Source organism: Grampus griseus, assembly GCF_964374135.1.
Source record: "Grampus griseus genome assembly, chromosome: 12".
Classification (NCBI taxonomy): Eukaryota; Metazoa; Chordata; class Mammalia; order Artiodactyla; family Delphinidae; genus Grampus; species Grampus griseus.
Window position 1 is genome coordinate 275213 of NC_139006.1, and position 117414 is coordinate 392626.

A 117414-nucleotide genomic window follows, 5' to 3' on the forward strand; every position below is an offset into this window, starting at 1 on the left:
GAGGTCCCCGTCGGTCAGGCATGGCCTTGTTGCTCTGAACCGCGCAGCCCGGGGCCGCACGGCGCCCCCCCGCGACTCGGCATCTGGCCGACCCGCACCTCCACTCCCACGCGCCCGGCACGGACGACCCCAGGGCATCCTCCCCGGGCACACACACCGCAACGCCGCTAGACCCCAGGAAGCGGAATCGCTGAGCCACCGAAACGCGCGTTTAAAACCGAAAGACAGCACCACCCCCTCCAAGAGGTGCAGACCCGCAACCGAGATGCTCGCGCTCTCCAGAGCTCTCCCAGAGCACTACCAACTTTCCGATCGCGGGGAAACTGGCACCCGAAAGTTTCGACTTGCGTTTACCTCGTCATCTGTAAGGCGGGTCGTCCCTTTGCATATCTAAACGCCCTCTGCACTTCCAACACCGCTTTGGGAATTTGCTTCGGGGCCCAACGCCCAAATCACTCCGTCCCTTTTGCCCCGACTTAACATGGCGCTGACCGCAGCTACTTCCGAGATCCTGGAACACCAAATCGTCCCGGCCAGCATCAAAGAGGGCGTCCAGGCCCGCAGCCTCCAGTCTGCGCACGCTCTGCTCGCCTCCACGCGTCCACTCTCGAAGGCAGTCCGCCAGGTTCCGCTCTAGCCGCCGCGCTCGGTGGTTGCCACCACCAGCCAATCGCAGGGCCCGGACGCCGCTGGCCCCGCCTCACGGATCAGCTGAGGGATCCGAGATGTCCGTTGACAGCGGCGGCGGCGGCCGCGCGGCCGGTTCCGGGTTCGGCGCGGGGCGGGGGGTAAGAGGGCGGCGGGCGCGGGCGGCCGTCGGGACCCGGGTGGGGGGCTGGCGGCGCGGGCCGCGGCGGCGTGGCGCGGGCGCCGAGGAGGAGCGGCGGGCCGCAGCCTCTGCCTTCGCGGGCCGGGTCTCACCCGACGTTTCCGGGTCTCGTCAGATGTGAAGCCGATGGAGCGGCCGGGGGAAGGCGAGCAGCCGCCGCCGCAGCAGCCGTGGGGGAGACTTCTCCGCCTGGGCGCCGAGGAGGGCGAGCCGGACGTCCTCCTGAGGAAACGGGAGTGGACCATCGGGCGGAGAAGAGGTGCGGGGCGGGGAGCGGGCATGGGGGACGTGGGACGGACTGGGGGCGAGCCGGGGACGGGTCCGGGCACGGGGGTGGGGACCGGGGACCCGGGATGGGGGCGGGCGACGGGGTCCGAGTGCTGGGGGACTGGAGCCGGGACCTGGGGGCGGGGGCTGGGCGAGACCGGGCCCACTGGGCTGTGGGAGGCTCCTGGGCGCGGCGCGTTCTGCTGCCCGGTTTTTCCGGGGGAATGGGCCGTCGTGTAACAGCTGCCGTTTATTCACGTATTGGTCGGCCCAGTTACTTCTGCGTGTTTCATGCAGGTTATTTAATTTTCACTGCAACGTTATGAAGTAGGTGCAATAATTTATCTCCTGGAATACGGTTTTCTCAAGGGTATTACTACCCAAAGCATCTTCTCTGACCTTAATGGAGTGAAATTAGAAATAAGTTAGCAGAAGGAACACCGGAAAATCCACAGATATGTGGAAATTAAATAACACTCTTAACCCACCAGTGGGTCTAAGAGGAAATCAAAGGGGAAATTAGAAAATACTTTGAGATAAATAAAAATTTAATGTACCAAAACTTAGAGGATGCAGGTAAGCAGTGCTCAGAGGGAAATTTATAGCCGTAGGCAGCTACATTTAAAAAAAAAGATCTCAAGTCCCAGCTCCTAGAATAGAGCTGCTCAAATATTTGTTGATGTAATGAACGTGGGAAGCTACGGCCTTGAAGAAAGTCCTGTAACTAGTGAGAGGAAGAGCCCCCCCCACCCCCGCTTGCTGCGTCTAAACTCCTAGCGGCCATCTGGTGATTTAACCTCCCTTGTAGCTTTCCTACTGGGAGTGAAGTGCACTGATCAGGCCAACAAAAATATTTCGTTTTTCTGCAAATTAATAAGTTGTCACACTGACTTTATACTTTAAGCAAGAGATAATGAGAAAGATTAGTGTTTAAAAGCAAATGTTCTTTGATTTCATTTTACCCATCATCATGCACCTGTACCTGTTTTTGGTTGGGGTTTTTTGGGGAGACAGTCTTAAATCCCAATATCAAGTTAATTTTTTTTTGTTGTTTTTACAACTTTAAAAGTATTTACATATCATTAGAAACTTTTCAAGATGTATTGTCTTTACTTGGTGTGAATGGAAGTTTGGTGAAGAGCAGAAGCCTGGAGACCACCACCCTCATGCCCCCTAGGCCACCAGCATCACCACCACCGCATAACCTGCTTTGGGCCAATTTACCTTCTGGTGCCTTTGTAGCTACTTCATGGGGTCACTGTGAAGATTAAAGGAGATCGTGAGTGAAGTGCTTAGAAGGAGCCTGCCTAAGAGTTAGCACTTAATGTTAGCCATTGTTGTTATAACACAACACTGTAGTATCATTTGACATGCTAATACAAGGAGCAAAAATGTGTTGTTGAGTTGACTCTTAATGGAAGTCCTTTCCTTGAATATATTAACCTTCCCAGCAAAACGTAGTTTGCCTGGGCTGCCATAACAAAATACCACAGATCACGAAGCTTAAACAGCAGAAGTATATTTCTCACAGTTCTGGAGTCTAGGAAGTCCAAGACCACGGTGACAGTCAGTTTGTTTCCTGGTGAGAACCCTCTTCCTGGATTGCAGGCAGCTGCCTTCTCGCTGTGTCCTGGCCTGCTGGACCAAGAGATCTTTGGCGTCTCCCTCTTATAAATGCCTCAGCCCTATCAGATTAAGGCCCCACCCTAATGATGTCATTTAACTTTTATCATTTACAGGCCTTCTTTCTAAATACAGTCACTTTGGGGGATAGGGTCTCAGGTTGTAGAACTAGATTTATTTTAAAACTATTGCACGCCTGCTATATACAAGGCCTTATTTTGAGGAAAAGGGAGAGCTGAGTTGACGTGTGTGGAAGGATGCAGGGGTTCTCGCCTTCCCAAAGAGCTTCCCATTCTCGGGGAGTGGCAGAGATGTGTACCAACCATGGAGAGAGTAACCAACTGAACGACAAGCAGGGCAAATACCAATAGTAGAACTTTAGCAAAGGTATTTCAGTTCTCAGTTGGAATGCAGATGTTCAGGTGTGGAGAAGCCTAGTAAAACCCCACTCCGGTGACAAAGCCTGGTGACCAGCCTGGGTCTGGGACTGCAAGGAGACCATCTAAGAATGCCGTCTAAGGGGAATCACACTGTATTGCAGCACAGTCTTTGGGTCTGACTGCCTTCCCTTGGTTGGTGCTTTTGAGGTTCATCCTTGGCAGTTACATATATCAGTAGTTTGTTCCTTTTTGTTGCTGGGTGATGTTCTGCAGTGTGTTTATTAATTCACCACCAGTTGACGGGTACCAGTACTGCTTCCCACGTTTGGTTATTAAAAAATAAAGATTTATTTTTATTTTATTTATTTATTTTATTTATTTCCCTAGGTAGGGAATTACCTGGCGGTCCAGTGGTTAGGACTTTGCACTTTCACTGCCGAGGGCGTGGGTTCAATCCCCGGTCAGGTAACTAAGATCCTGCAAGCTGCGGGGCGCGGCCCAAAATAAAATAAAGGTACTATAAACCTTAGTAGCTATGGTGCAAACCTGTTATAAGGAGATTAGTGACTCAGTATTAAAACACTCCTGAAAGCTTTTATTCTTTTTTTTTTTTTTTTTTGCCGTACGCGGGCCTCTCACTGTTGTGGCCTCTCCCGTTGCGGAGCACAGGCTCCGGATGCGCAGGCTGAGCGGCCATGGCTCACAGGCCCAGCCGCTCCGCGGCATGTGGGATCTTCCCGGACCAGGGCATGAACCCATGTCTCCTGCAACGGCAGGCGGACTCTCAACCACTGCGCCACCAGGGAAGCCCGCTTTTATTCTTTTGATTTAAGGAGAGAACAAAGTATTTGAGGGTTTTCCTCTTGGATTTGATGAGGAAATTGTAAATCAAATCCTCTTGGATTTGATTGAGGAATACAATTGTATTGAGCTATAGATGCATCCCCCTTCTGTTTTAAATTTTCTTAAACGTTTACATGTGCCTATGATAATTTACTCATTCATATTTTCTGTGACTCTGTCATTGCTTTAATTTTGTGATGATTTATGAAACCTTAGGTTACACAGAAGAAATTAAGGACTAAGATACTGAAGATATTTAATAAGCCCCATAGTTTTTTTAAAGTTCTGTAATACTTATCAGGCTATCTGCATATGCGTGCATATTGTAAAAATGTCACCAAGAAGCAGCTGATGTGTAGCTGGAGGTGTTGATGGCGCATATCCTCTAGGTAAGGAGGAGTCAGAAAGGTTCAAGACATAGTCCCTGTCCCTTACTTTGGATTAACACTTAAATGCTTTTTTAAAAGTTTCTTTGTATTTGATTAAGTGCTGTCTCCGTAAGTGGGTACAACATGGGTCTTGACTTCCAGCCGCATGCTTTGTTTAAGCAAAGGGCGGTATTATGCCCGGTACCCACGGTCGTATCCAGCACGCCCCCCTCACTGTTTTAGGTTGTGACCTTTCATTCCCCGGCAATAAACTGGTCTCTGGAGATCACTGTAAAATTATAGTGGATGAAAAATCTGGTCAGGTGTCGCTGGAAGATACCAGGTAAGCTCTTTCTGAACTTCTTTCCTCTTGTAGCTTCAGGAAGCCGACTTGAAGCCAGTGAGTGCAGAGAAGAGACAAGGGCCTGCTTTCTATAGCTCAGTAGTCCGATAGGGTCTCCGGGTATTGGAAGATGTATTTTCTGGTTTCCAGGATGGGCTACTTAGTGACACTTTGGTGTCTGTGACCGTTCTTAAATGTATTCAGGTTAAAGCAAAAATAGCTCAGAAATAAGACTTAAAAGGCAGTGATACATTTTGGGTTCTTGCAAACCTATTCAAGTTAGACTTCCCCAAATCAAGAAGTCTTTCTTTTTTTTTATTATTATTATTATACCACATAAGTAGTACATGAAAGTGAAAAGCTTTCCAAAATTCCACTCACCCACACAATACATACATATTTATTTTGTATTAATGAGATTATACTGTTATACTGTGTATCTGTTTTACTTGGAATGTTTGCAGAGTGCTCATCACGTCCGTATGTCTAGGTCCATCTCGTCTTTTTCATTATTATATAATAACTTGTCAGCTTCCTTACTGATGGAAAGTTATTATTTTGACTTTTTCTTATTATAAATGACCCTGCAGTGACTCTCCTCCAAAACTCTTTCCATTCATGTCTGATGATTTTCCTGGTGTAAGTTTATGGGAAGGAATGCTGGGTGGAAGGTGTGAGTGGCGGACGGCCATCCAGCAGTGTGTTGAGAACACGCCTTTCCCACAAGGTGATTTTTTTTATTGTTGTGAAGGTCAAGTGCTATGAGATTCTTTGGTAAGTAGCAGTTTGAGGGATAGAAGACCAGGAATTTGGTTTTATTAGGAAGAACGGATGCTGCTTTTCCTCCTCTGATAGGTAGCAGGTCAAGTCCTGTATTTCTCAGCACAATGTACAGTAACAGTGCTGGTTCCAGAGTCTTCTTTCTGCCTCAGGCCCTGGCTCTCCCACCCTGGCCACAGGATAGTATGTGCTTCCCAAGGCTGCTGTAACGATTACCACAGGCTCAGTGGCTAAAACAGCACAAATCTGTGATCTTATAGGCCTGGGTGGTCAAAGTCCATCTCAGGTCTCATTGGCGTCAGCTCCTTATGGGGGCTCTAGGGGAGAAGCCATCCTCTGTCCTTTCCAGCTTCTAGAGGCTGCTGCCTTCCTTGGCCAAGGTGGCTGGAGGGGCAGGGGTGTTCCAGGTGGGAGGAGCCGCAGGTGCAGAGGCCCTGAGGTGCAATCAGGAAGACCCCGACGTCCACGCTGGAGAGACTGGACGTTAGCCTGAGAGCAGTGAAGAGACACCGAGGGGTTTAAACGGAAAAGTGAAATCAGACTTCTGGGTTAGAAAGAGCTTGAGGATAGGTCGTGGGGAGAGCCTGGCAGCAGAGGCCGCGGCAGTGCTGCAGCAGCTCTGCTGGTCTCTGTAAGTGGGGCTTTACTGGGAAGGCAGCCCAGCCCTCCAGGGACCTGCCACCTGTTGGTTGCAGGAGTTGGGACGGAGACAGCCTGACCGCGCAGCCTGAACTATTTCCTGCCTGGCCCTTTACAGAAGTCTAAAGTAGTGGCAGTCTGCTCAGAGGGGAAGGTGACGACGCGTCTTCAGCACTGGGGGCCTTAGGAGTGGGGCCGTGGAGTTGGGGCCCATGTGGACTGAGTGCCTGAAATTGGAAAGGGGCGGGGAGGGCTTGCTCAGTTGCCGAGTTTGGCTTTTGTCCGGTGCGCTCTTCCCCTTGCCTGCGGGAGCCGCTCCTCAGGGAGGTGCCTCCTGTCCCGCCTGACCGAGGTCCTGGTGTCTCCTGGCCGTGCCTTCCCATCAGGCACTGTGGTCCCTGATTAACTGGAGTGACTTCCCAGCAGCAGGGACCGCGCTATCTTCTGCTCGGTAGCCCTGCGTCGATTTGCTTTTGCCCAGAGCCCATGTCGTAGGAGGGTCAGTGCTCATGTGAGGAGTGAACTGAGCTGGGCTGCGGCTGCCGGAGCAGGGTTAGGCCTGTCGACAGAGCGTGGTGCAGAAGCAAGAGAGAAGCTGGGAATCAGAGCACGTGCTGCTGGTGGGCGTCCAGGGCTCCACCAGGAGGAGAACGTGGGGCTGGCACAGCGGAGGCGTTAAAACACTTGACACACCATTGGGCTGTGAGTGAGGGGGCAACAGGCAAGGTTCTTCTCAAGAGAATTGTAAGGTGGCACGAGTATTTACATCATTCCTATGAGTGTTCTGTCATTTGCAAAGTGGTAGTATTGAACTGCTTTCCTACTGGCTGTAGAAAAGGAAAATTTTAACTCCGAGTTGTTTTAAGTAGGATAAATTGGATTTTTGTTGTCCCTACAGCACCAACGGAACAGTAATTAACAAGCTGAAGGTTGTTAAGAAGCAGACTTGCCCTTTACAGACTGGGGACGTCATCTACTTGGTGTACAGGAAGAATGAGCCAGAACACAGTAAGGGAGGGGCGGTTCCTGGGCTGGACTCATGGGTGGTGCAGCAGGGACCTGCCACAGCAGGGAAGCATTGTGGGAAGAGGCTGTTGAAGCAGGCATTTCCTGAAGGAATGTTAGTGCTAGCTGCGTCCCCTTTTTCGTTCATGTACATTCTTGGTGTGGGTAGCGTCTGTTGAAGAATGGGAGTGTTGACCTCGTGGACTGAGCCCCAGCCATTCTTAAGAAATGCCACTGTGGCCATGAGCCACGGTCTCGATATGGTAGCCAGGGAGACGGGGTGCGGGGGGGCGGTGAGGAGGGCACCTGAGTGAGGAGAATAAGGCCTAGAATGGGGGCTGGAGGCCACAGACAGCTCTGCTTTGGGAGGCTTTACGGGAAACAGCAAAGGTTAGATGGGATATTCCGTGAGGGCTTTTCCAGCTCTGAGCATCTGCGCCTGTGTTGGCGGGAGAAGAATGATGCAGGACAGGGAGAGTTAGGGGAGTTCTTCGAAGGTTACCCCGGAAATAGGAAGAAGAGGGCGGGTATCCCCTAGACTGTCCTCAGCAGTCAAAGCCAGCCCCTGGCCACAGGGAAGGATCTTGTGTCCGGTCCTGGTGGTTTGAAATGACAAGACACAGGCTCACTCCTCCTCATCGCTTTGCTTGCCTTAGTCTGCCTCCTGACGCCGGATGGTTTTCTGAGGCTTATTTATTTTAAGTTTGGTTCAGATGTTTTGGATCACTTGCTTTAAAAATCCCTTAAACCGGGGGATGTGGTTACTAGCTGATAAGTCGAACTAGTCAACAAGGGCAAAGTGACCGTGAGGTGATGGGAGGGAGCAGAAGAGAAAGATGGGCTCTCTTGATGTGTGGCAAACGCCACTCCGGTTCGATTAATTTCCTTCAGATGTGGCATACCTCTACGAATCCTTCCATGAAAAGCAAGGCGTAACGCAAGACTCCTTCGGTAAGTGAGATTTTCGCAAAGGAGCGGGTGCATGCGTTGACTCTTCATCCGCTGGAATGTATTCCTGACGCAGCGGCTCCCCCTGCGCCCCGACTGTGTTATGCTCCTGCTTCTTTGTGCTTACAGAAGCTAATAAAGAAAACGTGTTCCACGTGACCAAAGATACCTCAGGTGCAGGGCGAGGCGACGACCCCCAGGATCCCCAGGTCCTGCCATCGCCACCCGCCACTCAGGTGTGCTTTGAGGAACCACAGCCATCAACGTCCACATCGGACCTCTTCCCCATGGCCTCTACCTCTTCCATGGAGCCCACCTCTGCAGGACGAGGGCCTCCCTCCAGCTCCGGTGAGATGGGGATCTCAGGGTGGTAGCTGCGTTGCCCTTTGTTCACTAATCCTGCCTTGCATTGTTACGGAGACAGACAAGCCACGGAGGAGTTCAGAGGTGGTGTCAGGCATCAGGCTGTCAGTAGTAAGATTTCTGTAGGAGTAAATGTCTTGTTCCATCCCCAAGAGACAGGCTGAAGGCCAGGGACTACAATACTGTGGTATTCTTCACAGGTTATAATTCATATACTGTAAAAATCACACAAAGTGAACCCTTCCGTTTGTTTGTTTTTTAACGACATCTTGGATTACCTGCGCCTGGTTTGAATCAGTGACGCTTTGAACTGCTGTCTCTTCTTCTGAGGCAGGTGAATCAGGATGTCTCTTGTTTGTCCCTCTCACAGGCTCGAGAGGTGCAGACGTCTCCCCAAAAGGGTGTGGTCCATCTGTGGCAAGTGATGAAGTCGTCATCTTCCCTTTGGCTCTCCCAGCAAGAGAGGGGGCGTCCTTTTCTCTGTCGGAACCCAAGGACCAGGAGGACTTGGAGCCCGTTAAGAAGAGAGTAAAAGCAGGTCAGAGTCCAGTGGTTGCGTGTAGCCTTGGCGCCCCGGCAGCACCGTCCCATCTGAGCCTGTTGGGGCCCCACCATCTGCAGAAGTCGGAGGACCCTGTCTTCAGCTGACACCTGTGGTACCTCAGCATCTTCCAGATGGCAATCTGGGCCTTTTCTTTCCTGTCTGCACCGTCGGGATTGAACTGTGTTTACTGTCAGGATATGCTCTTGGTCTGGAGACCACAGTCTGGGGTTGCAGCTCTGTTCTGATACAGCAGCCAGTTTTTAAGAGTATATTATCTTTAAGTGATAGTTTGAACCTTCACGTTAAAGGTGATTTTGAGAAAAATCTATACTTTAAAAGTCAAAGTTAAAAAGATTGTAAAAACTTTTGGGAATGTTGTTGGGAGGACAGTAGCTGTGAGGCAGGCCTGAGAGCTTCCCCTGGATTGGGGCAGTGTGACAGGAGGGAGGGCCTCGGAAAGAAACTGCATTATCTGATGTATTGAGTGGAAAATTGAGTTGATTGGCCTGGGGAGGTGTGGGGTGAGTCAGCAACAGGTACAAAAACATAAGTATGAAAATGGAGCCACTTTTAACTCTATGAGAAATGAAAAATTGTATAAGGAAGAAAATTATACTGTGTGAGCAGTGAATATTTAAGCATAATAATATAAATACAATATACTGAACAAATAATTGTGTTAGAATAATATTGGGAAGGAGACCCAGAGGGGCAGAGTCCTTCTCTGCTTTAATGGATGTCAGGAGATGATGTCTAAAATCCATCAGCCTAAACGTAGCATGACAATTCAGAAACACAGAGGTCCGGACCAGAAGAAACAGAAGACAGGAAAGTTGTTTCCCCAAAGGAGGGAGGGTGAAGCTGAGGACAGGCTGGAGCAGAGGGCTGCTGCTTTGGTTTTCTTTTAAATATTTGACTTTTTAAATTGTAAGTATTTTTTTAATTAAAAATAAATTTAATCTCTGATTATAAAAAAAGTAAAACACACTGGCAGAAAAAAAAAAATTTAAGCTCCTGGTAACATTTGAGGGTCTGTATTTTCCAGCACTTTCCTTTGTGCATATGGGTCACATTTTTTGTTTGTTTAAACAAAAATGACTTTACACACAAATGCTATTTGATACCTGGCCTTTATCTCTCACCCGTGTATCCTGAGTGTCTTTTTTATGCTGTTAACTATTATAAAGCAAAACTTAAACATACTGGATTATGAGACTTACTTTGAACCTTTGTAAAAATGCCCTTTAAAATACAGTGAGGGAATGGCCATCATCAAAAAATGTACAAACAATAAATGCTGGAGAGGGTGTGGAGAAAAGGAGCCCTCCTACACTGCTGGTGGGAATGTGAATTGATACAGACACTATGGAGAACAGTATGGAGGTTCCTTAAAAAACTACAAATAGAACTACCATACGACCTAGCAATCCCTCTACTGGGCATATACCCTGAGAAAACCGTAATTCAAAAAGAGTCATGTACCAAAATGTTCACTGCAGCTCTGTTTACAATAGCCAGGACATGGGAGCATCCTAAGTGTCCATCGACAGATGAATAAAGAAGATGTGGCACATATATACAATGGAATATTTCTCAGCCATAAAAAGAAACGAAATTGAGTTATTTGTAGTGAGGTGGATGGACCTAGAGTCTGTCATACAGAGTGAAGTAAGTCAGAAAGGGAAAAATGAATACCATATGCTAACACATATATATGGAATCTTAAAAAAAAAAAAAAGTTCTGAAGAACCTAGGGGCGGGACAGGAATAAAGATGCAGACTTAGAGAATGGACTTGAGGACACGGGGAGGGAGAAGGGTAAGCTGGAACGAAGTGAGAGAGTGGCATGGACGTATATACACTACCAAATGTAAAATAGCTAGTGGGAAGCAGCCGCATAGCACAGGGAGATCAGCTCAGTGCTTTGTGACCACCTAGAGGGATGGAATAGGGAGGGTTGGAGGGAGAAGCAGGAGGGAGGAGATACGGGGTTGTATGTATACATGTAGCTGATTCACTTTGTTATAAAGCAGAAACTAACACACCATTGTAAAGCAATTATGCTCCAATAAAGATGTTAAAAAAACAAATACAGTGAGGGGACTTCCCTGGTGGTCCAGTGGTTACAACTCCGAGCTTCCATTGCAGGGGGCGTGGGTTCGAACCCTGGCGTGGGTTCGATCCCTGAACTAAGATCTCACATGCCCCGCAGCGTGGCTAGTAAATAAATAAGTAAAATTTAAAGATTAAAAAAAAAATACAGGGAGGACTGGGTCTCCTGTCCACAGGTTAAGACATCTGTAAAACCAAGAGATGGAGTGCACTTCCTCCATGGTCATGATGTTGAGAACGTGTCCCTTTCCCTTGCAGATGGGGAGCCCGCCCTGAACCTGCCCCTGGTCACGGACCCGGGCGGAGACCCCCACAGTACCCTCGACGTCAGAGCTGCGACCGTGAAGCCAGACAAGATGGAGGAGACTCTCACGTGCATCATCTGCCAGGACCTGCTGCACGACTGTGTGAGGTGCGCGCGCAGGGCCCGCGGGGCCGCAGACGGGGCTGGCCTCTGCGTCAGGCCCAGGACCTGCTGCACGACTGTGAGGTGCGCCCGCAGGGCCCACGGGGCTGCAGACGGGGCTGGCCTCTGCGTCAGGCCCGCCGAGGTTACCGTAGCCATTCTCCTTGTGCGGCTGACGAGCTGAAAGCCGGGCCCGGTGACTGACGCTGCACAGGAGCCCGCGAGACGCGTGCAGTGGCTCTGACCTCAGTGACGCCAGGTCCACCTCAGCTAGAGCAGGGGAGCTGTACCGAGTGGCCAGCATCTCGTGGTTAAGGAAACACGGTAGTTAAGGTGGAGCGAAGGTGCCAGAACAAAGATCTCTCTTTGCTTCTCTGTGGGAACTTAAGAATTTGTCCGCAGTTCGGCATAAACGCGGGTCTTTGCCACCCACACCCAGTGTCTCCGCTCTTCCCGTTCCTGGTGGCCCTGGCCCCCAGTGGTCCCTGGCCCTCCTGGAGCACAGATCACCGCGTGGCCCCGGTCTCTTGTAGCTGGCAAGCGCACAGATGAAGCAGTTGTAGCCGAACGCCGTGTTTTTGCGCAGGGACTGCTTCTCAGGAGGGTCGTGGAAGGCAGGCGGCGTGCCCCTGCGTGAGCCGAGGTGCAGCCCCGCCAGCCACAGGCCCCACCACGGCGTGGGTGGGGCGCCCCAGAGCACAGGCCTGAGGCCCTGCGGAGTCGAAAGATCGGGCGGCGGGAGGCGGCGGGCAGTTGGCCCATTCTTCTGTTTTTACCCGAACCTCAGTCTGAGCAGGGCCACGTCCTCCTTCGGGGAAAGAGGCAGCATGACTCTGGGTCCCTGCTTCTCACACCCAGTGCCCGTCCTGTGCCCTCAGCCTGCAGCCCTGTATGCACACCTTCTGCGCTGCCTGCTACTCGGGCTGGATGGAGCGCTCTGCCCTGTGCCCCACCTGCCGCTGTCCAGTGGAGCGGATCTGTAAAAACCACATCCTCAACAACCTGGTGGAGGCATATCTGCTGCAGCACCCGGACAAGAGGCGCAGCGAGGAGGACATGCGCAGCATGGCCGCCAGGAACAGGATCACGCAGGACATGCTGCAGCCCAAGGTCAGGAGGGCCTTCTCTGACGAGGAGGGGAGCTCCGAGGACCTGCTGGAGCTGTCGGACGTGGACAGCGAGTCCTCGGATGTCAGGTGAGCCTCGTGGGGGCGGGGCGGGTCTGACTGCTCCCCAGGACCTGCTGGTCTGGGCCGCTGCTGAGGTGCGACGCTGTGGCCGAGGTGACTGTGGTGAGGCTTGCTCACGGCCCTGCCTCCTGCGACAGCCCCTTTTTTTTGGTATATGTGGAATATTTATTCTATTATTTTGTTGCTTATCTGTATATTTTTTCTAGTTTATTACGATATAACTAACATACCGCACTGTGTAAGTTCAGGGTGGACAGCATAGTGCTTTGGCTTAATTACTGTGAGAGGATCACCACAGTAAGGGACACCCTTTTGTTTGCTGAGTCATCATCAAGTGCCTTGATTCACAGGCTGAGACAGGCTCTGCAGAAGCACACTCGCTCTCTGTAGCTTGTCTAGCGATCATATGTCCTGCACCGTAAGTTGCAGTATTTATCATCTGTTAGGATGTTATTGTAGAAAAGCCACAGTCACCTGGCAGAAGGTGCAATCCTAGGAGACATTTTTTTTTTTTTTTTTTGCGGTACGCGGGCCTCTCACTGCTGTGGCCTCTCCCGTTGCGGAGCACAGGCTCCGGAGGCGCAGGCTCAGCGGCCATGGCTCACGGGCCCAGCCGCTCCGCGGCATGTGGGATCTTCCCGGACCGGGGCACGAACCCGTGTCCCCTGCATCGACAGGCGGACTCTCAACCACTGCACCACCAGGGAAGCCCTAGGAGACCTTATTTTATCTGCTGTAGAATGTTGGGTTTTTTTTCATAAATTTATTTATTTTATTTATTTTTTGGCTGCGTTGGGTCTTCGTTGCTGCACACAGGCATTCTCTAGTTGTGGCGAGCTGGGGCTACTCTTCATTGCAGTGTGCGGGCATCTCATTGAGGTGGCTTCTCTTGTTGCGGAGCACAGGCTCTAGGCCCACGGGTTCAGTAGTTGTGGCTCACAGGCTCTAGAGCACAGGCTCAGTAGTTGTGGCTCATGGGCTCAGTAGTTGTGGCTTGAGGGCTGTAGAGCGCAGCCTCAGTAGTTGTGGCGCATGGCCTCAGTAGTTGTGGCTCGCGGGCTCTAGAGTGCAGGCTTCAGTAGTTGTGGCACGCAGTCTCAGTATTTGTGGCTTGCGGGCTCTAGAGCGCACGCTCAGTAGTTGTGGCGCACGGGCTTAGTTGCTTCACGGCACGTGGGATCTTCCCGAACCAGGGCTCGAACCCATGTCCCCTGCATTGGCAGGCGGATTCTTAACCACTGCACCACCAGGGAAGCCCTCTGCTGTAGAATGTTGATGTTTCCAGACTTGGAAGTCCAGGGTATGAATTTTTGTGTTGAGGCCATAAAATTTAAAAAGACAAAACAGCTACCCCGCTCCTCAGTTTATTATCTTTGTTTCTTTCCCCCAAATTTAGCACATAATGGTCAAGCAAAAAGAAAACCAAAAATCACTTTTGGTTTGTGTGAACATTTTATTACGTATTCATCTGGCCATACATACGTGTAGTCGTACATACTTATATTTTTGCCGTTTAAAACATTTCTTTGTAATATTTTGAATTCCGAACAAAGCTGCAGTGCATGGCGTGCATTTACAGTTCAGTGCACGTGTCCAGTCATTTCTTGGAGATAAGTACGTGGAAGTAGGATGCTCAGGTCAGTAGTCTCACTGAGGGGACGCCTTGCTGGACTTCTGGCATCTGTCATGAAATGCCTGTCAGAGAGTCCTGGTGTTGGTGCCCCACAGGGTATGCAGAGGGACAGCAGTGATGCCTGCGACGCTCAGAGTAATGGGACAAACAGCTATCTTATTCCCATTTATATGTTTTTCTTACATATGAGGCTGAATGTCTTCAGTGTTTCTGCATTTTCTAGTCAGGTCTCGCCTGTCCTTCCCATTGGTGGCAGGCTTGGGCAGGCGTCCTCTGACTGAGATGAGGGGAGAGTCCGTGCGTCCCTTTCCTGCAGATTCTGTTTTACCATCTGCAGATTTGAAAGCTCAGCTGAAGTGCGTACAGCTGGGTGAAAGCCCCTGCTGACAGCGGCATCCAGCCCTGGCGTGTTCTGCTCAGATTTTAACAAAAGGAAGGGTGTGCACTGGGCGGGCATCAAACCTGTGAGAGCGCGTCCTGCCCAGTGTGGAGACAGGGTGGCTTTGCCCCCAGGGATGGCTCAGTGGGGCGAGGGGCAGGGAGAAGACATCTCAGTACCCCAGGAGTGGCCGAGGGCTCTGGGAACGTGCGGGAAAGGGGGGCTGGGAGGTGGCGGGGAGGAGAGCCTGCTGACTGCTGCTGTGCAGGATGTGCGCCGAGCCATCCTTCCCTTCTGCACACACTGGGTGCAGCACCTGGTGCAGAGCTGAGGCATGCAGGCAGGACAGGGCCGGTGAGCGAGTATCTGGGTCTTGTCCCGTCACCAGGGCTGGGCCGTCGTTGCCACCACCCTTACACACGGCCAGAGCAGGTGTCTCCTCTTTCCTCCAAGCTCCGGGTTTTCTTCCCTTGCAGTCAGCCGTACATCGTGTGCAGACAGTGCCCCGAGTACCGCAGGCAGGCGGGGCGGCCCCTTCCCTGCCCAGGGCCCGGCAGTGAGCCAGGGGCACCGCAGGCCCCTGGGGATGCACCATCGACGTCCGCCAGCATCACGACAGGTGAGACAGCCACACCTTCCATGCTGTCCCGACCATTCGGGAAGCGGGTGGCACTTCTGCGGGCTCCTCTCTGCTCGAATGGCTCGTTGCTTCTCATAACCTGTTTGGAGCTAAGAAACCCGATAATTAACTTCATTTGTGGGCCTCGGCTCCTGGACACACCCAGGGATTCAGTCCTGATTCTAACACTTACTCCCCACCCTGCCCAGCCCACTACCTCAGGGCAGTCGGCATCCCCCGTGGTGCTCACACCAAAGCCAAAAGGACCATCACACACAGGCCCCTCCAGTGAGGGACTGGCCTCTTTCCAGCAACAGGACATGATGTTACCAGAGCCGCCCTGAGCTATCTGTTCGATGCCCATTTCAGTGGGCAGGTCCCCAGGTGCCCTCGAGAAAGGGAAGGTGGACACGTGGACTGTGGTTTGTGGTCCTGCGTTGTAGGGCCTGGCCTCTCTGCCACCGTCAGCCTGAGCCTGTCAAGAGGCCACTGACCTAAGGATTGCGACCCAGAGCCGCGTTCTTAACCATCTTCCACGATGCTGTGCCATGGCTCTTGGGGGCTTCCTTGTAGGCCCCTCAGGTAGGGATGGCTGGGGCAGCGTGTGGAAGGCCCCACTGGGACCGTAATGCAGTGTGCACAGGCAGAGCCTCGTGCGGTGCGTGAGTGACGGGGGGCCGGGCCACGTGGACACAGCTCCTGGTCCAGGGTCAGCCAGCAGGGACTAGAGAAATCGCTTTACTGTTCTCTGGGCTGTCCTTCCTTTATGGGAAATGGTAAAAAACCTTCATGTGATCTTTGAAATCTTGCTACAACTACTGCACCAGGAGATAACTTCGGTCATTTTTCAATCTATTTAAACTTCTTAGTTTGAGTGGTAGACCGTCACTTGGCTGTAGGAAAATAGGCCTGAGTTCTGTCCGGGTTTTCTTGTAGGTCTGTGTCCTCGTGCATACCTTACAGCTGCCCCTCTAGGTGTGGTCTGAGCCGCTCTTGCTGCCCGTGTGCTGGCGGCACCAGCCTGAGCGTCCTATCTGTTCCACAGCCCAGGACTACGTGTGTGCCCTGCAAGGAAGCCACGCCATATGCACCTGCTGCTTCCAGCCCATGCCCGACCGGAGGGCGGAGCGCGAGCGGGACCCCCGCATCGCCCCCCAGCAGTGTGAGTGAGGGTGTGGGTGTGCGCCGTCTCCCCGGCGCCCCTCTCCACCTCGGAGCCGCTCCTGTGTGTCCTTCCAGCTCAGGTTTCAAGAGTGTCGTGGACTTCTCTGTGTGGTGTGAAGTAAGGGCGCAGCTCTGTTTCCACCTGCGTCGTCAGGTGTCTCTGCGGGACCACGTTGAATAATCTCTCTTTTCCCACCGGTTGATAACCCCGCCCCCGTCATACACTAAGTTTACACACACGGGGGGCTCTCTTTCTGGATCTTGTATCTGACGTGTGTCCCCACAGTAGTTCTCCAATGTGTCATTTTATTCTATTCTATTCCATTCTATTCTGTTCACTGTGTGGCTTTCTGGACCGCAGATCCCTGACTAGGGATTGAACCCGGGTCCAAGGTGTCACTTTAAAGTCTAACAGATTAACTACATGGTGCTTTAATTTACAGTCTTTGGATCACTATGAAAATCGAGCTTGTCATTTATTTACCAGTCCCTTGAGCCTTCTCCTCGCTGGATGGCGTGACCGGTGCTTGTGCTCTGTGTCCGCAGGTGCCATCTGCCTGCAGCCCTTCTGCCACCTGTACTGGGGCTGCGCCCGGACCGGCTGCCTTGGCTGCCTGGCCCCGTTCTGCGGTAATGCTGGCCCTGCCGTCGATCGCCGCCACCTTCCCCTGTTCTCTCGTGCACTTGAGGCCAGTGCTGGGCTGGCCGTGTGCCCGAGGAGGGAGAGGCCACGTTGGTCACCATGAGTTGGCCCCTTTCCCTGGTGGTCTGCGTAGATTTGCGAGCGTCAGTGAGGGGGACGCTGAGTCATGCACGAGGACCACCCCCACTAAAAAATCGTGTCCGGACTTCACTACCCCAGACCAGGGGCTGCACAGACTGGCTGTTTCTGGGGGGAGTGGAATGGAAGTCCTTTTACTTTTTCTCTGTTTGAAGTTGTATTTTGTCATGGAACTTTTTATTCTTTGTAGACTCCATAATGAAGGAAATTTGGTTATCTTAACTGTTGGGTGAATGGTGCTTTCGTAAAGTGTGTATGAAACAGATAACACTGCTTCCCTCCGTCCTGACAGAACTCAACCTGGGCGACCGGTGTCTGGACGGGGTGCTGAGCAACAACAACTACGAGTCGGATGTCCTGAAGGTACAGGCGCGGCGAGACCAGCGGGAGGCCTTCAAGGACCCGCCAGTGACCTCATGACCCTGCACTTCTGACTAGTGCTGCCACTGTATCTGCTTATCCCTATATTCCCCCCAAATAGGTATTCCTTCACACCCGCCACACAGGAAGCCACAGGAATTGTGTCCCACAGTTCCAGCTCCTGCTTGGTCTGCGCGGAGTGGGGCAGGGCGCGGCCGGCCCTCGGGTGGAACCAGGACTGCCCCTCGCTCTCTTCCCGCGTTGCAGGGGGCAGCCGGCTTTTAGAACTTCAGTGCTTAACGTGCACATCAGTCTCTTGCCAGGAGCCTTGCCTTCACCTGGATCATGTGCGGCATCGGCCGCAGGGTGAATGGCAGGCACCTCAGCACAGCGGTACTCAGGCTAGATGTCCACAGGGCCTTTCTTGTAGGTTTGCACAGAAGGAGCCAAGCAGCTCCACGTGTCTTGAGGGCAGAGCACAGATCCAGACCCTGGCTTCCTTGTCATGTGGTCATGGGCCTGTTCTGCACTGTGGCCACTCCGGCCAAGGTTAGGTGTCTCGCTGCTCCTGTGCTAGGAATGTCTTTGCAGAATTTCAGAGAGAGTGTGTTACCTCTTACGCTCGAGGTTGTAAAGCTAGCCTGCCTTTTGAGACTCAGAAGAAGCACCTTGGACAAAAATCTTGTGCAGTAGTGTGTGGATGTGATACCACGTCTGTCCCAGGCCTCCTGGTCCGCGAGGCTACCTGGGCCGTCCAGGCTGTGGTCCTGGAAGCAGGCCCCCTAACTGCACGCAGTGCTCGCCCTCTGCAAGTGCCCACCACGTTTAGGTGGTTGGCTTTACCCACCTTCCAGGGCCTTTTATGAAATGTCAATCCTTTTTGCCATTTTAGTGTTTCTTTCTCCAAGCTTGTGTTTCTTCTCTTGCCCGTTTCCCTGTTACAGAATTATCTGGCCACCAGGGGTTTGACGTGGAAAAACATGTTGACCGAGAGCCTCGGGGCTCTACAGAGGGGAGCGTTCCTGCTGTCTGGTAAGCCGCGTTGTGCCTGCTCTCCCGCACCGACAGCGGTGCTTTCCAGGGCAGCTCTGCCTCTGGTGAACCAGCCACACCCGCCAGGCCGCACGCAGGCAGTACTGCTTGTCGGCTTCCCACGCTCACACCTGAGACCTCCGCCCACCCTGGCAGACACACACAAAGGTCCTACTACTCTTGGGTTTCTTTCTTTATGTTGGGTTTGAGTCGACATGACACATTCTGGAATCTTTTCTCGCACAGGGGAGGGAAGGGGCACAGCTGGAGAGGTGTTGGCCCTACCGCTTGTCAGCGTTGACGTCCTGGGGCTTGTTGTTCCCAAACCCTCGCGGTCCTTGGTGCCTGTCCCTCAGTGCGTGGGTGACTCAGTGAAGGCTCGCCCCCTCTCCCAGGGACACCCAGTGCATTGTGAAATGTGAATTTTTGTCACTAAGGGAGGGTGCAGAAAAATCAGCAAGTGATTTTTTTTTCCTAAGACATGAATTATTATGAAAGACTTGAGAGGTTTGCTGGGAACCCTTCTAAGCTGTTTTTGGACACATTCTAGTGAATGTCTTGGGTTTTCTCTGCTGCGACGGCTCTGTGTGGTTGGGTCTTAAGTCCTTGTGCTTTTTAATGGCTATTTTTGTAAGAATGACGTGGTTCACAAAGAAAATGTAAGTGGTACAAGGAAGTCTGAAGGATAAAGTGAAAATCACTAGAAATCCCATCGCCTAAAAATATACCCAGTGATAATACTTTCACGATCACCCTTCCAAGTACCTGTACCCATGTGTGTGTATAATTTGTATGAATGAAATCCTATCGGATATGCTTTTAATAAGCTATTCACTCACCAATATATCTTGGATCCTTCCTATGTCACTAAAGATCTATACCGTGATTGTTAGTTAGCATCCTGATACCGTCGTTCATGTAGCCAGTTCGTTAGCAAAGGATATTTCAGTTGTTTCCAGCTTTTCACTGTGTGAAACAACACTGAAGCTGCCAAGCATGCAGTCCTGTAGGTTTAACAGTTGTACCCTTAGGATAATAAACAGGGCTGCTGGAGGCACGGTTGAGGTGTGCCTGGGGCCTGAGGGCCAGCATCCCCTGAGCCCATCAGCTGCGTGTTTGCCTTCGAGGCCTTGTAAATATGAAAGAGGCAAATGGTGAGGTATCATTGTTTTATCTGCCATATTTGATTATTAATGAAATTGAAGATCTTTTTGTTTTACGGGCCATTTGCTTGTCTGTGTCCTTGGTCCATATTTATGTTAGGCTATTTGAACTTGGGAGGTATGGATTTGTGTGATATCTTTGTTAATTAAGGGTACAACACATTGTCATTTGTGCTGAAAATACGTTCTCTGCTATTTCATTAGTATTTCGTTTTTGTTGTACGTGTTTCCATTGTGATGTTTAAACTGTCGGCAGTCACATTTACAAATCCTTTCCTCTGTGCCGTTCGGTTTTCATGTTGTAGTTGGAAATAGCTCAAGAGAAGAACATTCATTCCTCTTAGTACTTTTCTAGATGTTTTTGAATATTTGAATTTTTAATCCAGGTGGAATTATTTTGCCATAAGGAAGTAAGTTGGTATCTAGGTTGGTTTTGTTCTCGTGTTCCAAACGTCCAGCCCTTTGTCTCCGGCCAGTCTGTGGATCATGCACTGGTCCCCCAGCAGTTTGCAAGGCCGCGTCTATTTTGCCGCCATGCTTGTAAGAGGCTGTGTTCCTTCTAGATTACAGAATCACCGGGAACACCGTGCTGTGCTACTGCTGTGGCCTGCGGAGCTTCCGCGAGCTGACCTACCAGTATCGGCAGAACATCCCTGCTTCTGAGCTGCCGGGTAAGGAGACCCCTGCCCCTACCCCCACCTGGCCCACAGCTCAGTTCTCTTTGCATTGGCTCCTACTCTCCTTTGCAATAGCTAGATAGCCTGTGTGGGCCTTTGCTCTGTGTTCTTAGCGGACGTCTGCGTCGGCCAGGGACACGGGCGGGTCTCAGGGCCGTCCCTGCCTGGTGCCTGCTCAGGCTCTGGGTCTCTGAAGCAGGTTGCTAAAACAAGATGCCCAAAAAACGTCCTATGGGCAACCGGAGTCATCTCATTTCTAACCTGGGTTTTCAGCTGAACCTTTTTTTCCATTCCTGGAGAACAGTGCAAGGAAACGAGCTGTGAAGTGAGACGAAGCGCTGTGCGTCTGAGCTGCAGTGTCTCTTTGGCCTTGGCTTAAACTCACTAGGCTGAGTCTGTGAGTGTGGTATGTGTGTCACACGTGTTCACTTTTTTCTCTCCCTAGTGGCCGTAACATCCCGTCCTGATTGCTACTGGGGCCGCAACTGCCGCACTCAGGTGAAGGCCCACCACGCAATGTGAGTGCGGCACGGGGGCGGGGGCCGGGCCGGGGCTGAAGGAGTCCCCTGCAGAGGGGCAAACCCACACTTTCCCTACAGGAAGGTGCTCTTCTTTAAGCGTTTTGGCCAAGTTGATATCGCAGCTTTTAGGGATGTGCGTGAACTAGTCAGCTCTCTACTTATAAACTAATTTAGTTGTCATGCTTTTATAAAGTCACATAGTATATATCAATAAAAAATCATCACTTAGACACTCTGCTTTTCTGTTATCTCATTTCATGAAACGTTGGCATACAAACGTTCACCTCCTGCTCCACCCCTATGTGCCCAGCGCACAGGCGGCCATCCCCAGCCCACACGTTCAAGGTTTAGCACTTTCCGAATCCATGGCTGAGGTCACTGAGAACTCCCATCCCGAGCCACGCCGCCGTGCACCTGGGTCTACCTTTGGTGCCGTGATGGCTCGCAGGCTCTCACTGGGAGTGTCCCATGGGGTCTTTAGAGGCTGTTCACGTTGACGTGCACGCTGCCACGCGCGGTGGCCCATGGGAGCAGGCTCGCCTACGCTTTCAAACCGTAAGGGAAGCAATCACATAAATGAGTCCTGAGGATGGATGCTGTGTGGGGCAACTGTAACCCCAGACAGCCACTTGAGGCTCAAGTGGAAGTACTTGAGAGAGCGCCCCTGGCTTAGGAGTCATCATGAGGGCTCCGGAAAGGCGGCTGCCTCTGAGGGAGTGATTTGGCGGAATAAAAGGCTTGCTTTGTATGCGAGCATTAACTGTGTGGAAGAGACCATTTTATTCTAAGAAAAGAGATTTCAGCAGTAACAGGCTAACCTTTCTCAGTAAACACTTGGGTCAGGGCAGCAAAGATACAGTCGTCTTCTTGGAGAGGAGGTGGCGTCAGCCCCGCCAGGTCACCCGCAGTGCCTTGGGGATGCTTTGAGTCTCTGGGAATTACCTAAATGTTCCACTTACATTTTAAAATTTAAAAAAGGAGAAAAGAGGCTGCGTTTGGGGCTAGTTTCTTTGATGGTATGAGAGACAAGCCCTTGCAAACCCCCAAGCACAGGGTTGCTTCTCCTGTAGCTCCCCCAGGCGCAATTCAGAATTCCTTTGTTGAATGTGTCTCTGATGCCCTCTTGTGTATTTCACCGTTGTCTCCCTGCAGGAAATTCAATCACATCTGTGAACAGACGAGGTTCAAGAACTAAACATCCAGGGAGGCAGCACAATGGTTGGGAGTATTGCCGGTCAACGACAGTGTCTCAGAAAATACTGAATACAGACGCTTTAAGAGCATTTCACAGTGCCCCTCAGGGGACGCCGGGGGTCTCTGCTTCGGGCACTCTGGTGCGACCTTTCTCTTGTGGAGTGAGACCCTCTCGGCGAGAGCCCCTACCAGTGGTGCCCAGAGCCCTGGGCCAGAGCAGGAGCTGTCAGCCGTCCCCTCCTGTTGAAGACGACCACAAGCTTTGCTCTCTGTACCTTTCGCACAGCCATGGTCAAAGCAGACGTCTCTCTTCAAGAAAAGTGCCCTGGGAGAAGAAGGGGCATTTGTCAGAAATGCTGTGCTGTTTGAGGGAAGGGAACAAAGTTTCCAGCTGGGGCGCACACAGCGGCTGACCTGTGCACTTTCATGGGTTTGGTGCTCATCTCCTAATACGACTTAAATATCGCAAACTGTAGCACAAATGATATAACTTATAATTTACAAGTTGACTAAAATGGGAGATAGTATGATATTTGAAAGAATAAGCATATGTTTCTGTTTATAAAAGAAAAATCATCAGACGTCCAGGGACCCCAGCTCCAAGGGCATGATTGGGTCACTGCCACGCCGGGCTCCTCAGCACAACTGCAGCCCTGCCAACCTGTCCCGCCTTCTTCACTCCTCCCCTGCGGCCGGGGCCGGGGTGGCCCAGGGACCTGGGGTGCAGGTCATCCCTGGTGGTGCCCCGGCCTGCCAGTAGCAGCTTCTTCCCACCGAGAGCTTCCACAAGTCCTTGCCCTTTCCACCTGCTATGGGTTTGCCGTGTCATCTGGAATAATACTTGAAATTTTATTGTTTAAAAAAAAAAAGTTTTTTATCAGTTGTTGAAATCACCCGTTAACGTTTGTTTGCAAAATTGTACCTTTTTTGCTTCTTCTCAGGAATACGATTTTCAACTTTGTGTTGCTCTTGATACAGACTCTGAGAAGCAGCGCTCCGTGGAAGAAGGCCTCCTTCCTGCGTTCTAATAAACAAGCCGTGTCTGTTTCTCTCCCCGGCACGTTCGTTCATGTGCTGGTTGTGATGTGCTCCCTCCTGTCACGGTGGGACCGGCTGCAGGCGTCACTGGTTACCTGCTGACTAACAAAGAGCCCACCCCGGGGGGCTCTACTTGGATTAGCCTCGCAGGCCCTGCAGGCGCGTGTGACCTGGGGTCAGGGCCCGGGTCTGAGCATTTGGGAAAAGGCACGGGTTCCCTTGGATCCGCCAACCCCGACTTGGTCCCAGGTTGAAGGCACGGCTTTGTGTCTAAGCCCCGGCCTGGCTCGTGCGGGCACGAAGCTGCCCTCCATGCTTAGGACCTTGACTCATCACCCCCTTCACTTCTGACCCTGACCCCTCCCTCAGACTAAGAACAGAGACGCAGGCCCCGTAGCAGATGTAGCAGCGCTCTTGGCCAAGGCTTAAACACGCAGCCTTCCGTGGGCTACGCTGGATCCGTCAGCGAAGGGCAGGGCATGCACCACGTCAGACTGCTGGTCCCCGGTGCCGGCCCGACTGCAGTGGAACTTGGATTCCCCACTTCTGACAAGCACACCGGGGTCAGAACGGAGCTTGTCAGCTCTGACCTGAGGCAGGAGCCCGGGCCGGGGTGGTGGTTCTCCAGGCTTGCTGACAAGCTGTTTTACAGGGCGCACCGTGCGGTGTTTCTGCGACTTTTCTCTACTTCCTGTTCCGTGACACACACACCCCCGCCCCCTGCCGCATCCAGCCCACAGTGGGTTGGAGCCTGCTGTGTGCTCGTGTCCTGGTGGCTCAGCTCGTGCCCGATGACTCCCGTGTGCTTGTGGCCGGCTCCTTGGACCCAGCCCGCGTCCTCGTACAGCCTTGCTCAGCCCATCCCCAGACCCGTGTCCCTCTTGGGCTCCTGGTGCCCCCGTCAGACGGGATGGCCCTGCCTGCGCTTCCCATCTGCTGGGCATCCTCCAGGGGCTGCACACTTGCCCTTCCTGGCCTGTGGGTTCAAGCTCCCAGGCAACCACCTGGAGTCCTCTTCGGGCCAGCCTCTGTCAGCGCTCCTGGTGTGACCAAGGACCCAGCAGATCATCTTAAATACCTCATAGCTAACAGGATTGGAATCACAAGCCCAGATCTGAGAGCCCCAGCATGACATCGGTGGATCTTGCCCCAGGGAAGTGCCCAAACAGAGAGACTGGATTCTGAGCCAGGCCTCTATCAGTGGGGGCACTGCAGCCAGACCAGTCTTCATGCAGCCAGCAGAGAAGACACCCAGGAAAGCTCAGGTTCTGAATCAGGATTGCTGCTGCAGAGGGCACCAGCAGCCCAGCACCAAGCAGCTGACCTGTGCTCTGGAGGAAGGAAGAGAAAATGGGGGATGGATTGGGTTTGAAAGTCCAGAGTGAGCCTGACTTCCAGCGCGGCTGGATGCGAGACCCTTCTCTTCCTGTGTGTGGTGGCCGCTTCCCAGACCTCAGCCTTCCTCCAAGCTGACACAGGTGAACTGGTGGCCTCCCCACCAGTTCGAACAGAAGCCTGTCCCTGACCCCCAAGCTGATGAGCAGCGGGACCCAAGCCTCTCACCGCCTTCTAGCCGCCAGCACCCCGTAAGCAGGTGGGGCTGGGGGAAGGCAGGCTCCAGTGTCACCAGCGAAAAAGCAGACTGACTGCTGGGCCAGGCAGCCCGCTAGAGCTCAGCCCGTCCCAGGCCTGACGGTGACGGGAACCGTGCTGCTGGGCCTCGGTTACACCCCCGGAAGTGCCGGCCTGCAGTGGCATTCGTAGCTCCCTGCAGAATTAAGTCCGAGGCCCTCAGCACACAGGGCTGCCACCCAATTCGGCCTCTGTGGCTCTGTCTCCTCATTCCCACCCCTTCCCGGCCCCTCTGAGATGGAAGCCATGAAGTACACACCGTGAGGGGTGTTGAGGACCCCCCAGTCGAGCCGTCCAGCGCTCCCTTGGGCGTGCCACGTGCCGGTTCATTTCTCTGTTGCAAATGGACGTCCTTTCCATCCTGTTCCTCGGGACGCTGGCATAGCAAATGCAGCAGAGATGAGCTGTGCGCGTTCCTTCCCACTCTTAGCCTCTGCCCTGGGTCCCAGTGGAGCTGGGAAGCTGGAGGGAGGCCCAGCCCCGCGGATCTGCCAGCTGAAAGTCCTGACCTGCAGAAGGACCTCGTGGCCAGCTCCCAGGGGACAACTGTCACCATCTCAGGAATGACTCCCACTGGTAACTGAAACACAGCCCTTCAGAAAATTGTATAAACTTGGAATTCTCAAGTTATGATTAAACAAAGGTAATAAGCACTCAGGACTCAGCCCTTCTTGATAAACGTGCGCATCTGGCTGTTCCCTCGGCTCCCGAGGGCGTCTACGACTATACCTGTAGGTTCTCTGCGGTGCTGCCTTTGATCCGGTCTGTGGACCTCACTGTTGGTAGCTTGAAACTGGCCCCACTAGGAGTATTTACACCATGGAAATGGGTAATTGCTGCAAATCAGGGTCATTTTGTTGTTTTCTGGAGAGAAGGTTGTTAAACACCAGCATGCCACTGCCCCCAACCAGTATAATCGTGAGAAATAATAGTTGTTTGAAGCCACTGCGGTTTGGGTTGGCTTGTTACATAGGAATGAATGGTGCTACCACGGCCCACAAAGGCCCAGCACTGGGTGGCCCCCTCCCCTCCCTCAGCAAACCTCCCCAGGGTCTTCCGTAGCTAGACCCAAACCTGGGCCCTCGCCCGGGCTGCCTGGCGATGTCTCCTCCCCACTCAGGGCTTGGCCCAGACCCGCTCCCTGGAGGGGCCTCCCAACCAGCCATTCTAGCATCAGCCTGTCTGGCTTTCTTCCTGGTGCCGACCATTGGAAAGGAAACGTTTCCTTACTATTTATCTCCCCTTCACAATTCAGAGCAGGACGCTTCCTGGCTGCTCCGCTGGTGTAAACTTGGCTGAAGCGTCTGCTGACCGCTGGCAGTCGGGTGCTCACAAAGACCTTGCTTTGCACCCCTCTCCTGAGGCTCTTCTCCTCTCTGTTGAGCCTAGTGTGTTCTCTCATTTTGTTTTCTGTGTGTTTCCTTCTGGAGATGGTGATCCTGACCTGTATCCTCATCTCTGGTTCTCCCCCACCCACACGGAGCAGCCTGGCAGGACGAGTGTGGGAAGCCATGTTGAGTGCTGACCCAACCGTACGTGCTGCTGTGGGCAGCACTGCTCTCAGTAGCAGCTCTGTGTGCTGGTCCCTGGGGCCTGCATAACATGCACCACAGATGGGGAGGCCTAAACAACAGACATTTCCGGTCTCACAGTTCTGGAGATAGGTGTTGCAGGGCTGGTTCCCCCTGAGGCCTCTCTCCTGGGCGTGTAGACGGCTGTCTTCTCCCCGTGTCCCCATGTGGTAGTCCCTGTGTGTGTGTGCCCTGATCTCCTCCTCTTATAAGGACACCAGTCACATTGGGTTGGGGCCCACGCATATGGCCTCATTTTACCTCAGTCACCCACTTAGAGTCCCTATTTCCGCACACAGTCACATTCTGAGGTCCTCAGGGTTAGGGCTTCAACATGTGAATTTAGGGTGGCAGAGGCAGACACAGTTCAGCCCATAACACTTTGTCATCAGACATCAAACACCACAGGGTTTTATAAAGTCAGGTGGGTTTCCTTTAGGCAAACCCCACACCCTGTATACTATTAACACCCCGTGGCAGGCTGAATAATGCCCTCTGCCCCTGTCTCCAAAGACATCCGTGTCCTGACCCCTGGCCCCTGTGAGTGTTACCTTATCTAGCAGAAGGGACTTTGCAAGTTAAGGACCTTAAGGTGAGACACCTCTGGATTGTTCTGTGGGTCCTCAGTGCAATTGCAAGGGAGGCAAGAAGGGCAGGCAAAAAGAGATGTGACAGAACCAGAGGCTGGAGTGACGGTTTGAAGGCAGAGGGAGAGCCGCAAGCCAAGATAGGCTGTGGGAGCTGGAAGAGGCAAAGGAAACAGCTCCTCCCAGAGTGTGGGGAAGCAGCAACCCCACGATTCTGGACGTCTGACCTCCAGAAGTGCGAGAGGGTGAGTCCGTGTTGTTTGGTGTGGCTTGTTATAGCGGCCACAGGAAGCTAAGACACACCCTCACCGTCTTCTCCTTTGGTTTTCAGTCTTTAGGAAGGGTCCAGTGTTTGCCGAGGCTTTGCAGGAGGGGCTGGAGAATTCTCTCTCACCTGAGCCCCCAGCGACACCTCAGCTAGTTGATCCGTTGCAGGACGGGGCTGAGCCTCTGCCCCGGCCAGCAGGGCCACAGTCTCAAGGTGCCCGCAACCCACGTCCACACTGCCTGAGCCACCTCTTCAAACACCAGGCAGATGTCACCCCTGCTTGAAAGGTGCCAGTGGCTTCCCCACTCTGATGGACCCTGTGTGGCTTGCTGCCACCCCGCCTCATCTCGGACCCCTCCTGCTCTGGACGTGCGATTCCTTCCCTTATAAAGCTCCGGCACGCGCCGGCCTCCTCGTCACGCAAAGTCAGCTCAAATACAACTTCCTCAAAGAAAACACTGAAGTTTGGGATTAACATATACACACCAGTATATACAAAATAGGTAAACAACAAGGACCTACTGTACAGCACAGGGAACTGTACTCAATATCTTGTAATAACCTATAAGGGAAAAGAATCTGAAAAAGAGTGTATATATATATATATATATATATATATAACTGAATCACTTTGCAGTACACCAGAAACTAACACAACATTGCAAATTAACTACACTTCACTTTTTTAAAAAATAAAGTTAAAAAACAGGGCTTCCCTGGTGGCACAGTGGTTGAGAGTCCGCCTGCCGATGCAGGGGACACGGGTTCGTGCCCCGGTCTGGGAAGATCCCACATGCTCTTCCCACATGCCGCGGAGCGTCTGGGCCTGTGACCCATGGCAGCTGAGCCTGCGCGTCCGGAGCCTGTGCTCCGCAACGGGAGAGGCCACAACAGAGCGAGGCCCGCGTACCGCAAAAAAAAAAAAAAAAAAAAAAACCCAAACCCGTGGCTCTCCTTGCTGTCCCACAATTACCTGCATGACGCCTTTTCTTACTTTCTTCATGAGTGGAAACTTATGTCCACACAGGCTTTTGTGTGGACATAAGTTTCATTTCTCTGAGATAAATAACCAAGAGTGCAGTTGCTGGGTCATATAATTATGTTTCATTTTTAGAGAAATTGCCAAGCTCTATTCCAGAGTGGCTGTACCACTGTACATTCCCATCAGCAACATAGATAAGAGATATAGTTTCTCCACATCATTGCCAGCATTTGGTATTGCCGCTATTTTATTTTGGCTGCTCTGATAGGTGTGAAGTAATATATCAAGGTGATCTTAATTTGCATTTCTGTAATGGCTAGTGATGTTGAACATCTTTCACAAGCAAGCTTATTTGCCATCCATATATCCTTTTTGGTGAAACATGTCTTCATATATTTGGTTATATTCTAATCATTTTTTTTAATTTTATGTTTCTGTAATGGCTAGTGATGTTGAACATCTTTCACAAGCAAGCTTATTTGCCATCCATATATCCTTTTTGGTGAAACATGTCTTCATATATTTGGTTATATTCTAATCATTTTTTTTAATTTTATGTTTTGAGAGTTCTTAAAATATTTTAGGTACCAGTCCTTCATGTAGTTTGTAAATATCTTCTTGCAGTCTGTGGCTTGTCTTTTCATCCTCTTAATAGAGTCTTTCTCAAAACGAAAATGTTTAACTTTGATTAAGGCCAATTTATTGATTTCTTTCTTTTGTGGATTGTGCTTTTGGTGTCATGTGTAAGAACTCTTCACCAAGCCCTCAGTCCTGAAAATTTTCTATTTTTTTTTCTGTAAAAGTTTTATAGTTTCACACATTTTTACACTTAAGTCCATGATCATTTTGAGTTAAAATTTGCATTTGCAGATGACATGATAAGCTATGTAGAAAATTCCAAGGAATTTACAACCAAAAATCTCCTAGAACTAATAAATGAGTTCAGCAAGGTCTCAGGATACAAGATCAACACACAGAAGTCCATCACATTTCCATATACTGACAGTGAACATGTGGAAACCAAAATTTAAAACACAATATCATTTACAGTCACTCCAAAGAAAATGAAATACTTAGGTATAAACTTTAACAGAACATGTACAGGATCTGTATGCTGAAAATTACAAAATGCTGAGAAAGAAATCAAAGATCTTAATAAATGGAGAGACATACCATGTTCACGGATTGAAAGACTCAACATAGTAAAGATGCCAATTTTCCCCAAATTGATTTATAGTTTTAATGCAATTCCTATCAAAATCCAACAAAGGATATTTGTGGACACAGACAAGTTTATTCTAAACTTTATCTGGAAGGACATGGACCCCAGAATAGTTAGAACAGTCATGAAAAAGAGTAAAGTGGGAGGAATCATCTAACCTGGTATTATGGCTTGCTGTAAAGCTACCGCGGTGAAGACTGTGCTGTTGGCAGAGGGATAGGCATGGTGATCAACGGAACGGTGCAGAGATCCCAGAAACAGCCAACAAGCAGCCAACTGATTTGACAAATGTACAAAAGCAAGTTAATGGAGGAAGAATAGACTTTTCAATAAACAGTGCTGGAACAATTTGATACCAGTAGACGAAAAAGAAAGAAAAATATCTTCATCTAAACCTCATGCCCTATGCCAACAATTTTCTTTCTAAAGATTGAAAAAAAATACATATATATATATATATATATATATATATACACACACACATATATAAATAAACATTGCTACGGCTCCAAGGCAGGAGTCACTTTTGCATTTGTACCTGAAAGACAAGGACTAGCGCGGTAGAAGGTTAGGTGCTCAGGGGCCAAGGCCAGGGGCCAGCGCCACCTGCGAGCCACACGGACCCAGCCCCCGCCCCGGGGGCTTACTAGCCACGCCCCCAACACGGTAGGGGCGGGGCCAGGACGCCCATACACTGACAGCTGGGGCGGGGCGGGGGCGGGGACCAGAGCTTAGGCACGCCACTTCCGCCGGAAGCTCAATTGCCCGGCTTCCTGTTGGAGTTGGTCCGGCAGGTCCGGGAGCTGCGTTTCTGACAAGGGAAAGAGCCCCAAACTCACTCTTTCAAATCGGCCTCGGGCCAATTGTGAGTGGGCTGGATCTCGACACTGCAGCTGGAACAGTCCCGTCCCGAGGGCGGCTGCTGGCTAGCAGAAGAGGACCTTATCTCTTCCGGAACGGAGGCTGCGCGCACTGGCTGTTTCCGGGGGGCCGGACTCCGTCGCCGCGCCGCGCTCCGCCTCGCGCGGGGCCACGTCTCCGCCTGAGCGGCCGGGCGGGGCATTTGCAGCGGCTTCCTCAGCGCCGGGGTGAGGGTCGCGGGGTGGCTCCTGGGCAGGGCCTCCGGCCGGGGAGGGCGCGGGGAGCTAGGGAACCGCGGCGCGGTCGGAGTGGGGGCCGGGCGAAGGGCGGCGGTACCGGGGCGGACGCGGAGGGCCGGCTGCGGCTCCGCCTATAGCGACAACGCCCCGCGCTAGTCCGGCTTCTCACTGTTGGTAGCCTCCGGGCCTGGAAGCCGGCCTGTGTAGCTGTTAGGGAACTGGCTTCATAAATATACGTACATTCGAGCCCTTCCGGAGCGCTATCTACCCGTGCCGGGGAGTGATCTGTTCAGAGGTGCCCACAACTGCTGTTGGTCTTGTTCTTTTGCAGAACTTCTGTCAAGATGACATGTGTGACATGGTGTCGGGTGGTTAGTGTGAAGCCTGGTTTAAAGAGCCCATGTGCTCTCAGCCTCTCAGTCCACCTCGATTCCATCTCGATTCTGGGTGCTTAGAGGCGTTTCACTGGTGCAGTGATACCTTCCAGAGGCAGTGGGGTCAGGCGTAGTCACTAGTCTGCAGGTGATGCAGGTGAACAGCTCGGCCTTCATTCAGCAACTGTTTGTTGAGTGTCGGTCGTGTGAGCGGCACTGTTCATTGTAGGTGCTGGGATCCAGAGCCGAAGTCGTGTCAGGGTCCCTGCCCTCACTGAGCTCACGCTGTCGTGGAGGGATGCGGAGGATAAATGAGGTCATTGCTGAGAGAGTATTGGGCGGTGCTTGGGGTGGGTCTGTAGGAGACCCCGTCGGCGGAGGTGACTTGAGCCAAGGCCTCTGTGACAAGAAACTAGCCATGCAAAACTGTGGGATAAGAGTGTTTCGGGCAGAATGAAGAGCAAGTGTGATGACCCTGAGGGAGGAGTACGTTTGGTGTTTTGAGGTAGAGAAGTATGGCAAGTATGTAATGAAAAAGGAAGAAAATGATAGGGAACAAGGATGCAATGTAGGGAGGGGTCAGATGGTATGCAGCATCCTAGTTCGTGGTGAGAGGCTTAGATTTGATTGTCAGTGTGATTGAAAACCACTGGGACGTTGTAAGCCATTTACAGGTGACTCGTGGATTTTTCTTTTTTTTACATTTTAAATTGTCCCTTAAATATTGCAAATACAACTTTTTATTGGAGTGATAGCCTTCAGTTCCAGTGGACCTTGAATGGCAAGAAAAGGAAATAAAAGTCATCTGACATTACTCAGATTCAAAAGTAACTTTTTTTTTCTTTTTAGCCAGTTGCCTTAAGCAGCAGTATAATTTTTAAATTTAACTAAACTTACAATATTATGTTAGTTTCAGGAGTATAACATAGTAATTTGATGGGTTGTTTTTTGTTTTTTTGGCCATGCCGTGCAGCATGCGGGATCCTAATTCCCCAACCAGGGATCGAACCCATGCCCCCTGCAGTGGGAGCACAGAGTCTTAATTACTGGACTGCCAGGGAAGGCCCTGATGTTTTTATAAATTAGACTCCATACAAAGTTATTATAAAATATTGGTTATATTCTGTGTGCTGTATGTTCCATCCTTGTAACTTATTTATTTTATACCTAGTAGTTTGTACCTCTTAATCCCCTTCACCTACTTTGCCCCTCTCCCTTCCCTTCACCTCTCTGGTAACCACTAGTTTGTTCTCCGTATCTGTGAGTCTGTTTCTGTTTTGTTATATTTGTTCATTTGCTTTCTTTTTAGATTCCATAGTGATAACATACAGTATTTATCTTCCTCTGTCTGACTTATTTCACTAAGCATAATGCCTTCCAGGTCTATCCATGTTGTCGCAAGTGGCAAAATTTTGTTCTTTTTTTATGAATGAGTAATATTCTGGCGTGTGTGTGTGTACCATATCTTCTTTATCAAAGCAGCATACTTTCTTTTTGCTTTTCTTTTTTTTTTTTTTTTTTTGCAGTAAGCGGGCCTCTCACTGCTGTGGCCTCTCCCGTTGCGGAGCACAGGCTCCAGACGCGCAGGCTCAGTGGCCATGGCTCGCGGGCCCAGCCGCTCCGCGGCATGTGGGATCTTCCCGGACCGGGGCACGAACCCGTGTTTCCTGCATCGGCAGGTGGACTCTCAACCACTGCGCCACCAGGGAAGCCCAGTATACTTTCTTGAATGAGAATATATTCAGTTGGCTTTTACCTATTGATTTTGACAAGCAGCAATTGAAGGGAAAATAACACTAATAATAATAGCTGCTGTTTATTGAGCTCATGGGACGTGTGCAGTTAATCCTGGCACAGATTTTTTATTCTTTTTCTCATCATCTTACTGATGAGATCGCCAGCTAAGAGTGGTTAAGAAATCTGCCCATGATCTCACAGGTGAGGGTCGGGGGGTCAGGACCTGCAGCCAAGATGTCTGATACCTGAGTCTGTCCTTTACATTACACTGCTATATGGTGACATTAGGCTTTCCGGGTTTTCACTTTGGCCATGCTCTGTTGTTTTTCTTTTCTTTTTGGCTGCCCCACGTGGCTTGCAGGATCTTAGTTCCCCCACCGGGGGTCGAACCCATGCCATCGGCAGTGCATGTGCTGGTGGTCCAGAGTCCTAACCACTGGACCACCAGGGAATTCCCATGCTCTGTTGTTTCTGATTGCTGATAGGGACATCTTAAAGAAGATGGGGTAGATGGAGCTGTTAATGTGCATATACCAAATCCATGTAATCTTCTGTCTGGGGGAAGCTGGAAGTCACATAGGTGCCTGAGATGGTAGTTTCTTGATCTGAAGTCTCTTGATGTCAGACAGTGATGGACCTAGAGTTACACGCACTTCGCGAAGTTCTAAGTTACGGTTTGCCTCATCTCTTCCCTCTGGGAAACAGCAGAATGCACGTGGTCAAAAACAGTACTGTGATTAGGCTGATCTCTGCTTTTTAATCACAAAATGGAGTGTGCATGTTACTACTAACAGCTTCCTTGTGATGTGCTCCCAGCTGTCTGACCCTCCTTGCCCTGTGTTTGTCAGCCGTCTGAGATAATGAGGCCCTGGACAACTGAATCATGCTAAGTAAAATTCACAGGAGGCTGAGGATACACGGAGAATGCCAGGGTATTATGGGCAGGGAGAAGTGTCCCTTCACCAGGGGCTGCTTCTGGTGGTCTGTGAATTCCATCTCTTGTCTGGCTTCAGGAAGAGCTGCATGTGAACAGGAGCCACCTTCATAAGTTACCAGAACAAGTCACAGTCACAGGGTCTCGAACTCTCGGCGGCTGCACCATCCATCTCTGGAGGGGGTAGGGCTCCTTGGGAATCAGAAGGCTTCTTGTTTAGTAAGAAATCCAAATAAAGGGAAGCCAGTGAGCGGAGTGTGTGTTGGCACTGGGCTCAGACGGCCTGATTCATTTGTCTTTGGCCTGCCTTCCTCAGAGGACGTGAACATCTAGGCCAGTGTTCCTCTTTCCCGCACAGTGTCAGGGTCAGGTGTGGTCACCGCTTGCCTCAGTGGCGCATTCTCTGTGGCTCCTTGGCCGCCCCTGTGCCCTCCTTCCTTTGGTTGGCATGTTCCGTCTTCTGTAGGTAAGTCCAGTCCCACTGGCTGTCGTGCTCTTCCTGGTCACTGTCACTGCTTATCTGCCTGTGACCATTCACGTACAGCTCTCCCAGTTTATACCTCCCAGGGTGTTCTTTGCCCTCACTAGAACTGCGGCTCCCACCTGCGTTTAGTAGAAACAGACTTATTCTGTATTTGACAAGGCATTGTGGATGACCAAGGATGCAAATACTGTCATCGTTTTGTTTTGGAACCACTAGCTTGGTTGTTAAGGGGTGGAACTTGGTGAGGCAGAGATTTAAGTCAGTAGCCTGTGCTGAGCACTGCTCTGTGCAGGGGATGTTCCAGGGGGTAGGGGCAGACTTGGAGTCGTGATTTCTGCATCCAGGATCTTACAGTGTGATGGAAGAGATAGGCACACACACACTGCGATGTGATATGCTTGCAGGGGGTATCGTGATGGCAGAAGCGAGTGGGCCACGTGCTTTACCTGAGGCCCAGGAGGGACTTGAGAGCAGTGCCTGATGGTAGACATGGAAGGGTCCATGGGTATTTGCCTGGAGTCAAGGAGAGAAGGGCATTGGCAACAGTTACCCATGTTTTCACACATTTCTATCCGTGGTCCTCTCAAGTACAAACCCTTAGAACTAGCTCTACACTTAATAGTAGACATAGGGAATCCCCTGCTTGTCCAGCGGTTAGGACTGCGCCTTCCCTGCCGAGGGCCCAGGAACTAAGATCCTGCAAGCCGAGAGGCGTGGCCACAAAAAAAAAAAATTGGCCATAGCCTTTTTATATTCGTAACAGCACTGTTATTGATCCATGGTATCGCTGGCCTGTCGGGCGCCGGGTTGCAGAAGGGAACGTGTGGATGATGGGAGCTGTGGGCCAAACACCACTGGGTTCCCGTCGCTGGGCCTCACCACGGGGTAGACCAGGTTGTGCCAGCCCCAGGCTGTGTGTTCGTGGGTGACAGGGTGACAGAGGACTGTGGAGAAGCAGGCGCACCTGCCTGTCCAGTGAGAGTCGGCTCCTGCTTAGGCTCTTCAGAAATGTCTATGTGGGATTTGTAAGCTGGGGAGGAAAGTCATGTAAATTTTTGTCCTGAAACCTGCGATAGTATCCTCATTACACGTCAAATGTGATAACCAGTTGCCAGACTTCGGGCAAAGTTTTGCCACCTTAAACTCAGCCTGGCAGGATGGGCTGAAAGATAGCAGATCCTGCGAGAAATGAAGGATGCGTTGGTTACCTGCTGTGACATGCTGTCTCTGCCCCCATCCCGGGACGGCTACTTCCCTCTGTCCTCACCTCCTGTGCTTTCCTCCAACAGTGTCCAGTTTACCATGTCCCACGCCATCGCGTCTTCCATGTTGCCCTCTGGATCTGAGCTGTGGCCTGGGCACTGACATGCCAGGTCTCCTGGGGCAGGGGCTTGCCCTTTGAGCCCTGGGAGCTCTTGGGCCTGTGTGTCCAGTACAGAAGCCACTGGCCACATGTTGCTATTTACACACAAATTAGTTAAATTTAAATAAATACAGACTCAGCTCGTCAGTCACCCAAGGCCCACCCCCAGCTCCGTGGCCACCTCTGCCGATTCTAGCGCCGACTGTGGAGCTTCTCACCCTGGCGGGATGGTCTTTAGCCGGCGCCAGTGCAGCCGCCCTGTAGGGATGGGCCCAGGTGGAGCTGGTTCAGCATTTTATCCTCAAAATCTAGGATGTTGTAGGTGCTCAAGGATTATTTGTTGAATGAATAAATCTATATTTGTTTATTATACAGATGCAAATTGGGAACCAAATGTTAGTCTTGGAATTGTTACTTCAAGTCTGGCAAACGAAGTTTCATAATACCTTTTTTCTCTTTTTTCTCCTGTCAGGTATCATGATATTACTTGGTTTGATTTCAGGCCATTTGTGAGACTTTAAATCTTCCGAAAATGGCAGCCCTGGTGCTTCCCATCCCAGGAGCTCTCGGCCGTTGCTGATGGCAGAAACCAAGCTCGCTCGCAGTTCACTTGCAGCCCCTGACTGTCAGCCCAGCCCGTGTCACCCTAGCCATGGACGGTGCAGCGGCCGTACAGGAAGGCATGCTGGAGGACAGACCCGGCAGTGGGATCTCAGCTTGCCCCGAGGCCCCCCCAGAGCCCACTGGCTCCCTGACATCACTGGACCAGTGGGATGAAGCCCAGTGTAAGTCACCAGTTACTCTGTGTGCTGCTGACTTTCTGCCTTCAAACAGGAGAACGTGGGTCAGCGTGCATTTTGGAGGAAGCCTGTGGTGTCTTAAGACCGTAATGAACTTTTTAATTCATTCAGAGTGTGTTTTTAGTAATCAGATGAGGGTTTGGTTTTGTTTTTTAGTTGATGCCAACCTTGAATCAAGCACCACGCGTGTTAAATAGAACGGGAACTTTGTGGAACTTTCTGCTCCAGCAGGACAGAGCAGCATGGTTACCGTTAAGGCTTCTGTAGGTCTTCACTGACACATCATTGTGCCCTAACATTCTACCTTTCTGGTTAGTTGCCAGAATTTTACTAACTGGGATCCAGAAATGGTCCACTAGTGATCTGAGGATTATTGGATCACATTTGCATGTTAGCTGATGTGTTATTTGTGCATCGGAAGTACAGGGTGAATTACCCACTCCATTCCATGCCCCTTCCTGGTCGGTGTGTGCTTGAAAATCGTTACCATGTGTATTTACTGATTTACTAGCAGAAACTGCATTCCTGTTCTTGTAAAACAGTGCTCAAGCACCTGAAATGGCTTTGCTGGTTACTGCTCCTTATACGCCGGGTGAGGCCAGTGTGGCTCGGCCCGAGACCAAGAGCTCTACAGTGGGACGGCTCCTAGGTCTGCCACTAACAGCAAGGAGCCCTCAAGCAAGATCCTTGATTTATCTCAGTCTCACTCTCCTCTTGAGAAAACGGAAAGATGAATGGTACCTGCATCTCGGGATGGTCGTGAGGGCCCACGTGAAATGCAAGCACCTGGGAAGCACCCGGGAAGCGGTGCTGGCCGTGTGTGTGGTCATCGTTATTTGTTTATCCATAATTAGCCTTGTGTTTGGAAACAATCAAGTCTTATTATTTATTGGGCCTTCTTTTAGGTTTCTTTTAAAGTGCAATATGATGCTGAAAAAATGACTTTGTTTTGTAAACAGGAAGGTTTAGAGACTCTCCTAGATCCGTAAGTAAGCCTGTCGGAGAGCAGAACTGACCCGATTAACTTGGATCTGAGATGCAGGATTCCTCCCCCGACCCCAGCCCTGACCCCAGCAGGAGACTGAAGGGCTGTTTGTGTAAAACAACAGATGGTTGTTTCAGGGTGGTGCTGGGTCTCCCCGCTCTGCTTTGTGTCTGGGGTGCCCCGTTTATATTCTGGTTTTCCTTTCAGAGAGGCATGACAGTAGCTATGTTAGTTGGGAGTCACATTTCAAGTGACAGAAACCCATTTTAAATTTGCTTGGGCACAGAGAGAACTTCCTGGATGCATACTGGGTACGTCATGAGAGCCAAGTGATGCTGACCCTGTGCGAGGCTGGGGCATTGCAGTGCTGGGGCCCTGGCGCCTGCCTGGAAGCCCCTCCACACGTCTCCCTGGCTCTTTGGCTGCCAACTGGCCGGTCTGTCACGGGGAGAGTGCTTTCTTTCTAGTTTCCTTTTGGCACAGAAATAGGTTTCAGTTAGAGCATAAACAAGTCTACTCGTAACAGTGTTAGTGGAGGAGAGTGAGCTTGGTAGCCGTGTATAGTCACCACTGGTCAACTTGGCTTTGTATCCGTCAGGTGTTTGTCAGCCATGAGCACGGACTCTGGGTTCTGTGCTCAGCTTTGCCATAATCGTTCTCAGCAGCTATTCTGACTCTGCCTTTGATTTCTCATTTGGAATCAGCCCGTTGAAAACGTGAGGCTGTGACACGGGTTAGCACTGCTGTTAACAACGCCTGTTAGAAACATCGTCAACTGTGTTTTAAGCATGTGTAAGGTTTTTTTGCTATTTTTTAAAAAACAGACTTTCGTAAGATTTCTTGTTGGTCTTGTTTAAATGCAAAGGAAACATTACTACTTAAATTCCACAGCCGTAGCGCGGAGGGTGAGGAGGGCATCCTGCAGGTGAGTGTGTCAGGCTCTGCGAGGTCGAGTGACTTGTCCCACCTCACCGCCCACAGGAGGGGACGATCCTGCTGTCCTCTCAGAGTGAACAGATCCATGGCATGTGGAGATTGCTCACGTATCTAGATCCCCTCTTGTCCTGCTTGAGTTGTTAAAACCGTGATGGCCCAGCACACCCTCTTTTCCAGGTGCCGGTGTCGAGGTAGACAGAGCTTCAGATGAAGGAGGAAGCCAAGGGGACACCTGTCTGAATGGGCCGGCGCCACAGTTCCCAGACCCTCCGCTGTCAGTGGGTCCTGAAGCCTCTCCAGGTGTGGCTGATTTCCATGACAACCTAAGGAAGTCTCAGGGGACTAGTGCTGAGGGCAGTGTTAGAAAAGAAGCTTTGCAGTCCCTCAGACTCAGTCTTCCTATGCAAGAAACGCAACTGTGTAAGCATCTTCCCACTGGGCTCTTCCCCCCTCTCCCCCCACCCCAGGGCCCTTGTCACCCACCATCCTTCAGAGGCACAGGCCCTGCACCCCCCTTCCATTTGCTGTTTTATCACTGTGGTGGGTCGTACATTTAACAGTTAGCTCCATTTCAGAGACAAGATACACTTCATCATGGCCTGATGGTGACTTGGGCTTGAGGCCCAAGTTTAAAGGGCCTGTGCATGCGTGTCTTTTGTCACCCTGGGTGGTGAGCAAGCAGCCAGTGGGGTTTTGATCTTGACAGTTACACTTTTTTTTTTTTTTTTTTGCGGTACGCGGGCCTCTCACTGCTGTGGCCTCTCCTGTTGCGCAGCACAGGCTCCGGACGCGCAGGCTCAGCGGCCATGGCTCACGGGCCCAGCCGCTCCGCGGCCACGGCATGTGGGATCTTCCCGGACCGCGGCACGAACCCGTGTCCCCTGCATCAGCAGGCGGACTCTCAACCACTGCGCCGCCAGGGAAGCCCGACAGTTACACTTTGAAGGCTTTCTTTTATGAGTTACTTTAATCAGTGTACATTTTGTGCAATCCCTGGGGATTCATGGGTGAACAAGTTGCAAACTGGCAGCCTCTGAGCCCTAGAAACCTCCAGGCCTTTTTCTAACATGTAGGTTTTCATACACAGACTTGTGTGATTTTACTTAATGGGATCATTTCACACGTGCTGTTTTTAAGCCTCATCCTCCCTTTAGTACCTCTTCCCCTCCCCTCCCGTCCAGGTCAGCCACATTCTCACATAGTCCTTTACAGGCGTCTGGAAACAGCCAGGTTTGGGGGTCATTGTTTTTTAAAATGGGGTTAATGTCCCTCACATTATTGTGTGCTTTCCTCACCTAGCTTTATCACATGGATATTGCCCCACATCAGCTGATCAGCTGATGCAACTCCGTATCTATTCTCTTAAGGCTGGTAGGAGCCCCGCGTGTGGCCGGTAAGAGCCACGTGACCAGTACTGCAGTGAGCATCTCCCCATGCATGTTTGCAGCATTGGTGCTTTCGTTTCTGTGGGCTCCACCCTAGAAGCAGAATTCATGGTCAGAAGCAACAGCTGTGTTTACCTCCATCATGTGTGGTCACATTGCCAGGGTGCTGACGCCCTGTGAGAGGACACAGAGGCTGTTTCCTCTGAGTCTACCAGTCTGATGGGTGTGCTGTGATGCTGCCTTGATAGTTTCACTTGCAGCTCCCACTTCCCTGGTTACTAGAGGGTTCTTCACAGGCATTATTTTGTTAGGGCCACAGCGTACTTTAAACATCTCTGTAAACTAACTGTTAGCATGTCAGCCAAGATGTTGTGTGAAATCCTGGGTCCTGACCTGAGGGGTATGTTAGCTCTGGCCCGAGGTACCCACCCGGCTCGCCTGCCCCCAGCCCAGCCCCGAGGCCATGTCTCTGGTGCTGCGCTTGCTGATTTGGGTTCCCTGCCTGAGGCCACAGCTCCTAGGTCTCTGCTGTCTGGACCACTCAGCGTTGTGAAAAGTATGAGAGACCTCTCGAGTGATGAGTGCACAGTTAGTGACAACACTGCTGAATTCCTAGTGAAATTCAGCAGCAGCTACTTACCTCCTAGGATCCACAGTTGAAGATGCTTCCGCCCATAAAGGGGCTCAGTTACGGCGTTTCTCTGCTCCCGTCAGCCTGCTGTCTGACCCCCCTGGGGAGACCTGGGGCTCTCCTCCCTTTCACTCGCTGTTCGGCCCTTTTCTTACCCAAAGTGAAAGGTTTGGATTTTAGATATTTAAAATTTTGTTATTAGCCAGAAAGTTGTCAGAGTAGTTCCCCTCCTGTCCTTGAGCAGAGACCCTGGACTGGAGTCGCCTCAGGCAGGAAACTGAGGTGAGGGGCCCAGACATAACTGCATGAAGAAGGCGAGTTCAGCGGCCGTTGTCCCGTCAGGATTGCTTCTCACGTTCCTCTGTACTGTCAGGGAGCGGACTTGGAGCTTGGTGAGAACCTCAGAACACTCACACTGGCACCAATTTCAAGTTCAGTTCTTTTGTTACTAAAAGGCACAGGTTGCCCGTGTCCTGTTTTATTTTTTTTAATTTCAGGCTAAATATATATTAATTAATTTTATTTATTTTTGCTGTGTTGGGTCTTCGTTTCTGTGCGAGGGCTTCCTCTAGCTGTGGCAAGTGGGGGCCACTCTTCATCGCGGTGCACGGGCCTCTCACTATCGCGGCCTCTCTTGTTGCGGAGCACAGGCTCGAGACGCGCAGGCTCAGTAGTTGTGGCTCACGGGCCTAGCTGCTCCGCGGCATGTGGGATCCTCCTAGACCAGGGCTCGAACCCTTGTTCCCTGCATTAGCAGGCAGATTCTCAACCACTGCACCACCAGGAAAGCCCCGCGCGTGTCCTGTTTTACCAGTCGGGTGCCCATAGGGGGCGATGCACTCGTGGCACGAGCACGGCCCCTGTGCTTGGCCAGTGTGTCTGCCACCAGGTGGGTCCTCTCTGTGGTCAGTGTCCAAGGCTCGCAGTTTTCTCTCCATCTGCAAACACTTCTTTCAAACTAGACAGCCGTGTGTCGTTCAAAGCTAAATCGTATCGGTAATAAAACACAAAACAGCCAGGCTGCCGTTCTGATTGGTCCTCTGTACCCTGGTGCATTGTGAGTTTCTAAATGGCCATTTCCCCACCTCAGGCTCAACAGAGGCTCCAGTGCCCCTGGAGAAGGAACAGCAGGTCCGACTGCAGGCTCGGAAGCAGCTGGAAGAGCAGCTCAGACAGTACAGGGCGAAGCGCCAGCAGGAAAGAGTGAGTCTCCCTCTCTCGGACGAGCTAGTGGAAAACCTCACGTGTGAAAAACAGCAATTGGTCAGACATAATTCCAGGATCTGCTGTTTATTTCTCTCTCTGGGGGGGTGGGCTTCTGTGCTTCTCTGCAAGGATCATTTTTGTCACGTAGTTCCCACCCTTTGGTTCCCACCCCGTCTGGTCCTTCTTCCCTCTAAGGCTGCCTTTAGAAAAGCAGGGGCAACAAATACTTGGGCAGAACTGCTGTCTGTGCTTGAGCGGCCAGTCCTGGGTTTGGCTTGTTTACTGCATAAGTGGCACAGTTTCTACTGAACTTTGCTGTACAGTGTTAGAATATGTGCCACGTCCCACACATATGATAAGTATGTCCATATGCTTTGCTAAAATCAGTTGTGTTCAGGTATGAAACTCTCGTTAGGATACCAATGAAAGCAGTCTTTTTAATCACATCGAGTGACTCTAAGAAAGGGGGGTATGAAGGTTCATTTCACTCTTCATCCAAGTTTTCTGTGGACTTGAAAAATGTCAAATTAAAGGAATTTAAAACTAAACAAACTTAAAAAACGCTTTTGGGGATTGATTTAGTAGTGACGGGTCCTCATCAAGGTTGGCCATTTGTTTTCCCAAGAGAGAACCTTGGCTTTTCGAGCGTCAGGGCTCTGAAGCCAATGTAAACGGACTGGAAGGGACAGCACCAGGCTCTGCACTGACAGAGGCTCCCACCCGGTCAGGGGCTTCTAGGGATCTGTCCAGATGGCCTGCCAGAAAACATTACAATGATGGTCAATAGTCAGTAGTAATTACGTGTGCTAGGCACTGTGTTAAATTCCCCACGGACATTATAGTGAGGCTCGGACAGGTAAGGAACTTGTGGTAAAGTAGCAGAGCCAAGATACAGACCAGACAGTGTCTGTGCCGAGCTTGTCCACAGCTTGCCTCCCAGGGGTTTGCACCACAAGTCCAAGCTCTGCCTGGGTCATCCAACGTTAGGCAATGTGTCAGGAGTTCAGTGTGAAGTTTCACATCATTTCCCATCTTTAAAAATTATATGTATGCATATATGTGTATAAAACCTTAGCCTCAGTAAGATAACTTCTGTCCAGCTGCTGGGCTCATCACACACTGGTCTGAGCAACCTGACAGGCCCACTTGCTTGGTCACCCCGCCTTCCCCGCCCTGCGCCGCACTAAGGAAGGCAGGCAGCAAGATGCCGGCTACTTTGGCCCCCACCTGTCCCCAGCTCTGGAGACCCTCGGGGCAGGGCCGGCTGAGGAGAGTGCAGCCTGGCAGGTGCCGTCCTCATGCGGATCGGCATCTGGGTGGGTTCTCCCCATGACCCAGGGGAGCTCAGAGCTGAAGTGACCGCCAGTGCCCCCGGCTGAGCTGGGACTTGAACCTGCCTATCTGAGCACAGAGCTGTGCTCTCCACTGCTGTGCTTGTGACCCATCAGCATGGCCTGTCGGTTCATGGAGTAGCATAAACCGAGTGAGGTTTTCTTTAAGAGTACAGGTTAGTTCAAAATGGGAGAATCTGTTGATAGAACTCATCATAATGGTCGTTCCATGTGGCAAGACTTAATGACCATCTCAGTAGGTGCTGAAAAGGTATTTGATAAAACGCAGAATTCTCGATTCAAAAAATGCAAAACAGGCAAGCAAAAACAAACTAGGAGTAGAAAGATACTTATTTAGGAATGTAGTTCAAACCTCATGTTTAAATGGTAGACATGATGGATGAAAGTCCTCCCCTGTTTGAGAGCATCTCCACGCATGTGCCTTCACGTAGAGGTGGTGATAATTTTTATGCGGGGGAGCCCCCTCTCTGCACTGCTCTTCACACGACCTTTCTCACTCCCCTGTCCTTAGCTCCTTCTCCATCAACACAGTGGAGGCCCTCCTCATCCTTCGTGACCATGTGTATGTACCAGCATTGCATTAACCAACCCATAGTGATTGACTTTAGGTGGTTTCTAATTTTTTGAAATTGCAAACAATGTTGCAGGGAATGTTTTGTGTCTTGGTATACTTCTGTGGGTAAATCCTTAACTGTCAAATTATTGGGTAAAAGGCTTTATGTTAGTTGATATATATTGCCCTCCACGTAGGATGGACTGGTTTACATTCTGGTTAGCAGTCTGTAAGATCCTTGGTAGCATTAGAAATAATGAAAATTGAATGTTCGTCCTCTGATAGGTGAAAAAACCCAGTACTTCCTAACAATCAGCGCCTCTTTGCGTGTTGGCTGTTTGGGTGTCTTTGTCGGTCTTTGTCTGTTTTTCTGTTGGTTGTCTTTTTGTTATGTTGGTACTGTATATGAGGAAGTTATCCCCTTCTAGTATTTTTGCAAACAATTTTTTCTTAGTTCGCCGTGACTTCTTTTCTGGCATACTTTTTGCTGCACATCAGTTTTTTTGTTTGTTTGTTTGTTTTTGGCTGTGTCGCACAGCTTGCAGGATCTTAGTTCCCTGACCAGGGATCGAACCCGTGCCCACTGCAGTGGAAGCACAGTCTTTTTTTTTTTTAATTCAATTTAAAAAATATTTATTTATTTGGCTGTGCCAGGTCTTAGTTGCGGCACATGGGGTCTTCATTGCTGAGTGCAGGCTCTTCGTTGTGGCATGCGGGATCTTTAGTTGCCGAACGCGGGCTCTTTAGTTGTGGCATGTGGGCTCTGAGTTGCAGCATGCAGGACCTAGTTCCCTGACCAGGGATTGAACCCAGGCCCCCTCCATTGGGAGTGCGGAGTCTTAACCACTGGACCCCCAGGGACGTCCTGGAAGTGCAGTTTTAACCACTGGACTGCCAGGGAATTCCCTGCACATCAGATTTGAATGTTTACAGTCAGAACTTTCAGTTTTTGCTGTTACTTCTTTTGGGGTTCATGTCATATTTGAGAGGATCTCCCCGTTTGAAGGATATAAGTAAATTCACCTCTGTTTTCTTCTTATGCTATAAGTAAGAGATAGTATAAAAAGTATTAAAAAGTTGTGGTTTTTTCTGTGTAAATCTAATCCACTTGCAATGTTTTGGATGGAGGTGAGAGGTGGGAGTGAGCCTCTTTGTGGACAGCTGGCCAGTTATCTCAAATTGCTTATTTTGTAGTCTCTCTTTTCCCCACTGGTTGGAATGCTACCTTATTGTGGTGCTTCTTAAATATCTATAGACCCCACCTATGCTTGGACCAGTTCCTGGGCTGTGTTCTGTGTCATCAGCCCACCTACTCTTTTCTCATTCTCAGTGGATCTAATCATGGCAGCTTTATAGTGTGTGTCACCATCTGGGAGGCCTGGCATGTCCAACGCACCACGCCCCTAACTCTTCCTTGCTGCTCTGGCTCATTTATCCTTCCTCTTGTATCCCAGCATCGTTTTGAGATGCTCCTCGCCCACCTTGTTCCTTGCCACTTTGGGATTGCACTAACTTTGTAGAGTAACATAGAATATTAATCGTAAGAGAAAGTCATGTTGATTCAGCGCCAAGGAATGGTGTCTCCCCTCATCTCCAGCCTCATTCAAGGCCACTTGGGAAGTTCTAGCTAACATGAAGATATGAGAAAAAGAAGTAAGAGATATAAATATTGAAAAAATAGGAGAAATGTTATTTGCAGGTGTTGGTAACACCTTGGAAAAATGCTGGAGAATCAACTGAAAAATTGCTATCATTATAAATTTATAAAAATATAAAATTATTAAAATAATTGGGGTTTAGAAATTGTCAGTTTCAAATACAAATATGAAAAATCAAGTTGTCCTAGTATCACCAGTTATGAAATTAGTGGGAAAAGATAATATTTATAATATCAACAAAATAACAAAATATCTAAGTATTAAATTTAAATGACAACAAAAATGGTTTAGACTCTAAAACACTACATAACTTCCTCTGTCGAGGGTCAGGCAACAGATATAAATAAATGGGGGGAAGTGGCTCATTATCCCCTCAGTAATTATAAATTTAAGGTAGTTCTAATTCAACAGGACTTTTTTCTTAACTTGAAGAAAAATTTCAAGGTTTATGTAAAAGAATTATCATGGGAGGATAGCCAGGAATATTGTGTGAAGCAGATGTGAGGAGGAAGGACGTGCTCTGGTGGGTGTTTGGAAACGCCGTCGGGTCAGAGTCAGGCGTGCGCTTGGCTCTCACCCGGGGCCCCGTGGAGGCAGCGAGTCACAGAGCACGGGACGTCCGTGCCGCGGCCGCGTGCAGGGAGCCCTCGTTGCGTAATCGGCGTGGCCTCTCTGGATGGCGATTTCTGAATGCTGCTTGTCAATTTTAAACATAATTTTTGTACTTTCTTTTCCTTCTCAGTCAAGTCAACCTGTAACTAAAACGAGACTTTTTAGCACACTTGATCCTGAACTCATGTTGAACCCAGAAACCTTACCGAGGGCCAGTGCCGTGGCTATGACCAAAGAATATTCCTTCCTGCGCACCAGCGTCCCTCGGGGGCCGAAGGTGGGCAGCTTAGGGCTCCTGGCACATCCTAAGGAGAAAAAAAGTTTCAAATCAAGCAAAATTCGGTCTCTGGCTGATTACAGAACTGAAGATTCAGACGCTCGGAATTCTGGTGGAAATGTTCCGGCTCCGGACTCTGCCAGGGCCTCCCTGGAGCAGAACCGAGGCAGTGGGACGTCTGTGGTGTCTGAGCTCAGCCTGTGTCCCGAGGCCGATGACCGCCTGGAGGATGCGTCCCTGACGGGGGACAATGTGTCCGAGGCTGACGGGACCGAGAGTGACAGCTCCTCCTATAGCAGCGTCTCTGCCCGAGGGACGGCTGGCCTTCCAGTGAACACGGGGGGCGTGCGCCAGGCCCCCTGTGGGGTCAGCAGCCAGGAGATCGCCGCCAGCGCCCTGGGCCAGCTGCCCTCCATCTCGGATGTCCTCCAGGCCGCAGCCGCCGAGCGCCAAGAGCAGAGGCAGAAGGTCAATGGGGAGACGCGGCGCCGGGCTGACAGCATCTGCAGCAGGTGGGTGACGCCGGGCCTGCGAGGCACTGCCTTCCTCTCCGAGTCCCCCCTTGCTCTTTAATGCTTCATTTATATGCACTCTGTCTCTTTGTAAGAAGTGGAATTGGGTCGAATGAGTAATCACCTGCAGTGTTAAGATATTCTGCCTTCCAGGATCTGTGTAGACCTGTCTCTAAAACTGCACAGATGTGATGGGGGCTCATGTCTCCATGAGGACATTCTGGCCATGTGGTGGCTGAAAAGGCCATGCTGTGGGCGGGGGTGTATCGGTAGCATTCCTAAGAGCTTTGGCTCGCTACCTAAATCTTTTTTTTTTTTTTTTTTGCGGTACGCGGGCCTCTCACTGCTGTGGCCTCTCCCGTTGCGGAGCACCGGCTCCGGACGCACAGGCTCAGCGGCCATGGCCCACGGGCCCAGCCGCTCCGCGGCATGTGGGATCTTCCCGGACCGGGGCACGAACCCGTGTCCCCTGCATCGACAGGCGGACTCTCAACCACTGCGCCACCAGGGAAGCTGCTAAATCTTTTTTACTTACTTATTTTTTTTTAATTGGGGGAGAGGAGCAGAGGGGTGTGGAATTTGGAGAGTATGGATGGTGTAAAGGAAAGACAATGATCGGTCATCTTCCCACTGCCTGATCCTTTGTGCCTTTATCCTCCAGCGTGTCCATGGAAAGCTCTGTTGCTGAAACTCATGATGAAATGTTGCAGGTTCTTAAAGAAAAAATGAGACTCGAAGGACAGCTGGAAGCTTTATCATTAGAGGCTAGTCAGGTAATGGAGATTTGATGGATGTATCAATGTGCCATGTCTTTGAGAAGAATGTGCAGCTCCTGTTCGTGCGTACAGCTTTACATGTGTCTTTAGGAATAAGCTTCAGCAGCAGCAGCAGCAGCAGCGCAGCAGCTTCGTCTTCTGTAGCTGTACATTTTTGTCCACTTGATTTGTCAGCCACAGAAAGAGGTGTGCTGGTTTTCCGCTCTGTGTGGTTTCTCCTTGTATCTCCGTCAGGATCTGCCTGGGAGGCTTCCTAGCTCTGCTGTCAGAGACCTAACAGTCCATGGCAATGAAATCTTTGGGGTGGATTTCACCTTTTTCTGGCCTGGTGAAATTGTCATCTTTGCCCCTTTAGTACTTCTTTACTTTTTCTGATACGAATTTTGCTTTGTCTGGTTAGCATATGCCTAAAGAATCATTTTCCATCCCTTAATTTTCAGCTTTCCGATCAACAATTAGAGTAACTCAGTTCAGCTGCCTTTGATCCTCTGCACTTGGCACGGAGACGGGGGAGAGCACAAAGCACTGGGGGGTGTGAGATCGAGGCAGGGGGCTCTCCCTTCCCCTCAGGAGCCTGCGCTGTGCGGGCGGGGGAGCCGTGCACACAAGAGTGCTTGCTCTGCTGAATGTGCTTCTCACGTCTGATGACTTTTTTGTTCACACGGTCCTGGGACACAGACTCTGTACATAAAACTCTAAACTGAAGAGGTGATTACCGAGGTGTCGGGGTTAATTTTAGTTGCACACGATTTTCACTTTGTCCTCCTGTAGAACGTGACCTCAGCAAGTGCATGTCCACCTCCCCTGAGTTTGACGCCCTGAACAATCGAAGCACCTTAGCTGGCTTTTACTTTACCTCCTTATCCTCCTGGGATTTGATTTGCTCTTCAGTTGTGTCCAAGCCAGGATCTTTGTGGATTGTTACGGGTGCAAAACTTTTTGGTATTTCTGTGAATATGCTGATTATACTTATTACAAAATCTTACTGCGTTTGCTCAGTTAACTCACTTTTTTGGGTATTCTTCCGTTTGTTGAATTTATTGTCTTCACGACATTGGTCTTCTGCTATTGCGTGTTGACGTGCAGCTGTCTGCTCTTCTTTGCATTTTGAAATTGCTGTACACGCCCTGATAGGCTGACTTCAGGGTGGGTGGGAGGTGCTGATGAGTGGGTAGGGGTCGTGCCCTTTGCTCAGTGTCTGTTCTCAGCTGCCCCTGGGGCCTAGGGCTTCTCGAGGCCCCACCTCTCCTCTCCCTGCTGGGTGCCGCGGACAGTGGTCCCCGGGGCCCTGCCGCGTAGCACAGACTGTGCCTCAGGCTGCTCCGCGCCCGGCAGCCCTGGCCGCAGCCCCTCCGAGCCTCTCCTATGTGATGGCACCCTTTCCCCACAGACGTGTTCTGTGGGTTTTGTTTTCCCCAGATCTGAATCTGGCTGCTCTTCATCTTTTAGAGACCCCTCAGCACTCCGGGTATTCTTACACTGTGTGTTTGTGCATGCTTGTGCGCTTTTTTGTTTTTTGGACAAATATGTTTTCCAGCGTCCTTGTGGGTGAGTGGGTGCTTGCAGAGCTTTTCCCACGTGCTGTCCTGCCCAGGTGCCACCGTGCGGAAAGCAGGCAGACTCTGTATTCACCCCTCCTACCTCTTGCGCCTGTTTGGAGAAACCCCTTCTTTTTGGATAACTGTAATGCTAGAGGTGACTGAATGTTTTGGAAAACATGGTGCTTTCCTGTAAAGTTCACCTGTTGGACACGTTCCTCTGTCTCATTGGCTGTGTTTTGGCAGCCCTCTTAATACGCAGGGTGGAAGCGACTTATTTTCCTGAATGTCAGCGTGGCTGTGTGTGGGTCTTTCCAGGCACTTAAAGAAAAGGCCGAGCTGCAAGCGCAGCTGGCCGCCCTGCACACGAAGCTGCGGGCACAGCTGGAGCACAGCCACAGCAGCCAGCAGAGGCAGGACTCGCTCAGTTCGGAGGTGGACACCTTAAAGCAGTCTTGCTGGGACCTCGAGCAGGCAATGAGCGCTCTGCAGAACATGCTGGAAGCCAAGAATGCTAGCCTGGCCTCCTCCAACAGCGACCTGCGGTTGGCAGAGGGGCAGTACCAGAGACTCATGGCCAAAGTGGAGGAGATGCAGAGGAGCATCCTCAGCAAGGACAACACAGGTGAGCATCCCGCGTCTGCATGTCTGTCCCTCAGTCGCGCGCAGGCTCCCAGGGGCTGTGCCCCTGGTAGGGGTTGTCTCGTCTGCTCTGAGGACTGACCTTTGTCACATCAGTGTGCTGGGGGTTACCCTCCCTTGTGATTTATACAGGAAGCGTCCACTTGCCTAAAGTAGTGTTGTTTTTGGCTCAGCTTGAGGAATCCTGCACGTTCTTGCATGCGCATCGGGGGCGGCTTAGGTCTTAGAAATGGACTGCGGACCCCTGACTGTCAGAAGTAATCGTTTCCACTCTTCTGCCTTCTCAGTCCATTGGTGTTTGGGGGCTAGATCTGCCTGCTTATTCCAGAATTGCAGGTGCCATTTAAAATATTTAAAAGCGTCACTTGAGTAGTAGATCTTTATTTTCCCTTCCATAAGTTCAGGTTTTGGGTCTAGCTGGATCCCCGTGGGAACCCCCTCTGGAACGATAGACAGATGGAACAGTGGAGTCAGGGAACGTTGCTGGTGGGCCAGGCACAGCGGACCTGTGTGTCCTTCCCTCGTGCTTTCTGCTCATCCTGGGGGCGCGTACTCCATTCCCAGAGCCCACGCTCCACACACGGCCGGCGCCAAGAAGTGTGGTCTGTGGGCTCACGACATCTCACTGTGCTGACGGGAGGAGGGGGAGAGGGGGTGGGAGAATGGCGCTCAGAGCCCAGGACGTGTCAGCCCAGACCCTGGTCCTCCAGTGCAGGCTGCAGAGATGACGTTCTTGTCCCCAAGGTCTGGGCGTCTGAGCGACGTGAGTGGGGTGCGGCGGGGCTTCTGTGAAGGACCACGGTGTCTGCCGACGTGGAGTCTTGGCCGTAAGACTTGTGAGACGAGGTTTCAGGTCTGATGAAATAAAGGAAAAGTGACAAACCTCTGTGGCAAAAACTTTATCCGGATCCTGGGCGGGGAAAGCACCAGCTGAGAAATAAAACAGCCAACTGACTTTAGTCTCTGAGCATTTTATGGTACCCAGTCCCTTAAGAAAATTATAAAATCCAAGAAGTTCTGTATTGCTCTGGGTTGCAAGGCATGGCCAGACCAGAGCTCGGCAGGCATCAGACTGACCTGCACCCAGCGCAGTGCCAGCCTCCCCACGCCTTGCTGTCGGTGTGTCTGCTGACTGGGGGATTTGGGGATGCGGGGGAGATGCTCCTGTTGCCATCCTAAAGCCCCACTGCTCTGAGGCACATCTATCCCCAAGGATTTCACATCAGGGGTCATGGATCCTATCGTGTTTTTTTGTTCTATTTTAAAATTTTGGAAACTATCATTAGAATCATAAGTGTTTTCTTAAATACCTGGTGTAATTTATTTTTTAAATAATTGACTGGTTTTGTTTGTACTATGATTTGGGTTTCTGCTATGATTTCCTGTCTGCTCCCCTTCCTGCCCTGCCCTCAACAGTGTTGACCATATCAGCAGACCAGCAGGGTTTAGTGTGTATACCATTCCTGAGCTTGTTGATGACTCACAGACGTCATCATGCCGAAGTCTTGAGCCAGAAAGCTCCCATGGCAACGTTGTGGACACACAGTCGATCTCATTGTTTGTAGATTTGCTAATTGTGAATTCTCCGATTCACTAAATGTATTTGTACCCCCACCAGTACTCACAGCTTTTTCTGGTCATTTGCAGATAGGTGCAGAGCAGAGAAGGGTTGCGGTCACCTGATGTGCAAAAAGGCTCAGCCTTCCTAGTTCAGCTCTTGTACCACAAGTGTCCTTTAATGGTCGATTTAGTGCCACGTTTTTTACATTTTTGTGCTTTTTGGGGTGGCTTTGCTCTTTACGATTAACCCCAAACACTGTGTGGTGTTCCTAAGTGCAGGAAGGCCGTGATGTGCTTTGTGGAGAAAGCATGGGTGATAGACAAGCTTTGCACAGGCACGAGGCACAGCGCTGTCGACTGTCAGTTCAGCGTTAATGAATCAAAAGCAAGTGGAGCAAGGTGTCTTTCAGCAGAAGCACACGCAAAACAAGGCTGTGTGTTGATCAGTTGATGAGCAGTGACCAGACCCTAACCGGGATGCCCGGGACCTGTGGCTCGGCGCTTGAGGTTGCATGTAAGGCGTCGTGCCGAGGAGGAGGGGACCCAGCGTGCGCCGCTGTCTGCGGAGCCGGCTTGACGGGACCTTTGGCGCGGCCGGGCTCCCCTGAGCGTCTCTGCTTGCTTGTTTCAGTGCATGACCTGCGGCAGCAGATGACAGCCTTGCAGAGCCAACTGCAGCAGGTGCAGCTGGAGCGCACTACGCTGACCAGCAAGCTGAAGGCGTCCCAGGCCGAGATTGCGTCCCTGCAGAGTGTCCGGCAGTGGTACCAGCAGCAGCTTGCTCTGGCCCAGGAGGCCCGGGTCCGGCTGCAGGGCGAGATGGCCCACATCCAGGTACAGCCCCTGCCGTGGCCAGCGGCTCATGCGGCACATCTGGTGTGAACACTTGCTTTTTCCCTCAATTGAAGCGACTTTTCTGAGTTCAGACTTCACCCATAGGTTGTTTGCAAACCTGCTGAGCACCCGTCTAGCCCACACCCCACCACGTGGGCAGGGAGGCCCTGCGGGGAGGGGTCACCGCCTTCTATGACCTTCTGACACAGGGAGTTTCACAGCTTCTGCTTGAGCATTTTAAATACTAAAATCCCCCTCTCTGGGACGTCCTGTGTTCCTCGCTCCGAGTCGTACATCCCGTCCCCTCTCTGGGGTCGCCTTTTGTCGTTGGAACCCAGCTGTCAAATCCACACCTGCGGGGGTCTCGGGCCGCTTGCTCCCCGGCTCTCCTGCGCCGTCACCGCCTCCTGTGGTGCGTTTCTTACGTGCACAGAGCGCGGCACACGCCACCTCCTGGCAGAGCTCTCCAGCTGCCTGGTCACCAGATCCTCCCAGAGAACACTCATTTCCCATATCCTCGCTTTCTTCCTGTGTTGTTAGGGTACCAGAGTGTCAGCCTCTAATTCTGCGTGAGTGGGAACAGGTGTGAGTCCAGGTCTGCAGGGTGACCGGGGCCGAGGCATGCTCTCGGGAGCAGTAGGCAAGATGCTGAAATGCACTTTGCTCCAAATCTCAGTGTTTGGACTAATTGGACCGATTGTGAGGGTGCTGATGGTGCCTTGGTCAGCCTGTCTTCTTTTTGAATTTTGCTGTGGGTTTTATTTTATCTCCCCACTTTTTTTTTATCCAAGTAAAATATCGTACCTTTTTTGTTACAATATTCAAAACATTGAAACTTTACTTCTCAAGTAGAGGATGTAAAGTACTAACTCCACCAAATCCTCCTTTTTAAAAAAATCTAAAGTCTACAAATATACAAAATAGAATTTTAGGGCTTCCCTGGTGGCGCAGTGGTTGAGAGTCCACCTGCTGATGCAGGGGACACGGGTTCGTGCCCCGGTCCGGGAAGATCCCACATGCCGCGGAGCGGCTAGGCCCATAAGCCATGGCCGCTGAGCCAGCACGTCCGGAGCCTGTGCTCCGCAACGAGAGAGGCCACGACAGTGAGAGGCCCGCATAATGCAAAAAAAAAAAAAAAAAAAAAATAGAATTTAAAAAAATTTGTTGTATCTATTTTTAAAATAAATTTATTTATTTATTTTTGGCTACGTTGGGTCTTCGTTGCTGCATGCAGGCTTTCTCTAGTTGCGGTGATCTGGGGCTACTCTTCGTTGCGGTGCATGGGCTTCTCATTGCGGTGGCTTCTCTTGTTGCGGAGCACGAGCTCTAGGCACGCAGGCTTCAGTAGTTGTGGCTCACGGGCTCCCGAGCGCAGGCTCAGTAGTTGTGGCGCACGGACTTAGTTGCCCCACGGCGTGTGGGATCTTCCCGGACCAGGGCTCTAACCCATGTCCCCTGCATTGGCAGGCGGATTCTTAAGCACTGCGCCACCAGGGAAGTCCTTATGTTGTGTATTTTTTAAGCTAGAGGACCTGGCTTAAATACGTCCTTAGCATAAATAAGCGTTTGTTCTACTTACCATGTGCTTGGAAATAATTGCAAGTCAATGCAATTTTGAAGCTGTCGTGCATTTATTTGAGGCATGAAATATTTAAAGAATCCAGATTTATATCCTGAGCTAAGTCAGAAATGGCATTTGGAAGACAGAAGTGGAGAAAGAGTCCAAGGGAATGGCAGTTTGAGAACCATAACTGCTTTTTTCAAATTCCTTTGACACCCAGGTCAGCGTTCCTTAATCCAGGTCAGCGTTCCTTAATTACCGTGTGTGGTACATTTTCACCCTCTTTCTCCAGTAACATGGAAGCGTCCCAGGAATGTTCAGGTTGGAGAAGAACGCAGGGTAGTCTTTATTCTTTTGTTGCCTTGAGATGAAGTCCCGGCGAATGACGCCTTTCCTTGCTCTGGGCAGCTTCCATCTTAGACCCTGAAGCTCACAGCTTCTGGTCGCATTGGGCACCTGTAGGTCTAGGAGCGTTCGCGTCGGCTCTGGAAGGGACATGCTCGCAGGTCTGCATGGCCTGGGTCAGACTGGGGCGGATGCCAGTGCCACTTCCTGGGAGTGGCCAGGGTCAGCCTGGTGCGTGACCAGGACAGTCGGGGACTGAGAGGGCAGGGCCTAAGGTGTGTCTGGCCGTGGGTCAGTTTATCTGATGGGCAGATTCCTGGCTGTCCCTGCCGCCCAGTTGAGGCCCCTAACCTCCGGACTCAGGGATGCCCCTTCAGTGGGAACTGTCACGTAGGTCTTACAACAGACCGCACCATCGTGGGGGTGATGAGCGCTGACTTCTGGGCTGCTGGCTGGCTCCTCTTAAGTACACAGAACACAGATGGCCTGAGTGTCATGGTGGCTGCCAGGAGGGTGGGCAGGGAGGCCCTGCGGGGGCGGTGGTCCTGGGGAGCGGCCCTCCCAGGGGCCAGCGCTGTACAGAGACCCTCACCCTTGTGGCCTCAGGGACTGGCTGGGCTGTGCTTGTGCTTGGAGTCTAGCAACCTTCGACTTGTGGTGTTTTTCTTTGAAGATTGGACAGATGAGCCAGGCGGGCCTCCTGGAGCACCTGAAGCTTGAGAATGTGTCCCTGTCCCACCAGCTGACGGAGACCCAGCAGAGGTCGATCAAGGAGAAGGAGCGCATTGCCGCCCAGCTCCAGGGCATCGAGGTGGGGCCGTGCTTCTGGGGCTGCGGGGTGTCAGTGTTGTCTTGGGGTTTGGGGGTTTGGGGTTTTTTTTTATACGTAAACATTAGTACTACATACGTGCGTACGTATGCATATCTTTAAAAATACTCCTTTGAGCCATGTGCAGTGATTTAAGGTTTCGGGATTCTGTTCCTCGTGTTCCCTGTATGCTCATCCCCCCTCCCTCATCTCTGCACGCTCAGAGGTAACCTGGGCCTTCCTCTGAACTGCCTAGTTCCGGCCTCAGCCTGCGTTGCCATTTCACGCTCCAACAGCCACGTGGACTGGTTAGGACCGTGTCCAGCCTCCTCTGTGGATTATGCCAGGGTAGGGAGATGCAGTGGCTTTGACCTGTGGTCTTTGTCAGCTGTGAGACCCTGGACTTAATATCTTAACTCTCTGGGCTTTGTTCCCTTTTCATTAAATATGGATAATAATACCTACTTAATAGGCTTGTTGGGAAAAGTAAAGAAGAAAAGGGGTACACGGCATCCTGGCATTGTGTACCGAGAACCTCACAGTCACACAGAAGGTTGGTGTTCTGTGACTGTGGTCTCCCATATCCCCACTTATCTGCACGTGCTCCTTTGTCCTCACGGATGACGTGGATGATGAAAGACAGTTGTGTTGTGTCAAACACATGCTTCAAGGGCTCAGTGTCAAAGAACTAAAAAAATTCTAAGTTATAAGCTAATGTTTTTTCCCTAAGAAAACTCCTAGATGTTGCGTCTTATCTACATAGTCAGGACGTAAGGAATGCCATATTTACCCCACGGCCCCTGGTCTCTAGTCTTGCCAAGTGGCATCCGGAAGTAATCTTGTGGGACTTCCCTGGTGGTCCAGTGGTAAAGAATCCGCCTTCCAGTGCAGAGGACCCGGGTTCTATCCCTGGTGACGGAACTAAGATTCCACATGCCGTGGGGCAACTAAGCCTGCGCACCACAGCTACTGAGCTCGCACGCCTCAACTAGAGAGCCTGCGTGTCGCAACGAAAGATCCTGCATGCCACGACTAAGACCCGATGCAGCCAAAAATAAATAAATAATCTTTAAAAAAAAAAAAAAAAGGAAGTAATCTTGTGAAAGAGAATGTGCCGTGCATCACCCCGAACAGCCTGTCTTCACGCAGGTGGCGGCGGTGGCGGCTGTGGAGTTTCATTCACCACTTTATCCCAGTTCTTAAAACTGGGCTGTCTGCTTGCTTCTCTCTTCAGCCAGGCCCGAGGGTCAGCAGGGGAGCCATGGGTGGAGGAATCGGCTGGTGGCCTGTCTTGGCAGTGGGAGGGCACCAGCTTTCTGCCCCCGTCCCCTCGGGCCCTCTCTCTGTGGGTCATGGACAGGATGGTGACGGGGACGATGGCCTCTCTCCAGGGTGGTGGGCTTGCCCGCCGAGGCTGTAGCTACAGGTTATCCTGCTTTTTAAAAAATGCTCTGTCTTCTGGGCCCAGGCTGACATGTTGGACCAGGAAGCTGCCTTTGTGCAGATTCAGGAGGCGAAGACGATGGTGGAGGAGGACCTGCAGAGGAGGCTGGAGGAGTTCGAAGAGGAGAAACAGCAGCTGCAGACGACGGCGGCCTCGGCGGCGGCCCTGGAGCAGCAGCTGGAGCAGGCAAGCCCCTCGGGCGCTCTTGTCGCTGCCCTGGGGCCGCGGAGAGCCTCACGGGGCTCGTTGGCGCTGGTCTGTCCGTCACGTCGTCAGACCCGGCGGGGGTTCACTTCAGCTCGTGGTCTTCTGTGCCGCAGCTTTACGCAGAAGGCTGCCTCCAGAGCATCGTCCAGACTGTTTAAAACCCAAGCACGGAAGAAGTACAAACTCTTGGGACACGCGGTGTTTTCGTTCAAGCGCGGTTACATTGACTACAGTTCCTTTTATCCTAGGTGAAGCTGACTTTGCATCAGCGAGACCAGCAGCTTGAGGCTTTGCAGCAGGAGCACCTGGACCTGTTGAAGCAGTTCACCTCGACGCAGGAGACTTTGCAGAGCAGGGAGCAGGCCCTCGGGGACCTGCAGCTACACCACGACGAGCTGCAGGCCAGGCTGGATGAGCTGCGGGGGGAGGCCGCCGCAAGGGACGACGCCATCCGTTTCCTGCAGAACGAGAAGATTGTCTTGGAGGTGGCTGTGCAGGCAGCCCAGAGCGGCAGGGAGGAGTTTGATAGAGAGGCAGAATGCCTGGAAGAGGGTGCCCAGGACACGTCAGCAACCTTAGAGCAGTTGACACAGGAATTAGCCATCAAGTCCAGCCAGGTAATGCAGTTTGCTGTCACTCTTTTACGCGTGGAAATCACATATACAAGAAGTAACGCTGATTGTTTGGTCCTTTGTTTTGTTCTTTTTTTGAAACATGGAAGAACGCTTCCGGGGGGGGGCCCAGGGCTCAGCTGGGGAAGGGGCCCACAGCAGCTGATGGGGTACTTCCGGTCCTAGGTTAGTGGCTGGGTGTGTAGATACCTGGCTGGGAACTGGGAACCGAGTTGTTTGGGGCTTTGAAAGTAATCTGCCAAGAAACACCAGCTTCAGTGCACCTGTGAGGAGGAGCTCAGACCTGGGAGAAGCAGCGTGGGGCTTTGGTTCTTTCCTTCCTGACTGCCTGACCCAGTGCAACGCCCTGGACGTGTCGGCATGACGGTGGGTGAGGGTGGGAGACGGCCGAGGGTCCGGGTGTGTGCGCACGTGACCTAGCACGCCACACCCGGGAGCTGCCATGCTATGATGTGGGTGGACAGTAAACAAATACAGACGGAACGAGAAAGCTGCAGGGTGTGGAGGAAGTAGAGTTAGTGTCGGGAGTGGTTTTGTCTTCGAATCCAGCTCCATGAGCGTCGAGGACAAGAGGAAGTCGGCACGTTTTCCCTCCAGGAAGTAGGTGCGATTTCTCTGCAGGTGCTGACCCGTCTGTACCCTTCTAGGACAGGAGGCACAGAGGCAGATCTGTGCACCCGTGTCCCCCTGAGGCACAGGGCCCTCCCGGAGCCATCCGTGTAATGTCTGCACACGTGTCCCTCACAGGTGGAGCACCTGCAACAAGAAGCTGCCTCCCTGAAAAAGCAGGCACAGAAGACAAAGGAGCAGTTTCTTCAACAGAAGGTGAGAACGTGGGGTTAGCTTGCTTTCTGTGAAACAAGTGCATGAAGAAAATCCTGTACGTTTAATCTCTTCACTGGAAGGAAACAATTCAAGAGGAAGGTAACAGCTAGACTCCAGCTTTTTTAAGAGACCTCACTGATTCTGAGATACACTCCTCACCCCTCCCGTTTTTATGCTTCTGAAGTCAGGTGCATTTTCAGGGTGGGGTTGGCATCCGGATCATGCGGACATGCCCTGCTGGGACATCAGAGTGAGTGCGTGCTGCTTCCACAGCGGCCGGGACTCATGCGTAACGTTGCTTTGAAAAATGTCGCACCACGACCCAGCACTGAAATAAGGCTCTTCACATTAGTGAAGCTGGTTCTGCTGTCTGAGGAATGAGTGCAGAGCACCACCAAGGGTCTGAGGAAGGGGCAGCCGAGGACGTTGTAAGCGGTGGTGGGTTTTATCACTTGAGATGCGAGCGGAGTGCCTGTCAGAAGCCAGGCAGGGCAAGTGGAGTGGGAAGGAGTGGCCGCATTCCCCCGAGGAAGTGAAGCAGTCAGGCCCCCAGCGGCTGGCATGGCTCCCCTGTCCATTACCCAGTCCTGTTTAGGTGTGTGTCTCAGTGAGTGGTATCACGGATTTGGTGAAATATATATCTTCAGCCCCAGAAAATTATATAGATAAGTGGTGAGCATTTTTGTTTAAACGGCTTGACCCCTTGGAAGACCCGCCCCGCGGGCTGCAGCTTCCGGCCTGTTGGGCAGGTGATGGTGGAGGCCTACCGCCGGGACGCCACCTCCAAAGACCAGCTCATCGGCGAGCTGAAGGCCGCAAAGAGGAGGCTGGACTCGGAGGTGAAGGAGCAGCGACAGGAGGCCGTCAGACTTCAGGGGGAGAAGAGGGCCGCGGAGGTGCAGCGCTTGCACCTGCAGAGGGAGGCGTCGCAGGCCCGTCAGCAGGTGGTGGATCTTGAAGGGCATCTCCAGTCCACGCAGAGGGAGCGCGACGAGATGGAGACACACTTACAGGTCTGGGGACGCCTTTGACTTGTGAAGGTTCAGCCGAACGGGCCTGGGGCTGTACCGTGGGTGGGGCGGGGCCTGTGGAGCTCAGATCCAGGCGGAGGAGAGCCGTGGGGGGGGTTCCTGAGATGGTCTGAGCGGGCGTTTGAGTGGGCGCTGGAGAGAGGCAGCAGGGGGCACGGGGACGTGGGCTGGGCCGCCTGCAGCAGCTGCTTTGGGCTCCGGGCTTTAAGGGCGGTGGGGCCAGATTTGCTGTGCACGCACCAGGGCCCCCATGGCCGGTGGAGTCTGTGAGAGACAGTGGTGGCTGTGCCGCTGAGGGTGTCTGGCACGGGGCCAGGGAGAGGGAGCCCTCAGGCCGGAAGCCTGCAGCTGAGGAGTGTTTCTGAGGCAGGCGGCAGACCTGGGGAGAGCTATGGCAGGGTGTCAGACTGAGGGCTGCATCTTAACGTGTGACATGTCAGAAGTCCCACGGAGGGCCGGGCAGGGTCCAGGGAGGCAGGTAGGCTGGAGGCTGCAGCTGAGAGCCATGAGAGTGCAGGCAGGACAAGAGGGCCCGGAGGCTGTGGGGAGCCAGGGGCTGGTGGGACCCCTGCAGCTGTGGGACGCAGGGCTCGCGGCTGCGAGGGCCGAGCCGGTCCTGGGGGGACGGTGCTCATTGCACAGGGGGAGACGGGGTAGCGGGCAAGTCCAGGAGGGGGGCGTGAGGCTACCCCGAGGTGCTGGGAGAAGCTGGGGAGGGGACCGGGCGGGAGCCGTCGCCTGAGGCGTTCTCGTTGGCAGCTCTTCCCGCCTATCCCACCAGCGGCCTTGACACGGGTGGTGCAGGACCCTCGGCCTCCGTGCAATGACCGCTTATCGCAGGGTCCTTGGCCAGGGTCTTCCTCAAAGCCCGTGCCCTGCAAGGCGGCCTTGAGAGGAAGCCAGTCCCACATTTGGGCTTCAGGTGGAAGGCTTGGCACTCCTCATTTTGTCTCGTCCTCCCTTTATTTGAAGTCTTTGCAGTTCGATAAAGAGCAGATGGCTGCTCTTACGGAGGCCAACGAGGTGCTCAAGAAACAAATAGAAGAGCTGCAGCAAGAAGCCGCAAGGTACGCGGGCGCGGGGTGCGTACTGGCGGGACGCCGGGCGGTGGCTGTGAGCCGTGCGGGCCCCCCAGCACTGTCTGTCCAGCCCTTGCCGGTCTACAACAGGTGGCCTAGGAAGTCAGAGTCCACGTTTAAAGCTGGAAAAGTGATTCCGTCGTGATCTGACGGTTACACGTGGATGTGCTAACACATCCTTTCACAAACACTCCCCATTTGTTTTTGTTTTCATTTGACTTTTCGTGTCAAGCGCCTGTGGCAGCGCCCTTCGCACCCCCAGTGCACTGCCCAGGGCGGACACCTGTGCCCGTCCCCGCCCGGCCCGCGCCAGGCCTTTCACTCCCATTGCGTGTCCCACACCGCTCTGCTCTGTCAGCCGCTGATGTACTGTGAGCCTGAGTGTTGGGTTCCTTGCTGCTGGTCAGGAAGAGCGCTGGAAGCTTCCATTTGGTAGGAGAGGAGTCTTCTCTGTCTCCACAAGGTGGTTTAAGCAGCTCCGAGAGGGGAGCAGGACAGACGAAAGCACGGTGATGGGCTCTGTAGGGGATACCCACCGACCGCATCCTGGGGAGCTGGGTTCTGGGCAGCGCAGTGCTGGAGAGGGTGGCGCTGGGGGCAGATGAGGGTGGAGCTTGGATGGAAACGCACTTGGCCTTTGCTTGGTGTGGCAAGTGGGTCGGAGGTGAGCTGAGACTTCCTTCTGTCTCTGCCACGCCCCAGGGCCATCACCGAACAGAAGCAGAAGATGAAGCAGCTGGGCTCAGACCTGAGCAGCGCACAGAAGGAGATGAAGACCAAGCACAAGGCCTACGAGAACGCCGTGGGCATCCTCAGCCGCCGCCTGCAGGAGGCCCTCGCGGCCAAGGAGGCGGCCGAGGCCGAGCTGAGCCAGCTGAGAGCCCGGGTGGCCGGTGGCGGCAGTGACCACACCCTGCACGTGGGTAACCTGCTTACTCCACTGGTTGCGGAGAATCGGTGCAGGGGGCTGCAGGGGCATGACGTGTACAGGCACCTCCCCTCCGAAACCCTTCTAGGAGGGTCTAGAAAGGAGGTGTGTGGGCAGCGTTTCTTCAGAATACCTCGCGGTAGCAATGTGACCGGGGGCTCTGACGCTGCGTTTGACCCCTGCGAACGCGTGCGGGGCGCTCGCCCTGCTGGCCCCGGCCCTCCTCATGTCTGAGGAGGAGGTTCTGTGAGCGCCATGCGTGGGGTGTGAGAGGGCTTGGGGTGAGGGTCGAGGGGTCCAGGACAGCCTTTTGGACAGGTGGCGTCTGAAATGGTCTTGCGCGACGGCGGGCATCTCAGCAGAGCGCTGCTCCTGTGTGCTGGGTCTGGGGGCACGGGGCCAAGTAGGGGTCCGGCTGGAGGGGCTGGGAGCCAGGGTCGGGGGGTTTGGAGTGGAGCTTCCATGTGACAGAGAGCGAGCCGAGACCTGGCCACCATCCTGTCGGGACGACCTAAGGCCAGGAGAGGCTGCGACGGTAGCTGAGGTGATGGGAGCCAAGTGCAGGAGGCGGTGGGAGGCGTCTCGGAGGCCAGCACCAAGGCGGGGCGGGTTGCTGATGGCTCTGCGACAGACGGCCCTTGAGGTGGACAGCATGTGCGACGTAGTGGAGGGAAGTGCCTGTGAAACGCTCGGGTCCAGGAGGAAGAGGGACCTGCACGCGGTGAGGGCTGAGAGCCGCGGGAACTGCTCTTCCCCCCATGGCGTCCTGAGGCGAGAGAGAGCCTTTTGCTTTGGGTTATTGTTTAGGGTGGGGGACCGGCAGCAGGGTGGGCACGCGTGTGTGTGTGTGTGTGTGTGTGTGTGTGTGTGTGTGTGTGTGTGTGTGTGTGTGTAGGGGGTGTATGCACGTGGTGGAGGCTCTCAGGTCTCCTCTGGGCGTCACACTGTCACTCTGTCAGTCACGAGTGTCCTGATCCCCAGATCCCTGCAGTCTGGATCTGACCACCTCCTTTTACTTTGGCTAGTGGGTATAAAATTCTGTGTTTTGTTTATCACCCACCGATTTGAGTCATTTCCCTTATGCTTAGTAATCGTATTTTTTTCTCATCTTTGTTCCTCTCTCCTCTCAGTTTAAGAATTCGTAAGTTGGAGGACACTGTAGCATAGCGTGGTCTCTTGTAAAATACATAAATTCAGTATTCCCTGTCACATGCTTACTTTTTACTTTGGGAGCGGGAGAACTTACTCAATTGCAATTTCCTTTTTACTTTAAAATCTCTCACTGTTTAATTCTTTGACTTACATGGTACCAGCAGTGGGTGTCACTGCCATGCAGTCTGTCACCCCCTTGCTGCACAGCCGGTGGCAGCTGGGCAGAAGCACAGCCTGGGAGCCAAAATCCTGGTTCAGCCTGTGCTTCGGCCCTGGTGCGGTGGGGTCTCAGGCAGCTCACTCACCTTGCTGATCCTCAGTAAAACGGAGGCCGAGGAGAACCAACAAGGGCCTACTGTGCAGCACAGGGAACTCTGCTCAATATTCTGTAACAACCTAAATGGGAAAAGAATTTGAAAACGGATAGATACAGGTATATGTAACTGAATCACTTTGCTGTACACCCGAAACTAACACAACATTGTTGATCAACTCTACTCCAGTATAAACTAAAAGGCAAAAAAAAAAAAAAAAAAAATGAGGCCGATGGGGCTTCCTTGGTGGCGCAGTGGTTGAGAATCCACCTGCCAGTGCAGGGGACACGGGTTCGAGCCCTGGTCCGGGAAGATCCCACATGCCGCAGAGCAACTAACCCCGTGCGCCACAACTACTGAGCCTGCGCTCTAGAGTCCATGAGCCACAAGTGCTGAGCCCACGTGCCACAACTACTGAAGCCCGCATGCCTAGAGCCCGTGCTCCTCAACAAGGAAAGCCAACGCAATGAGAAGCCCGCTCGCCGCAACTAGAGAAAGCCCGTGCGCAGCAACGAAGACCCAACTCGGCCAAAAATAAATAGATTTATTAAAAAAAAAAAATGAGGCCGAAATGAGGTAAATGGTAGAGCCTCCCTCATTAGGACGGCTCTGTGGAGAGACACCTGTGAGGTGCTTAGATCAGCGCCTGCCCCACAGCAGCAGCAGGAAGAGTGTGTGTGCGTGTGCATTTGTGTGTGTGTGTGTGTGAGAGCGCGTGTGTGTGCACACGCGTGTGGCATTGGTTACATCGTGCCTGGTGCAGCTTAGTTGCCACAGACGGTAATTGGTAGTTTTTATCTTTCTGTGTTTTCAAAGCATTAAGTGAAAAAGTGAGTTTGTGAGTCGTTACTGTGTGGCTACCCGGTAGCTGACTGCGTCCTGTAAGGGAGAGGGAAGACTGCAGAGAGCCGATCACCTTGGTTGCAGCCTTGCGCGGTCAGTCCGAGCCGGGCTACGTGCTGGGACCCGTGACCAAACCCACCTTCCGTCCCGGCCCTCAGGAGCGGGTCCAGGCCCTGGAGGCGGAGCTGCAGGCTGTGGGCCACAGCAAGAGGATGCTGGAGGGGGAGCTGCAGGAGGTCATCGCGCTGACCAGCCAGCAGCTGGAGGAGCAGCGGGAGAGGGTGCTGGAGCTGGAGGACGAGGTAGGCGGGCGCCGCGCGGCCCCATGTGCAGGGCGGTACTGCTGGCCGGGGCGCTCGGCCTCCGCCCTGCGTTTCCGGGGCCGTCGGCCGCTTGCCCGGGTCTCTGAGCACCCGCCCTGCTGGAGCCGCGCATGCACGCGCTGCAGCGGGGCCCGCTGTGCCCGCTGCCTCTCTGGTGTGGCAGACGAGACACCCGGCTCAAAGGGGCTCGACCCTTTAGAGGAACTCCACGTAACTCTCAGTCCCAGACGGTCATGGCTTTGGGTGGTGCCACACGAGCAGCGTGGTGGTGTCACCTAGGGCTCTGCACAGGGTCCCAAGGTGGCTGTCGGGAGCTGTGGGGCTGCGTGCACCGTTGACAGTTGTCTCTCACTCTCAGTCCGGGCCCGCCTGGGCTCCGACCCTGGGTGTGCTTCTCTGCAAACCCACGGTCCCCGGGGGAGGGCTGGGCTGTCGGCTGTGGGTCCACGAGAGAAGGGACGTGGCCGCGGCAACCTTCCCAGCTGTGAGACGAGGGCCCTCGTGTCCGGGGCAGTGCTCGCCTGTGCGTTCTTGCTGGTGGTGTTAGCTGTTCAGTTCCTGATGTGCGAGCGCTCCATGAGCCAGAATGGGCAACTCCCTGATGTCACGGTGACTTTGGTTTGTTTCAGCTGCAAGAGTCCAGAGGCTTCAGGAGGAAGATAAAGTGCCTTGAGGAGTCGAATAAGAAGTTGGCTCTGGACTTAGAGCATGAGAGAGGGAAGCTTATGGGCCTTGGACAGTCCAGCGCGGCCCTGAGGGAACACAACGGCATCTTAGAGACAGCTTTAGCCAAGAGGGAAGCAGACCTGGTCCAGCTGAACCTGCAGGTATGGAAACTCCTTTGCAGCAGGAGACTTGCTGCAGGCGGGGCAGCCCTCCGAGGGCTTCGGCTGTGTGGTCTGCACTTGGTCATCACAGCCACCTGCAGGGTAAAGGCCAGAGAATCTGCTGGAGTCGCAGCCCCTCTGCCAGCCCTGAGGCGGGGGTGGATCCGGGGAGCCTGTGTCTCCCCGCAGCTGAGCTGTGGAGGGACTAGGCTCAGCCCATGAGGTTCCTTGTGGGTGGGTGACTCCCGGAGGGTAGAGGGGACCTTTCCCAGCTCAAGGCAGTCATGCTGTGCGTAAGGGACTCTGACCCGAGGGCCTCCTGTGATTCAGCAGCGGGGTTCAAATCCCAGCGGGGCTCTCCCTGCAGACCCCGTTGTTAGCTCCTCCTCTCTGCAGCCCCTCTGGGCGTTTCAGGGAAGTCTTCAAATGGTGTTCAACAGCCCATCCCAGCCCATGCCTTGAATTCACCAGATTTTAGAGCGCTTCCTTAGTTCCCACCACTCCTGCCCCTGGCAGCCTTGCTACGGAGGCGATTGCGTTGATAACCCTGGGTTTATATGCATCTTTTGGGTTCCTAACGAGATGCTTGAATATGATCATATGATTGATGATACTCCTGTGATCTGAGATTCCGGTTTTGCACACGGCGTTCTCCAGAGATGGGATTCTCACTCCTTTCCTGGCTTGTACCCTTGTTGGCAACATGTCATGATGTCTTGAGCCCCCGTGACACTAGACTCCCCGGGCGCCACCACCCCCTCCATCTCCATTGGCACTGATCAGAGTGGCCCCTGCTTGTTCCCAGGGCTCTTCAGGCTTTGGAAATCTGACGTCCTTCCTTCCTTACCACTCTTGGAACGTGCTGTAGGTGCAGGCAGTTTTGCAGCGCAAAGAGGAGGAGGACCGCCAGATGAAGCAGCTCGTCCAGGCCTTGCAGGCCGCGCTACAGAAGGAAAGGGTGACGGTGCACAGCCTCAAGGAGCAGGTGTGTGTCTTCCAACCGGCTCCAGATTGCAGCCTCATAGAGCCTCTGGAATGTAATTTTTAAATGTCCGAAAACTGAGTATTAGTACCCTTGACATGAGTTCCCTTCCAGGAACTTAGCGTGTGAATACTTTTACTGACGTGTCCAAGGACAGGGTATCGTCATGGGGTTGACGACAGCGAGGCTGGAGAGGGCCCCCTCCCTGTGCTCATCAGTGAAAGAGTGTGTGCCGTCGTGCAGCTCTAAGATATGTGCACAGAGCTCCGTAGCTACGTATTTTGCTGGGGAAAGATGCCCTGCACGTAGTGTGGAGTTAAAAAGCAAACTGCAGAGTAGTATATGTTTATTTGTGTTAAAAATGCAACCCAGATAGGTGGTTCTGGAGACCCGTGGCCATGTTTTGCATTTGGAGCAGTCTTCCTGGCTCATGTGTTCACCAGTGCATCAGGTGGCTCATCCCGCAGAGGGCCCTGCCCTGGCCACCCTGCGAGCTAGAGTGGGCCTCAGGCCGTGCACTTTAAAATTTTTACTGTCATGATGCCTCGTCTGTGGTTTCTGTAAAGCTCTTTCCTTGTTAGACTGTCAGCTTCCTGGGACGAGGTCTGCGGCTTGCTTACCCTCATGTCCCCAGTGCCTGCACAGAGCAGATGCTCAGAACACGTTTGTCATTGGCGCATTCATGCGTGTGTAGGTGCATGTGACCTGGGCTTTGCCACATTCTTTAAAAATTTCTCCACGAAAGTACACTAGAGATAGAAGGAGATAGTTCTTAATTTCCTGGGTGGGACAGTAAGACATTCTTTTAAAGTAGGACTAGTTTTAAGATACGTTAAGAATATTTTAACGTGAACAATTATTGGCTTGTTCTTGACCCACGGTTGCCTCGCCTGCAGCTGACATTTTATCCTTGCGTGGAGTTGCTGCACGTCTTGTGGTTCCGAACTGAGTCAGCAACACTCCCTACTTTTCTATCCCCACCTTCCTATCTTTTGCTCTGTACTCAGGTATCACTTAATAGTTTTATTCTCACCTTAAAGACGTAACTAGGAGATTTTTAACTAAAGGTGCTGGAGGGATAATGTATATTTCACTTTGATTTCTTTTTTTAAGGGCAGTAATTGTAAATGATGCTTATTTATTCCTCTGAGTGCGTTTGGTCTGATTGTCTTGATTGTAAAAATAGTACACGTAGTAAAAATTTTTAGTGTGCACGGAGATTAAAGTACAGATCATCTTGAATCTCTACCTAGTGACAACCACGGCTAATGTCTTCTATTGGAGTTTTTTTTTCCATTCATGTATGAGTTCTTTCTATATTCATCTGTAATATACTATAAATATTTTTACTAAACTTCTTTGAAATGAAGTGCTTGCTAGTGCAATTAGACAAGAAAACTAAACTGTTGGAAAGGAAAATGGAAAATTTCGTTACATTCTGAGAATTTGTTTGTTTTCTCAGAAACCTTGAGATAAACTGTCGTTAACTATGCAGAAAGCTAGTTGCGTCCTAATGGATGACGAGCAATAGCTTTCTTACAGTTATTAGATGGTATGTGATGGAGAGGCGGGTTCCTCCCAGATACGTGAATTGTGAATGCATGTAATGAGAAACATGCAGATATACTTGAGGAAGACTGTAACCACTGCTCAGACCAAGAAAGTTGGGCACATTTGTTCGCTCAGCAGGTGCTGCTACCACGTTGCATGCTTGAGGGCCAAGCGTGTGTTCAGTACTTTCATCCTTGATGGGGACCTTGGAAGGCTTTGGAAGGAAGGCCTGCAAGAGCAGCTAGGATGCAAGGGGTTGGGCGGCGGCCTCCACGAACCCGGGCACGTCCTGTGAGGCTGCGCCTCTGTCCTCGATGACGCCGTGTTCTTCTTCCCAGGTTGCTGCCGCCCAGGGGGAAGCGGGGCACAACCGCCGCCATTTTAAGGCTGCCACCTTAGAGCTGAGCGAGGTGAAGAAGGAGCTGCAGGCCAAGGAGCGGGAGGTGCAGAGGCTGCAGGCGGAGGCAGATGGGCTCCAGTGAGTGCGAGAGGGCGGGGCCGGGCGCCACCACCCCCTCCATCTCCAGTTAGTGCCTTCAGCGCACCAGGGCCCCGGTGTCCTGGCAGATCGCTGAGTACTCTGCAGGCAGATCTGAGAAGGAGAGAGAGATCCGATTGCTATCTCAGGATGCCGCAGCTTCCGTCTGAAGCTTTGGCCTTGATGCCGTGTGCTCCCACTCTGTGCCCTGCTGGTTCTTCTCTGAGAAGAGATCTTGAGCCCTCTTCTCAGAGAAGACCCAGCGCAGACAAAAATAAATTTAAAAAAATAAACAATGAATAAATTTATTAAAAAAAGGCACACAGCTCTCCCACTCAGAGGCTAACGCCCCCGCCCCTTCCCTGAGGGTCCCCACCGTCACACGTGGTCTTCGAGGCGCCTCCCCAGCTCCCCTCGGGCTTCCCTTCGTTGTGGTGCGCGGCTCCCGTTGGAGTGGCCTTGGCTCGCACCCGTGCAGGCACATGTGTTGGGCACTGCACGTGCATCGGTCCCTGCCACCATAATCCGTGAACTGGGCTCACAAAGCGTCCCTCCCCGGGGGTTGTGAGGATTCGTTGAGCTAGTGCATTGCAGAGCTCCTAGAACAGTCCCTGCCCAGGGTGAGCAGTATGGGAGTTTTTGTCATGATGCGTGTCCACCCAGGACATGTAACGTTCAACTAACAACATTTTTGAGTGGGAAGGTAATTGGAAGAACACTGTAATTTCACTCTTCCTTGTTTTTTATGCTAGGATTCAGGAGGGGAAACATTCCCAGGAAATAGCACAGTTCCAGGCAGAGCTGGCAGAGGCCCGGACCCAGCTCCAGCTCCTGCAGAAGCAGCTGGATGAGCAGCTGAGCAAAGAGCCTGTAGGAAACCAAGAGGTGACCCGCCGGGGCGGCTTTACATCTCCAGTTAACAGGACTGACAGAGCTAGACTCTGCTGGTTGACACTTTCACTTCATTCTCTGCCTTCTTGGAAAGGGATATTTATTTTTTCTAAGTATGATATTAAATGATACGCAGAGATATAGTTAGAGCAATGTTATAATGCAAGAAAGCCATTTTAAAATTCTTTTGGTTGTGTGACTTTTTCCCTTCTCTAGATGGAAAATCTCAAATGGGAGGTGGATCAGAAAGAGAGAGAAATCCAGTCCTTGAAGCAGCAGCTGGACGTGACTGAGCGGCAGAGTAAACAGGAGTTGGATGGGATACAGCAGTCAATGCAGGTACGCGGTGTGTACAGGGCGTGTACGGGGTGTGTATGGAGCGTGTACGAGCCCCTGGCAGCACTGCAGCAGCTCCTCCCTGGACTGTGCCAGGCAGCGTGCTAGGTGCGCAGCAGCAGTTCTCAATGGCTTGAATGCTCCCACCAAACCGTTCTGCAGACATTATCCCATTTCAGAGAGAAGCCCAGGTCAGGCAGCTGAGGGACGCTGAGCAGAGACCAGAGCCCCAGGGCCCCACCCTGGGCTGAGCTGTGCGGTGTGTCCCAGAAACGGGATCTCATTAAGTCCAAAAAATGAGACGGTTCCATTCGCCAATCTGTGATAAGCTTCTCTATGAAGAAATCTAGGCACAGTCTTGACTGCTCGAGGAAAGGGTCGGGAATGTGACTCTGACTGGGATTCCTGCTTGTAGGTGGACAGCTTGAGATAACCAGAACTGACTTGTATTCTGTCTTAGGAACAGTTAGGCTTATTCTAGTAGCTGATCTTGGAGTTTAAACAAGGGTTGGGTTCACTGTCAGATGTGGACATGGGAATGTTACCGGCCCCTCGGTAGAGGCTCTGAAGTGTGGATGGGAACGTTGAGGACAGGACTGTAACCAGATTCTCCGCAGTGTAGACCCTTGGAGAGGAGTGGCAGGGGGAGGGGAGCGACTCATGAAGGCTGAGAGTTCCAGCCCCTTGGAATTGTGATGTACGAACTAAGATTTGTGCAGTGTGTTTAAGACCTTTCAGGTTTTTTTTTAAACTAATGTGAGTTATACATTTACCACTTTTTTAAAAAAAATTATTTAGTTTATTTATTTTTGGCTGCATTGGGTCTTTGTTGCTGTGCGCGGGCTTTCCCTAGTTGTGGCGAGGTGGGGCTACTCTTCTTTTTTTTTTTTTCTTTTTTGCGGTACACGGGCCTCTCACTGTTGTGGCCTCTCCCGTTGCGGAGTACAGGCTCCAGACGCACAAGCTCAGCGGCCATGGCTCACGGGCGCCGCCGCTCCGCGGCATGTGGGATCTTCCCGGACCAGGGCACGAACCCGTGTCCCCTGCATTGGCAGGCGGACTCTCAACCACTGCGCCACCAGGGAAGCCCGGGGCTACTCTTCATTGCGGTGCGCGGGCTTCTCACTGTGGTGGGTTGCAGAACACAGGCTCTAGACTCGCGGGCTTCAGTAGTTGTGGCTCGCAGCCTCAGTAGTTGTGGTGCACGGGCTTAGTTGCTCTGCAGCATGTGGGATCTTCCCGGACCAGGGCTCGAACCACGTGTCCCCTGCATTGGCAGGCAGATTCTTAACCACTGCGCCACCAGGGAAGCCCAAGACCTTTCAGTTTTAAAAATCTATGACTTTTTTACTTTCTTTAGAATATTAAATCTGAGCTGGAGATGGTACGGGAAGATCTGTCCCTGACCCAGAAAGATAAATTCATGCTTCAAGCTAAAGTGTCGGAACTGAAGAGCAACATGAAGACACTGCTCCAGCAAAACCAGCAGCTCAAGCTGGACCTGCGGCGGGGAGCAGCCAAGACGGTACTGGGCCACCGGGCGGCTGGTGGGGCTCCAGGGATGCGCTGGCGGGAGGCTGGCAGGCTTTCCAGTCGGTCAGCCAGTCACAGAGTTACATTAACCAACACTGAGTGACGGTTGTGTGAAGATAGATGACGATGGGATGTTCTCCTTGGACCACAGGCCAAATCTTTTTAATTTAGAGCTTTTTCCAACAGAGTGTTTGCCTCTTTCTATGAATTTAGATGCCACTTTATTGTACTATGCTTTATAAAGCAAATGAGGGCATGGTTTGCTTGTGTTAACAAGAGCCCCTGGGCCTCTAGGCGAGACCAGCTGGGACACAACAGCTGCCAGAACAGGCTCAGGGGCCCGGGGAGCCCGAAGCAGCCGTCATGAGCTCTGTTCAGGTTATCTGTTTACCCACCGTCTGTTTTTCTACCAGTCTGTGTAAATATTTTGCAGGTGCAAAGAAGTCGCTTAGATTCAGAGGTTTATTTAGCACGGTTTGTTTATCTGTGGAAAAAGTTTGAAGTCCTAGGAAGGGGAGTCTTATGACTTGGAAAATTGACTTAATTTCTTAGGGAAACTCAGAGGCAAGGCCATGGTCTCTCTGGAAAGCTCCCACCGTGAGCTCTCATTTAGGGGGCTCTCGGCAGCTCCGGCCTCCTGAGGAGCCAGGATTGTAGTGTTGCTTCATGCCTTAGGAAGAAGGTTTTCTATTCAGCCAACATTTCTTGAACCCCCGTGGCTGCCAGCTCTGCCGATTTAGAACGAGTGGAAAGTGCTTCCCCAGAGGCCCAAGGGGAGCTGGGGAGGCACCTCGAAGACCACGTGTGATGGCGGAGACCCTCGGGGAAGGGGCAGGGGCGTCAGCCTCCGAGTGGGAGAGCTAACTGTGTGTCTTTTTTCTTTTTTAATAAATTTATTCATTTTTTATTTTATTTATTTATTTTGGCCATGTTGGGTCTTCGTTGCTGCGCGGGCTTTCTCTAGTTTCCGGTGAGCGGGGGCTACTCTTCGTTGCAGCGCGCGGGCTTCTTATTGCGGTGGTTTCTCTTGTTGCGGAGCACGGGCTCTAGGTGTGCTGGCTTCAGTAGTTGTGGCACGCGGGCTCAGTAGTTGTGGCTCGCAGACTCTAGAGTGCAGGCTCAATAGTTGTGGCGTGCAGGCTCAGTAGATGTGGCTCATGGGCTTCAGTAGTTGTGGTACATGGGCTCGGTAGTTGTGGCTTGTGGGCTCTAGAGCGCAGGCTCAGTAGTTGTGGTGCACAGGCTTAGTTGCTCCGTGGCATGTGGGATCTTCCCGGACCAGGGCTCGAACCCGTGTCCCCTGCATTGGCAGGCGGATTCTTAATCACTGTGCCACTGGGGAAGCACCTAACCGTGTGCTTTTAAAAACAGAGAAAGGAGCCGAAGGGAGAAGCCAGCTCTTCCAGCCCCGTGACGCCGGTGAAGATCCCTGACTGCCCCGTGCCAGCCTCGCTTTTGGAGGAGCTGCTGCGGCCCCCGCCTGCCGTGAGCAAGGAGCCCCTCAAGAACCTCAACAGCTGCCTGCAGCAACTCAAGTATGACTCTGCTCTGGGTTCCGTCTCGTAGTCTTTACAAATAAGCTGCAGGTCTCAGTTGGAAGAATCTTCCCTGTTGCCAGCACCGCACTGTGGTGCGCTCGCTTGGCGAGCGGCTCCGTAGTGTCTCTTGGCGGTGGGCTGGTCCCGTGCCTCTCCCTCCATCTCCAAGGTGGGAGCTGACCGGGGCTAAATGACCCTGCACACCGGGCAGTGGGAGGCCTGTGTCTGAGGCAAGGGCAGGTGTGGCTCTGGCCCTGTGAGCGGACGCCCTGCAGGACAGACCCTCGGCTCTGTGTTTCCCACGTTCTCCCCAATCGGCCTGTCGGCCTCTGTGTGGTGCACAGGAAAATGGCCAGAGTCTCTTCTGTGCTGTTCCAGGAGAGAGGCTCGACGGGCCCCCGAGGGTGTGTGTGAGCGACCTGCCGTCAGGGCCGGGTCCGAGGTGGCCAGCTGTCTCTGGGGGGGACAGCGCCCCCGGCTGTCGTCTGACCGCGCACCTCCCCTGTCTCCCCAGGCAGGAGATGGACAGCCTGCAGCGCCAGATGGAGGCTCATGCGGTCACTGTGCACCAGTCGTTGTCCTCGTGGACGCAGGGGGACCCCGCCAGCCCCTCCCGCCTGGGCGATCACGCCAACCCCAGAGGAGACACGGAGCAACACGGGCAGAGCGGGGCCACGAGAGAGCACTTTGGAGCGGTGACCGCCGAGCATCCCCACCCCGAGTGTTTGTAGCTGACTGCAGGAATGCTCTCTCCTCCGTGTTATTTATTTGACTGTGTGCTCTATTGTCTTTCTAAGAGATGGAAGTTAAGTTTTGCATTGGCCGTTACAAGGAGTAAAATAACAAAGCGAGAGTCGAGAATTGATGACAGTCATTTGCAGGTCGCAGCCAGCTTTTCCCACGAAGTGACCAAATCTTAAAAACCTAATCTAGGGCCCAGTGAGACATTTTGCATGTGTCTGAAGGGTTATCTGCGGAAGGAGGCATCTTAGGCCTGACCGTAGCCGCTGCTCTCGGACGGCCGCTGGCAGAGGCATTGCGTGGCTGCGTCCGGCTTCTCACTTTCCTGTCTGATTCAGAAAGAGCTTTCCTCCCTGCAGGAGTGAGACCTCGTTTGCACCTTTGGTTTTTATTTTATTTTGTTTTGTTTTCAATAGCCATCTCTCCGTAGAATGTATATATAAATACCGGAAATCATCATCTAATCTTTAAAAAGTATATGCTCGTATTATTTAAGAATGACCCGAATTGTCTTTTTATTGATTGCCTTTTGAAAATCTGCAGTTAGGAAGTAACGTATGTGTAGGATTTAGGAATGTCAGAAAATTATGTTTTAAGAAATGTAATTATTTTATTTACCTTCTAAAGCCAAATATTCTTAGGCAGAAGTTCTTTGTTATTTTAGTTTCACTTAATTTTGAGGGTCTTTCCTTGCCATGAGTGCACAATGCCCACCTGTTTGACCCCTGGCCCTGCATGGCCTCGCTCACCTTGGCCAACCCCCGGGCAGGCCTGATGGCCACCAGGACGCCCACATAGACACCACGGTCAGCACACGCTGACCTGATGCATGAGGCATGGGGAGAGGCCTCAAGAGGTGGGGGGGGGAGCAAGGAGGAGGGGCAGGGCCAGGGCTTCCGTGGGCTCCAGACCAGGGAGCACTTTGCCCTGTGTGGCAACGTCCACCAGCGCCTGTGTGGTCGTCAAGAGATATGCTGGCCTCTGTGTGGTGACAGCCTTCAGAAGGGGGAGAAGGCCCTTGACCCTCTCATCTGGAAAGCAGCGAAAGGGGCAGGTCAGCATGAGAGGGTCTCCCGAGGTTTACCTGAAATCAGACACCCCAAGTGTGCGAGGTCCCGCCTAGAGTGACTGTGAGACTCGAGGTTTGTAAGCTTGCCCCTAGTTTGCTAAGATGATCTAAAATAATGTTTATTGTTCCAAGTTAGAGAAGAGAGAGAGAACGGGTCTGTGTGGCCCCCCTGTGCAGGTCGGCTGGTCTGAAGATGAAGAGTGCGGTGTTACTGATCAGGCCAGACATGCTCGTATCACCGCATCACCTGGGTCTCTCTTGTGGAGAAGACAGCGTGGTGTTTTTAACCTGCTTGTGTCCTCTCACAATATGCTGTTAGAAGGTTAATTGATAATATTAAAGTAACATTAATCACAAAGATGTTTAGTGTTTAAAAAAATTCCCCAGCAAGTATTGGAACGTCTAAAATATGTATATCATTTGTACAGGGTTAATCTTGGAAATTATACTTGAAAACTTTATTCTGCTCTTCATTTTAAGTTGGAAATCGTTTTTGACAACATTGTTTTTGTACCATTGGAAAAGAAAAATGGTAATTTATGTTCTTATTTATTTTGGCTGCGATATCTTTTGTTTTAATTTTAGAGCCGCTTTCTCTCTCCTTGCTGAGGTCTTCCAGAAAATCGCAGTGTATCTTCCTTAGGAAAGGATAAAGGAATCCTGAGTATATCCATCAACAGAAAGCAATCTCTGTTCCCCACCCCTTTTTCCTTTGTCGAGTCACCTCTGTGTGTGTACGTGCGTCTGCGCGTGTGTACGTGCGCGTGTACGTGCGCGTGTACGTGCGCGCGCGCGCGCCTTTAGCAGCAGTGCCTCGTCTGGGCTCCTGCTGTCATCCTGTGCCAGCTTCATCCTCTAGTTCTGTGCACGCCCGGCCTGCCTCTGGCCTGAGCGCTCAGGCTGCCCCCCTCCCATGTCCTGTGTGTGCCCCTCGTGCTGTCACGTCTGGCCTGTAGTTCCCGACCAGGGGCCCTTGTGTCCGGGCTTCCTTAACAAATCACCCTGAAGGGGGACGTTGGACTGAATCGCCTGCTCTTCGTTTGCTGCGGGTTTTTTCTCTGAGGGGCTTTACTGGCGCTCCTGTCTCCCAGAGCTTGATTCTTTAGGGAGCAGCATTGGAAATATTCTTCCACTGTGGGCAGAAGTGGGAATTAGGAACTTCCTCATGGAAAACAGCAGTCCACTCTGGAGCACGTGTAGAAACACGTTTGCTGTTGCGCTGTATTTGTGTATGTTGTTCATCCTCGTGTCCTCACTGGAGAGCATGTCAGCTTGGACACTTCGTGATGTTATGACTTGATTTTCTTATGCTCCTAAAATAACTTACTGTGAGTGGTGGTTGTTGATTTTTCCACGGTACACGTCAGATAGATGCCACGGATCTTTTAGACTTACATGCCTTTGTTCTACTATTTGGAAGCTGTAACAGGCAGTGTCTTTGATGAGATGTGAAACTGGCTCACACTCTGGCCTGGGGTCCAGGTGCCAGGGTGGGCCTCGAGGAAGACAGCCTGTGGAATGCTGCATTAGGAAAATTCTCATTCAACTGCTCCTCAGTTTAAAGACTTTTCTTGGTATAGGGATACTGCAAAAGCCATGGGCCTGCAAGGGCACCGTGACATATATTCCTACTTTTCTGAGTATTTTTTTAACGAAAATTAAATGTCGCGTGTAAAGATTGCCAGTAGTGAAAGGGACCAGCGGATCTGAAAGAGAACTGTCCTGGAGCATCCCCAAGGGCCATGATGTGCACAGGGCGGGGCTTGTGAGAGTCTTCTCAGAGCCTCACTCAAGTTCACTCACTCCCCGCAGGGCGCCTCTCAGTGTATGGTGGTCTCAGGTTACAATAGGATCCTTGACAGGAATGCTTCAGAGGATCTAGAAAACTCGGTGGTTTTAAGTTATTCATGTTTAATAAAAATTTCCTCGTTAAAAGGGAGTCCTCAGGTTGGGGCTATTCAGGGGAAAAGTGTCACCATGCACAATGAATTGTAACTTAAAAAGCATGTTGATTTTTTATAAATTTAAGTGTGCTTGGGAATTCCTTGAATTTTGTGCAATAAACTATTTTTTGTTAAAGATTTTTATATTTCCTTGGGGTGCTTTCATTTTCATATATATATTTTTTCATAACTGGGAGTAACTTTTATCTCATGTTGTTACCAACTCTGTTCAGATAACTGAAGAAAATTTTATTGTTCTGCCAGAGTTTCAGATGGTCGTGAAGTCTAACTCCTTGTGGCTGCTGTTGACCACAGCAGGAGCGTAGCGTCTCGCCGTGTTGCTTCCTTCTTCACCCGCACTTCACTTGTTACCACACGCCAGTAAGTACGGAGGTGGGAAGCGTTCACAGGAGTAACGCTCCTTCACGGGGAACCGCTCCTGAGGGTGCGGACGCACTGCACGCGTGCTTCCGGTGTCGTCCAGCCCCCAGCCTCCACTGACTGTCCCTCGCCTGCAGCAGTGGGACCGTGACTCCGAGTTGCAATCTTGTGGCTCCCCAGTCTCACCCGCCTTCTTCATCCATACTTCATTTTTGATCAGCGAGAGTAGACCGGATGTAGATTCTTCAGTTAAATGTTATCACTTAACCAGCATGGTAAAAAACGTACAGAAAAGGAGCAGTAAACCAGTGGTCACAGAATTCGATTTTGTGGTGGGTTGGACACATGTTTTCTTGTTTCCCCACCTCGTGAGCTTCTATAACCAAGGGTCAGGTATTACGTGTACCACCCAGACCTAAATGAAGATGCTCTGACCGCCGCCTTTCGTGGCCTTAACTTCCTGAAGTACTGAGGATGCAAATTTCCTTTCCTACAGTAATCATGAAGAGGGTGATTATATGTATCGGAACTTTTTCCTTTTCCTGTAAAGCTGCTAAACACTTGCAGGCGCTAAACTAACGAGTTGATGGGTTTATTTTTAAGTTGTCTCTCCGTCGGATAGCTGTTCCGTGCTGCACCCTCTTAACGGTAGTGCAGTGGGTGCTACCGGAGTGATCCAGGTGCAGACTCCCGGGCAGCTGCTCCCCGGCTCAGAGGGGGTGCGAGTATGGGCAGCAGTGCGCACTGAGTGTGGCCCGAGGACTTGGTCTCAGCCCTTCCGGTCACGCGGTCTCATCCGTCCTGCAGCCGGCTAGGTGGGGACAGAAGTAGGATTCTTTATGCCACCGACGTCCAGTGTGGTAGACAAGCGTGCTAGCTGTTGGGAGAGTCTCCGAGCCTTTCCCTAAATGAGGAGGAGTTCTTAGCAATCAGTAACTGCCCGCCCCAGAAGCAGCATTTATTGGAATCCTTCTGCTTGCCTTCATGCTAGCTTTCACGTCACGAAGAGTGTTGCGGGTTCTCGTAAGAAGCATTCTTTGGCAATGACTTTTTCCTGGAAACACGGGAGATGTGACACTGGGCTGCTGACCCCTTTGTCTGCCTGTTCGGTGGGGTGCGGAGGGCGACGCTCCTGCGCGCCAGCCCATCTCCAGGCGGAGTGGGCACCCCCTCCCGAACAGCGTGCTTCTGGCTCGGGCCGGAAGCACCTCGAGGTTTGCGCGCTCGGCCCTCCTTCGCCTGGTCTGGCACTTGCTGGAGAGGCAGCACTCGGGGGTAATTCTCGGCTCCTGGGGCCTCAGGGCCTTTGTTTCGTCTGTGAGCTTTCCGTGTGCATTTCTAAAGACCTGATGGACATTGCGGAGCGATTTTCCCGGTGCTTAAGCCTTGGTGTGTTGAAAGCTGGAACGCCTCATTTCCATCCAGAAAAGAGTCCCTTCCTTTGACCGACTCTGATCGTGATACAGTCCCCTGGTCTCTAAACCTCAGGGTTTCCCACCCTCGGCACCGTTCTCGCCGGCCCAGCCTGGCCCACGGCTTCTTCCCTGTCTCTGTTCCGTGCCCCGCCTTTCTCCGCATCAGCCGGAGCCTGGCTTAGCTGTGGAGGCAGCCCCTTAACGCTGTCCAGCCTTCAGGGTCGTCGTCCTCCCGCTGCTGCTCAAGCCTTCCAGTGGCCCGAGTGCCGCGCACATGGCCCAGCCTCCCAGCCTGCTACCATCTGGCCAGGAGCAGCCTCTCTGGCTTCCCTTCTTAGCTGGTCCGCGTGCACTGGGTGGGCTCTGCAGGCCCCGCCAGCACTCGCCCGGGACGTAGATGTGCGCCATGGGGCAGCAGGCACAGCTCCTCAAGCTGGTGAGATGGTGCACGGCATTGACCGGCTGCTGCGAAGCCCTCCCGCATGGCGACAGCCTTGTCCTCGGCCGGTGCTCTGGTCAGCGTGAGCACCTACCTGAGGAACAGTGCCAGCAGCTGACCCACAAGGGCCGGCAGATGGGGGCAAGCGATGAACCTGTCCGCTCAAGCCTCTGGAGACTGGGGTGACCTGTTCCTGCGATATGACTCGGCCTCTCCTGGCCAGTCCGCGTGCCCACGACAGGCCAGGAGTGCCCTGGCCTTGCCCGGACGTCTTGCCCGCTTCGCTTGCCCTGAGCTGCCCCTGCCTTGTCTCTGCTCACTGAGCACGTGTCTGAGTCGGGCTGGCGCTCACTGTTCCTAGAGCTATCTAAGAGCAGCTCCGCAGGAGGAAGAAGCCTGATTCGCAGCGTTTGGTGATTCCCAGGTGTAAATACCCCACTGGGGCACATGGGACGCTCCCACTGTGCAGTCATTGCAGCTGGGAAGGGGTGTGGGCTGTCGCAGGTAGGGGACTCTGGCCCAGCAGACTGTCCCCTAGGGATGCGACAAGTGAGCAGAAAACAGACCTGGGTCAGCTTCGTAAAACCTTCCCTGATCCCAACCCCGAATGACCCTTGAACCTGTGTGCACTTACAGATAGGTGTAAGTTTATACAGATAGGTATAAGTTTATAGCACTTTACATCATGTTTCTTTTCAGCAATGTTATTTCTGGAGAGTCCCTGTTTCTCCTATTAGATTACAGGGCATCAGGGGCATGGGGAACACTCAGCAGGTGGATTTCATTGACAATGAGCCTCAGTTAGCCTAGTTCAGTAACTGAAAGACATGTAAACAAACACCAGCTGGGTTTCCTTCCGCGCTAATTTGGTGTAGAAATGGTGGCTACATATAGTACCACAACAAAACACTGCTCACAGAGCACTCATGAATTAGGAATAAATACCCTTCAAGATCTTAAAATTCTGCAAGATCCTGACAGCTTTGTGTAAAATAATCCCTTTGCTAATCTGCAAATGAAATGTCCAGGCTCCCTTGCCACTGCAGCTTCCTCAGTGGCTGCATCTTTGCCATCTCAGGGCTCCGAGGATCTCAGTGGCTTCCTGCTGTGGCCGCCCCTCGCCGCTCGCAGGGCTGCACTTCCCCTCTCGAATCACCTGGGATGGGCTGCTTTCCTGACCAGACCCCCACCGTGTGCAACAGCATGCACATTTTTCCTCCTCTCATTGAAGGCTGTTCACAATACATGTGAAACTAGACCTCCCCCCTCGGCCTCCGGGGCTGGCTCGGACCCTGGCCCTCTCGTGATCTGGGATCAGGAGTGAAGTTAGGAGACCGACTGCAATCAGCAATTAGGTTAAACCTGCTCCTTTCCCAAAGACCATCAGTTCCCCTAAACGTAATTCCTCTTCATTCGTGGAAATCCACTTCTACCTGCAGGGGTTTACATCTCAAATTCTCTCATTTCTACCTCACAGGTGAATAGTGGCCAGTATAGGGTTGGCTGCTTTTTTTATTATTATTTTTATTGGAGTAGAGTTGCTTTACAGTGTTGTGTTAGTTTCTGCTGTACAGCAAAGTGAATCAGCTACATATGCACATATGTCCCCTCTTCTTTGGATTTCCTTCCCATTTAGGTCCCCACAGAGCACTGGGGCAGGTTCCCTGTGCTCTACAGTAGGTTCTCATTAGTTGTCTATTTTATACATAGTATCAATAGTGTTTATGTGTCAACCCCAATCTCCCAGTTCATCACATACCCCTGCTTTCCCCTTGTTCTCTACGTCTGTGTCTCTATTTCTGCTTTGCAAATACATCTATACCATTTTTCTAGATTCCACATATATACTTTAATATACAATATTTTTCTCTTTCTGACTTACTTCACTCTGTATGACAGTCTCTAGGTCCATCCACGTCTCTGCAAATGACCCAATTTCGTTCCTTTTTATGGCTGAGTAATACTCCATTGCATATATGTGCCACATCTTCTTTATGCATTTCTCTGTTGATGGGCATTTATGTTGCTTCCATGACCTGGCTATTGTAAATAGAGCTGCAATGAACATTGGGGTGCATGTGTCTTTTTCAATTGTGGTTTTCTCTGGGTATATGCCCAGTAGTGGGATTGGTGGTTCATAGGGTAATTCTGTTTTTACTTTTTTAAGGAACCTCCATACTGTTCTCCATAGTGGCTGCGCCAATTTATATTCCCACCAACAGTGCAAGAGGGTTCCCTTTTCTCCACACCCTCTCCGGCATTTGTGTTTGTAGGTTTTCTGATGATGCCCATTCTAACTGGTGTGAGGTGACACCTCATTGTAGTTTTGATTTGCATTTCTCTAATGATTAGTGATGTTGAGCATCCTTTCATGTGCTTCTTGGCCACCTGTAGGGTTGGCTTCTTAATAGTGGAATTGTGTTTCCCCCCACCCCTGCTTTTATCCCAGTCTTGTTTAATGGAGTGTAGACTGCATTAGATGGTGGTGAGGAGAATCCAGCCATAATAGCATAACTATTGTTAGCTGGATTCCACAGAAAATCGTGGTATTAAGATACTGGTTAGGCTGGTAAAGGCTATGAGACCCCGAAATTCAATGGCTTAAATGAGAGAGGTTTCTCTTTCGTGTAACAGCCGAAGCAGAAAAACAGGACTGATGAGGGCAGCTTCTGGTGCCGAGGACACAAGTGCCTTCTAACCTCCAGTCCCATCTGTGGCCTCGGACAGCTGCTCCAGGTTCCACTTGTTACTGTCTGCATTTTCCCAGGTGGAAGGCACATCGCACACCCTCGTTCAAGGGTGTCACTCACTAGCTGTGTACACCGTCTGTTGCCTCCACTAAGTCACCAGGCCACAGGATGTGTGTTTGTAGCAGTGTGTCCAGCTCCAGCTGGGACTTTCTGTTATCAAGAGGATGGATGCTACTGGCAACGGCCTCTATCGCAATACACAATCTCTCAAATCAGTCCCCTGTGCTCTGAATTCCTGGGATTTATGATTACTATAACAAAATCCCTCATGATGGGGGCTGACCCTGCTATCCTTGAAAGGCATGTATATATATACAACTTTTATGTTTTTTGAAGTATGAAAGAAGTGGTAATAACAGCTAACGTTTATGAAGTCCTCACCTTGCTCTGTAGCAAGAGCCTGGCACATATTAATCCTCATCTCTGAGACAGGGGCAGTTATCCCATGTTATCCCTGAGAAAACTGCAGCACAGGGAGATGAAAGAATCCACCTACAGTTACCCAGCAGGCAGGGAAGGTCTGCCCAGGGCCTGGCACTCATCACTGCACAGTGGCACAGATTCACAGAAAGGTCAAGACTGGGGAGCAGCTGGGGACTGAGGTCTGTTCTCAGGTACTTAGAAGTTAAAAACAACAAATGGTAAGATTTCATTCTAACATGGTGCTTGCTCTTCCTTTTTATTTATTTAGGTTGCGCTGGATCTCACTTGTGGCACACGGGATCTTTTTTTAGTTGCCGCATGCGGGCTCTTAGTTGCGGCATGCATGTGGGATCTAGTTCTCTGACCAGGGATTGAACCCGGGCCCCCTGCACTGGGAGCGCGGAGTCCCACCCACTGGACCACCAGGGAAGCCCCTCTTCCTTTTTTTTTTTTTTGCGGTACGCGGGCCTCTCACTGTTGTGGCCTCTCCCGTTGTGAAGCACAGGCTCCGGAAGCGCAGGCTCAGCAGCCATGGCTCACGGGGCCAGCCGCTCCGCGGCATGTGGGATCCTCCCGGACCGGGGCATGAACCCGTGTCCCCTGCATCGGCAGGCGGACTCTCAACCACTGCGCCACCAGAGAAGCCCCCCTCTTCCTTTTTAAATGTAGACAGAATTTACACTAAAATAGGCACCGATTTTAAGTGTATATTTTGGTCAGTTTTGACAAATGTCAACCAATGTGTACCTGTATTACTATCAACACAATAAGATGCAGAGCGTCTCTTTCACAGTGAATGTCCCCTCATGTCCCTCCCAGCTCACCACCCCACTCAGAGGCAACCCCTGTTCTGATTTCTATCACCATAAGCTCTGCCTTACCACTTTTGTGTGGGGTTGTTTTGCTTAGCATGGTTTTCAGATTCAGCCACCTTGTTGCTAATAATAAACCTCCATAGGATTATCATATGATGATTCCAAATTTGTTTATCCATTCTTATGGGGTTTATCCAAACATCTGGGTGTTTCTCGTTTGGCTATTATGAATAAAGCTGCTATGAACATTCTGTGAACTTTCTTTTTCACACCTAGGGCTGCACTGCTGAACCATAGGGAGGCCTACGTTTAACTTTACAAGAAACTGCCTCATAGTTTTCAAAGTGGTTGGCTCATTATACACTCCTACCAGCAGTGTATGAGAATTATAAAACTGCTCCACATTCTCACCAAAATTTGATACTGTCTTCTAATTTTAACCATCCTGGTGGGTGTAAAGTAGTATCGTGCTGGGTTTAATTTGCATTTCACCCATCCTCAAATTCACTGATTCTTCTGTTGTGCTCGATTGACTGTTAGTACCATCCAATTTTTTTTAACCAAGGATGTCAATTTTATTTCTTTAGGTTTCTATTTAAAAAGTTAATGTATAAATTACACAGTAAAATTAACCCTTTTTATTGTACATGCCTGAGAGTTTTGACAAGCATATGTAGTTGTGTGACACTACCACAATTAAGACAAAAGCTTCCAGCAGTCTTTAAAATTCCCTAAGCCACTTTATAGTCAGCCCCTCCCCCGCCCGCGGCGACCACTCCCCTGCCTGTCCCTTTGCGTGAACGTCCAGTGAATGGGGTCACACAGCGTGGAGCCTGACACCTTAGGTACAGCTGTGCATCCGTTTCTGGGAAGCCGTGGGTGCCCACAGGGCTAGGGTGGTGAGAAAGTAACCTACTCCGGCTAAGAGAGTAATCCGAGCCCGATAAGCCAGACGCAGAGACGAGTCTGCTGCAAAGTTAACAGGAGTCACGCTGCGGCTGGAAAGTCGGCTTGCTTCGGCCGAGAAACTCGTTCTCTAGAATCCCAAGCTGTCAGAACCTCTGCTGTTTGAAAGTGTGTCCGTGAGAGTAACATACCCGACGTTCGCCTGTAGGATCTTGGTCGCTTTTACCTGCCGAAGCAGCCAAGTTTCCACCCAGCGCAACACAAAGCTGGTTGTTTCCAGGGAAACCGGAGCGGTTCATTTGTGGTCCCGCCGAGACCGTAACCTGGGCCCGGCCAGCCTGCGGGCTGAAGCCCCAGCGCGGAATCCTCGCGGACCGCATGGCCGCGCGCCGAAGCCCGCCCAGGACGACCCCTCCCCCGGACACCGCGCCCCGGGCCTCTGGGACCGCTGGACCCGCCCCGGGGGGCCGTCCGCCCGCCCGAGGACCCCGCGTGCCGGCTGCCCGCGCCACTGCCTGACAGCGTCCTCACCGGCCCCGCGCCTGCAGGGGCTGCGGTCGCGCTCCTCCGTCGGGCCGCCGGGCGCGGAGGCGAGCGCCCTGTCTCGTGCGTGCAGACCCGGCCCCGCGCCGGCCGTCCCCGTGCGCGGCGCCGTCAGGCAGTGGCGCAGGCAGCCCGGCACGCGGGGTCCTCGGGCGGGCGGACCTGGGCGGCGGCGGCGGCTGCGGCGACGGCAACGGCGACAGGACGAACGGCGGCGATGCTGTGGCCGCGGCTGGCGGCGGCCGAGTGGGCGGCGCTGGCCTGGGAGCTGCTGGGCGCCTCGGTGCTGCTGATCGCGGTGCGCTGGCTGGTGCGGCGGCTGGATAGGCGGCCGCGGGGCCTGGGCCGGAGCGGGCCCCCCGACCCGCCCTGCGCGGCCGCGGGCCCAGTCCCTGATCCAGGTAAGGCCGGTCCGCCGGTGGGCCCGCGCCCCTCCCCGGCCTGGATCCTCAGCCCCCTCTTCCCCAGGCCGGGACCCCCTCCCCTCCCCTCCCGCCTCCCGGGGCTCTCCTCCCCGGCCTGAGTCGGGGGTTCTGGGAAAAGACCTGGAGTAAAAATCACGAGTTCTCCGCGCACAGACGGTGGGAGAGGGTAGAGGGTGGGAGCCTGGGTGCCGCGTCTGTGCGCAGTTTTGCTGGTTTGACCCCCTGATTTGACTGAGAAGACCGTGTGCGCCCTGCGCGCTTCCGGAACGCGCCTTCGTTCAGTTTTCATTCACCCTCTTACCCGCAAGTCTGGTTTCTTCCTGGAGGATAAGCAAGAGCTCCTCAAGTACCCTGATAAGATGAAATTTTATTAGCAGAAAGCATAGTTGATGACCTACCTTGAACTCTGAGGGCTAAAGCCGTCCTTATGGGTGACTTAGTTTTTACAGCTGGGGAAACAGGCTCCAGGAAGGTCCTGCTCGGCAGAGATGACACAGGTCCAAGGCAGAAGCCAGGTGGGGACGTAGGCCTGTTGACACGAGGTCCAGCTTGCCTTCCACCCTGTTGAGATGCTGATTGTCCTACCTTCTCTCATCCCCTTAAGAAAGTTTCAGGTGGCACTTTTAGGAAACAGCATGCTCAGTTGTCCAGTTACACTGTCAACACCGTGCCAGAGAACCCAGCGCAGGACGCCAGAGTCGAAAGGCTTGCAGACCCTAAAGCTAAAGGACGTGTGAGGCCAGTGGGGTCTGGGGCTACGAGATTAGAGTTTCGAGTGACTTATTCATTAAATTCTTTTTTAATTTTTAGCTTTCATTTCTAAGTCATTAATACAGAGCAAATAAACACATGTGAAAAGATGTTCGACATCACCAGCCAGTAGTGAAATACAAATGGAACTTACAATGAGATACCACCACACACCTATGAGAATGGCTAAGATAAAAAATACCGACGACATTTGGTAATGCTGGTGGAAATGCTGAGAAACTGGGTCTCATTTACTGCTGGTAGAAATTTTAAAGGTGCAGCCATTCTGAGGTCAGACTGCCAGTTTCTCAAATAGTCGAACCTGTACTGCACTCCTGCGCATTATCCTAGAAGGACGAAAACTTATTTTCACACAAAAACCCATATGCGATTGTTTATAGCTTTATTTGTAATTGCCCAAAACTGGAAACAGCCCAGTTGTGTCTCGAGGGGTGAATGGTAAAACTGGCACCTCCGAGCTGTGGAATGCTGCTCAGCAGTGAGGCAGAACTGTTGATCCATCAGCAGCTTGGGTGGAGCTCAAGGGCATCACGCTGAGTGAAAAAAGCCGGTCTCAGAAAGTCTGTAGTGTACAATTCCATTTATGTAACATTCTTGAAACGGAAGTATTATAACGACAGAGGACAAGTCAGTGGTTGCCGAGGGTAGGGGACAGTGGCGGAGGTTGGATATGACAGTAAAAGGTCAGCAGGAGGGAGATCTTTGTGGTGATGGAACAGTTCAGGAACCAGTCATGTCCACGTGAAGCTATACGTGTGATAAACGATCATGGAATTACATACAGAGAGCCACAAGAGGAGAGTGGCTGCAGCACCTGGTGAGGCCACGGTCTAGTTTGCTATGCTACGCCAGGGTCAGCTGCCTGGTTTGGATGACGCACTGCAGTGTTTACGGTGTGCCACTGAGGGAAGCCACGTGATGGGTCCACAGGACCTCTCTGTACTGTTTTTCAACTTCTTGTGTTTATTATTATTACAAAATAAGCAGTTAATGAAATCCACTTAGGTTCCCCAATGTTAGTATCTTACATAATCACTACAAGTAGGAAAGCCAGGAAGTATTATCCAGTCTGCAGACCTACATCAGTTTCCTATACCTGTACCTTTACATCTCTGTCTATCTATCAGTCAGTGGATGGAGGTCTGGCAGACACTTCTAATTCCAGCCCAGGGTCAGCAAACTGTGGCCCACGGGCCAGATCCTGCCCGCACCTGTTTTTGAAACACAGCCATATTCTTCCTTCTGTGGCTCTTGAGTGTTTGGGGGGACTTAGGCTCACAAAGACTCAAAATTTACTCCCCAGCCCTTTACAGAAGTTTGCTGAGGGCTTCTCCCTTCTCAGTGAGGAGACTGGCTCTCATTAGCCACAGTGTATCCAATTATTTGCTGGTTCCTAGAGCACACATAAGATAGCTTCGGAATTGCTCACCTATACCACTGTGAAAACCCACCTGCCAGCTAGAGTATAGTGTTTGTCTGTCCTTCCTCTGTCTTTACCCTTAGAGGACGTGGTCACGTGCTGTTATCTTTCAGTTAGTACGTTCCTTCTCTCCCACTCATTATGATACGAACTTGTAACACCCTTGAGCGAATTTGTTTTGGTTTGCGTTCCACTTGGGGGTCTCCCCCTGTCTATTTGTTTATCCACGTATTTTTTGTGTATGTGAATTAAACATGCTTCTAAAGGTCAGAACATGTAAAGGCGTATTCAGAAGTGCTGCTCCCCCTGCCCTCTGTCCTTACTGTCTGGTTCACACCCTCCCCTGAAGCTAAGCAGTCTCGTTATTTTCTGCTTTATCCTTTGTTTCTTTTCCACACGTGAGCAGATACTTGTTTATTGTATTAAGAATATTAGTAACAGGGTGTCCCTGGTGGCGCAGCGGTTAAGAATCCACCTGCCAATGCCGGGGACGTGGGTTCGAGCCCTGGTCCGGGAAGATCCCACGTGCCGCGGAGCAACTAATAAGCCCGTGCTCCACAACTACTGAGCCTGCAAGCCACAACTACTAAGCCCATGTGCCACAATTACTGAAGTCCGCGTGTCTAGAGCCCACGCACCGCAAGGAAGAGCAGCCCCCACTAGCTGCAATTAGAGAAAGCCCCGCACGCAGCAACGAAGACCCAACGCAGCCAAAAATTAAAAAAAAGAAAAGAATATTAGAAACAGAGTGTACATGTTTGTCTTTATTCAAGTTGACTTTCTAGCGTGCTATGTATTCTCCAAGGCTGATAAGTCTGTATTACTTGATAACTTCATAGCCCTAACTGACATTAATGGATAATTTGTCAGTGTCAAACACATCCATTATTTTATCTAATTCTCATTACAAGCTAAGAAGTAGAGCTGTTATGTCTTTTTTATAGATGAGGAAACTGTGGCTTAGAGTTACATAACTTGCCCAAGCTCACCCAGTTAGTGATATAATGTAATGTAATTGTTCCATTTGGGGCTTGCTTGATTACAAGGACAGAACCCCCTCAGACTAGCCTGTCTTAAAAAGGTAGCTTTTAGGACTTCCCTGGTGGTGCAGTGGTTAAGAATCCGCCTGCCAATGTAGGGGACATGGGTTCGAGCTCTGGTTTGGAAGGATATCCCAGGTGCCACAGAGTAACTAAGCCCGTGCGCCACAACTACTGAGCCTGTGTTCTAGAGCCCGCGAGCCACAACTACTGAAGCCCGCGTGCCTAGAGCCCATGCTCCGCAACAAGAGAAGCCACCACAATGAGAAGCCCGCGCACCACAACGAAGAGTGGCCCCTGCTCGCTTCAACTAGAGAAAAGCCCACTTGCAGCAATGAAGACCCAACACAGCCATAAATAAATAAATAAATAAATAAATTTACTGGAAAAAAGGTAGCTTTTGAGTAAACACACAGGGAGGCTATGCAGAAGAGAATATTACTAGGATTGGGTGGATTCCTCTCTGTTTATTCCTGGCATCTGCCCTAGTCGCCCCTACTCCTCAGACTTTGCCTTGCATGTGGCTTCAGCCTGTCCTATACCTTTCATATCAGTTCCTTATCACTTCTGTTGCCCTTATACCCAATATTCAGAGACTACCCTTAGGGGTGCTCCCTGAGTGGAATCCTGTGGTCAGTTGGCCTCCCCCTTCATGTTCTTTGGCAGCTCTAGAGGGGGCTGTGCAATACATTCACTGTTTAAAATAAGTAATAGCCATTTTTGAAATCTTGGAGGGGGGAGGGTGGTATCATAAAAAGTTATTAAAAAAGAAATATGCAGAAATTTCCATCCAGCTGCAAGTATTAGGTATTAGTATTTTGAGTCTTGTTTTATCTGTCACTGCCCCCTCTGTTTTGCTCTCCTGGAGTAATTTAAAGCCAATCCTGGGATATCCTATAATTTCATCTGTAAACACCTCCTAAAAGCCTCTACTCTAGCTTCACTGATAAACAGTATTAACACGTCCGGTTCTTTCTTGATCGCCTCTTCAAGTCTGTCTTCTTTCTCACCTGTCTTTCAATCTCTGTTGTTACTCAGATCCCATTCTTGTCTTACTGGCCATGTGTGTTCCTTGTTATCCCTGGGTTATAGCCACCGCCTATGGGCTCATGACTCCCGGAGCTGTTTTTCTCACTCTGAGCTTATCTTCTGAATCTCAGACTTGAAAATCAGAATGCCCACTTGATGTGCAGTGGGTGTTTCTAATGCTCAACGCCTAAATCCCCATTTGTTCTTTCATATTCTCTGCCTTGGGCAGAATCTCTTTCTAAGCGTCCAGGCTGGAAACCTAGGTATTATCTATCGTAGGCTGACTGCAATCCCTCAGACACCCCCCCACCCACCGACCCCAGCATCTAATCTGTGGTCGAGACATCCCTTTTCTCTAGTCTGAGCACTCATCTCCAGCCCCATTAACTGCAGCAGTGGCCTGTACCCTGTCGTTTCTTACCTTCTCCCCAATTCTGGCTGACCATGCTTAAACCTCTACCCCATAGATTTAACTGCTCTTCCTGTAAATATACTGATTAAAGCTCCAGCTGCAGTTCACATCCGCTTGCTTGGTGGCTGAATAACTTGAACAAGTTTACTTAGCTTCTCTGATTTAGGATCTCCATCTGTACAGCAGGAGTGAGCAGTGGTGAAAAATCTCCATGTGGAGTTATCGTGAATTTTAAATAATTTCGTGCAGGCAGGGTGCTTAGGACAGAGCCAGGCATGTGGGAAGCCCCCCAGACGTTAAACATTAGCTGTTTGTTTTCAGTATTAGCAAAATGACTGTGGAGCTATCTGTATGCTCTTCTGTTTAAATCTTTGCATAATTTCTCATGACTTATGAAATAAAGTGCAAATGTATCCATAGGATAACTTTCTGCAGTTGGAGTTTTGACGCATATTATCCAGTTGCTTTCCTGGGAATTTGTTCCTAATCACACTGCAGGTGACAGCTGATGGGTGTGCCTGTTTCCCCAGCATGCTGACCTCCCTAGAATGTTGGTGTGATCAGATCATGTCATGACACTGGGCTGTAAGATTCTTGTCCGAATGAACCAGACACTGCCTATCTTAATCTTGTTTAGATTGTTATAAATCCGGAAACAAAAACCTAATGAAAATTCTCATAGAAAGTTCATAGACTCCAGAGAATATGGGGAAATAGTGGATTGAAATGAAAATTTGAAGCCAGGTTTTTTTTTTTTTTGGCTGTGCCACGAGGCTTGCAGGATCTTAGTTCCACGACTAGGGATTGAACCCCCTGCAATGGAAGCATGGAGTCCTAACCACTACCGCCAGGGAATTCCCTGAAGCGAGCGTTTTTGCCACTTTTTAAAAAATTGAAGTGTAGTTGATTTACAATATCATATTAGGTTCAGGTTACAGCATAGTGATTCAGTATTCTTAGATTGTACTCCATTAAAAGTTAAAGTTATTACAAGATAATGGCTATAATTTCCTGTGCTGTACAATCTATCCTCGTTCCTTGTCTAGTTTATACATAGACATCTCTTAATCCCATACCCCTATCTTGCCCCTCCCCTCTCTTTTCTCCCCACTAGTAACCACTAGGTCCCTCAATCTGTGAGTCTGTTTCTTTTTTGTTGTATTCACTAGTTCGTTTTATTTTTTAGATTCCACACATTCGTGATTACACGCAGTATTTGTCTTTCTCTGCCTGACGTACTTCACTCAGCATAATACCCTCCTTGTCCATCCATGTTGCCGCCAATGGCAGGATTTCATTCTTTTTTATAGCTGAGTAGTATTCCATTGTGTGTACATGCCACATCTTTATCCATTGATCTGTTGATGGACACTTAGGTTGCTTCCATATCTTGGCTATTGTAAATAATGCTGCTATGAACATTGGGGTGCACATAGTTTTTCAAATTAATGTTTTTGTTTTCTTTCTAAGAGTGGAATTGCTGGATCATATGGTAGTTCTATCTATTTATTTATTTAATTTGGCTGCATCGGTCTTAGTTGCAGCACTTGGGATCTTTAATGCAGCATGCGGGACCTTTCGTTGCGGTGCATAGGCTTCTCTCTAGTTGTGGCGTGAGGGCTCAAGAGTGCATGGGCTTAGTTGCCTGGCGGCATGTGGGATCTTAGTTCCCTGACCAGGGATTGAACCCACATCCCCTGCATTGGAAGGCGGACCACCAGGGAAGTCCCTATTTTTAGTTTTTTGAGGAACCTCCATACTGTTCTCCATAGTGGCTGCACCAATTCGCATTCCCACCAACAGTGCAAGAGGGTTCCCTTTTCTCCACACCCTCTCCAGCATTTATCATTTGTAGGCTTTTTAATGATGGGCGTTCTGACCAGTGTGAGGTGATATCTCATTGTGGTTTTGACTTGAATTTCTCTAATAATTAGTGATGTTGAGCACCTTTGCATGTGCCTGTTGGCCATCTGTATGTCTTCTTTGGAGAACTGTCTATTCAGGTCTTCACCTCCTTGGTTAAGTTTATTCCTAGGCATTTTATTCTTTTTGATGTGATTTTAAACGGGATTTATTTTTTACTTTCTCTTTCTGGTAGTTCATTATCAGTGTATAAAAAAGTAACAGATTTCTGTGCATTAATCTTGCATCCTGCAACTTTGCTGAATTCGTTTAAGAGAAGATGTACTTTACAGCCATCAGATTGATTTTTGTTGTCTTGGGCCTAGGTGAAATGACAATGGATACCATCTTGGCTCGATTGAAACTCCTGAATCCAGATGACCTTAGAGAAGAAGTTATCAAAGCTGGATTGAAATGTGGACCCATTACATCAACCACAAGGTTTATTTTTGAGAAAAAGTTGGCTCGGGCTTTATTAGAGCACAGTACACTGCCTTCGCACCCTCCAGACCACGCCACTGCAGGTGCCCCAGCCCTGGGCCAGGACACACAAAGGGTTGTGAAGTCTGCGGTAGGGAGCCCGGTTGAGCGGGTCAGCTTTTCTGAAGACAGAGATTTTGGTTATAGTGTGGGCTTGAATCCTCCGGAGGAAGATGCCGTGACGTCTGAGACCTGCTCAGTGCCTTTCAGTGCCTTGGCCGGGGTCGGCAGCCACGAAGCCATGCTGCGGGCCTCTGCAGAGCCGCCTCTATACTATGGGGTGTGCCCAGCGTACGAGGACGCCCCGGCGAGAAATGGTAATGTGACCAGCGCCGTGGTTCTTACACAGGTGGTGCGTGGACAGCAGGGGGAGAGGGGTTTTGAAAATCACAGACTACAGAGGAGAAGAAAGAAGACTTTAAACACCATAATCTTATCACTCCAAATTAACCATTGTTAGCATTTTTATATAGTATGTTCCTGAATTTTTTGTAAATCTATATAGAAAGTTTTAGAAATTAAGAAAATTGGATTCTGTGGAGATATACTTCACTTACAGATATTTATGGGCTGGTTCCATTTTTTGATTAACCATCTCCCTCCCTTTTTTTAAAAATAAATTTATTTATTTTTGGCTGCGTGGGGTCTTTGTTGCTGCACGCGGGCTTTCTCTAGTTGCGGCGAGCGGGGGCTACTCTTCATTGCAGTGCGCGGGCTTCTCATTGCGGTGGCTTCTCTTGTTGTGGAGCACGGGCTGTAGGTGCACGGGCTTCAGTAGTTGTGGCTCGCGGGCTCTAGAGCACAGGCTCAGTAGTTGTGGCACGCGGGCTTAGTTGCTCCATGGCATGTGGCATCTTCCTGGACCAGGGCTGAAACCCACGTCCCCTGCATTGGCAGGCAGATTCTTAACCACTGCGCCACCAGGGAAGTTCCTCTCCTCCTTTCTCCTTTTTCCTTTTTTTTCAAATTCACTGTAACCTGACCACCTCTTATATTAATGAATGCAAATGGCCAATGAAGGTATAAATGATTTTCAACATTAAAGAGTTGTAATTTTAAACAAGACTAAAATAGATAGGATTGGAAAGAAGTAATGAAAGCTTGATGTTGATCAGAATGAAGTTGCATTTTGTAAAACAAAGTATATATGATGTATACATTTTATAGTCTGTAAAGTAAAAGTGAAATTTCTTCCTCCCCACCAGAATCTTACTCTGTAGAAGTAACCACTTAATAAGTACTTTTGTGTATCATTCCTCACCCTACTTACTCTGTTTTATTCGTATATATAAATTTACATTATTTTTATTTTTAATATATTTAAATTTAAGAAAAATATATATCTGTATGTATGTACATTGTTTTTATTTTTATAAAATTGGTAACTATAAGTGTCCGGTCAAAAGGTATGCATTTTTAAAACTTTGAGGGCTACTGCCCTCCAAACGGTGTTACCATTCACTGTGGATGAGAGAGTAACTTTTCCAGTCTCTCTGCTATACAATATGGAATGTACATTCTTATCTATCTAAAAACAGAAAACGGGCGTCTCGTTTCTATTCCATCAACCATACTGCATGTTATTAAACTTCCCTTTTTGTCTTTCAAATAAGGGAAATCTCTATCTTGATTTAGGTCTATTACCTTTTTTTTTCTTTTTTTCCTTGTGTATTTCATTCCTGTGACTCATGTATTTTGTAACTGGAAGTTTGTGCTTCTTAATTTCCCTCAACTTTTCCGTTAATCCACCCACCCACCTCTGGCAACCACTTGTTTTCTGTATCTGTTACTCAGTTTCTGTTTTGTTTGTTTTGTTTTTTAGATTCCACATAAGTGAAATCATATGGTATTTGTCTTTCTCTGTCTGACTTATTTCACTCAGCATAATACCCTCCTTGTCCATCCATATTGCCGCAAATGGCAAGACTTCATTCTTTCTTTCTTTCTTTATTTGTGGCATGCGGGCCTCTCACTGCCGTGGCCTCTCCCGTTGCGGAGCACAGGCTCCGGACGCGCAGGCCCAGCGACCATGGCTCACGGGTCCAGCCGCCCCGCGGCATGTGGGATCTTCCCGAACCGGGGCAGGAACCCGTGCCCCCTGCATTGGCAGGTGGACTCCCAACCACTGCGCCACCAGGGAAGCCCCTATTGACCTTTTTTTTTAAATAAGTAAATAAATTTATTTATTTATTTATTTTTGGCTGCATTTGGTCTTCGTTGCTGCGCGCGGGCTTTCTCTAGTTGGGGCGAGCAGGGGGCTGCTCTTTGTTGCGGTGCATGGGCTTCTCATTGTGGTAGCTTCTCTTGTTGCGGAGCACGGGCTCTAGGCACGTGGGCTCAGTAGTTGTGGCTCGCGGGCTCAGTAGTTGTGGCTCATGGGCTCAGTAGTTGTGGCTCGCGGGCTCTAGAGCACAGGCTCAGTAGTTGTGGTGCATGGGCTTAGTTGCCCCACGGCCTGTGGGATCTTACTTCCCTGACCAGGGATCAAACCCACATCCCCTGCATTGGAAGGCAGATTCTTAACCACTGGACCACCAGGGAAGTCCCTAGTCATAGTTTTTTACTTACTTTTTAAAATTATTTTTATTTAGATCGTTAGTCCAAAAATTTTACTTTTTGGTATGGAATAGTATACTTGGATATAAAAACTACATATACAGGTACAAGATATGTATCATTTATATCCATGTACATACATATGATCAAAGTTATTGTGTTCTTTTCACTAAGTAAACCCTTTTTTCTTGAAGATTAAAACTCTGAAATATTAATAAGAGAAAAACCAGACCACTGGCTAACAGTCGTTAGTTACCAAACCCAGGGCTTCAAGTGTGAACTAAGTGACGGTGGCTGCAGTTCCTCGTCTCTGCTTTTCCCACACAGAAAGGATTCATGTTTATGAAGACAAGAAGGAAGCCTTGCAAGCTGTCAAAATGATCAAAGGATCCCGATTTAAGGCTTTTACAAGCAGAGAAGATGCAGAGAAATTTGCTAGAGGAACTTGTGATTATTTCCCTTCTCCAAGCAAAACCTCTTCACCACTTTCTCCTGTGAAAACAGTGCCGCTCTTCAGCAGTGGTGGGTTAAGAGGTAAATTGTCTGGCATTACTGTCAGATTTACTCCTGGGTATTTTGTTCCCTCTTTCCTGGTAACTAGTTCTCTCCACCTTTGAGAGCAGCCTGGTTTGCTGGGAACAGAGAGCTGAGGCCCAGGCCATGGAGCAGCTGGAGGAGGGTGGGTCAGTAGGCTGGTCTGGGTGGAAGTGGCAGGGGCCAAGTGGGTCAGGCAGCTGCTGAGGGGACCGTGGGAGAAGCCGCAAAAGGGCCTCCATCGCCTTCTGTCCTGTCCCCTTTGTCACACTCTTGTCCCTGTGGCCTGTTGGGTTCAGGGCCTTTTTAGGTGCTGAGACCTTTCTACTTCCCCCCGTGAAGCTACACTTCCTTCTAGGACTGTGGCACCTGCTTGGCTGCAGACGATTCTGCGGTGGCTGAACCGTCCAGCCAGAAAGCTGGCCAGCGCCACTCCTAGCTCAGGACCAGGGTCTTGTGAGGGGCCTTTGCTGTCAGCATCGTACAGAACCCCGGCATCCCAGCCTCGTCTGGTCCCCTCCACTCCATGGGCTCACGGCTGCTCTGCTCCCCAGGCTGGCTGGGGCTCCCGAGGATGCGCCTTTCCTTGCAGACGGTTGGCCTTGGATCGAGAGTCCGTGTGCCACCTCACGGAGGCCAGAGTGATTTGGGGCGCTTAGAGGCTCCTCACACTTGGTGAAGGTTCCTCAAGATAGCCTTCCTACCTCCGCAGGTGTCGTGATTCAGCAGAAGTCCCTCCTGGCTCCCTGCCTTTCTGGGGGTGCTCCTGGCTCTTGGAAGGCCCCTCGCGAGTGTGGGTGGCGTCCTGGCCGCGTGCCCTCGCACTCCTCCCCCGCCTTCTCCGCAGAGCCCTCCCCTCGCTGCTGCGGGCTGGGACACACGTCCGTCTGCTGTGGATCAGCTTGTTGCTTACTTTTCACTACAAGGAGATCGTCAGCCTCTGTGGGAAAGATTTTCTTGCCCTCAGTGAAGCGCATAGTGGATGATGAGAAAATGTGAACTTAAATGTTCTTAAATTCTGTCTCTTAACAGATGGGTTGTACTTGTCTGATTCAGAAACAGCAAGCAAAGAGCGAGCAAACAGTTATAAAAGTCCTCGTACACAAGATCTCACGGCCAAACTTCGGAAAGCTGTGGAGAAGGGAGAGGAAGACACCTTTTCCGACCTTATCTGGAGTAATCCCCGGTATCTGATTGGTTCAGGGGACAACCCGACCATCGTACAGGTAAGCCTGCTTCCAGCATCATAGCATCAAGACTGCGGTGATGAAAGTGAAGCCCAAAATCTGTGGTTTTGTTCCAGGAAGGATGTCGGTACAATGTCATGCACGTTGCTGCCAAAGAGAACCAGGCTGCCCTGTGCCAGCTGACCCTGGAGACGCTGGAGAACCCCGAGTTTATGCGGCTCATGTACCCGGACGACGAGCCGCATATGCTGGAGAAACGCATCTGCTACGTGGTGGACCTGTACCTCAACACCCCTGACAGAGTGGTGCGCCTCGTAGCCGGGCTCAGGGTGGAAACAGTGTTTGGGTGTTTATTTACCATGTCTCTGCACTGCGTCAGCTCAGAGGAGATGTGCGTTTGTTGAGGTCAGAGAACTCAGAAAGATACGGTTGGACCCAGACCCGCTCACACGTGAGAAGTGCACCCCGCTGGCTGGCGCGCCGGGGTCCCAGCTGGGGTGGAGCCATCCCCAGGACACGTCCCTCCTGGCCTTTGTTCAGAGAGTCCCAAGCTGATAGGAGGGTGGGCGAGTGCCACAAAGCTAAAGGGAGAAGGACGTAGGAAGGTTTTGGTGCCTTGTAGTCTAGTGTCCTAGATATGTCTTTCTTTAAATTTTTATTTCATTTATTTATTTATTTTGGCCGCGTCAGGTCTTAGTTGCGGCATGCGGGATCTTTCGTTGCGGCGCCCGAGCTTCTCTCTAGTTGTGGCATTGGGTTTTTCTCTCTCTAAGACGTGTGGGCTCAGTAGCTGCAGCATGCGGGATTAGTTGCCCCGTGGCACGTGGCATCTTAGCTCCCCGACCAGGGATCGAACCCATGTGCCCTGCATTGGAAGGCGAATTCTTTACCCCTGGATAACCAGGGAAGTTCCAGTGGGGAGATGGTGCACAAAGCTTAAGTAAGGATTCTTGAAACAGAAGAGTTTTTACATATTTATATGAGGGAAAACCCAGAGATGGCTGAGAACCAAGGATTGTTTCTGAGAGAAACCTAGGTGTGTGAGAAGTCGTGGTGGGCAGGAGAGGGAATTTTAAAAAGCCTATTGTATTATTTCGTAACATACTGAATATGATACATTGAACCCCAGAACTGCAAGCAAGAATAACTTCTCAATTAGCAAGAAAGAAAAGGGGGAATGGAGATAAATTTGGCCATGCTAGCAAAATTAAAGAAGGGCATAAAAGAGAAAACGGTAGCTACATGAAAGCAATAGTAAGTGTGAAATAGGGCAGAAGGAACCAAATCCAAGTGTATGAGACTAAGTGTGAACACAGTAAGGCTGTGCGACACTTCAGTCGGGAAGTGTAGCTCCTACACGCGATGCAGGACACGTGCCCGGCGGGAAATACAGTCTTCTCTTAACGCCTGCAGCGCTTGTTGAAAATACGCATCTGTGGATCCACAGAGACCGCTGAATAAATTCTGGAAACTAGATGTTACAGGTCACGTCCCCTGACCATAGGCGCTAAGAGTAGGAATCGCCTCAAGCGCCTGGACTGTGCAGCAAGGCCGGGGGCTCCCCAGAGGGTGTGGTGTGGAGGAAAAGCGGGGTCACCAGGCGTGGTGGGAGGGCCCACAGCCTGCCGGCTGCGCGGGAATGGGGCAGAGGCTGGGGTCAAGTTGGCGGGGCTCGGAGCAGGTTAGAGAAGGACGTTGTGTGGGTGAGGGAGAGGGGTGGCCAGGAGGAAAGGGGTGTGGGGGGCATGTTGCGGTCTGATGCCCTGAACGCCGAGTGGACGCGGCCGCCCCGATGTGCAGCGGCCCCGGCCCCGTGGGGCTGGCCGGGAGCTGTGCCGATGCTGGAGCCTGGGCCGCAGGGCTGGAGGCGACTCAGGTAGACCATGGACCAGGAAGCGCCTGACTGGAGCATAGCTCTGCTCGTTCTTCCTGTGCCGTCTGCAGCTGTGGAAGGCCGGCCGGAGGTGCTGACAGGGCCTGGGTGGCCCACGGAGCCCCGGCGGCTGACTGTGTGGGAGAGGGAGTGGTGGTGCCGACAGGATGTTGAGGTAGCGAGATGCCCCTAGAAGGTGTGGAGCAGGGATCGGAGCCGGCCTGAGGGTATTTGCTTGCACAAGGCCCCGGGGTCGCCTAGTGGAGTGGGGGCTGGAGCTGGGGGAGAAACTCTGGGCGAATGCAGCATGGCGTCCGGAGGGAGGGACCTGAGGGCTGGAACGTGCGGTGGCCGCAGGTGGACTTGAGCGAGTTCTGTTTGGGATGAGCTGCCTCTGAGCCTGAGGCTGTCCAGGTGAAGGTGCCGGAGGTGGTGGTTCCACAGCTCGGGGGCTGCTGGCCTGCGGGCAGCCCGGGGAAGGATGCCACCAGGGGCAGGTCCGCACTGGAAAACCTCGTGAAGTCAGGAGGGGAGAGTTTCGTTTGCTGCAACACTAGCGACTAGAGAAAGTTCTCAGCACAGACCGGATCGTGGTCTTTGCTTCATTCTGGAGGTTGTCTGCATCTGTTTATTTTGCTTTTGTTTGTTTGTTTTTGTTTGTTTTTGTTCTTGCTGTACGCGGGCCTCTCACTGTTGTGGCCTCTCCCATTGCGGAGCACAGGCTCCGGACGTGCAAGCTCAGTGGCCATGGCTCACGGGCCCAGCCGCTCCGCGGCATGTGGGATCCTCCCGGACCGGGCACAAACCCCTGTCCCCTGCATCGGCAGGCAGACACTCAACCACTGCGCCACCAGGGAAGCCCTATTTTGCTTTTTGAACATTGATTTTAAGACATTGTACAGGGCCCTGAGTTGTTAAAGCTGCCGTTTGCTGAGCAGGTGTTACACCCTAGCTCTGTTGTAAGCTTCCCACAGGCACTAGACACGCAGGAACTGGGACGTTGTGCCGGGCTCACGCCCTGGCATAAAGTGGGTGTGTGCTAGCATGCCAGTTGCTTTTCAGTTATAAAAGCACTGTCTTTTTATAGTCTTTTATTTTTGAGTGTTTTTGTTTGATTGTTTGTTTTACTAAATACCTATTTTTACCTTAAAGCAACCTTAGGAAGCAAAAAAGTGTGTATAAGAAGTAAGTGTTCTTCCTTTTCATCTCTCTCAGGGCTACGACACACCATTGCATTTTGCTTGTAAGTTTGGAAACGCAGATGTGGTCAATGTGCTCTCTTCACACCCTTTGATTGTAAAAAACCCAAGAAATAAATATGATAAAACACCTGAAGATGTAAGTACCTATTAAAATGCTATTACTACATAGTGTTAGAAATGAAAATACATAAAATTACAGTCTGCGATCACAGCTGTTGTGACCACGCAGGTAACTCTGTGTGACTGTGTGTGCCTTGTGGCACACCTTAGAGCCCTAATTGCTGAGTAAGATGCACTCTGTGAAGACGCTGCCTCTGTAAAGCCAGGAGGGAGTGAACTGCCTGTTTGCTGATTTTATTTTCCTGAAACTGGTGGTCAGGTTGTTCTCAGCAGCTCACTGTCTTTTGTCAAGTTCCCTCTGTGAGTCCTTCAGCTGACCAGGGTCAGAGAGAGCAGAGGAGGTGGCACTCACGCTGCTGCTGCTGCTGGTGAGGATGGTGCTGGTGAGGATGGTGGTGACTGACTGATGGATGGTGGAGATGGTGATGATGGTGGGGTAGCGTGCTGGTGAGGATGCTGCTGCTGCAAGTAGCTGACATGTGTTGAGCTCAGTGTGCACCAGGCGCTGTCCTGAGCCCCTCCCCGGTATTCTCACCTGGCCCATACAAGCCTTAGGAAGCAGGCCTTGTCGTGATCTGTCAGCAGTTGGGCACATGTGCCTTAGAGAGGGCAGAGGTGCCTCTGTGCAGTGAGGTGGAGAGGAGAGTGGGCCTGAAAAGAACTGGAAGATGGCTCATTTGTACCAGGCATTGGAGTTGTGAGCTGGCCTGGACCTGCCAGCCCTTTGGAAGTAGAATCTGTAAGATCCGATTCTGGCAGTGCCACTTCCTCTGTAGTTGCTGGGATTATATAAGTCGTGCCCACTTCTGTAGAAAGTTTAGAATACAGGTAAAAAGGATAAAATTTACCGGACAATTCCGCAACTCAGAAATTACCATTATTTTGCATAAATCTGACTCAACTTTTGTGTGCATGGGTATGTGTATTTTCTCCATATAAAGTGCTATCTGGTAACACGTTTTTAGAGCGCTGGGCATCTCACAATCAGTCACAGAAGTTAGAAGAAAATGCTTGCAGTACTTGAAGGGTCCACTGTGCGGTTGTAGTTTGTTTCTGTCACAGGCTGGCAGGAGGTGGTAATTTTGTGGTTCCTTCCTTCTTATTTTAAGGTTATTGGTTCTTTTGGGTTTTTTTATTGTTTGTAGCTAAAATGTTCACAGTTCTCTAATGGCTGAGAACATCGATTCCTGTAGTTGCAAGAATAAAACTTGTGTTCGTGTTAGATGGGAGTTGTATATCAACCCAGCCAAACCATAGCAGACAGGCTCCTAGCCAGGGAGGCGCCCAGACCGAAGGTTCGGGCGTGTCTGCATCTCTGCTCTGACTTGATGGTGTACCTTAAGATTTCCTTTCCTTGCAGAAAAGTAGGAAATGGAGAGCAGCATGAAGAAAGAAGACAAAATTCGCCTGTAATCTCAGAGCTGGTTCTTCTTTGTCCTGGCCCCTCGAAGCCGTTACAGAACGAGAAGGAGGGCTCCGCTGTTCCACACGCGTTTTTATTGTGGGCTTCATGAGATGCTCAGCGTTAGGACACTACCCTCGTTTCACCGACTTTACAAGTTGCCCTTATGAAATCATTTTAATGATAAGATGTGATCAGTCAGATTTAGAGCGTTTACGTGCTCTGTTTTTTTAAAACAGGTTATTTGTGAAAGAAGCAAAAATAAATCTGTGGAACTGAAGGAGCGGATTAGAGACTATTTAAAGGGTAAGTGGGGAGTGGGCGCCCGAGGTGTGGCCCACGGTGGGGCAAGTCCTGGGCGGCATCTAGGCCAGGCCTTGTATGCAGGAGTGAAGCAGGGGCTGCTGGGAGCCTCCGAGTTACCCTGTGCTGCCCCTCCCGCTCCTGGGAGACCGACTTGCCTGTCATTTGTCTGTTGCTCACGGCCTTGCCCCTCGACCTCCGCAGCCCTCTTCCTCGGGCACAGCCTGCAGGGTGGCGGGGAGGTGGGAGGGGCCTGCCTGGAGCCCCTTGGCCAGCCGGTCCCCCGCCCTGCGGCCTCGCCGCCCCGCATCGCCACACTCCAGGCCGAGGGCCTTTCAGACCGTGGCCTGCGGGGCAGCGCTTCGCACTCGGCTTTCGGGGCCTGGCGCCTCTGGACCCAAGCTCCCGGCTCGCAGGCCGCAGGGGCGCGAAGGCAGCCAGGGGCGGGAGGCATTTCCCAGCCCTTCCTCTGCCTTGTTTCCGGGCAGTTTGAGGAGTTGGCCCCGCGCGCTGGAGGGCCTGGCCTCGGATGCTTGAGGCTCTTCGGCCTCCCCCGTCTGCCCGTCCTTACTTCTCTCTCGGCTGCCATTCCTACCCGACTCCCCGTTGGTCTCCGTTTAGTGCAGGGGTCGGCCAGGCCTGCGGTGGCGCCCGGCGGCCACCACTGTCGCTCGCCCGATGTCTCTGGGCCTTTCCTGCCCCCCGCCCCATCCCTGTGGCCTCGCTGCCTTTCTTCTTTCCAGGTTGTGATTCTAGGTCTGTTTGGAGACGGGTGTTCAATGATACAAAACTGTAACGTACGAAACAGAAGAGGGAGCTGGGGAGGGAGGGGGTCAAACGTGTCTTCTTTGTAATGTTCCTCTGCTTGGCTTCCGCTGCTCTGGTTCACAGGTCCTGCCTCGTAAGAACCTGGGGGTGAGCAGGTGTTTGCCGCCCCCCCCTCCTTCTTTTTACTTCCCTGCAGAGGAAGAACGCAGGGCTCGTTATGTGCAGGAGTCTGGCGTGGACTGGCCTCTTGCCCGGGTCCTTTGGCTCCGGGGCTGTGGCGGCCTTTTCATTCACCGTTAGCATCGCTGGCTCACGTGCAGAGCCCGTGGGGTAGCAACCGCGCTGTTGCCCAGGCTGGTTCCCAGGTGCCTGACATCCACTGGGTGTGGGGCTGTCCACGCAGATGGTCCAGCCCTGGTGTGTTTCCTCTCCCAGGTCACTACTACGTGCCCCTCCTGAGGGCAGAGGACACGTCTTCTCCCGTGATCGGGGAGCTGTGGTCTTCAGACCACCCGGGCGAGGTCTCTCACATCAGCCACGGTGGAGGTGGCCCCAGAGACCCCGTTCTGACCCTGCGAGCCTTTGCAGGGCCCCTGAGTCCGTCCAAGGTGAGCATCTGTGGAAGCTTCTGGAATAGCTCCTGGCCATCCCACCAGCATGCTGGGTTGTTCCAGCCTTTTGCTTTGTGTTTGGTCCTGGAGACCAGGACCCCAGAGAGTTGTCAGTGAGGCTTCAGAACTTCCCTGGAGAAACGAGTGTCTTGACCCTGTTCTTTCTTTCTTTCTTTATTTTTTAACATTTATTTACTTATTTTTAAATTTATTTTATTATTTTTATTTTATTTTTGGCTGTGTTGGGTCTTTGTTGCTGCACATGGGCTTTCTCTAGTTGCAGGTAGCGGTGGCTTCTCTTGTTGTGGAGCACAGGCTCTAGGCGCTCAGGCTTCAGTAGTTGCGGCACGTGGGCTCAGTAGTTGTGGCTCGTGGGCTCTAGAGCGCAGGTTCAGTAGTTGTGATGCACGGGCTTAGTTGCTCCGCAGCACGTGGGATCTTCCCACACCAGGGCTCAAACCCATGTCCCCTGCATTGGCAGGCGGATTCCTAACCACTGTGCCACCAGGGAAGCCTGCCCCTGTTTTCATTAGCCAGGGCAGGTATGTGATGAGCCGTGCTTCCGAGAAGCGAGGTTTACCTGGGCTAACGCTCCTCACACCAGCGTCACCTGACTCCCCTCCCCCAGGTGCCCATGGCCCTTCGCACACCATATTGCCCAGGTGGCTAGGCTGTCCATTCCAGGGTCCTTGGATTTGTACTGTCACTAGGAAACTTCCATTTGCAGACTCCGGTGTTCACCTTCCAGACTGAGGTACTTCATACACTGACCTGTATATAATCTTTCCTCTTAAAAGAAAGTTGTGGCTTCCCTGGTGGCGCAGTGGTTGAGAGTCCAGCTGCCGATGCAGGGGATGTGGGTTCATGCCCCGGTCCAGGAAGATCCCACATGCCGCGGAGTGGCTGGGCCCGTGAGCCATGGCTGCTGAGCCTGCGCGTCCGGAGCCTGTGTTCCACGACGGGAGAGGCTGCAACAGTGAGAGGCCCGCAAAAAAAAAGAAGAAAAGAAAAGAAAGTTGTAACTATCGATAGTTAGTTCCCTGAAACTATAAAAACGTTAGGATTAGATTCAGCTGCATGAAATACCGAAAGCACAAATATTTATTTTCCTGTCATGTGATGGCAAGGTGACTCAAGGCCCTTGGGGTGACAGCTCTGCAGTGTCTCCCTCGGGGCCTCCTGGGTCAGCTCTGATCCTCAGCCCAGCCCAGGCCTTGCCAGGGTCCCTCCTGGCCTCACCGGGACGCAGCCACGGCCCCTTAGCTCCAGGGCAGTGGGCATGTTGCGCGCGCTGGGTTGGTGGGGGAGGGCTGCCTGGTGACGTGGATGCCTAGCGCAGCTTAACACACTTCTGTTCTAGGCAGAAGATTTTCGCCGACTCTGGAAAACCCCGCCTCGAGAGAAAGCGGGCTTCTTCCACAGCGTCAGGAAGTCTGATCCGGAGAGAGGCATCGAGAGAGTGGGAAGGTACTTCAAGGGCACGAAGTGACAGAGGGCCAAGTGCTGGTGTCACCTCGCGTGCTGTGCCCTCGTGTGCTGACTGGGGCTTTCAAAACAGCAGTTCCCAGAAGGCGTTGACTGGAGACTTTTAAGGCCTTTTCACTAAGGTCTAATTCCTTGCGAACGTGCCCCCTGCAGCTTGTGCAGCAAAAGTCTCCGTTAAAACAGTCCCTCCCGGGGGTGGGGTGGCCGAGGGGCATGACAGTGTGTGGGAGAAGGTGCCGCACAGCCATGGAGAAGATCAAACACAAGAGGGGGGCGTGGCCAGAAGCTGCTAGTGAAAGAAGCCCCTGAAAAGTGTTTTCCACAGTTCAGAAACTAATTTACAGTGTGAGCAAATAAAGCTCAATTGAATCATTTTAGAACTTTTTCTCAAAATATGTGCCCAGCCTTAGGTTTACGACTTGAAAGTGAAAAGGACCTCTAAATGTTCATGTCTGGCCCAAACCCGAATCATCTCCGACTTTGTACGGTTTCATGAGAACCGAAATGTCCTGTTAGTGGAGTTTTACCGTTTGCCCTTTTTTTGATGGCTCGTGAGTGTCGGTGTGAGCACTACACTTCGGCTGGCGTCTCCTTTCTCCCCGTGACCCTGGCTTGCTCTGTAACAGGGTCCTACCCAGTGATGGAGTGCTGCTTCAGGAAGTGGAGTGCACTAATTCAGCCCCAAATTTAGGATAACATGGAATTGTGGCCAAGGTTGCAGGTGCCGTTTTGGCACTTCCAGTGTCAAATGGCCCTTTTCTGTTTAGTTAGTTCTGTGAGTTTTTCTTCTGGTCTCACAACTGGTTAATTTGCTTTATTCTTACAGGCAGCTGGCTCATGAGCTGGGGTATCCCTGGGTCGAATACTGGGACTTTCTGGGCTGTTTTGTTGATCTGTCTTCCCAGGCGGGCCTGCAAAAACTAGAAGAATATCTCACCCAGCAGGAAGTGGGCAAAAAGACCCAACAAGACATGGGGGAAAATGCCGCCTGTCTGCAGGAGGACGCCTCAGCCCTCGGTAAGAGCATGCAGTGCGTCTGCGGCCGGCGGGACTGGCAGCCCGTCCTGTGGCCGCATCCGTGGCAACCAGCCGGCTTCCTTCTCCTTTTCCTGCCTGTGAGGGGGAACAGCTGGGCCTGGAGCCTGGCATTCTGTCTGCGGGCTCCTGCTTGCCTTTCCCAAGGCATGTTGCAAGTGGTTTTCTGTCGTGGAATCTGAGGAGGGAGGGGGCTTGGAATGCGGGAGTGACTCGTCGCAGGGTTTGCGCTGTGCGGGGTGACACCCCACAGCCCCCATCCATACCGTCTCTCCCTCACAGGCCGTCACAGGAAGTGCAGCAGTTCCATCTCCGTGAGGGCGTTTCTAGATGAAGATGATGACATGAGCTTGGAAGAGATCAAAAACCGGCAAAACACAGCCCGAAACCACACCCAGCCCACGGTGGCTGCTTTTGGAGACTCGGGGTGTGACATCCTTCCCTTGGAGCAGAAGACAGACCTCATAGAAGCCTCAGCCCCGACCAGTCCCCGCAGCAGCAGAAATGGGTTTTGCAGCCCCCCGAGTGACAGCAAGACCCTGGGTGGGAAGAGGCCAAAGGCCCCAAGTGGGGAGGACGCCTTCCTGTCACCTGTCTCCGGCTTGACTGTGGAGTTCGATAAACTGAATTTGCAGAATCTACAAAGTAGCTTTTCTAATAAGACACCCCGTCCAACTGTGAAAACTAGAGATAAGAAGATCCTGACATCAAGAGTGAACCCAGCAGAAAGTGACATGTTAGGACCTCTTGCTGCTGACAAACTCGGGAATGACCAAGGAAGGACAGAGCACGGAATGTCAGCTGGAATGGCTGACATGTGCCTGGACCCCGACAGTCCCACGCAAGAGGCCCGTCACGGTGGCAGTTCTGAGCCCTCGGGGGTGCCTGCCTCGAAAGAGTCCGTCCAGAGCCTCTTCCTTTTTGGGTATGAGTCGGGAAGCACACACACGTCGAGGGGCAGTGGGCACGGGCGCCACTGTGTGATTCCCAGACAGTTCCCTCCACCCTGGCCTGCCTGACAGGCACTTGTGGTTCCGTCTCCCTCGCGAGTCTATGTGGCTCCTCGGGTGTCCTCCAGGCCGGTGGGAGATGGCAGTCTCCTTGCTCACTCGTCCTTGCAGCCTCTTTGCTTCCCACAATCACTGAGCTGTCCTGTGGGTTTAGTTTGTTTTTGGAAGAAAGGTCGTCTTGGGGTCGGTCTCAGTTGCCCGGCTGATGGCCCGTCCCACCTTCTGCTCCATCATCCTGGAGGGGGGGTACGCAGAGCGCATCTTCCCAGCAGGGCTGGGGCCGGAGTCTCTTCCCGCGGGCAGTGCGTCCCCCCGCTGCCTGGATGTCGGCCGGACCGCCGGAGCCTGCGGTGGCGGTGCTGGGGCCTCACACACGCCTCTGTTGCTCTGCTGGTTCTGAAGGGGGCGGTGGCACCAGGTGCGTGTGTGGTCACGGCTGTTCTGCTTCTCTCGCACCTTCTAGAGAAGAGCCGTCAAAACTGGATCGCGATGTTCTGGCGGCCCTGGAGTGTGCGGACGTGGACCCTCACCAGTACCCGGCCCTGCACAGGTGGAGGAGTGCCGTGCTGCGCTACTCGCCCGCGGACAGACAGAGGTACCTGCAGCCCGGCGGACGGTGTCGCCAGGTTCACGGGGGAGCTCCCCGCCCTTGGCCGGGGGTGGCGGAGCAGAAGGGGTGCTGCTGAGAGCTGAGGGGGGCGGGGTGGGGCAGCCAGGGTTCCGCTCCGGTCCCGCGCCCCTCGTGCGGGACGCAGTAGTGTGAGCTTGCAGTCACGTGGGAGGCGTCTCTTCCCGGAGCCCCAGTGGTCCCCGGGTCGGGGGCGCGGCTCCGGTCTGTGGCCTCCGCTCTCCCCACCCCGCCCCGCCGTCCCTGCTGACCGCCCGTTCTCCGTTTCCTCAGCTGGCCCAGCCCCTCGCTGAAAGGGAAGGTGAAGTCTCAGCTGCTGGACACCGGTGGCCCTCCTAGCGGCGGCAGCCCCGGGCGCTGCAGCCCCGGGCGCTACAGCCCCGCTCGCAGGGGCCACCTCCACCGGATGGCGCGCCTGGCCCAGCTCGCCACCTTGTAGGGCCCGTGCGCGCTGCTGGGGCGGTCAGCTTTTTCTTTGGGTTTAAAAAAAAAAAACAAAAGGAAAAAAGGAACAAGGAAAGGTAATGTGTTTATTGCTAAAGTTTCACCCAGAGAAAGAATATCAGTCCTCATTTAGAGGGTAAAAGAATTTTAGAAGATGCAGGTGTCCTGTGTAAAATGTCGCTGATACTTGGAGAGAAGTGGGTGAAAGCGAACTCAGACGCAGATTTCCTGGAAACCGTCAGTGTGGTGGCGACAGGCTCGTTAGCTGCCCCAGGGGCACAGGAGGGCACCAGAGAAGCCGGGGCGCCCCGCAGGCCCCCGTCCCCCGAGAGTAGCTGCATTCACTTCAGCTTTGTTCCTAAAACACAGGTGACTTTCGTGCCTCTTCCTTTCCTGGGGAGGGTGTTTGACTTCCTGGCTCGTGACAGAAAAGCCTCTCTGCTTTGCTGCTCAGCCCCGCTGGTTAGACAGTGGCGAGGTGGGCATCCAGGAGTGAACGAGCCTTCAACGTGTTGGAGACTTGCAGCGACAGTTACAAGTTGAGTCATTTAAGTGAGTGACCAGAGGATGAAACTAGCTTTTCTCTTGGAAAAAGTCTAGCCGTTGGGAGCCATGCAAAGAGTCACACACAGCTCCCTCACCAGCAGTCACTGGAAGGTGATTTCCTTTTCACCAGCACTTGACCTTTCACAGTGCACCTTATTTAGCTGCCAGTGCAGTGGTAGTAAAATAATCTGAACGGCGTTGCCTAGTTTCGAAATGTACCCCATATTTTAGAACACATTTCAGTTGGATTTGCTTTATGAAAGAGCATTGCGTTTTGGTACAGAAAAGAAAGGTTTACTTTGGAGGACGTATCTGATCCCAGCTCCGTTCCTTTAGTGCAGTTTGTCGTCCCTCCCCCTTGGCTGTACCTGCTGGAGGGTCTGCGCACAGAGCTTTCTGTGCCAGGACGCTGCAGCTGAGCTGAGGGCTGTTTCTCTGGGTGTCACCAACGACTGCTCACAGCGGTGTTCTGGGGACACTGCCAGTGTTTTATCCAAAGTGAAAACTTCTAACGCTTCTGCGGAGTTCAGTGCCTTTTGTAAATCACTTTTGGTTTTCCCGAACTTACTTTTTGAGAATATACAGTGATAGCAAGTAGACGTGAGATTTTTTAGTTGTAAATATTCTGAATTTAAATTTATGTAAAAAAAAACCCAGAAACTTATTTCTTTCACACGATAACGAGAGGCAGGTCAGGAATATTGGAACCAAGATTTGGATTTTAAAATTCAAAAAGTTGTTACACAGGGTGTTTTCACTTGTGTAGCAGACGACTTAAGCCTAAGACAGAAAAATACATTCTGTTCTAAAAACCAAATGGCATTTAAAAGACATCTCTATTCTCAAAGAAATCAGAACACAGATGTAGTCATAGTGATGATCTGTTTTGTCTAAAATTTGACCGTGCCGTCCTATATATTTTTGTAAATATTCAGATGGAAGCTAAAGTGATTTGCCCGTATTTTGCAGACTTCTGCTCCTGTTTTCTGAAGTTTAGGCCTTCTTTGATTGTTTCTCCATTTGTTTGTATAAGTTGGCCCCGGTTCCACTGAATGCATAGTCATGTGTCCTGTGGTGATTTTGTCTTTTTAAAACTACTTAATGAAATAAATTATTTTTAAAACCATGTGATCATCATTCTGAGCTTTCAGGAAGACCTCTCTCGCCTGTGCCCAGGCAAAGTGTCCTTTTTAGCAAACTTTTAAGCAGTGTTTTGGTTAAACAGAACATTGATCTGAGAGTGGTTTATCTGCTGTTTGGGGCCCTTTCCTTCCTAACAACACGGTTGTGAAAAACCTTGGCATCAGTTCAACTATCGAATATTTTATAACTGCCCTGGGAAATGGGGAACCTTTTTCTGACATTGACAGTGTGTCGCTTCTTCAGTTGGGAAGAGGTGACAGGAACCCTCTGAGCGGGGGGCAGCGGCTAAGGTGCCACGGGCTGCATGCAGGCGGCTCCGGAAGGTTCCCCGCTCCTGGATCCAGACGGACCCTCCGGGATAGTGTTTGGATGTTTCCAGAGGCATTTGCAGCTCAGAGGGAACAGCTGTGGGGTGACTGCCTCGTCAGGCGTCCCCAGCCGGGTCTGCCCCCCAGGCTGCTGGAACCACACAGGTCTGTGCGCGCGCAAGGCCCGCAGGGAGGGGTTTCTTCTTACACGTGCCCTCGGCCTCCTTCCTCAGCCGTCTCAAAAGAAAGGAAATATTGTGGAACAAACAGCAACACGGTCAGTAGGAACCACTACTGTTCCCACTGCTGTCAGCTCAGGATCCCTCCTGTCACACGGGCTCTTGGGGTGGTTTTCCACCTTGGTCAAGCTTAGGATGACGTTCCCGACATTTCAGAAGTTCTCGGTCATCTGTCCTACCTCGGGGCGGTTTCCAGTGCGACCTCCCTGGGCCCCTGTAACTAACTGACCCCGTCCAAACACCACTGTCCTGCTCCTGGGCTCCTTTCCTGTTTCTAAAATGCTGCCTTGCTTCTCAAAGGTCAAGTGTAAAGGGTGGACACGCCACGGAAAAGCCAGGTCTGCAGACAGGACAGCAGGGTGGCCGCGCAAGCCCGAGGGTCCAGGGGCCCAGGGCCCGGCCGCGGGGCCTCACAGCGCCCGAGGCCAGACACGGTGCCGCCTCTGGCTTTTCTGGTCTCAGCCGTTAGCACAGCCCCTGGGTAACTTGTCTCAACTATTTCGCAGAATGGTGTGTGCCTGCTGCTTTTACTTACCGAGCTCACTGTCCTGGGTCAGGGCCTCTCACTGAGGCCCCTGGCGGGCAGACACCCTACAAAACTGTCAGCCCAGGGCACACAAAATACTGGGGAAAGAGCCTTCTGCCCAATCTGTCTCAGCAAGGTTGCGGCTGTTATGCTGCACAGGCTTCCTGCTTCCTTTAAAACACTCACAATTAGTACTACTTTGAAAAACCAGTAAAACACAATTTCATTTTGTAGGTATTTCCAAAATTGACAGAAATGGATCGAATATCCCAATTAGTTGCACTGATTGCAAAAATGTTCACAACCACTTCATAGAAATTGTACTTCCGTCTAAATAAATGGAGATTTGGGATGGACGTGTTGTATCTAAATATTTTAATCCACAAGCATAAAAGATTAATAGCCACAGGTAAACAAGGACTGAACTGTCAGCCAGACACTTTATTGAAACAGGGCCCCTCCTGGTCCGTCACTGCCCAGCCCCTCCCACGAGAGCAGCAGGTCGAGTCACCTCCCTCACCTGCTAAGGTGCCCCTCCCTCTGTGTCGGAAAGGCCTAGCAACACACGTGAGTTCAGATCCAACAGTGTCAGGGCTGTGTGACTCGGGAGTGAGAAATGGGTTTTCAAAACAAGAACCAGATGAGGAAAATCTTCAATCGATGAAAACTTAAGTGACAAAGAGTTCTAGGAAATGAAAAGAGTGTAAAAAGCAGCGAAATAAGTTACGAATGGAAGAGCGCTGGTGCCCACCTCCTCCTGCCTGACGGGCTCTACTGACGGACAGCTCGCTGCGGCGTCTGCCGCGGCCCCTGTGGGGACGGCATCTGGGGGCCTCGTCCAGTCCCTGAAACAGGTCTGCTCGTTCCTGTTCCTGAAACAGGCTCATCCTGGTGGACAAGAGTGAGGCAGAGACACTGCGAGAGACGAAGCTGATCTGACCTGAGTGCTTCCCTTCTGCATCCTGGGCCAGAAGCTCAGCGCTGCAGCACTGCTTCGTGGATCCTTCTCTCCGGCTGCTGCGCCCTGGAGCCCTGGCCCTGCGGCGCGGCCTGTGTGGGGGCAGGGGAGGAGCCCGCGGTCTCGGTGGCACCCACACCAGGCCGGCATGGGGCTGAGGAGGAGAGCGGGGCCTCGAGGTGGCCCTCAGGAGCGAGAGATCTTGTCAGGAGGCATGAATCCCGTGTCCCCGAGGGTCCTGAGCGCCACTCGGCCATCTGGCCGGACTACCAGGTGCGTAATGCTGCCGTTGTTGAGGGAAAGGCGGAGCCAGCCTTCTGGAGGGAACTGCAGCGCCCTGGAGGAGAGAGCACAGGCTGGGAAGGGGCCCACCCCAGATGACAAGGCCTCAGGGGACTTCCCTGGGGCTGGGGCCAACACCTGCAAGTCCCTCCCATTTTCAAATGGGGTTTCTCAGAGGAAGGAACTGTCGGGTGGATGCCAACCCATCAATCAAACAAGGGGGAGGTGACAGCCCAGCCCCTCTGGGACGGGGGATCAACCCAACTCAAGGCTTGCATGTGAGTCACAAACACACTAGTTAACAAATGCATGCAACTGAATTGTTCTTCCAGTGTCACCAAAAGGGGACGGGGGCAGCCAGAAGGTGCGGCAGGGGCAACCCACAACCCCGGAGCATTTCCATGCGCTTAACGCTTCTTAGGCACAGTTGGTATCTGCTGAAGAGCCCAGCAGGACTATGGCCTCCGTCCGAGCCACCGGACCCCTTTGTGCCCCAGGACACTGGGGTGAACAAGCGGCACCCCTGTGGCTCGCCTTCAACTGGCACGCCCTCTGTCGAGAGTTTTGCCGACTTGAAGGATTAACTACCTACACGCTGATTTTTCAAGGCTCAGCGTCACCCTCACCGCTTTCAAAACTGCCCTAAGTTAGGGAGCAGAGCGCCCTCACGTGTCCTGGGGGCACAGGCCGCTCCCAGCCCTGACGTCTCCAGCCGGCCCTCAGCACTGGGGTCAGTGCTGTCCCGGGATATGGGAGGACGCGTGTTCACACAGCCCCGAAGTCGCCCTGAGCGGCACACGGGCTGAGGCTGCCCCCGAAGCCCAGCCCCTCCTCCCAGCAGCTCTCAACCCGGCCGGGAACCTGGCGCCGCAGCCTGCTCCTCCGGCGCAGGGCTGCTCGCCCCGGGCCACGCGGGCGGCTTCTGAGGGCAAGCGAATGGGCCCTCGTGAGAAGGGGGACCCCCTCAGCTCCTGAAGCACCTGCGGAGCACCTTGAATGGCCCCGGGGGAGGCTGGGTCCCCACTTGCACTAAGTGGGATGTGGTCAAACACACTAGCACCCAGCTGGCCTTCCCAGGTCCAGGGCCCTCCGTGACTCTGCCTGGGGCTCAGCGCAGGCATCACTGTGAGGGCCCTGCACCTCTGGTGCCAGGACGAAGGGACCTGGTTGCCCCACGGACACAGGAGCCCCGCAGGAGCAGCTGGAGCTGCCAGGGACTAAGGCGCTCACAGGTTATCACCCTGCACAAAACAGATCCGTGGGTCCTCCGTCACACACATTCCAATTAACAAACAAAGGGACATACGAAACCATTAAGCAAACACCACGCACAACCACGGGGGCAGGAGCCATCGACAGGTGCTGAAACCAGCTGGGGGACCTCAGGGAAACGGGCGCTCGCGTTGCCTCCTACCAAGTGGGACTTCGCGTTGGGAATGGCAGCGCACAGCGCCTAAACCAAGCGACCACGTCAGCATCGCCCGGGAAAGGCCGCCCACGGGGGGCACCTCAGTCTGGTCTGTTCCCAGCAAAAACATGCAGTCGTGAGAAAGCCGTTCTACCAGACCACCGGCTGGGCCTGGCGGGCACCATCAGACAAGAGGAGGGGGAGCCGCGCAGGGGGCACAGGCCGGCGGGGGAGGGGGGAGGCGGGGCCGTGATGGGGTGGGGCAAGGCGGGGGGCGGGGCGGGAGGCCGGCGGGGGAGGGGGGAGGCGGGGCCGCGGGCGCCCCGTTGGGGCCTCACCTGCACACGATATAGCGGATGACGTTGGCGTGGCAGATGAAGATCTCGTAGCTGTCCTCCTGCTGCTTGGTGTCCGCCCGGTGGATGTAGTTCCGGAAGGCGGCCTCGATCCGCGCCCCGTCCTCATAATACTGCTGGGGGCAGAGGGAGGGATCGTCCGTATGGAGGCAGTGCGCCTGCCCGCCGCCAGGAGCCCAGGGGCCGCCAGGAGCCCAGGGGTGGAGGGAAGGCCGCCCGGGGGGAGTTTTTACCACAGCCTCCGGCTTCCAGTGAGACACGGGGGGGTCAGGCTCGATGGGGGCGCCTTCCCTCAGCAGGTCTGTGCTGACCTTGCAGACGCCTGCGGAGAGACACAGGACTCAGGGCCCCTTCAGGAGCAGCCGGCCCGGGGGGCGCCTGGCACTCACCTGGCAGGTGTTTGCTGATGATGTCAGTGGTCTCTATTGCACGGGTCATGGAGGAATGGACGATTTTATTAAACTTCAACCCCAAGCTTGCAAGTCGGAGACCGGTTAGTTCAGCCTGCTCACGACCTTGAAGGTGGAATACACTGGGGAATTACACGTCGCCGGAGTCCCTGTTTGTTTACTTCACAAATACTTCAGTCCTTACCAAGCACCACTAGGTTTGGGGGACAAGACGGGCAGCCCCTCCCGGGGCTCAGGCCTAAGGAAGGGGTCAGGCTTTCAACAGGTAAAATGAATGAGACAAACCAGCCACCTTCAGCCCCATAAGGAAGAAACATTGAAGACAACGGCCATGGTGGAGGCTGGCTGAAGTTTGGGTGGGGTCCTGTTTACTATTTCTGGGTCCCCCACACCATTCCTACTCAACTTTGTCCAAAGATTGGGTGTCAGTGCGCCAGTGACCACCTGCCGCTCAATCACCACCACCAGGTGTTAACACGTGAGGACGGACAGCCTCAGCACTGCTGCAGCCTGGGTGCAAATACAAATGCTTTTCCTCAAATGTATCTTAGAATCCAGTCGAAACGCCCTTGGAAAGTCAGTCTCAGCTGGATGCACGATACCACAGATGCAGCTTTACTTCCACCCGGGCCTGAGGACAGGCCAGCAAGCCCCTTCACACAAGTGGGTGCTACCTCATTCAACAGAGAGATTTTTTTAAATGTAAACTCTATCTCCAACCTCCCTGCCGTTTCCTTGCTAGGAATTTCTCCTACAGACACATGAGCACAAAGACCGAGGCGGTCCCGCCCGGCGGGGGCGGCTGAGACCCGCCACCGTTTATGAGGAAGGCTCTCCAGCAACGAGGTCAAGCCAGAAGGAGCACCGGGCGGGGCGCCTCCGAGAGCCTCGGGCCTGCGGGCAGGATCCACCTTAACGAGGACGTTTTCAAAGCCTGTGTCAGATTTGGCTGATTATTACTAATAATGACAAGGCTCGCATCTGGGTCGAGAACACCCGACACAGGTCCAAAGAGGCCCAGCGCCCCAAGGGCACCTTCAAGGAGGCCCAGCCACGTACCCAGGGGCGTCAGCGTGCGGTCCTTCTCCAGGGAGGCGTCCACGTGGTACTGCGAATGCCTGATGAGGAAGATGTGCCGTGTGGCCTTGGCCTTGTAGTGGTCCAGCCTGGACGCCAGCTCTTCTTCTCCGGGCTCCAGGTTCCTCTTCCGCAGGTTGACCAGGGACAGTGGTTCTCTCCTGATGCAGAAATACGAGATGGTGTGTCCTGTGCCCCTGCTCACAAGTCACCCCCAGTCTTTCTGACAGAGGGGCTTCCTGGGTTGGTGAGGCACAGGGGAGGAGCCAGCGCCCCCCTTCTCTTGGCGCCAGGCCCGCCCTGGGCGGCTGGATGTGAACAGAACAGACAGGCGAAGCTATTGTGCTGCCCACGTCCTTGTGAGGAGACTGACAGTCACAGCAAGGGGACCAGGGACGCAGAGAGGAGGAAGGAGTGTCTGTGGAAGGGCAGGTGGGAAATGCCCACAGGGTGGCCTCACTGACGGGGACGCTGTGCTGCCCAACAGTAGCCACTGACCATGTGGCTACTTAAATTCAAAATCATGAAAATTAAATACAATTAAAACTCCATTTCCCCAATCACACTAAACACATTTTCAATGCTTAGTAGCACATGGGATAGTAGGCATCACATTGGACAGTGAGGAAAATGCTCCCGTTACCACGGAAACCCCCTGGATGGCCCTGCTGGAATGCTGGGAGGGAGCTGCAGCAGAAAAGATGCTGAGACACCAGCAAGTCTGGTGAAGACAGGCACTCTGACGGCTCATTGGCCTCAAGCTAACAGAAATTACATGCCTGTGAGACCGGCAGAGCTGGGAAAAGAATGTACTCAGCTGAGGCAGTGCTGGAAGAATAAGTTTTGAGGGGAATAATGGTGAATTCACGGGTTCTGCTTGGGCCGTGCGAACCTGGGGAACCTGGGGTGCCTGTAACATGGCCAGGCCGAGATGCCACACTGGCGGTCACGTGGGAGCTGGGGCTGAGCCAGAGAAGACATCTGGGACCTACAGGCACAGATGCAGGAAGCCTGGCTCCTCAGAAAGAGGCTGGAGATTTCACTGGATGAGGCCCTGGAACTTTCTAGCATGGACACCACCCCCCCTCACCCCCCCATAAATCTAGACTTGGCAAGTAAATACAGCAATGTTGGCCTCATACAAGGCTGGAGTCCGGCTCTACCTCAAGTCAGTCCTTTAACCTGAGTGACTCTGTTTCCTTAAAAAGGCCCAAGAAATTCACAAGATTGTACTGATGTTTGAAAAAGAGAATATGACCCCAGTCTTATCCCAATTGAGGAACATTCTATAAAATCCCTGATCAGCCCTGCTCAAAACTGTCAAGGTCATCAAAACAAGTCAAGTCTGAGAAACCGTCAAAGCCTGACTGTCCTGTGGGATCCGGGAAGACACAACGGACAACATGTAAAAACTGAGGAAATTTCAATAAAGTACGGACGTCAGTTAAAAATATCGTATCTATACTGGTTCACTGATTGTGACAAGTGTCCCATATTAGTGTGAGGTGTTAACAACAGAGGGAATTAAGTGTGGAGTATACAGGTACTCTATCATCTTTTTCTGTAAATACAAGATGATTCTAAGATAAGTTTACTTTTCAAAAATTAAAGGTTAAAAAGAATACCTATTTAGTTCCCGATACAACTAGGCCAGCAATAAATATTGGATCTGTGCCCCACACTCAAGAGTGTCAAGGAGTGAAGAGCTGGGACTGGGTAAACCATCCCACAACCCAGAGCAGGGCTGTCCAATAGAAACAGAACACCGGCAACATACGTAATTTAAAATTTCCAAGTGGCCACATTTACAAAGCAGGAAGAAACTGGTGAAATTTCAGTAACTCACTTTATTTACTCCAGCATACCAAAACTACTATCGTGTTTCAATACAGTATTTTAAGATCTGCACTGCTCTGGTTTTCAAATTTAATTAACGTTAAGTAAGACTAAAAATTGCTTCCTGATCACAGGAGCCACACTCAAAGGGCTCAATAAGAACACTGACAGCGCGCGGCCAGGTGGGACCGGGACCCCTGGACCTCACGTTCCTACTCAAGATGGCTGCTGGTCCTGTCCCCGCGAGGCCGCCTCGCGGAGGCCCCTTCCAGGGCCCATCTCCACCTCGCCGTCTCAGCTGTATCGCAAATATGGGACCAACGTGCCGTCACCCAATCTGAGGATTCAGAAGTTGGGAAACGGAAACAAGGACAAGAGCCCTACAAAGGTCCAAGCCCTCCGTCTAGGACTGAAAACGACCACTTTGGGCTTCCCTGTGCGCCAGGCACTGTCCCTGGCATCACGGTGCTCCTTCCTCAGAACGACTCCCTGGGCAGACGAGGAAACTGGCGCTCAGAAGAGGGGTCGAAGGACGGCCCACGTCCACAGCCACCCTTGTGGCCAGAACCGAAAGAGAAACCCGCACGCAAGCCTGCCCCGCCCGCCCCTCCGCGGAACCGACCACACCGACCGGCCGGGACGGCCGGGGCCCGGGAAGGCTCCCGCCGCCGGCCCCGCACCTGTCCCAGTTGGGGTCCCAGACGCCGGGCCCGGGGCGCGCGGCCCCCGCCCACGCCGGCGGCTCGACCACGCGCGGCTCCGCGTCCCCGCCCGCGCGGGGCTTCCCCACTGCCACCGCCGAGAAGAACACCGCGGCTGAGCCCCCGGCCAGGCCGCAGGCCGCCAGCTGCAGCGCCTGCCGGAACGCCATGCCGGCCCGTCCCACGCGGGGCCGCGTCGACTCCGCGCAGGCGCCTTCGGGCGCGGACGGCGCGCCGCAAGGGACAGGCTTCGGCGGGCGCGCGCTTCCGGCCGCCGGGCTGCGCGGGAGTCGCCGGGATGGCCCTGCCTGCCGCGGGCGACTTCCGGGAACGAAGGCGGAGCCCGGTGGTAGGCGCTGGTTCTGAGACCCTTCCCTCGACCCGCTGCGGGGGGCCCGGGGCGGGAGTCGTTCCTGCCTTCGAGCAGCTAGTGCTTACGCGGCGCCCCCGGGGAGCCGCTTGGGCGGGGGCGCAACGGGAGGACCGAAGCCGGCGCCGAGCGGCTGGGTCGAGTCAAATGCGGGAAGAGCCCATGGGGAACCCGTGCCCCGCAGATGACTTGGGGTTCTGGTTTAAGTGAACTGGGAAACTCCCGCAGGGTTTGCTGGTTGCCTTGTTTTTACTGTGGCAAAATACACATAACGCAAAATTTACCATCGTAACCGTCTTTTAGGTGTACAGCTCAGGGGCATTAAGGACATTCTCTTTGTTGTGCAAGTATCACCACCATCCCTCTCCAGAACTTTCTCATCTTCCCAAACTAACATTCTGTCCCCGTTAAACACTTAACTCCCCATCCCCTTCCCTCAGCCCCTGGCACCCACCACCCTACTTCCTGTCTCTATGAATTTGCTCCAGGGACCCCAAAGAAGTAGAGTCAGACAGTATTGTCCTTTGCGGACTGGATTATGTCACTTAATGTCCTCAAGGTTCATCTGAGTCGTAGCATGTGTCAGAATGTCCTTCCGTTTTTTTAAGGATGAATAATATTCCATTGTATGGATGGACGACATTTTGTTTATGCATTCATCCATCAATGGACATTTGGGTTGTTTCCCAGTTTTAGCTACTATTGTGAATAACACTGCTGTGAACATGGGTGTGCAATATCTCTTCAAGTCCCTGCTTTCTGTTCTCTTGGGTGTATACACAGAAGTGGAATTGCTGGATCATCTTGACAGACTTTTAAATGGGGAAGTGATACGATCTGATTTACATTTTTAAGTCACTCTGGATTTTGAAGAATAAATGTATTCCACAGAAATGCCCAGACCTCTGCTTAAGCATGGTGTCTTGAACCCATATATTTATGTCTCCTTCTTCCAGAAGGTCGCTTATTAAAATGATAGCAAAAAAATTTAAAAAGACAAATCTACAAGGACATACTTGAGTCCACAGAAGAAACAAAGCCAAGAGATCAGCTGACAAAATTTTGGAAGCTGTAAATCAGATTGTTATTGATCTGAGGAGATGGAATATCTGTCGCCTGCACTGAGGGAAGCCAAGAAGCAAGTTCATCTATTCCGGTGAGTCTGGCAGAGCCTGGCCAGTTACAGTTACTAGCCCCACCTCTGAGCTCTGAGGACACAGCAGGACTGACTGAAAACCTGAGAGGTTGCACTCTTCATCCCCTCCATCACCAGTGTATTCAGGTGACTACCTCACCTCCAACATGGCAGAAGACTAGAGAACTTTCATTACAGAGGATCTGAACCAGAAGGCCTCTGGATCTGAGAACACCTGACAGGTGAGACTGGGCTGCAGTAATAAAGATGAAATTATATGAAGTTCACATACTAATAGTAGGACTCTAACCCCTTTTCTCCAGTTAGCCACAAGAATGTTGGCCACTGTGCTTATACCATGCTCCCCTACAGCCACCACTCTCCCTGCCCCACCCCCCAACCCTGGGCAAGAAATGAAAAGATTCCTCTCTGGGTAAACTGACCAGCCCAGGAGAACATACCTCAGTTATTGAAAATGGGTGGTCCCCAACAAAACTGGGTCCCAGGCTTCCCTGGTGGCGCAATGGTTAAGAATCCGCCTGCCAATGCAGGGGACACGGGTTCAAGCCCTGATCCAGGAAGATCCCACATGCCGTGGAGCAACTAAGCCCGTGCGCCACAACTACTGAATCTGTGCTCTAGAGCCCACTAGCCACAACTACTGAAGCCTGCACGCCTAGAGCCCGTGCTCCGCAACAAGAGAAGCCACTGCAATGA

General features: G+C 52.0%; 4 protein-coding genes across 11 annotated transcripts; 3 read left to right on the forward strand and 1 right to left on the reverse strand.

The window, feature by feature from the left end:
• The first annotated feature begins 693 nt into the window (after positions 1-693).
• On the forward strand, positions 694-25427 carry CHFR (checkpoint with forkhead and ring finger domains). 5 transcript variants are annotated; one of them, XM_082667167.1, is made up of 17 exons: positions 694-788; positions 945-1088; positions 4554-4653; positions 6971-7080; positions 7969-8028; positions 8155-8373; positions 8759-8926; positions 11303-11456; positions 12329-12646; positions 15129-15271; positions 16317-16433; positions 16982-17065; positions 17509-17579; positions 18521-18608; positions 20335-20442; positions 20894-20966; positions 22122-25427. In XM_082667167.1, the coding sequence occupies exons 2-17, from the start codon at positions 956-958 to the stop codon at positions 22162-22164; spliced, it is 1989 nt and encodes a 662-aa protein (XP_082523293.1). In that variant the 5' UTR covers positions 694-788; positions 945-955; the 3' UTR covers positions 22165-25427. The 5 variants fall into 5 exon arrangements, with proteins under 5 accessions (XP_082523293.1, XP_082523294.1, XP_082523295.1 ...); XM_082667168.1 differs by having other exon boundaries at positions 720-769; XM_082667169.1 differs by lacking the exon at positions 4554-4653 and having other exon boundaries at positions 720-769.
• Positions 25428-30476: 5049 nt separating this feature from the next.
• On the forward strand, positions 30477-75201 carry GOLGA3 (golgin A3). Of its 3 annotated transcripts, none has more exons than XM_082667306.1 (24): positions 30477-30551; positions 35928-36240; positions 38354-38596; positions 41283-41395; positions 45704-46362; positions 47024-47135; positions 48995-49301; positions 51510-51712; positions 54292-54429; positions 55895-56056; positions 56326-56694; positions 57457-57534; positions 58284-58547; positions 59538-59632; positions 60347-60563; positions 63040-63183; positions 63834-64031; positions 64900-65016; positions 66903-67042; positions 67795-67927; positions 68150-68272; positions 69630-69794; positions 71174-71337; positions 71855-75201. In XM_082667306.1, exons 2-24 carry the CDS (start codon positions 36108-36110, stop codon positions 72069-72071), a joined length of 4494 nt encoding a protein of 1497 aa, XP_082523432.1. In that variant the 5' UTR covers positions 30477-30551; positions 35928-36107; the 3' UTR covers positions 72072-75201. The 3 variants fall into 3 exon arrangements, with proteins under 3 accessions (XP_082523432.1, XP_082523434.1, XP_082523433.1); XM_082667308.1 differs by having other exon boundaries at positions 38354-38476; XM_082667307.1 differs by having other exon boundaries at positions 30481-30551; positions 35958-36240.
• Positions 75202-82982: 7781 nt separating this feature from the next.
• On the forward strand, positions 82983-107074 carry ANKLE2 (ankyrin repeat and LEM domain containing 2; the record flags this gene model as incomplete). Its single annotated transcript, XM_082667170.1, has 13 exons — positions 82983-83166; positions 90091-90561; positions 93128-93334; positions 94367-94560; positions 94638-94826; positions 97610-97732; positions 99358-99424; positions 100625-100797; positions 102161-102267; positions 103112-103302; positions 103603-104245; positions 104794-104925; positions 105232-107074. 13 exons carry the CDS (start codon positions 82983-82985, stop codon positions 105395-105397), a joined length of 2847 nt encoding a protein of 948 aa, XP_082523296.1. The 3' UTR covers positions 105398-107074.
• A 1450-nt stretch (positions 107075-108524) lies between these two features.
• On the reverse strand, positions 108525-115368 carry PGAM5 (PGAM family member 5, mitochondrial serine/threonine protein phosphatase). 2 transcript variants are annotated; one of them, XM_082667497.1, is made up of 6 exons: positions 115172-115368; positions 112638-112816; positions 111558-111683; positions 111402-111490; positions 111151-111281; positions 108525-109459 (listed from the first exon to the last, which is right to left on the reverse strand). In XM_082667497.1, the coding sequence occupies exons 1-6, from the start codon at positions 115360-115362 to the stop codon at positions 109309-109311; spliced, it is 867 nt and encodes a 288-aa protein (XP_082523623.1). In that variant the 5' UTR covers positions 115363-115368; the 3' UTR covers positions 108525-109308. The 2 variants fall into 2 exon arrangements, with proteins under 2 accessions (XP_082523623.1, XP_082523622.1); XM_082667496.1 differs by having other exon boundaries at positions 111151-111284.
• Between the last annotated feature and the right edge of the window lie 2046 nt (positions 115369-117414).

Coding starts and splice junctions, on each gene's coding strand:
- CHFR (XM_082667167.1), top strand. CDS start 956: ATGGAGCGGCCGGGGGAAGGCGAGCAGCCGCCGCCGCAGCAGCCGTGG. Junction 8,029..8,154: donor CGTAACGCAAGACTCCTTCG/GTAAGTGAGATT, acceptor TTGTGCTTACAG/AAGCTAATAAAGAAAACGTG. Junction 20,443..20,893: donor CCCTGCTTCTGAGCTGCCGG/GTAAGGAGACCC, acceptor TTCTCTCCCTAG/TGGCCGTAACATCCCGTCCT.
- PGAM5 (XM_082667496.1), bottom strand. CDS start 115,362: ATGGCGTTCCGGCAGGCGCTGCAGCTGGCGGCCTGCGGCCTGGCCGGG. Junction 112,817..115,171: donor TGGGACCCCAACTGGGACAG/GTGCGGGGCCGG, acceptor TTTCTGCATCAG/GAGAGAACCACTGTCCCTGG. Junction 109,460..111,150: donor ATCCGCTATATCGTGTGCAG/GTGAGGCCCCAA, acceptor TCTCTCCTCCAG/GGCGCTGCAGTTCCCTCCAG.
- GOLGA3 (XM_082667306.1), top strand. CDS start 36,108: ATGGACGGTGCAGCGGCCGTACAGGAAGGCATGCTGGAGGACAGACCC. Junction 58,548..59,537: donor AGATGGAGACACACTTACAG/GTCTGGGGACGC, acceptor CTTTATTTGAAG/TCTTTGCAGTTCGATAAAGA. Junction 59,633..60,346: donor CTGCAGCAAGAAGCCGCAAG/GTACGCGGGCGC, acceptor GCCACGCCCCAG/GGCCATCACCGAACAGAAGC.